This window comes from Equus caballus, chromosome 19 (genome assembly GCF_041296265.1).
Source record: "Equus caballus isolate H_3958 breed thoroughbred chromosome 19, TB-T2T, whole genome shotgun sequence".
Classification (NCBI taxonomy): domain Eukaryota; kingdom Metazoa; phylum Chordata; class Mammalia; order Perissodactyla; family Equidae; genus Equus; species Equus caballus.
Window position 1 is genome coordinate 43,773,784 of NC_091702.1, and position 128,259 is coordinate 43,902,042.

General features: G+C 50.3%; 4 protein-coding genes across 7 annotated transcripts; 3 read left to right on the forward strand and 1 right to left on the reverse strand.

Annotated features, from left to right (window-relative positions):
- The first annotated feature begins 29,492 nt into the window (after positions 1-29,492).
- LOC138914996 (serine-rich adhesin for platelets-like) lies at positions 29,493-62,082 on the forward strand. Its single transcript, XM_070242510.1, has 11 exons — positions 29,493-29,683; positions 46,635-53,905; positions 54,370-55,154; positions 55,587-55,791; positions 56,101-56,885; positions 57,318-57,522; positions 57,832-58,616; positions 59,049-59,253; positions 59,563-60,347; positions 60,780-60,984; positions 61,294-62,082. The coding sequence occupies exons 1-11, from the start codon at positions 29,602-29,604 to the stop codon at positions 62,080-62,082; spliced, it is 12,102 nt and encodes a 4,033-aa protein (XP_070098611.1). The 5' UTR covers positions 29,493-29,601.
- A 7,174-nt stretch (positions 62,083-69,256) lies between these two features.
- Positions 69,257-71,167, forward strand: LOC138918943 (uncharacterized; the record flags this gene model as incomplete). The annotated part of the gene is made up of 1 exon (XM_070242511.1): positions 69,257-71,167. A coding segment is annotated over exon 1 (1,911 nt), but the record flags the coding sequence as incomplete, so codon positions are not given.
- A 1-nt stretch (position 71,168) lies between these two features.
- On the forward strand, positions 71,169-103,835 carry MUC4 (mucin-4). Of its 4 annotated transcripts, XM_023623576.2 has the most exons (25): positions 72,900-77,726; positions 78,318-78,468; positions 79,657-79,784; positions 81,106-81,239; positions 82,145-82,309; positions 83,095-83,250; positions 84,379-84,509; positions 86,116-86,204; positions 87,973-88,152; positions 88,336-88,458; positions 89,250-89,369; positions 89,764-89,972; positions 90,735-90,825; positions 91,274-91,441; positions 92,005-92,106; positions 92,512-92,745; positions 93,838-93,975; positions 95,428-95,609; positions 97,120-97,279; positions 98,207-98,386; positions 98,817-98,890; positions 100,056-100,120; positions 100,203-100,426; positions 102,115-102,277; positions 103,241-103,835. In XM_023623576.2, exons 1-25 carry the CDS (start codon positions 72,965-72,967, stop codon positions 103,434-103,436), a joined length of 8,325 nt encoding a protein of 2,774 aa, XP_023479344.2. In that variant the 5' UTR covers positions 72,900-72,964; the 3' UTR covers positions 103,437-103,835. The 4 variants fall into 4 exon arrangements, with proteins under 4 accessions (XP_023479343.2, XP_023479344.2, XP_070099671.1 ...); XM_023623575.2 differs by lacking the exon at positions 79,657-79,784 and having other exon boundaries at positions 71,169-74,195; positions 78,318-78,446; XM_070243570.1 differs by lacking the exon at positions 79,657-79,784 and having other exon boundaries at positions 72,900-76,976; positions 78,318-78,446.
- An 8,600-nt stretch (positions 103,836-112,435) lies between these two features.
- On the reverse strand, positions 112,436-121,603 carry MUC20 (mucin 20, cell surface associated). The gene is made up of 4 exons (XM_001499753.6): positions 121,385-121,603; positions 116,851-118,191; positions 114,357-114,448; positions 112,436-112,786 (listed from the first exon to the last, which is right to left on the reverse strand). The coding sequence occupies exons 1-4, from the start codon at positions 121,482-121,484 to the stop codon at positions 112,718-112,720; spliced, it is 1,602 nt and encodes a 533-aa protein (XP_001499803.3). The 5' UTR covers positions 121,485-121,603; the 3' UTR covers positions 112,436-112,717.
- Between the last annotated feature and the right edge of the window lie 6,656 nt (positions 121,604-128,259).

Sequence of the window (128,259 nt, forward strand, 5' to 3'; positions counted from 1 at the left end):
CCCAGGAACCCCCTGGCGTGACGACCACTGAAAACACTCCCAGCATTCCCAAATTGTCCCCTAGAGGTCACTACTGTCCTCCATGAGAACCATTGGTCCCATAGAGAACACTCTGTGCTGGAACTTTACGTGTTATTCATCTAATCCTCCCAAAAAGCTTGGGAGGAAAGCATTATTATTCCCTCTCTCTAGCTAAGAAAATCACGTTCAGAGAAGTTAAGTAGTTTGTCCAGGTTCATACAGCTAGTAATTAGGGGGGTGAGCAAGATTTGAACCCAAGTCTACCTGTCACCAAGATCATGTTTCCCTCTGTGGATTGTTTTGGAGGTGTTTGTAGTTTATTAAGAGTTGCTTGGTCACTAGGCGTGACCAGGTTTGTTTATAGCAGAAAAGAATAAACACTTAGGGTCCACCCTTTGTGTGGACATAGTGCAACTGTAGGAACTGGAGGCTGAGAGCAGCTGGGCTTCCCTGGGGAACCTCCACCTTAACTTCCCTGTGCCCTCAGGGCCTGGGTGGGCAGATAGAACTGTGGACCCAGGCCCCCTTCCTTAGGTGGCACCTCAAGTGGCTGTCTGTGCCCACACACCACAACAGATCCCGGAGAAACCAGCAGGCCCAGATCTGGGAGGCGCCCCTGAGAGTGTCTCAAAGGCATGGAGGTGGGGACAGAGACAGGAGTCCCTTCTCCTCGAGTGAGCTCTCCCTGGATGGCCTGGTGGAGGAGAAGGGCTGAGGGGCTCTCTTTGTGCATACGCCCCCTGCTGGTAGAATCCCACTCAACTCCTTCAGTGAGTTGGGTTTGGCTGGGGCTGAGGGTGTGTGGAGAAGAAATGCACAGAACACTTGTGTTCGTCCAGATCCTCCAAGAAGCAGTCACCAAGGGTTGGGATCAAATGGGATTTTGTTTGCGGAAGTGAGAGTGTGAGAGAAAATCAGGAGGAAGCCGGAGACACTGGGAGAGTCTTCAGCCCACTGTGCAAGTCTGAACCTGAGTGAAGGAGAGAGGGAGGGAAGGTTGAATGAGACATCCTAGACCACTGGGTAGTCTATGGAATGTTCGACAAAGTCATCGGGGAGTCCTGGAGCTGAGGCTCTCAGGAACAAGTTAATATCCCTGCCACAGCTGGTCATTGTCCGGGAGCTGGGGGCGCTGGGGAATTTCTGCTCCGACCCCAATGACCCCCCTCCACACACACACAGATGGACACGTCCTTTGGGTTTTGTAGGCCTTTCCATCAACCCAGGGTCTTGGCTCTATCAGATTTTCCTCCTCCTGGAGTTGGCGAGGTGACTTCAGAAGCTATATAGGAGCGGGAGAGGATGAAGGAAAATGGCCCTGCACGTCTAGCCTCACAGAAGCACATCCACAAGATCAGCAAACCTTTCCTTTGCCACCATTGGCAGCCTCATAACTTTGGTGCACTACTATGCTAAGAGCATCTCTATTTTTTTGCCCCTCCGTTTTCCTAAAGAACCCCTCCCAGGAAGAGTGTGGGGTGGGGTGAACACGGGGTCTGTCCCATTGTTCCTGGATTAGTGGGAGAAACATCTGGGAAGGTTGGGTTGAAGTCAACCCCCGAGCAGGGCAAGGTGCTGTGCAGAATTATTCAGCGGGAATGGGGTGCCCACAGAGGAGGGCTGTGTGAAGTTTAATGTGGTGCTGGGTGCAGGGTGAACCAGAGTTGGGGCATCTGGGAGGGTGATTAGTGGGGAGGCTCCTGCATGACCCCAAGGAGCAGGTCTGAGGGCCTAGACCACAGTGCTGAGCCAGAAGCGTGTTGGTTTGTGACAGACGTGAGGGGAGGGAAGAGTCAGTGCAGGACTGGATACCCCGGGGCAGCCAGTGCTTCTCTCTTCCGGGTGTGTGGGCAGATCAGGTAAGTCACTGCTGGAACCCCACACCCGGTACCAGCCGCAACTAGACCCACCGCGGTCTGTGCTTTCCTTTCTCTCCAGGTCAGGCTTGGCCATGGTGGTTCCAGAGCAGCCCAGAGGCTGTGAGACCCGAGCCGTGTCCTTGCTCTACAGGTCAGACTTCCTCCTTGTCCTCCTGGTGACCCCATCATCTCTGCCATCCTGTGCTCCCTGAGCTGAGTGACTAATGCACAGAAACCTCCCCAAGAAGAGCAGAGACCAGGCTGAACTCTGAAATGGAAACCAAGCCCAAAGGGGTGTGGTTGGCAACCTAGGCATTGCCCTCAGGTGCCAAGAGAGAGATCTGAGTCCCTGGGAGAGAAAGGAAGGGGGCCAAGGGTGAGAAGAGGGGCAGGAGGAGGGAGTGGGCGAGGAGGGATGGGGAGAGATTTCCTGAGAGACTGGGAGCTCCATGAGGGCAAGAATCATGTCCCCAGGGCTTAGCAAGCAACTGGCGCATAATAAGTGCTCAATGAATGTTTGTTGATTGACTGATATATTGATTTGGAACAAATTCTCCTAGAGGGGCTGCACAAAGGATGGTGAAAATGGGGGTGGGATGAGAGGAGCTAGCTTGCTTCTTAGGAAAGACACGGCCTCTGGGCAAAAATGGCAGGAGTCTTTATAGAATGGCGGTCCTTTTGAGAAGTCTAAGCAGGGCCCTGGGAGGGAGCTAGAGTGTGAACTTCAGGGCGGAGCCTCCCACCGATCCTGAGGCCCACGGTCAGTCACCAGAGTCCCATAGGGCATTCCAGGGGGAAAGATGACTGAGGCCATTGAGGATGCTTCTCCAGGGTGTGCTGTGTAGTCGTTTCTGGCTGTGTGCTTCCTGTTCACATACTCTTCAAGGGGACAGCCTTGCACCGCTCCAGTATGGCAGCCACTAGACACATGCGGCTCTTGAACACTTGAAATATGGCTAGACCAAATTGAGATGGACGGTAAGTATAAAGTACACCTCAAAGACACAATATCTCAAAGACTTAGTATGAGAAACAATATTAAATATCTCATTAATAATTTTTCATAGTGATATGTTAAAACGATACTATTTGGGGTATATTGAGTTAAATAAACTATTCTGTTAAAATTAATTCCACCTGTTTCTTTTTGCTTTTAATGTGGCTATTGAAAAATTTAAAATTGCACGTGCAGCTTGCATTATATTTCTAGTGGACAGCATCGCCCTGCACGCTATTCTACATGTTGCTTTTTTTCCCATAATGTTTTGTGGAAATTCTTCTAAATCAATACGTATGGAGCTCACATTCTTTTCAATGGCCGCATGGGACACAGTCGTGTAAAGATGCTATCATGAGGTTTCAACATGGTGAGTTTGTAGTCATTACGAACCTAGTTTCCATCCCACATTTAAAGGCACAAAGGGAGTTCCAAGTGGGACCTTGTAGGTTGCAGGTAGTGGGAGGACGTAGGGTCCGGTGCATGGACCAGTGAGCCAGAGAGACCCAGACGCGCTCCAGGGGATGCGTTCCATGCTGAAGGAAAGAACCAAGACCAGGTGGTGGGGAAAGCCCTTAGCTGGGAGGGGAAGAAAGAGAAAGAGCAAACAGGAAACAAGTAAACAAAGGAGCAGTCAGAGTGTAAGAGAAGAACCAGGAGGGCCCAGGCACTCAGAGGTCAGAGAGGGAGAAGAATTTCTTAAAGGAGGAGGAAGTCAAAGCTAGGTCAGCATCGCAGTGATGTGGGGCTTCACTTCTGCAAAGTGGCTTCAGATTTGTGACTTTCAAAAAATCGCTATGTGATTTTTAAAAAATAAAAGCTATTTTCACGTTAAACATATATACATTGTGTATTATCTAGTTATAGAGTCCCTCCTGCGTGCCAGGCCCCGATCTGAGGTTGGGGCTCAGAGTGAAATAAGAAAAGCTCTCAAGGAGCTTATAGTTTAGTGTGGGGAGATAGACAATAAGCAAGCGAACAGGTTGATAAGACTTCAGGTAGCTGTAAGTGCTAAAAATGAAATGTGGTAGAGCACTGGGGTGGGTGGTGGCATGGCATCCTCAAGGAAGGACTCTCTGTGGAGGTGACTGTGACATTTAAGTGGAGATTTGAACAAGGAGAAGGGGTCAGGCACATGACCACCAGAGAAAGAGGTGAACATGAGTGCAGCTCAGGGTCTAGCTGCCGTGGGGAGGCCTGGGTGGGGTCCAGTCTGGAGGGTGGGCAAGAGATCAAGAGGAACTGCAGAGAGAACTCGGCCACTGAGCTGAGTGCAGATCAACGAGCTCCTATTGGTCAGGAGGACAGCCTGGTTGGTTCAGGACACGGGGACAGCCTGGCTGCTTCAGGACAGAATGTTCAGGGGACAGAGTGTGGGATGCAAGATGAGGCTGAGAGCCGAGTAGGGTGCATGTCCTGGGGGGATTTATAAGCTCTGATGAGAAATTTGGACTTCATCCTGTGAGCAGCGGGCAGGCATTGAAGGGTTTTAAGCAGGATAGAGACATGATCAGCTCTGAAAATAAGGACAGTCACTCCCACCGCAGTATTGAGAATGGATGGAAGGCTTGAGGCTGGGGGACAGTTTAGAGGCTTGGGGTGAGAGAAGAGGGTGTCCTGAACTGGGATAGGGCCCATGATGATAGAGGATAGGGGAAGGGATGGGAAGGAGAGATTTAGAGGAGGATAGAATCGACAAGACTTCTATCTTGTCTAAGTGGATTTTGAGGGTGAAAGAGAAGAAGATTAAGGAAGACATCCCAATTTATTGTTTGGAGCACTGGATGAAGGGTGCTACTCAGTACATACAGAAGATAGATGCAAGATCAAGTTCGGGGTAATAAACTGTGGTATATCCATACAATGGAGTGTTATGTGGCCATAAAAAGGACTGAAGTACTCAGACATGCTATAACATGGATGAGCCTTGAAAATTTATGGTAAGTGGAAGGAGGCAGATACAAAAGACTGTATGTGGCCTGGTTCTGTTTATACGAAATGTCCAGAATAGTCAAATCCATAGAGACAGAAAGTAGATTCATGTTGTTAGGAGCGATGGAGAGAGAGGAATGGGGAGTATCTGCTTAATGGACATGGTGTTGGTTTTTGAAGTGATGAAAATGTTCTAGAATTAGTGGTGATGGTCACACAACATCGTAAATATACTAAAAAACACTGAATTGAACACTTTATTTATTTATTTTTGAGGAAGATTAGCCCTGAGCTAACATCTGCTGCCAATCCTCCTCTTTTTGCTGAAGAAGACTGGCCCTGAGCTAACATCCATGCCTATCTTCCTCTACTTTATATGTGGGACGCCTACCACAGCATGGCGTGCCAAGCAATGCCATGTCCGCACCCGGGATCCGAACCGGCGAGCCCTGGGCTGCCGAAGTGGAATTTGTGCACTTAACCGCTGTGCCACCAGGCTGGCCCCCATGAATTGTACACTTTAAAATGGTTAAAATGATGAATTTTATCTCAATAAAAAATTAATTTTTAAAAAAAGCAGTTTTGGGGTCCAATGAGTTTGTTTGGGAGACGTGAATTTGGAGTGTCTGCGAGACATCCAAGCGCAATTTCCCAGCAGGTAGTTGTTGTGACAGTTGACTCAGGAAAGAGGTTTCAGATGAAGCTATCAACACACGGAACCACAGAGACACCACTTCAGCCTCAAGTGGTCCTTCTCCCCCTGGTCCACTCCTCTCCAGGAGCTCCTGCTGCTGCATTCGGTCTGTACCCACAGAGATAAAGGTCAGGCTACCCTTCCGGTTAATTATTAGCCGCCTTTGCAATATGCAGATTTTTGTATTTTCATATGAGGAGTGAGGTCAACTTAGTGTACACACAGTATAACAAAAAGAGCTACCAAGGCAGACCCAGCCCTCCAAGACTTATATTTTCTGTTACAGAGCCCAGCCCGGATCAATTCTATGGCAAGACAGAATCTGGCTTTTCCCATTGTCAGTGCTCAGTTACTCAGTGGTTGGTTTCTCTGGGGTCAAATTAAACCCAAAGTCCATCAGAATGTCTTCCCACATTCATTGTAATCACCAAGAGTGTTTTATTTTGGTGAAGAAGATTGGCACTGAGCTAACATCTGTGCCCATGTTCCTCTATTTTGTATGTGGGACACCACCACAGCATGGCTTGATGAGCGATGTGTAGCTCTGTGCCCAGGATCAAAACCTGTGAACCCCGGGCTGCTGAAGCGGAGCACACGAACTTAACCACTATGCCACCGGGCTGGCCCCACAAGAGTATTTTTATTTTGACGTCTTTGGTGCTTGTGACTGAGCCTCTGTTCTACATTTCATATCTCCACTTCTAATTCTCTCCCCTCACCAAATAGAGCAAAAGTTTTACAGTCATTCAATTACCACGCATTTGAAAGTGCAATAAATGAAAATATTTGATCTTTTCATGTGACTCTTCATCTTTTTTTGGTTGAGTGGGTAAAAATCCTGCCGCTCATTTCTTCTCCTGAGGCTTACATTTTTATTGTTTTGAAAGAGTTTTCTCCTGTTTTCTCTGTAGAACGTATCAGGTTATATATGTGTTGACAATACTCTGCTAGGCTGTGAACTTCTTGAGGGACAGTGTCCCTTTGTGTCCTAGATCCTAGACACCCAGTAAAGGCCTAGCATCAGGTAGGCTACCCATGTGGGGCTATGGAATCACCCAAAAATTCGATGGGGTTTACCTAACGCCTGGTTTCCTTCCTCCTTCTTCCTTCAACTTCCTGAGTCCATATAAAGACTTTGTAACGATGGCTTGCCCCCTTTTGTTTTCCTCCATAATCTTGCCCAACGGGCTCCTAAAGCATCTCATAGTGGTTATTCAGAGCTCAAAATGAGAGATACCCTCTTAATACTTGAATAGGGAATAATCAAGCAACAGACGTGGAAACCAGATAGATCTGGCTTCAAATTCGCACTCTGCCCTTGTGGCAGTGGAGTGACCTTGGGCAGATTATTTAGCTCACTGCTTCTTAAATTATCTGTGGTGAAGAATTCGGTTTTTAAAAAATTTTTATTTCATCCTAAATCGAGATTTTTTACAAAATCTAATACAATCCTTTCCATAAAAGACAAAATTATAGTGATGGTAAAAACATCAGTGGTGGCTAAGGGGAAGGAGGAGAGAGAGAGTTGAAGAGGTGAAGAACAGGGGTTTTTAGGTCCATGAAACTATTCCGTACGATCCTGTAATGGTGGATGCAGGACACTATGCATGTGTCAGAACCCATAGAACTTTGCAGCAATAGAGTGAGCCTGACTGTTTGCAAATGAAAAAAGAATCATTTAGGAGGCCAGGAATCCCAGGGTAGAATGCAGAATGTAGCTAAGCAATCTAACTCATCGCAAATGCATGCAACAGTCTCACTAACGGGGCTGGGGAAAATGGTGCTGACATCAGTAACTTTGCGAGTGAGTGGAGCATAGAAGACTAAAGGCAAAAGAAACTGTACATAAAGCTGCTTCTCGTGGGGGTGCAGGCTAACAATTCTGATAACACCACATGTATACTGGAGTTGACAATTAAGCAAATGGTGATGGTGGCCACCACATATGTACCTCTCTGTTTGAGTGGGAGGTTACAGGTAAGCAAGAGGAAGCGGCTAATACACCCTTGGAGCCATCTATTGCCCTCTCTTCCACCTACTCTCAAGGTTGATTTCGTTGTTGGTTGTCCTCTGGGCACTCAGAGAGAGTCAACAGGACTTTTTTACGGGCACCTCCCCAATGTTTGGTCCCTCCCAGCGAGAGACTCCTGAGTGCCATCACCTGCCTTCGCCATTCCCCGGCCATCTTTGACGTCTGCTCCTCTTCTCTTGCTTGGTGGCCGCCTGGTCCTGCATGCATCTTTAGGCTGGTGGCTCACACCGATCTTACGCTGCTGGCACCACAGATCGTTGGCCTCACCACCCCCCATCATTTCCCATCATTTGCAGCCTGCCTTGACCTACCTCAAACTAACTTCTCAGCCTGTTCTGGATCTTTCTAGCTTCTGCCCTTGGGTCTTGATTTCCTGCCCACCTCAACGTGCCCCTCAGACCTCACTCTTGGCTCTACTTCTCTGGCTGTGAGCATCTGCATCACACTCTCCTCCCGGCTGTGCTATGATCAGCAGCACTGTCCAGCCTGGCCTGAGGACACGACATGCCTCTAGATCCTGACAGGTGTTTGTCCCTGGTGAGGGGATTTGCAGACTGTCGTTCACCTCTTCCCCTTCAAGCCCTGGTTGAAGATGCTGCTATCCTCCTCGCACATGGCCTCCACTAAAACGTTTCAGTTTCTTGTCTAGTCTTGATGGAGAAAATTATGTCTTGTCCAGTCAGAAGAGGTTTTGATCTAAATCTGCCTTAACGATTCTTGTACCACCCTCCTAATCATATTCTGTGGCTTTGTTCAGTTCAACAACGATCAAGTCACTGATCTCTTCCAGGAACTGCGCCAGATGCTGGGGATGCAAAGGTGACCGAGACGGTCGGTCCCGCGCTAGAGATGTCACAGGCTGATTGGGAAGACAGAACTGGCTGTTTCTCCACCTCAGTGGACATCTCTCTGACAGGTGTCTCATCTCATTACCGAAATACACAACAAAAGCCCTGCAAACACTTTGCAATGTCAGCCTCTAATATATTTCCTCCCTTAAAGATATATATTAACCCTCCTTATGGGATTTTGCTTCATATGCCGTTGGAGGCCACTGTCAAAGGTTTGGCCAGGCTGCCCTTAAGTCTTTAAAAGCTCAGCTGAGAGGTTAGCAAATGGCAGAGGACTTCCCTCCTCGAGAGAGTTTGATCACATCCCTCATTTTTTAGGGCTGCTCAGTAACGTGGGCAAAGGCAAAATTTGTCACAGCTGGCTAGGGAAGGAAAGACAATTTTTGTCCTAGTTACACGTGCCAAAAAGAACAAAACAAAACTGCCCTCCACTGTGCACAGCTATGCTAACCCCTCTGACTGGCGAGGCTCCTGGGCACACCACCCCACCTGCTGCCTGCACAGGCCTGGATGGCTGCAGCACGGGGCTGCCCTCTGCATGGAGCTTCTCCCTCCAGTGTTCGATCCAGTGGCTCCCATCTTTCCCAGGATCATGGCCACTTCCACTTCAACGCCTTGGTTTTTTGCCTATGTTTCCCGTTAGCTATTTTTTCTGTGGAAAGAAATAAAAATGTTCTTTTTTAGTTTATTTCATCTGTTTTTTTCCTTAAGAACTTCTTTCAAAATCTTTTTTTTTTTTTTCTGCAGGTCCCACAAAATTTTACATTTTGAAGGAGAAGACAAAGAGAAATAACAAATTATGGGGAAAATATTTGCAACTAATCTGTCTAAGTGTTCTTATCGATAGTAAATAAAAACACTCACATAAATTGATAAGAAAAATACTAAGGACTTGAATAGACAATTCACTAAGAGAACATATATATGTATATATATACGGCATATGTGTAGAAGAAAAAAACAGTTGTTCAATTCTCAGAAGTGGTAAAAAATGTAAATTAAAATAATGGTATGATTTTAAAACTGTTAAACCATAAAAATAATTTTTCGAATACTCCCCGGTCCTTGGAAAGAGTTGGTGAAAGTGGCACTTGGTGCCGGTTCATTTTGTGAGTCAACTTGGTTGGGCCACAGTGCCCAGATATTTGGTCAAACGTTTTTTCTGGATGCTTTTATGAGAGTGTTCTTGGACAAGACTTGCATTTAAATCTGCGGACCTTGAGTAAGGGAGCTTGCTCTCGTCCATCAGTGGAAGGACTGAATAGAACAAAGGCTGCTCTCCTGAGCAAGAGGGACTCTTCCGGCGCGGCCGCCGTTCACCTGCAGCACGGGCTGTTGCCCGCAGGTTGCCTTTGGACTTGAACTGCAACTCTTTCCTGAGTCTCCAGCCGGCTGGCCTCCCTCCACAGTCGTGTGCACCACTTTCTTAAAAGAAATCTCTTGGGGCCGGCCCAGTAGCGCAGCGGTTAAGTTCGCACATTCCGCTTCTCAGAGGCCTGGGGTTCGCCAGTTCGGCTCCCGGGTGTGGACATGGCACCGCTTGGCATGCCATGCTGTGGTAGGCGTCCCACATATAAAGTGGAGGAAGATGGGCATGCATGTTAGCTCAGGGCCAGGCTTCCTCAGCAAAAAGAGGAGGATTGGCAGTACTGGCAGTAGTTAGCTAGGGCTAATCATCCTCAAAAAAAAAAAAAAAGGAAATTTCTTCATATATATATGTATATATATATATATGAATCCTATTGGTTCTGTTTCTCTGGAGAACCCTGACTAATACAACCATTGTCATACATTTCTAGGTACAACACTTTTGAAAAGTCATTTAGCCATACATTAACAGCCAATAAAGGATTTATGCACTTTGCCTCAGTAATACCACCTCTGGAAATCTGTCCTAAGAAACTGATAAGTAGAAGGAAAAGCTATTGGGATATTTACCAGAGCACTCTTTATCATAACTTAACAAGCAAACCAACCAAAAGCAAACAAAAAAAATCTGAATATTCAATAATAGAGGAACAGTAAATTATGGCATAACTACTTGATGAAACTCTTCCATTAAGATTGTAAAGACGTAGTAACATCAAAGATGTTTAATAAATTAAACTAAAAAACTGAATATAAAATTATATCTACAGTGTGCCTCCAGTCATGTTAAAATATATATGTAGATGAGAAAGTTAGGAGCAAAAATTATTAGGGTTATCTGTGGAGAAAATGGGATATATGTGACTTTTCCACCCTCTAACGTCAGGCATTCTATAACACTTGCATATTGCATTTATTTCAAAAAAAAAAAAAAGGAGGGGGGCCGGCCCAGTGGTGTAGTGGTTAAGTTCGCACATTCTGCTTCTGTGGCCTGGGGTTCGTGGGTTTGGATCCTAGCCAGGACCAGCACTGTTCCTCAGGCCATGCCGTGGTGGTGTCCCACAAAGTAGAGGAAGACTGGCACAGGTGTTAGCTCAGCGACAATCTTCCTCAAGCAAAAAGAGGAAGATTGGCAACCGGTGTTAGCTCAGAGCTACTCTTCCTCACCAAAAAAAAAAAGAAGAAGAATAAAGGAAGGAATGGAGGTGGGGGGAGAGGGAAGAGATGAGAGAACACCTCCCAGCTGCAGGTATTTGGGGCACTGTTTTATCGGGGAGCACAGTTGTGCCTGCTCCCCTCTGCTCTAGCCCTGAAATCCTGCCTTCAGTGTATAGGCTCTGGACCCCAACTCCCTCCAGGAAGGAGATGAGCAGGCACCAGCTCCCAGAGGGGAGGGAAGAGCTGTGGTCTGGCCCTCCCGCATCAGCCGCCTTTCCTTCCACACCAGGTTCCTCCTGCCCCTACTCCAGGTCCTCCCTCTGAGGATTTGATTGATTAGCCAGTCTCTCTCCCTGTTCCTCTCTCAATGGGAATCCAACAAGGCAGGAAACCAGGGTTAGGCCCAGAAACTTGCCTAGGACTTTAGCCAACCAACTGACAACTAGTGATTAATTTGCCCAGAGCTGGTCTGGGGCCACCTGGAGGCCCAGCTCTCTCCCCCTCAGTGTCGGGGAGAAAGGAGACTCTCAGATGTTGCACAGGCCTCTCCTTCTTCCAGAAAGCCCTCTCCTTTCTTTGCAGGGCTAATTTCTAGTTGTTGCCAGATAAAATACAGGACACGCAGTTAAATTTGAATCTCACATAAACAAGTAATCTGTAGTAAAGTATGTCCCAAATATTGTATGGGATGTATTAAAAAATTATCCATGGTTTATGTGAAATTCAAATTTAACTAAACAATGGCCAGCCCCATGGCCTAGTGGTTAAGTTCGGTGCGCTCTGCTTTGGCAGCCCCAGTTCACAGGTTTGGATCCCAGGTATGGACCTATACCACTTGTCAGCCATGCTGTGGCAGTGACCCACATACAAAATAGAGGAAGATTGGCATAGATGTTAGCTCATGGCTACTCTTCCTCAAGCAAAAGAAAAAAGAAAAAAAAAAGAGGAAACATTCTATATTTTGATTTGTTAAATCTGGCTTCCTCTCCTTTTCCAAGGCTTCTCATTGCCCCTCCCTCCAAGATCCCCCTGACACTTCCGATCCTGCTCACTGTATAAGTCAGAGCAATTCTGGGCTCAGACCTCATCCCCAGACTCAGCCCAGGTCCACATCTGCATTTCTAAATCCCTCAAGGACATCTGCCCCTTTATTAGCTCAGTACACCCACAATTGGTGGTTTTTTTCTTGAGTTCCTTCAACCTGTTCTTCCAAACAGCCCTTTCTTCCTCTGTTGCTGATATAGAAGTCATACTAAACACACAAAGGCTTCCCAAGCTGACCTCAGGGTGTAGAAGACCAGTCAGTGCTTAGAGAATGCAACTAACACAAAGAAAGAAAGAATTTGCCAGCATAGGCTGGTCAACAAGGAAAACAAGAGAGGGGGCTCGAGAGGCTGAACCGGGCAGGGCGGCCTGATGGGGGAGGCCCTGGGTAGAGGAACACGGCTCTCCACTTCCCAGAAGCCATCCCTGGCTGTAGCCCAGCGCTAGCCATCCCATAGTATTATGGAGTACAGGGGAAAATGGTTTTGTGGTCAAATATATTAGGAAAATTTCTTGCCAAACTTCATTTCAGAGCCTTGAGTAGGCCAAAACATATTGTGAATTTCCAGGAGGAGGTCAAGTATGCAGCTGTCTCCAAACTTAATTGGCTTTAAGAGTCCTTTATTTTGAAAGCTGCTCTTGCAAGAGTGTTCTGCTCTGTGAAATGTGGCCTCTTTCTTCCCTCTCCTCTACTTCTGGCTCTAGGCTCACCAAGCTGCCTAAATGGAGTCTTCAGTTACCCAGACACCCTGTCGTCAGACACAAAGGGACAGCCCCCACTGAAGACGAATAGGCCAGAACAGGGCAGAGTAAACCAATAGGCATCAAGCATTCGGCCACTTTGGGAATTCTGTCTTACATTTTCAGGTAACAAACTGGCATTCTGGTTTATGCATCAGTTGTCCTCCTGTGGGTTCGGTTAGCAGGAATCATTTCTCCAAAGGCTGGGCCACTGGGCTGAGAGGATGGGCCCAGCCAGAGTGACCAGTAGGCTCCTTGTTACCTCCCACGGGGCACCTCCCAACTCTAGAATTGTGGGCTTTAGGAAACATGGATCTTTCATAAGTGTTACATTTGCTGAGGGCGAAAGGGGTTGTCATGGGTCAGCCATCTTAGCAATGGGCAAAAGACCAGCTATGGCCTGAGGTACATGAAGGAGGAGAGAAGTGAGAAAAGGGGCAGAAAACCAAAGAGGAGGAGAGATGGGCCAGAGCAGCTTCAAGCTGAACCCAGGAGAACCAGCCAGGAGGAGACGCTTGTCCCAGCCCAGGAGGGCCAAGAGGTGGTGGGGGTCTGCACAACCATCGTGGAGTCCCACAGGGTTCGACAGAACACGGGGGCAATCCCTGGGGGAGACACCTGCTCTGAGCTCTCACACCTGCGGAGAAGGGACCGGCGGATGGTGAGGGCCTGGCTGCGTCTTGGGTGGTGGCAAGAAGCCCTAGGGACTGGGAACTCAAAGCCTCCCATGCCCCATCTTCCTGTTGGACGTCCCTTCCGTGAGCCTCTGCTCTGGTCCTGCTCCTCTGACCCATCCTGGTTGTGAGAGGAGAGAGAGCTCCTTGTGGGCCTGTAGAAACCGGTGAGAACCCCTCTCGAGAGGATCCGCCCAACCTGCCTCTGCTAGGATACCACGGCAGCCGATTCTGTGTCCTCTGCCTGGCCCAGGGTCCTGAGCTCACAGCCACCTCCTCTCTGCCCAGTAGACAAGAGCGAGGGCAGTCCTGTGACACGCCCCCACCCCCTGCACCCTGTTCCCCACCCAGTTCTCATAGCAGCTCAGATTGAAACTGAATTCGAAACATTCCTTTACTTCCTTGTTCCTCTTGGCACCTGGGTCACTGTCGTCCCAACTCAAAATGCCAGCTGTGCCAGCACCCTCCAGAATCAGGGACGCACCCAGGCGGACTCAGAGTCTGACAGCATCAGAGCTGGAAGGGACTGTAGAAACTGACTAGTCCAACCTCATTTCACAGATGAGGAAACCGAGGCATAGAATGGGGAATAGACGCCTGAGGTCACAGAGCAGTGAGCCGGCCCAGGTTTGGGATCTCCATGACCTCCCTGAACCAAAGCAGCGCCCACACAGAGAGCCCCTGTGAGCAAAAGCCGGGGGTCATTTAGTCCAGCCTCCTGCCTCCAAGGGGCTGATGATAACAGGGGTCGCTGCTATCCCATAACCTCTGGTACAGGCAAGGAACACACTGGCTGCCCATTGACAAGTCCAGTCCTGCTCCCTCCCTGGGTCCTAGTGCTACATGTTTCTTCTCACTGACCATCATGCAAATGGCTCCACCTGGTTGAGCCTCAGTATATCCATCGCAGAAAGGGCAGAGTGATCCAGTAGACCCTTCTTCCTCACAGTGGTATTGTAAATGCAAACCAAGATTCAGATGCAAAACCACTTGGAGCAGGAGCGTGTGAGGGCCCTGCGAGGTCCTGGAGGACCTGCGTCTGGGACATCTGGCTCTGCTTAGGCCAGCGGCTCTGTGGCGGCCTTGCCCCACCCACCTCTGCGCCTGACACTGTTCCCTTGTCTGGAGGGTCCTTCCTCTGGCCTTTGGTGCACCCATCTGACACCACCTTCCTTTTAGGAAGAGACAGTGTCCCTCTGGTTTGGGAATCAGACAATACTGGGTTCAAATCTGCGCCAGCCAGCCTGCTGTGTGGGCTTGGCCTCAACAGCTTCCCCTCCTCTTAGAAAAAGCCCCAGATCCTCCAAATGGCTGATAAGACCTACCTCTGTATTTCTCGAAGAGTCCTCCTCTGGCTGCCTGCCTCAGCATCGCTTGGGGAAATAGGTAAAAGTGCAGGACCTCTGTCTGAGGCTTGGTGGAGGGTGGGCTCTGGAGCCAGCATTGAAATCAGCTCCCCCAGGAGATTCTTATGCCAATAGAGTTTGAAAACCCAAAGGATCTGACTCCTACCCAGCTCTCTAGCCTCATTTCACTAATTCCTGCCCCTCAGCCTCAATCCCTCTGGCCTTGTTTCAGACCCTTGATCAGGCAAAGTTTCTACACCTCAGGGCCTTAGCACATGCCATTCCTCTGCTCACAGCTGTCTTGCCCCACCTCTGCCTGGCTACCTCCTGCTTCCCCTTTAGCCCCAGCTTAGGTATCCTTCTGCCTGTCCTCCATCCCACCAAAGTAAATGCTACTGCTATATGTCCGTAGGACAATCTCGACTTTCCCTTCATAGCACTTATCACAATTACAAGTATTTGCTTGACTTTCTGTTGAATATCTGCTTCTGGACCAGACTGCTGAGGGCAGAGACTGGCAGTCTTGCTCTCCACTGCCTTTATCTCTGCTTCTAGCCACATATCTAGGACAGATAGGAACTCAATAGACATTATTTGTACAAAAAACTAACCTCTGTGTTTAATTTTCTGATCTGTAAAGCAGGACAACAACACCCACTTCAAAAAGTTCCAATGATTACCGATAATCCTTCAAAATGCCAAACACAGCAAGTGCCCAATAAACGGTAGCTTAAAAAAAAAAATGACAGCCAAATGAGATAAGCAGCACAAAAGAACTGGCATAGAGCTTTACAGTTAGTGGCAAGTACATTCTCCTGGGTGGATGGTTCGGTTTCATTCTCCTACCTGTGCATGAGGTGGCACAGCTTGCAGGTCCTTAGCAGCCTCCGGCAGCTCCGGGTGGGGGTGGGTGAAGGGCAGAGGTCTCTGTGGCCTCAGGCTGCCTGCTGGAGGGAAATGCCTGGTCCGGGAGCTGGCCGAGGCCCAGAGCTGCTGGAGGGCAGATGGCAGACAATGCCCATGCAGGGCACGGAAGCTGGCTTCTCTCTGCCCAGGCAGAAAGGACAATGGCAGGCTGAGGACCCTGGATGCATGTGAGTCCAGCAGGCTCTCAGCCAGCCCTTGTGGGCAACGCTCATGACAAAGATGACCAGTGTCAACTCATCCTACCCCACTAGACCAGGGACTGCCCATGGCAGGCGGCTGGGTTTTTCTTATTCTCTGGGTATCTCCCCTGCACCCAGCACAGAGCTGGCACACAGTGGGTGCTCACTTACTGATCATTAAATGAATCTATGGGTTAATTAATGAGCCAAATGGCCAGACATGGTGGCCTCAGTCCTATTGGAGAGGGGTGTGTGTGCGTCATAGTTTAATGGGCTAGGGGGCTGGGGAGAGGATGAGGCAGGCCTGGACTCAGGCGTGACATGGTGGCCGCTTTCCAATGTCTAGTGATGCCTGGGCAGGTGGGAACTGGGGGTGACCCGGCATGATGAGAAGCCAGAGCTTGTTAAACGAAAGAAAAACTAACAGTTCGTACTGTCAAAACTCAGCAGAAACGTAGCGAGTTCCCCGTTGCTAGAAGGGCTCAGCCAGGGTTGGGCAGCACTTGCTGGGGCTACTGTGGGGTAGGATGTCTCAAACTTTCTTGTGTTCAAACTACAACCCACATAAAAATACGGTTCGCGTTGCAGTCTTCTACTCATGTCACATACAATGTTTTAAGTGCTGGTGCTGACCCGCTTCCCTGGCGTGAGGCCCCACGGCTGGTGCTGAGCACGAGCCTGCGGAAGGCACTGCACTGCCTGGCCCCAAGGTCCTGTCGGGGCTGGGATTCTGTGGCTGCCTTTCAAGGAATTCAAACTCCTGTTAATACTCACCTGAGAAAAACTCATTTAGGAAGGTAAACCTTCATTTAAAAAACTTACAACACATTTACTCTGTTATTATAAAAATAATACTTATCGTTGAAGACACCAACAAACAAAAAGAAGAGTCATCCACCCCTCAGAGAATACCAGTGTTAACATGTGGGTGTATTTCATTCCAGGCTTTTTTTTTTTCATTGTATACAGCTCTTTTAAAGATTTTGGGTTCACAAGGCGTAAACTATTTTGCAAACATTTTACTTCACAATGTTTTATAAACTTTTCTCTGCTGTCTATTCTTCCAAAGATCATTGTTAATGAATGCGTTACACTCCATTGCGCTAAGAACGTAAGCAAATCCCAGTGCTTACTCGCCCTGCAGTCTCTGGGTTTTGCTGTGTACACGTGTCTCTGTCTACTTGGTCTGTGACTTCCTTTGGATAAATTCCTAGAAGTGACTTTTGGAGAGTAGAAGTAAAATCTTAAGACTTCCACTATGTGTTAACAAATTGCTCTCCAGAAATGTACCAATTTGTAATCTCAAGAGCAATTACGAATGTCCATTTCTCCATATGCTCATCAATCCTGGGTATTGCTATTTATTCCAGTTCTTTATGAATGTGATTTTTTAAAAAAATCTCATTTTAAAGATTTTTTTTTCCTTTTTCTCCCCAAAGCCCCCGGTACATAGTTGTGTATTTTTAGTTGTGGCACGTGGGATGCTGCCTCAGCATGGCCTGATGAGCAGTGCCATGGCCGGGCCCAGGATCCGAACCAGCGAAACCCTGGGCAGCCGAAGTGGAGCACGTGAACTTAACCACTCGGCCATGGTGCCGGCCCCCTGATATATCATTTTGATTTGCATTTCTTTAAACACTAGTGGGACTGAAAATTTCTTCCGTGTATTTCTTTGTTTATTCGTGTCCTTTGCTCCTATTTTTATTTTGTATTATTATTATTACTTTGTAATAATAATATATTATTATGTAATATTTAATATATAAATAATGAATATATAAATAACATAAATATAATACATAAGTATATAATATTTATATATTCAGGATATCATATCTTTCAAATACATTGCAAATGTTTTTCTTGAGTTATTTAAAACTGCCTTTGAAGTTAACTTATGCTTTTTGTTTTACATACAGGGTCAACCTCTTTTAAAATATTGCCAAATGGGGGCCGGACATGGCCAAGTGGTTAAGTTTGTGCGCTCCACTTCAGTAGCCCAGGGTTTTGCCAGTTCAGATCCTGGGCGCGGACATGGCACCGCTCATCAAGCCATGGTGAGGCGGCATCCCACATGCCACAACCAGAAGGAATCAGAACTAAAAATATACAACTATGTACTGGGGGACTTTGGGGAGAAAAAAGAAAAATAAAATCTTTAAAAATATATATACATATATTGCCAAATGCATTCAAAAACCAAACATGATAATGTTTGGATTTTGCATGTTATTCTTTCCTCCCTCCAAAAAATGCACACTCCAGAAGCAGATAATCCAGAGTTTCTTATGGTTTGTGAGGCTCATCTCATTTTTCAATCTCATATAAATATATAAAAGTGCCATATTTATAGTAATATTAACGTATTTCTTAACCATTTAATGTGCAAAACTATGTTACTGTTTTTACTAGGTAGATTTTTGATATAGTCAACAAAGTTTTTGAGTATTGTGTCCCTAACCCCGTTTTCCCCACATGCCTTCTGCTTCTTATTGCATGATTTTACATAGCACGGTAATTTTTAGGAATGCATGTGTAGTGTTATAGCCAGGACCAACTACATAATTTGTGGGGCCCAATGCAAAATGAAAACATGGGGATCCTTGTTAAAAAATTAAGAATTTCAAGATGGTAACAGCAGAGCATTTAACCAAGCTTGGTGCCCTCCTTGGCGTGAGGCCCTGTGTGGCTGTATAGGTCACGGACCCGTGAAGCCAGCTCTGGTGACAGTGGAATTGATTCTACCAGCATGTGGTAAATATTCACCAATGTTAGTCACTACTATTGTGGTTTCTTTAATGTTTTAGCTATTTTCATCCTGAAAATCAGCAATTCTCTAAAGACCTAGTCTTTCACTCACCCATCCATTTGACAAACACTTATTGAGAACCTATTAGGGGTCGGGCACTGTGCTGGGCGTGAAGACCTAGGTGAAGGGACTTTATGGCACTTGAACAAGTCACCCCAGTAAACCTGAGCGGGGGGAAGAGCCAGCAACGCATACCAGTTGGACCTGCGTTTCCCTGGGTCATGAGTGTTGGGAGACGATTCTCCGCCGGTCTCTCACCTTTCTGCAAGTCTCAGAAGCAGAGGCCCTGACAGCCCTTTGTTCTAGACTAGCTTTTCAAGGATGAACACAGTGAACAGCCTTGGGAGACAGAGATAGTGTCTCCCTGTAGGGCAGAGGGCAGATTTGTTTGCTGTCCAATATAATAAAGATAAGGTTTACCTCTGGGGAAAGGTTGGGCAGGTTTGCTTGAAGCCCCTTAGAAAGATTGGGGTTTCCTAAGGTCAGGTTCCTCAGCTGTGATGCAAACCCACCATGTCACGGAATCCACTTGGGCCTGCCTCTGTGTTGCTCCTGTGGGACTTAGGGGGCAAGGGAAGCCAATGTGAACACCAAGTTCATGCTACATGCTGTGCCTGGAGTAATAAAGTCCTTTGTCTCTGACCCAGGAGTCTCATTTCTTCCGCCAGCATCCATGAAACTGTGGCAGGAGGGCCTTCTCAGTTCTTGACATCAGGTGGATCTATCTTTTCAGCTCAGTGAATGGACTGTGAAGTGATGGTGCTCAGGGCAGTCCAAGAGGGAGCCGGAGGAGAGACAAGGCTGGGGCACTGGGCACCTGGGGGTCTGTCTCAGGAAATACCTGAGCAGGAGGGCAGGTAAGGAAGCTAAAGTTCGCCTAGGGGATAGAAAAAGACCTGATGAATGAGTTTTAGTCAAACCCTGAGGCACTGTGAAGACCAGCCAGGGAGAGCGGGAAACAGAAGAGTAACCCAGGGAGAAGGAAGCCGGGGCAGGAATCCTTCGGGGCAGCATGAGGGCTGGCCTCCTCCCCAGCTGTAGGCCTTCTAAGGGCCTGGGCAGAGCTTCCTGAGGAGGGTGGGAGGTAGCTGTAAAGCCAGAAAGGAAGGGCTTGAAGTCTCCAAGAATCTTTGGGCACCAGAAGGAAGCAGGAAGTCTCCAGCCAAGGTTGTTCATGCAGAAAGCCCGTTCTCCCCAAGGTAATGACTTTCACATTCTGGTCCCACCCATCTTCTCTCTCTCACTCCCCTCCATGAACTCAGAGTCCTCCACCCCAGGTAGAAAATAGAGACACTCACCCCTAGGAAACCCCTAAACACAAGCACCCTCTGCACAAAGCACCCACCTCCCAGCCCAGCAGATGAGAGATGTTGCTTCTTACAAGGGATGCTCTGTCGGCCCCTCAGGCTCTTCTCTGCAATGTTCCTCCTTTCTGAGGTTCCCCCACCCCAGGCAGGCACTTTCTGGATTCCAACCAAGTACCCAAAGGACTTTACTCACATTTGAGGGAATTTGGGTTCATCAGCCACTAGTAATTCTCACATTTCTCATGGTGGCATGCAGGTTGGCAGCATTAAACTACTCACACCCTGCGGAGGGGGCTCTGGTTTCACCTCCTTGTTGTTCTGGTTAACACTCCCTCCACCCCCAGGCCTGGGCTGCATCCACAGGGACTGGAAAACGACTGTCATCCTGTGTCCCAGACTCTGCACACAGAGGCTCTTTCCAGTGGTCCAGGTCTGGCCTGGATGCCTGACTGCAACCTGTCAATCTGCTCGGCATCCCCTCCTGACATCCCCATCTTCTCCTTGCCTCCCTCACCCTCTGTATGCATCTGATGAAAGGCCAGACTTTAGGTCCTGAGAAGGGTACAAAAAGTCATTGTTTCTTTAAAATGCATTGGTCACTTATACAGAAGCACGGTCACCGATATGGATAAAAACACAAGTGAATTTTAATTTTGCCTCTCTTTCCTGCCGAGGGCTGGTGGGGAAAAGAAGGAGAAGCTCTAACCCAAGAACAAGAGTTTGGGTGTTGTGTTCTTAATTCTTCAGGCAAAGTACAGGGGTCTTTACTGTGATGGCATGGGGTGGGGGTGGGGTAGGTCTTTCCTCAGGCTGAGTCCTCTGAAAGCCAGGTCCTTGCCTGCCTCTTGGCAGAGGAACAAACTAACCAATGAGGCAGGTGGCCTCATTGTCTCAGGGTGACCGGGGGTTCGGGGTCAACTGCCCAGACGTGTCAAAGGGGATCAGACACTCAGGGGCTCCCCAGGCAATAACAGTCATGAAAGCTTTTAAAGCATTTTTAAAAAGCCAATCTCACACTTAAATTAGGCTAATAGAATAACCATATATAACATATGCTATTATATCACATATCACAATGAAGTAATTATTGTACAATATATATTCACTATTATGATAAGAGATTAGAGCCTACGCCTAAACTTCGACTAGAGTCGGTTGTGTCCACAGCCCGCAAGCTTTCCCTCCTCTGTGAGACAGTCTAGTGTCAGAATAAGAAATCCCTCAAATCAAAAATATCCTTCCAGGACCCACCTCGCCCTTGTCCTTGCATATTATGCTTTTTAGTTGGTTGATTCAACACTATCGCTTCTGATTCTCAAAACCTCCTTCTCTCAGACAGGCCCCTCTCTCCCAGCGTCTAAACCATAGTCCTTGAAGCACTTACCGACTTGCACAATCATTGCATAAAATGAGCTTCTCAGCATATGATTAACACCAACTCACCTGGTCCAGCCAAGCTGACCATCTCCCAGTTTACCAGGACCCTGGTCGGGGCAGGAGCCTCCTGAGCGCTATAGCTGGGTCTGTCCCCCACCCCTGGCTCCCTATTCACTCAGCAAGAATCATACTGTAACCCCCTCGCTTCCACGAGCTGGTCCCTCCACCCAGAACCCCAGACTCTCGCTCTGAACAACTTTTTGTCTCCCTTTCCATGTCTGCCTTCCCTGGGTGAGGACACTAACATTTACTGAGAACCTTCTATGTGCTAAGCTAATAGGAATTATTATTGCTATTCCCATTGTGCAGATGGGGAGACGAAGGTTCAGCTGGGCGGTCGCTTGTCCACCTATGGGGACTCCAAAGCCCTGTTCTTTTCCCGGAGCACTCACTCTGCAGCCCCTCTCACACCCTCCTTCCCCTGAAGGAGAACCAGCCAGAGATCCTCCCCCAGGCTCATCTCCTGGACCTGGGGCCACATCCTGGGCAGTTAATTTGCACCTGGAACCTCATGGCTAAAGCAGTCTCTAGACCCTGGAAACTGAACCTTCATTTCAGTGGAAACTTCATCTTGGGGTCACTGCACCCACGTGGGACGCAGGCTTGTTACTTGTAATCCTCTTGCCTCCTCCTCCCACCTGCCTCCCAGCTCTCCAGGGCTCCAGGGAGTGTGGGTGGGAGCGGAGGGCTGCGGGCAGGGAACATTCCAAGGGCACCTGAGGAAGTAATTTTGAGGGGGCAGGGCAAGGCGAGGAGTCACATTTTCCGATAAAGGGAGAGTCTGGGATTGCGTATTGTAGGCAGAAGAGAAACCATCTAGGTCCAGCGCTTCCCCACCTTTTGAGAGCAGGAGTGGTCATCTGGGGGATGGGGGGTTGGCTGACCTGTGGCTGTGGAATGCCCGAAGTCGGGGCGGGGTTAGTTTATTTTTAGGTGTACTGTCCCATCCCTTTCCCCTTGCCCATCCTTACTCTCGTCTCGGGTTCAGCAGGAAATCATGAAGTGCAAGAGCTTCACGCGGCTGCAGCAAGTCCACATTTAAGAGAGCAGGGCTGCAACCATGGGGGGCAGGTGCCATCAGCTCCAGCCGGGCCCTGCTCTCCTCTTGCCACCACTCCAGCCTTCCTTTGGCAGTGGAGGGGCGGTCTCAGGACAGACATAATGGACATAATGAGGCAGGCAGGGCTGGGAGCTCCTGGGTCTGTGGCCTGCCCAGCTTCCTGTAAAGTTTCATCAAGGGATCAGTCTAGTGGTTTCCCTTAATCACCTGGCCTGGCTTGTGACAGTGGTGATGAAGGCAAGTCTTTAGGCATTTCCAGGGCCAGCCCAGGGTGAAGTGGGCTCAGCCTCTGGGCTTCCCTGCAGAGGTCATCATCTATTGTAATGACCCATACACTTACCCTTCCCAGACTTTCTTCAAAGAGTTCCCTCTTTGAGGGGTTGGCTAAGTGTTCCCTCAAAATTCACGTCACCAAGAACCTCAGGATGCCACCTTATGTGGATATAGTCTTTGCAGATGTAATCAGTTAAATTAAACTGAGGTCATACTGGATTAGTGGGCACTACTCCAGTGACTCATGTCCTTAGAAGAAGAGAAAACAGACACAGACACACAGGGAAGAAAATGGTCATGTGATGAAGGAGGCAGAGGTTGGAGTGATGCAGCTGCAAGCCAAAGAAGGCCAAGGATGCCAGCAACCACCAGACGGATTCTTCCCTAGACCCTTTGAGGGGCCATGTTCCTACCAACACCTTGATTTAGGACTTCTGGCCTCCAGAACTGTGAGAAAATAAACTTCTGTTGTTTTTAAGCCACCAAATTTGTGGTACTTTGTTATGGCAGCCCTAGGAAACGAACACAGAAATCCCCTTAGATTGAGCTCAGTGAGCTTCCTCCATGGCCCAACATACACCCAGACCTCAGGGCCACAGACCCAGAGGGCCTGTCATTAAATGCCTCCTCCCATGTCTACATCCGTCTAGATTGTGACCCTGTGAGGGCAGGGCTGTGTCTTGCTCATCTCAGTGCCTGGCACACAGGTTCATGGAGTAACTTGGCTGTTAGAGTGCCAGGCTGACCCTCCTTCTGAGTTCTGACCCTCCACTGTACAGCGGGGCACGGGGCTTGCTGGGACTCCTGGCTCTGCTCCCCTTCTCTCCCTTTGGCCTTCCCTTCCATCTTTGGCTGGTTCCTCTCCCCAGTGAGCAGGGAGAGGGAGAGGAAGCCTCACTCCCCAGCTAGGTTTTGCTGTTACTGCTCCAGGACCATTTCCATTTTCTTCTGCCCTAACCCTCTAAGTGCCCCTCCTCTCCCTTTCTCTTTCAAAATCCTTCTGGATCACTTTCTCTAGAATATTCACCTGGGCTATGTTCAAGGCTCAGATATGCAAATGAGAGGCCTGGCAGTTAGTAATGACTCATGGCTGGGAGCCCACCCAGGAAAGTGTCCTTCAGTGATTCCACCTGTTTCCCAACCCACCTATAGAGTCCTTAACCCACCCATCACTTTTAGCTCATCTGAGTACACGAGTAATTATTCCATGTTAATTTTGCCTCCACCATTACACTGTCAGCGTAAGAGATTTAATGGACCCTAAGTGTCCAAGAATATGCCCCACGTGCTGTAGACTTAGCTAATTCATGTTCATTCACTTCCTGCTGTAGGATAAGGAAGGTCAGAGTGGCCTAGCAAAACATACCAGGCCTGATTCTAGCTTAAGGAAATGAGCCTAAATATACAATGACCTTTAGGCACAAAGAATGTCATCTCTGCCTTACTTGTAATAGAGATGACTATGAATAACCCAAGCGTACAACCTAATTAATTTACAGTGGCAGCCCACTCAATGGGATATTATACACTCCTTAAGAATATGCGAATGAAGTGTTTGTAACAACAGAAGGAAATGTTTAGGTTTAAAGTTCCTTAAGCGGTAGAGCAGGAATCCAAATTTTATCTATAATATGATAGATTAAAACTATGTATATGAGCTACTCATGGGGAAGAGGCTAGAAATCTATCAATGTACTGAGAGGCTTTTCTTGGGTGGTGAAACATTGATGATGTTTTTCTTTTCTCTACTTGTAAGTATTTTCCATTTCTTCTATAAGGAGCATGAATTACTTTCATAACAGGAAAAAAACCACAACTAGTAACCTTTATTTTAAAGGACTATTTTAGGCCTCAGCTGGGCTCTCTGTCAGGAATCTGCGTTGGAGATCTCTTCCTGCTGCCCTGTCCGAGAGGACAGTCTATCACTGTTCGGTGCCCATCGTGACAACATTTACTGGGTGTTGCCTGTGGACAGAGCCTTCGACTGGGGCCAGTGGTTCTGACTGGGGTGCTAGGAGTAGCAAAGACCACTTAACATTAACGTGAGAGGCAGAACGTGCACTGGAGACATGGGGTCAAGGCCAGCATCTGCCACTTACGAACTGCGTGAACTTGGACACTCCCTTCTCTCCAGGCCTGCACCTCTTCCTTGGTAGAATGAGAAGTGTGGACCACATGATGGCCAAGGTCTCTTCCAGTTCTAAAATTACGTTGAGATTTTTTTTCTTTCAGAATTTAAAAAGGGAAGCCTAACTTAAGACACAGACAGCAAATCTAGCATCCTGGTGCTGGGTTTTTGACTTTCACTGTTGCTAACTTCCTGGCCTTGGTATTCTTCTCCTTAAAGTTGAGTGAATGGAAAAACTTAGATTCCTGGACCTTAAGTCAGTACTGCCCCTTCACCCCTGCCTATGCATTCAGGGGGACCCTCCTTCCTGGGGACCCCAAGCCAGGAGGATGTTGCTTGAATAGGCCCCCCTCTGCCTTGGAGGTAAAATGAGAAGGGAAATGAGCTAATTGGTGTGAAAATGCTCGGCAGTTTTAGAGAAAGGGGCTGAGAAACCCAATCCTGGGAGAATGACGGGGGCCTTTGTGTGGCCCAAATGCCAGGGCCCCTGATTTCACCAAAGCCAGCCTGGGAGCCGTCATCACCTTGGCTCCCTCCTCTGCGGTGGCACTGACACCAACACACAACACTCTCCTGTTGAGGGTCCCGTCATGGGCCCCCAGCATCAATTCCGTTGGTCTTTATCTTTTGTAGTGTGAGAATGTTGTGTTTGCAAGCAGGTCACACACTTCTCATGGACAGAGACTGTGCACTGGAGGGTAACAGGCCCCCCAGGCTCACACACCCTCTTGGTGAACGATTGAGTATGGAACTTGGTGTTGTACAGATCTTGGTGCGAACCCCAGCTCAGAGGATCAGTTTCCATGTCTGTGAAATGGTCATCCTCTTTTAAGTGAGCGTCTCAGGTTGGGTCCTTCTGGAAGCAAAAGCTGAGATGGAGTGAAATGAAAAGGTTTACTAGGGAGTAATACCTATGAAAAGAAAAGGGAGGAGGCAGGACTGGGCAGGGGGAGCTGGCAGAGCTGACAAATTCTCAACGTGCCTGTTGGCCCTGCGCCAAGCTCTGGGGACAGACTGCCTGTTAGAAGAATTCCACAGACGGGGGAGGGGGCATAGCCAGGACCTTGCACTGCTGCCTTGCTCAGTCATTGTCCCAACTGTCACCCCGAGATGAGCATGATGTTGGCTTGAAACTGGGGTGCGCCCTGAAGGAGCGAACAGCTGGATACTGTCAACTATTGCTCTCCTTGCAGCTGGACAGCGAATCCTTTCTTAAAGGCATATCTCCGTGTCTGCCTTGGGGAAGTAACATAGTTCAGCCCAGAGTAAGCACTCGATGCATATTAACTCCCTTCTTTTGCTTTGGAACCAGGCAGATCTAGGCTCAGATTCCACATTTGTGACTTACTGGGTGACCTAGGACAAGTGTGATCAGGGCGTTAGTGTTCTCCAGTTTCACTTGATCACCCAACCTGGGCCATGACTCAGTGATGACGAGAGCACATATTTACCTCCCTGAACCTCAGTTTTCTCACATGTGAAATGGGGAGGATGGTATGCACCCCACAGGGTAACGGAGACATGTACCGGGCCCGGCACTCCAGTTGCAAGTCTTTTTATTCAAGACTTAGTAAGTTAGACTTAATACATGCTCGACTTCCTGCCCCATCTCAGTCTGGGTGTCTTAAGTCTGACCAGAAGGAACTTTATTAGCAGCAAGAGAGTCTATTAGGGCACAAATTCTATGGCGGTAAGCAATTTTAGGGGGTCCCCAAAAAACCAGGGCCTCCCACTTTGGTTAGCTTAGAAGAGAAATGTCCTCTTAAGATATTGGCTTCGCTGCTCAGGACCCAAGCTGTGTCTGTTTAAGCCAAGTCTGTGTCTTCCTTCCATGTGTCTTCCTTGCTCCAATTTACTTATACCCCAAGTCAAGACTGAGCTCTCTTGCCCCCCCACCCCATGGAATATCAACTTAAACTTCGTCTCAGATTCCTGCGCCTAGGTGAAACCAGCAGTCTGCGGGCCTAGGAGGTCTCCACCAGACAGAACTCAGAGAATCCACTCCTTTCCTCCCCTGTTACTCACCCCTCTCAATTTCCATCAGATGCCTTGGGAGGGGAGAAGGAAGGACAAGCAGATAAAGAGAGAGACATTTGTCACAGAGACCTAGAAGCATCTCAACTCTGGAAAATGGGCAAGTTGAGAAGGAGCTAGGCTCAAAGGGAAAGGAGAAGGGAACTGGAGGAGGGCAGGAGAAGATGACTTAGATGTGTACATGCTAATATCCTAAAACCCGGCAGGGACTCAGGAAAGACTGGTATGAACATGGGCCTGAAAATTCTTTTCCAGACTCCTCCTTATCTCCTGGCTTCCTTGTTCCTTTCTACCTTCAGGGATGATGTCAGGATGAAATGAGGAGCCAAGAACCTCCACAGGTGTCTTAACATTTATAAGGCACTGTAACATGTATGAGCTCATTTCAGTCTCAAAACCTTCTGGGTAGGTGCTATTTGACAAAGATTCTTTGCTTAGCCAAACTTTAGTCAGGCTTCTAAACCTTCTTCTAGACCCATCTGTGTACTTTCTTGTAAAATCCAGCTTTAGCAAGAATCCTACTAAGTCACTTTGGCAAGAGTGCCCCATCCTCAATATCTGATCACCCTCCATGTCCCAGGTTCTGCATCTGCCAGTAGCCCTGGGTGATGTCTGATCACCCTGGCCTGTCTTCAGCAAAATGTCCTATTAGGTCAGTTGAACCAGAATCCCCCTCACTCCTGATGTTTTCACTTAGTCATTTTCCATCCACTGACCCCCACCCTGCTCCTTACCTATCAATTCCCACTTGCCGGCGCTGTATTCAGAGCTGAGCCTGGTTCTACACCGAGGTCCCTTTCACCCTATTGCAATAGTCCCTAGTAAAATCTGTCTTTACCACTTTAACTACTCTCCAGCTCTGGTTTTTCATTGACATATTATCCCTATTTTATAGAAGAGGAAAACAAGGCTCAAAGAGGTTGTGACTTGCCTTGGGTGGCCGAACTGGGATTCAAGTCCAGGTGTCCAGATAGCCAGTTGGAGTCTTGGCCCCCACAGTAGCCTCTGGAGAATGTTCTGCGCCTCTGGCTTTCCTTGCCCTGGAAGGTGGGAGGTTATCTGTGTGAGCTCAACAAGATGTCGAACTCTTCCTTTGATCTAACCTGGGATGCTTTTTCCTCCTCTATAGATGGGAAACTGTAGTCCAGAGAGTGTCACCAAACAAAACACACACCGAGTTAACAGGGAGAACTCGTGAGCAAGAACTGACACAGACAAGTGATTAAGAAGGCCAAGACAGACCTGGTGGCTATGTGATTTCTCTTCAGTGCTATCTTCCTCCCATCCTGTCCAGCTGCTCTCTGCCTGAATTCCTTCTTACCTTTGTGAGTTTCCTGCTTCCAGGAAATAATGGGATCAACTCACCCATAAAGAGGAGAGGGACAGATGGAGGGACCATGCTACCCCTCTGTAGTATCTGCGTTATACCTGGAAGGTCCAACCATTGGGCTTTGGCTATAATTGGACTTTTTGTTTCAGAAAGCAAGTTTCCAACATGGTGGTGGAGCCTTCATGGTCCTCTGAGATGGCACCACAGTGCCAGCTGTCTATTCCTCTTTGGGCAAGGCTGGCTCTGCCTGGGAATGTGGAAATGCCGATTCCTCCTCCTGGGCTGTGTGGTGTCTGAGAGCCTGAGCTCCCTGCTCTGGGACCAATCACTCCACAGACCCCATACTCAGGGAATCAAGTCTTGAGGAGCCAGAAACAGGGCTTTGTGCTGTGGCAGAGTGTGGAGGAAGATCTCCGTGGTTTTCCTTTGCAGAGCTGCATCAGCCGCATTCTCTCACCCTCAAACTCTGCCGAGCTCACCCTGTCTGTGGTTCCCGTCCCTTCCTGGTCGTGCCTGTGAGTCCCATGAGATCAAACTGGGATGACCGGAGCTCCAAGGTCTCCAGGAGCAGTCCCCACTTCCTCATGGGGTCACAATGACCTTTCCCCAGGTTCGACCCTCAACCTCACTACCCATCCCAGATCCCTCAAGCTACTTTCCCAGGTTGCCTCAGGATATCTGGACCCTGGCTCTGTGCTCCCTCTCCTGGAAAGAAGACATCCACCTTTTGGTGAGGGTCTACCACGGCCTGGCACAGAGCAGATATTCTAAGCCCAGCACTTCTTTCCAAAGGTTGCACACAGGGTATTTGTGATTCCTATCTCTCACCGCATGTCGTTGGCCCCAGTCCCATGTTTCTTAGAGTCTCCTCAAATCTCACTCTCTGTCCTATTCAGACAGTTCCAAACTCACCCCCTCTTGGCCCTTTTCTATCCCATCTCCCCTGCCCTTTCTTCTGAAATGACCCAGCTGCCTCCCACCGCAGCAGTTCAAAGCTCGGCAGGACAAGGGCAGCCCCTGGGGAGAGAGGAGAGGGCCCAGGATCCCAGCAGGAGGGTGGCCCATTCATTTCCAGGGTGCCCTAGTTTCTATCGCCAACCTCCCCATCCCTCCCCCTGCTTGGCTCAGGCTGACTAGCCGCAGAGCAATGGGTGTTTCAGTGTTTTTTTTTCCTGGTGGGGGAAGAGGGTGGAGATTGAGGAAAGAAAAGACGGAGCAATGATGATTGGCACCGGGCCCCGCCCTCTTTTGTCCTCTTCCCCTGGTACTCTGGCCCCTCAGGGAAATGCACCTATTTCAGGCCAGCAGCTGGTGGGGACAGGTTCACCTCTGCTCCTCGCACCACTGCTTCTGTGCTGAAGAGCTTCCCCTGGGGAGCCTGAGGGACTCTTTCTGGAGCCATGAGGGGAGCCCATTGGAGGAGGGTCCCCTGGCTGTTCCTGAGCTGCTTATGTTCCTGCCTCTTTTGGCCAGTGGTCCTGGGTAAGTGACGCACCTGGGGCAGCATTCTGGGAGCCGAGGGTGACTGCTGTCAGGGAGCCCATCAGCGGAGCTGGGGCCTTTGTCGTGGAGAGAGAGATGAAAGGACAGAGATGGGACAAGATGGAAGAGAGAGAGAGGGAGAATGCTACAGAGACAGAGAAAAGAGGAGACAGAGACAGAGAGAAGCAGAGAGATGTCTGGGGGACAAGAGTGGCCTGGTTTTTGGAAACCCATCGGGGGAACCAGGCCTATTTTGTGGAGAGAAAGAGACAGTAGGCAGAACTGTAGAGAGAGTTGAAGAGAGATACTGACACAGGAAAACAGGAAAGCTGGGTGACAGAACTGGAAGAAAAATGTGTATAAAGATGTAGAGTTAGAAGAAAAGACAGGTGAGGAACGGATGAACCAAAGCAAAATAGACACAGAGAAAATCAGAACAAACAGGCAGAACCGAAAGGAAGGAAGCAAGGAAGGAAAGAGGCAGACTGGCTCTGAGAAACAAGGCAAGGACTAGAGAGCAGCTGAGATGCGGGCAGTAGCTTCTTGCCTTGGCTCATTGGCTCAAGCCCTCAGGGCAGGGCTCATAGCCCCGTGTTGGGTGTTGGCCTTGGCTTCCTACACACGCCACCTCCCCTCTCTGTAAGGAGCTGGGGGGTGGGGAAGGAAGCAAGGCCTGTCGGAGAAGTTCCCCCTGCGTCGCCCAGTCCTTTCCCCACCACCTTCCAAGCTGCCCCTCTGGCTCCAGGACCAGGGTTCATTCTGTATTTCTGAATGTCTGAGTCTTCTCAGAGGCTCTGGGGCCCAGGAGAGGGTGAGGGGTCAGGAGCCCAAACCAAGATACAACAATCACAGCTCCTTCCCCTCCTCAACAGGCCTGGGAGGCTTTCACCCAAGGCATCATTTCACGGGGAGAGCGTCGGAAAGAACACACTCTCTTAGGAGAGTGAGAGACACATGCCAGTGAAGTGGAATATTCCGCCCTCCTTGAAAGGTTTAAGGGCTTGGCTAAGGGCAAATAAAATGACCATCGCCTCCCCACCCTCCCAGCACAGCCTCCCCCCACGCCACCCCCCAGCCCCACCCACTCATTACACACTAAGGAAATGGAGGCTGGAAGGAGCCTTCAGAGGCTGCAGCGGCCAGCCACTCAAGGTCTTGTCCTGGGGGTAAAATATAGAGCTGTGGAAGAAGGAGTGTCTCTGGGAGTCATGACCATGGACAATGGGGAGAATGTGGCTTGGATTTAGGGGCCCTGGGGCCTAGTTTTGGTTTTGCGCTAACTGATCTGGTCCCTGTGACCAGGCCCTATTGTATCTCTCTCAAGGCCTTGGTTCCCCTGTGTAAAAAGCTGGGTGGTGAACGGTGTGACCTCTGTTCCCTAAGTTCTTAAGTTTTGATGTTCTGTGATTTAAAGTCAACACGAAAAGTGTTCGGTACCAACTCCGCACTCAGCCCTGCGTTAGGGTCATCAAGCTCAGGAGGAGCCAGGAAATCTGTGGAAAGGAGCCCAAAGGGGCAAGAACTTGGGTGAGAGCAGGCAAGGAAAGCCAAGGGGGTGAGCGATAGGGTATGCGCGAGAGAAGGGGCAGAGGACCATGAAGGTGGAAGGGAGCCCCCAAGATGACCCTGAGGAAGTGCAGGAACATCCTGAAGCTCTGAGTCCTGTGCATTGTTGGGGGATAAAATGGAGCAGGGCTAGGAAAGGAGGTGGGAATGGGATGGGAGGTGGTTTCCCAAGCATCTGATTGAGCTTCATGAGGACTTGGAGGGAAAAGTAGTCTCCACACCTGCCTGGGGGAGCTTCTGGGAAAGTGGAAACTGGTCCATCCTGTTCCCTTGGATCCCTGACGGGGGCTTATGGGTGACCTGCCTATATTTGAATCCAGAGCCTGTTTCCACACTTGCTGCCAGCAGCCTCGTCCAGACCTGGGTCATCCCTGGAGCAGGTGTCAGAGCCTCTGCCCAGGCCAGAGGGAGGAACTCCGGGTTTCCACCTAGGCACTGCAGTGGTAAGGGCTTCCTTAAGGAAAAGCCCTGGCTCTTGAAGGAGAAAGGGAAAAGGAGGATGGACAGGGATGGGCTGGATAGGGAGCCAGTGGAAACTCAGTGGCTACTGGTGGCTCCTGGCAGGAATGACTCACAAGGCAACCCTGATTCCATGCCCTACTGCAACGAAACTGGGTCAAAGTAAGCCTCAGTCTCCAACACTATCAGTGGCCCAGTAACCGAGGGGCTGTCGCCCTGCGCGGCCACTGGGAGTTCACCTGGTAGTAGTGAGTACAGGACAGGAGCGGTCCACAGTCCCAGAGGGCCCCAAAGGGATGGGTCTCCTGCTGTCCCTCTCTCACAGAACCTCCAGTCTGTCTGTCGGTTTGGGAGAGGACTAACCAACTAGCCACAGAGGGCACCAAAACCCTCTGCAGGCCATCAGCTCCCGCCCCCGGCCCAGGAAACCCTCACTGTGCTTGGGGACACCCAAAAGGAGAGAATCCCTGAAGAACAGGTCCTGACAAGAAAATCAATCAAATTTAGGCCAGCGGCTCAACAAAATGTACAGCAAAGAGGAGGAACTTGAGGTCAGAAGGCCCCATGTTCATGTTGCCATTTACCAGCCCAGGAAAGGTGAGACGAGTCCCTTTAGCTGGGTGTCTTCATCGGCAAAATGAGTCAAATGGGAAGTGGCTATTTCCTAGGGTTGTGGTGAGGGTAAAATGAGGTAGTCTCTGGAATAAAGTCGAAGAGTCGTAAAGTTGGTTTGAGAGAGAAATCATTCCATTTCAGAGCTGGGGAGATGGGAAGTGAGGAGGGGGATGGAGCCAGACATGGAGCGGGCACCTCTCTTGGCTCAGAGGCATTTTCATTTATCCAAGGATCCTTGAGTCTCTAAGAAGCCACCTCGTCCTTCCTGTGGGTTTGCAAGGGCCAGCTTGGTTTATTCAGAATGTAGTTTATAAAGCGTGAACAGATCCTAAATGCCAGCTCTGCCATCGGGCAAAGGCCCTGCTCGAGCTGATCCCACCACTTCATGGTTCCTTGCCCAGCAATCTCCTCCCCGCCCCTGGTTTCTGGGCTCGGCTCCGGAGGCAGAGGCTGTCCTGGCGGTATTTGACACGGGAGTGATTTAAGCCTTCATTGCCAGGAGAGGCCAAGAAGCGGCTGGTCTTTTACGTGCTCACGCAAGTGGTTTGCTACCCTGTCTGTTCCCTGGTTTCATGGCACCGTGAGATGCCTCAGATAGGCACATCACACAGCTCACAAAGCCACTTCTCCAAAGGCCAGGACCAAAGAGGTTATAGGCCATCTCTCCTCGCAGTTCCAACGTTTCTCCTCGAGTGTTCATCTTTCCTTCTACTAGGCTGAATTCGTGGCAAGCAGATACTTAGTCCTTACTTCCCAGCAAAGCGTCAAGGAGTTGAGTTGAAGTGAATTCAGTTTGTTGGCACTTCATTGAGGTTTAAACACTCAACGTTTTCCTTGAGACTCTGAAGAGGCCCCAGGATCTGAGTGCCTGTCTGTGTTTGTGCACGAGGCCTCTACAACCGTGGCCATGTTCAGATGGAGCGTTAGGGTTAGGCTTGGGTTGTGGGCAGCTCGGTTCTCCAAGTACGCATTTTTGAGTTCTGCATAGACATCTATCCTCTCTTTAAATACTCCCAAATAAAACTGCAGTTTGAGTTCCAAAAATCCTGCTGACTGGGTTTTGGGGAATTCAGAATAGGAAAGAGTTTAGAGTTATTCATTCACTTGCTAAATTTCTGCTTGTGCCAAGTGCTCTGCACACAAAGATGAATAAGTCATGGTTGCTGCCTCCAAAGCCTGTTTAAGGTCACATAGCCCATAAGAAGGGCAGCTGGGACCAGAAGCCATATCTCCTGATTCCTTGTTCACTAGGTTTGCCTTGCAGCACAAAACTGCTTACAAACAAATCTCTAAACCAACACAGCCCATTGAGGGAGGAAGAGCAGAAGCTGAGATATTCATCCATTCATGCGTTCACTCATTCATTTATACATTTGTTAATTAAACAAGTATTTAAGGAGTGCCTACCTTGTAGCTAACATTGTTCTAGGGCAGCACTGCGTGTACACAGTGAAACTGGAACAGACAGGGCGTAGCCTCCTGGAGCTGGGATCCAGTATCAGAGGGAGAGAAAATAATTACTGCAAAATTCCCAACTACAAATGTGGTGCTATGGTGAGCAAGTATTATGGTGAGAGTAAAATAGGGAGACCTCGTTTAGATTAGTAAGTCCAGAAAGGCCTCTCTGAGGAAGTGCTGTACATTTGAGCTGAGAACTAAACACCAAGTAGTAAGCCAGGTGGGGGGAAGATGTGCAGAGTGAGGAGAGAGCTTGGCCCTTTGGAGGACTTTAAAGAGGTAGGCAGGTGCTAGATCATGCAGGGCCTTGTAAGCTGTGGAATTGATTATGGATTTTAGGGAACTAAAATGGGTAGACAGTGAGGGGTTTTGGTAAAGGAGCGATGTGATCAGATTTGAACTCTGGATATCGTTCTGGATATTGTGGAGGAAGATGGATTGAAAGGGGGCAAGGGTGAAATGAGAGGTCAGTTAGGAGCTGGCTGCAGATGTCCAGGCAGAAGATGCTGTGGCTTGGCCTGGTGGTAGCAGTGGAGGTCTGGGAAGGGAATGGAGCAGCAGGCAGAGGTTCTACCCTGATAAGGACACGGTCACAGGATTGCTGCCTTTACTGGGATCTCAGAACTTTGTAGAGACCAAGATACCAGGCAGCGCAGAGTGCCATTTACTGAGCATAGGTACTGAGCCCTTTACATAGGTTACCCCACTGATGTTACTATTATCTACCATCATCCCGCTTTTATAAATAATGCCTCCAAGACTCAGAGAAGTCAAGTAACTTGCCCAAGTCATACAGCAAATGTTGGTCAGTTTGACTCTAGAATTCACGCTCTTAACCACTCCATGGCTTTGTCAGATTCTGCTGTTTCTTGTCCATGTCAGGCTCAGAAAGGACCTTGCTAGGGGGTGTCAGAAGTGCCATGTCTGTCAGGAATCACAGCTAAAACAACCAAGCAAATACCAAATCACAACAGTTACTCCAGTACCACTTTCCCACTTCATTCTCTTCTTCCACAAGTCAAAGACCAGCTGGCCTGTGATCTGAGGGAACTGGGGTATCGGAAAAGTCACTGGCATCATTACAGCTTTCTCAAGCACTTCTTCCTTTTCCTCCTCCGTAAATGGAGCCATCTCCTTTGAGCTGACCTCAAAAATTCCAGTCAATAACACAGAGGAAAATAATTTAGAATCCACCTTTCACAGTTGGCTCCAAGGCAGGAATCGTCTCTCTCCTTTCCAACTATACCCACTGAAGTCACACCCAGACGCTGCTTAGCCACAGGGCTTTCTTCACCTTGGACATCACCACAGGTCATTTGATACAATTTCTCCCACCGTCTGGTGTGGCAACACCAAGGTTACCCTGGTGATAACCCCAGAAGCTCCAGAACCAAGCCAAGAAACATCAAACTCTAGCTTTGACCATATGCTCACCAGCACAGCACCAACTTTCTTTTTCCCCACACCTTCCTCTTCTCAGAAGTTCAGTTTCCAGCCTCTACCACCTTGGTTTTGGAGCTCGGCTCTCCCTGGCTCCTATCCAAGGCAGGCACACCCTTGAGCCTAGCTTTGCCCCCAGGAGTTTGGCTATCTTCTGCCACAATGGTGGTCCCACCTCCCAGGCTGCAACCATCGTGTTGGCTTCCTCCTGGCCCCGGGACCACCGTGACAGTCATAGGAAAACAGGTGCAACCTCACCCTCTCTCCAACCTCAGCTGAAGGAACCAAAGACCAGGGGATGGGGACACGAGTTCATTTATTCAACAGATGTCTGTGAAGTAATTCCTGTATGCCAGCCACTGTTCCAGGTGCTGGAGATATCATGAGATCAGTTATCCTAAGGGCATTTTGAGTTAGTGTCTTTCCCCATCTTGAATTCTAGGAACAATGGAGGAAAACTACTTGGCCAACACACCACTGGTCAGTTTCTGTTTGCTGACACAACACTGGTCACAGTTTCTGTTTCCTCTAAAATAACAGCAGGAACACAAACCATAGCTACCACCTCTGTTGTCACCTGTCACAGTCCCTACAGCAGTGGCTCCAACAGCCATCACATCCATCATCTCACACCAACCCATTGTCTTTGAGGGACAGCTCTGGGAAATTTTCAGCTCCCAAACCCTGACTACAGAGGAGCAGAAGCCTGAAATCACTCACAGCCCAGGAACCGCTCAGAAATTTCAGTCTTTAGTCACCAAGAATTTCTGAGGGAACAACAGAGTCTTCATCCTCAGTCGTGGAAAGTGCAGACCCAGCTGCACGTGAGCAACGGTTCCCATGACATGCTCCCCCCTCTCTGAGAGGGGCTGAGGCTGCATCCCGAACCCCATTTACCGTGATGAGCATGGGGGCTCTGCTGGTTCTAAGGCTGATACAACTCAAATGGCCTTGGCTCCCTACACAGGGTGGCAAGGCCAGTGTTCTGCCTCCCTGCTCCAACTTATCACACCTTTCAGGGCACCTGCTGCTCATCCATGAGTCAGTTTTCTCTTCAAGGCTATCCTTCCACTTGGGTGCTTTCCTTGGCTCTACACTGACCTAGGCACAGCCTGGCAAAGAGCCCCACCAATCAGGAAGTAACAGCAGAAAAGTGAAACTTTGTGGATGTGGCTCATGGGTTCCTCACCTCCAGTTCCAGGAATAACTCAAGACAAATAGACCAGGCTCTAAGAATAACCCTCTGCCGGCAACGCATGCGTGCACACAAGACACAGGCTTTGTTTTCTCTTCAGGGAGTGACTTTGCCACTCTGTGGGAAGGTTATCTCCCACCAGTCATCACCACTTCTGTCACCACTCCTTTACCTGAGTCAACAACACACCCATCCCCTCCTTATACTTGTGGAGTCACCAGAGGCCCACACAGGAGAAACGTTGCCTGTCAACACCATTAACCTTGCCAACCTGCATCCCTCACTGGACTCGGACAACTGCTGGACATCTCCCACCAGTTGCAGTTCAAGGGAGAAAACTAACTGCCTTGCTGAGAGCTCTCTGACTGCAGTGGTAGAAGAGAAATCTAGAAGGTTCCAGGACTCAGAGTGAGGAATGCCCCACATCAGTGCCAGCTGTGGTGCCCTCACTGTCCCTGGATGCAGATTCTTCCTCTGAGAGAACTTCTTAAAAACTATCCATTTTAGGCAACACCACACACATATTCTGACAGCAGTCATGTCACCCCAAGCAGTCAACAGCCATCACAACTCACTCTGACATCATCACAGAAAAGGAAACACCAGGAAAATTGGCAGAAATAGCCTGGTGTTACATCATTTGCTCCCGAAAATATGGCAGACTTGTCCTCAGGCTCAGACTAGTCTACATGTAGCAGGCCAAGAACTTGGAACAAGTCAGTCACTATTTCTCTATCCTTTACTTCAGCTCTCTTGAAGTCGGGTTAGAAGAGCCCAAACTGTGGCGAGGTCATGCACTTGACAACAGTCGCACAGCGGCGCAGAGCTCACACTCTCCAAGCTTTGACTCTTACCTTTGAGTTCCAGCCCTGTCACTTATGAAGTATGGAAAGTGGGGCAAGTCACTTAGCCTCTCCAAATATCAGCTTTCTCATCTGTGAAAAGGGGGTACTATAAACTAAGAGAAACTGTAAAGCACTATACAGATATGTGGCATCAACATTTTTATAATTTAGAGAGTCAAAACGTGCCTAGTGAGAGAAGTACAAAATAAATCTATTCTCAACCGTATAGGTCAGTTAATCCCAAGTCAATTGACTCAAGAACTCAAAGTGAAGACAATGACTTCCACAGAAACCACCTGTAGTGTAGAAATGCCCTGGTAACGGGCATTCTTCATTACAGAAACCATTCTGCGGTGCAGGCAGGCCCATTGACAGGACTACTGAGCCCTCTCCTTAGCCACAACCAGAGGAACGTCAGCCAGCACCAAATGGCCTCCCTCTGAGGACACATACTTCAGGATTCTGGTTTCCTTTTCTCAGTTGTGAGATGACAGGAAAAATTCCAGTCACCAGTCTTCACGGCTCTAATAAGACAACTAGACCCACGTCCTCAGGATCGAAGCAGCTGCCTTCCGTGCAGACAATACAGGCATTTAAAGTGATCCTTGCTAAGGAGATGATGTGAGAAACTCTCCTTCCTGGTTCCCATAGCTGAAGATCAATCCAGCAGTGGGTGATGGAAGCTAAGAGTCAGGGTGAGGACTAGAGGAATTAGGAGAAGCAGTTAAGAGGCTGCTGCAATAGTTAGAGTAACAGCAAAGTGAACAAGAGACTATGACAGGAGAAATAACTTGGAGGAACGATAGTTGGTGACAAATTGTGATATTGCGGACAAGGAAGAGGAAGGAATCAAAGATGACTCAGGGGTTTCTGGCCTGAATCTCTGGAGGACTGATGTTACAATTAACATAAGGAAGGAAGGCGCTGGCCCTGTGGCCAAGTGGTTAAGTTCATGTGCTCCACTTCAGTGGTCCAGGGTTTTGTTGGTTTGGATCCTGGGTGGGGACATGGCACCGCTCATCAGGACATGCTGAGGCGGCATCCCACATAGCACAGCCAGAAGGACCTACAACTAGAATATACAGCTATGTACTGGGAGGCTCTGGGGAGAAGAAGAAGAAAAAAGAAGATTGGCAATAGATGTTAGCTCAGGTGCCAATCTTTAAAAAAAAAAACACACATAAGGAAGGAAGATAGAAGAAACAGTTCAAGGAGAAGTTTGACTTGGACATGTTGCATTTGACAGGGCAGCCAGGAAATCACTACAAAGATGAGTCTGGAAAATGGGTGCAAAGTCAGGGTAGATTTGTAGCTTTGTAAGCCATGAAAGTAGATGCAATTTGTATAGAGAAAGTATAGAAGGAGCAGGAAAGGGCTGGAGGTGACACCAAGAAGACTGACTTCACCTGGGAGCTGAGAAGAGAAGATAAGCGGGAAAGGGACCAGAAGGAACAGGGAAAGTGTTGGGGGGAGAAGAACCGTTCAGCTTCAAGGAGGGCAACACCATCCAAATATCAAGGGGACACTGGTCATGGGAGAATATTGAGGTAGATGCTCAATAAATATTTGTTGAAGGAATGAATGAATGGATGGTGCCACATTTTATAGAGACTAATAGGGATTGAGAAGAAAATTATTTTTGGTGATTAGGAAGGAGTTTTTTGGTAACTTTTGAGGAAAATGTTTTCAGCAAAGTGATTGAGGTGGAGGGCAGAGGGTAAGGAGTAGATGATAAAGAAGAGGTGTCCAGTGTGGACCCCTCTTTCAGGATGCTCGTGGGTGAAAAAAAGATATAGATAAGGAAGACACAAGATGGATAAAAGAGTTTTCTTTTTGGTCAAGAGAGCCCTAAATGTGATTGTCAGCAGAAGAGAAGCAGCAATGCAGAAAGGGACCCTCAGAGAGAAGTGATGGACTAAGCCATTCGAGGGGGGAAGAGGGGAGCAGACCGGGCACTGATTGTGTGTCTGTGTGTATCTGTGTGTATCTGTCTGTGTGAGTGTGTGCACAGTCTTCCAGTGGAGATTTGGCCTCTTTTCTGGGGTGGGATATTCCTGGTGGAGAGGATTCTGGCACATTGAAGGAGATAATTTAGATGGCTTTGGTTTTTCAGTGAAGTAGAAGATGGAAGGTCATAGATAAAGGAGGGAGAGGAGAGGAGAGGGAGAGAGAGATTAGGAGAGGAGAAACCTATTTTTCCCAAGTTGTCAACTCTTCACAGTCAAATTCTTGGCTCTCTGTTCTGCAAATAAGTTATGTTTTTGGCCAGGGTGAGAATAACAGGCTTTAGGTGTCTAACAATCCAATGGAAACTGAAGAGCCTGACTGTCTGTTCTGGTAAAAGACAGAGTCGTTCATTCCAGCAGAGCTTGAGCAGCAAGAATAAAGCTGGAAATAGTCTTTAGAACAGATCTTGATCAAGACCGCAAATTTCTGTGCCTTACAACTTCAGCAAGGTGGTTTTAGCTTACGAAAAGTTTCAAGAGCAGCCACTATCGTTTTATTTTAAGGGTATTGTTTCTTAAAATGTGGTTTGTAGGGGCCAGCTCCGTGGCCGAGTGGTTAAGTTCACGCGCTCTGCTGCGGCAGTCCAGGGTTCGGATCCTGGGCGTGGACATGGCACTGCTCGTCAGGCCACGTTGAGGCGGCGTCCCACATCCCACAACTAGAGGGACCTGCAACTAAGATATACAACTATGTACCGGGGGGGGGGGGGGGTGGGGTGGGGGGGGGCGGTTTGGGAAATAAAAAAAAAAAAAATGTGGTTCGTAGACCACCTGTATCAGAATCACCCTGGACACATGTTCAAATACAGATTCCTGGGCCCCGCCTCACACACAGGGATGCAGATTCTGGCGGCGAGCCCCAGAATACATTTTCACAATCTCTGCCAGGGATTCGGGTGCACTCTATCTTTTGTGGACCACATTCTTACCAAAAAGAGCTTCTCTATAGCCCTACCGCCTTACCAGGATTTCTTACCTAAGAATAACCTTCTCAAGGTTAGTAGATTGGGTTATCTGCAAACTGTTTTCCTAAATAGTTGAGTAATTCGTTGAAGGAGTCGTTTAAGGTTGTTTAAATTGCAGTGAAAGACAAATGCAATACTGAAGTTTTGCTGTAACTAATGCTAATGTCTGCATCCTAACAACAAGCCCAGCAGTTTCAGAGACTTGCTAAGACTGTGCCTGCCCCCCTACACAGTAAAACCACATCATCGACGTGAAGGCGCTCGCTTGCCTTCCGGTTTATTGGAGCAGGAGACTCTAATCAATTCAGCCCATGACTAGCAAGTTCTTTAAATAAAGACTCAAAAGGAGGACACAGCCCTGTTTGACAAGATTTAAAACTGGTATTACCGAGCGAAGATTTTTTTTCAAAGGGCAAGGATATGGGGAAACAGGTACTTTCTCACATACCGCTAATGGGACTGTAAATGAGCACGACTTTTCTGCGAAGAAATTTGGCAGTGTGTACTAACAACATGGAAATGTTTATAACAGCGTCAACCAGTAATTCCACTCACAGAAATTCATGTTAAGGAAATGAGCTGAAATAATGGAAGCAAAACAAAATATTATACACAAAGTTAGTCATGAAACCTTCCTTTATAGTAGCAACACATTGGAAACAGCCTGTGTCCAACAGAAAGTTATCTATGGGCTATCTCCATAATGGAATATTATTTAATGTATAAAGGTGATGTCCAATGTTCCACAAGGGGCTCACGCACACACACTATCACATACACATACTAGCAGCACATGGAACAAGCATAAAGTAAGGGTTACTAAGGGAGAACTTACGAGCAAAGAAGCAGTAGAGGGCACGTGACCCCGAACTCATTATCTCACAGACAGGCGGGTGTAGCTGGACATACGGGAGGAAGGGCTCCAGGAGGCGCTTAGCTGACCCAGCCCTGAGCCCGCTTTTCCATCCTCCAAAAGGAGGACGAGAAAGAACTACCATCTAAGATATAAAAGATTTGTCTCCCCTCAGGCCATGTTTACAAAGAATAAAAACACAAAGCAATGCTCATGATCGGGTAAAGTTAAAAAAACAGGATGCACTTGTAGTTACTAAGTCAATTTTGTTGATCTTTTCAAAGAACCAACTTCTGATTCCATTGATTTTCTCCATTTGTTTTTCTATTCTCCATTTCATTGATCTTTGCTCTAATCTTTATTTTCTGCCTTCCAGTAGCTTTGGGTTTAGTTTGTTTTTCTTTTCCTGGTTCCTTAAGTTGTAAAATTAGCTTTAGTCCTAATATTCTTTATTTCTGTTATCTTCTTTTCTTCCTTTCTTTTTCTCAATTAACTTTGCCAGGAGTTTGTGTATTTTATCTTCTAAGAACCAACTTTTGGTGTTATTGATTCTATTTTCAATTGTTTCTATATCATTAAGTTCTGTTTTTTCCTTAATTGTATCCTTCATTCAGCTTTCTTTTTCTTTGTTCTTTTTGATTTTTCTATTCCACCTTTTCACTGACAGTTTCACTTTTATGCAGAAGATATTCAATTTACAGTGTCTGATCTAAGACCATATCTCCTTTTCCCATGCAACCCTTAAAATCCAAAACTCTAGATCTCAGAAATCTGCAAATCTCGCGAGAGCACTGACATCCTCTTAGTTTTTAACTCCTTCACTCCTGAGTATTTCCCTTTCTTCTGATCTTGGTTCTGCATGCGCAGAATACATTATCTGGCGTTTGCAGGTTTTGTGGTTAAAGGCTTATCTCTTCTGCTGTATTGCTGGAAATGGAGCTGTACTACTTTTATAAACAAACAAACAAAAATCTTTACTTAAAAAAATTGGACTGTGCTATCATAAAACTTTTGCTGCTGATATTGACGTTAACAGAGGTGTGGCAGGCTCTGAAAAGACATTAATTGCCAAGAATCTATAATAAGTTTAGTAAATTTGTTACGTAAACAGCTTCCATCTGGTGACTCAAAGTCAGATGATAGAGCAATGCTCTTATTTATGTTCTTAGAAAAATGAAATAAGGTTAATAATAATTGCATACTGAATGTCTTCCAATCTAAACCTCATCTGGAGAAAGTCAGTTTTGGAACTTTATTGAGGAGAGGGCAGGCAGAGAATTTGGAGTGTTGTAAACAAATCTACTCATAATTCCGAATAAAAGACGTCTCCCTTCAAAGTTGAGTCATTTGGGGTTAAGTAAGGATCCAGAGCTCTCCTAGCACAGCTCTGCAGCTCAGGCCATGCATTGTCCACACCAGCTTAGAAACGTGTCACCTGTAATTAGTTACCATTAATAAAGTACAAAAGCTGGCAAGTGAGTCACTTCTTTTTCAAGTAAATTAGACCTGATTCATAGTCATTCTCACTAACTTAAAAGTCTAAATTGCTTTCTTAAGAAGAGAATGTGGTGAAATTTTAGTTAACCCCAGGAAATACATTCAAATAAATTCTTCTCTAGGAGTTGGTCCCCGTGAATTTCATCCCTCCAACTAGTGGTGAGCACTAAGGTTAAAAAAAAGTTTGAGGACAGCTAGGGAACTAATGAAAACCCAAAAGAGTAAGTTCCTAAAGAAAACCAAAGACTTGGTTTCTTGGTTTGGAACCCTGGAGGACCCTGAAGATAAAGTTCAGGAGCACGGTACACTCTACTGGCCGACGGAGCCTTTGTCTGTAGCTAGTGTGGGTGCAGTCAAATATTTTAAACAAAACAAGTTGGTAGTTAAATATTCTGCCTGGCAAATAAATTGAGGAAAAAAAAAAGGCATGATCAATTAAATGAACATCATGTTATGAAGTAACTAGAATTAGAGTATATGCACTCACTTAGACCTCCACGAGATTGGGACAAATGTTAACAATGAAAAACCAAAGTAGAAACTTAATTTGCATTTTTAAAAGGTCATAATTCAATTGAAAGAGTTAACACTCCCTGCCATCATGGAGTTTACAACAGTCTGTCTCCTCACCATTCTAATCTAACCTTGCCTTCTTCCTCACAAGGAAGGCAACTGTGACTTCTTATATTCCTGAGATTTTTTTTTTTTAAAGATTTTATTTTTTTCCTTTTTCTCCTCAAAGCCCCCCAGTACATAGTTGTATATTCTTCGTTGTGGGTCCTTCTACTTGTGGCATGTGGGACGCTGCCTCAGCGTGGCTTGACAAGCAGTGCCATGTCCACGTCCAGGATTCGAACCAATGAAACACTGGGATGCCTGCAGCGGAGCCCGAACTTAACCACTCGCCCATGGTTGGCAAAAAAGCTCCTGCCTGAGATTTTTTTTAACAATTGAAGCAGCCCTCATCAGATGCCTCCCTCTGAGGGCTCCTGCACCCCCACCCTTTATTCTTTATAGTAGAATTTTTTTCTTTAAGCTTCCCTCCAGGCATGTCTAAACTTCTGACCTGGAGCACCTTTTATTGACCAGACCTAACCTCAGGGCTCATTCAGCCCCTGTGCTACTTGGCTACCCAGGGATGGGCACCACATTGTGGGACTGAATATTTTCCCTCTATACAGGTATTATTTATTCTCCCGAGTGATGGAATTTGTCTTCATCTCTTTTGTACCTCTCAGGGCTGTCTTTTTTTTTTTTTTTTTTAAGATTTTATTTTTTCCTTTTTCTCCCCAAAGCCCCCCAGTACATAGTTGTATATTCTTCGGTGTGGGTCCTTTTTTAGTTGTAGCATGTGGGACGCTGCCTCAGCGTGGTTTGATGAGCAGTGCCATGTCCGTGCCCAGGATTCGAACCAACGAAACACTGGGCCGCCTGCAGCGGAGCGCACAGACTTAACCACTCGGCCACGGGGCCAGCCCTAGGGCTGTCTTTTTTTTGAGGAAGATTAGCCCTGAGCTAACTGCTGCCAAACCTCTTCTTTTTTTTTTTGCTGAGGAAGACTGGCCCTGAGCTAACATCCATGCCCATCTTCCTCTGCTTTATACGTAGGACGCCTACCACAGCATGGCTTTGGCCAAGCGGTGCCATGTCAGCACCTGGGATCCGAACCGGTGAACCCCTGGCCACGGAGAAGCAGAGTTTGCAAACTTAACTGCTGTGCCACCTGGCGCGCCCCAGGGCTGTCTTAAGGGAAGGAGTATTTAGCAACTTTAGCAAGAAAGACTGGCCACTTCAAATCAAATCAAATCTATTAAAATTTCATTCCTTGAAAAAATATTGATGATGCCTTTTCCGTTTGAAAAGGACATTCACATCATAGGATTAAAAAAAATAATTAGTGCATGTTGTTGACAAATTTACTTTTGAGCCCCTGAATGTGTACGTCAGAACCCTGTACCACCAATCGAAGCACTGTCTTCTAAATATTAATGCTCTGAGTGTTTTGAATTTGGTTAATCGTGAAAAATCTCCTTCTTCTGATTAGGTATTTTGAAACTGACTATTGTCACCTTGGAGAAAAGAGCTCTCTTCAAAGAAGGAGCAGTGTCTTAGCCTTGATGTTCACATTATTTAAGAGAACAACATCTCCTGATAAATGGAAAAGAGTTTTCAATAAAGAACCAAATATTGCAAATTTGTTAAAACTGGGTTCGTTGTTGCATCTCAATAATTGTATGTGAAAAAAATTTAGCGCCACATAAGGATTGAGTCAAAAACATGTTAGCTCTGTGGTTTTTTAAGAAACTTTTTTCTTGGAAGCTAAAGATAGGTTATTTTTTGGTAAAAAATCAGCACAAAGTACCTCATAGAAAATATAAAGAACTAACGTAAAATATAAAATGAAATTAGGTTATCACCGATGAACTTCTCCTACTATGCCTGTCTCTTTATCAAAGGATTGAGACTTTTGTTGAGACCGTCTGGAAAAAGGGTCACAGGATGATTATCATACGCTCTCGGCACTTTTTCCTTCCTGGACCTTTTTCTCTGTTAAAAAAAAAGTGAAAAACTCTATTTTACAACTGTGTTGGCCTCAGGAGTAATGCAATCAAGGCTGGATTCATTATTACATGTTCATTACTATTACATGATTTTTTCTTCTGATAGTAAAAGAAATTAACATGAAAATGGTTTTGAAGATCCCAAAAGTAGCTTGGCCTCCAGGTCCTATGGGCTCTGTACCTCACCTATCTGTGGCCCTGATGGCAATTTGTAAGGTGGCTGGTGCCTTGAGAAGCAGCTTGCTGAGGTTTGTAAAAAGGAGCTTATCCGAGCTCAGTATGCCACATGATGTTGAAAAACAAGCAGAATTCACTCTACTCCCAATTAAAAAGAAAAAGTGACAAAGGAAGGGATGGTTCTGGGTTGTAAGTGGAGGGAACTCCCACAAGGAAGGTCTTTGGGGAAAGTGAAATGAATAAAAATAACTATATATGTGAATATACAGAGGATACCCTCCTCCCCCCAAAAAAGAACCCCATGATATCAAGAGAACAAGGAATCACTTGAAACTTGAGCCCTAATAAATTCTTTTCTATTGTTGGGTGCACTCCCAAATGCTTTATACTGAATAAACAAGGTTGTTAAAGACGGTGCAACTTGCTGACATGTACTGTCAACAATACATGTATTTAGGCGCGTTGAGCATTCAAATACACAAGTTCACAACATTTTCCCTCCCCTTGCTCTAGAAAGAAGGTCCTGATAGGCTGGCAATGTTCTTGGGTTTTTCAGATGGAGTAATAGAGAGAAAGGAGGCAGGAAAAGAAGATCACAAAACATCACTAGGGGTGAAAATAGAAAGATTTTTGGAATGGGATTAGGAGATAAATTGAGAAGAAAAACTGATAGAGATATGGACTGGATTAAGGAGAAGAAAGAGAGGCTAAGATAAACAGAGAAGGCTACTCATCCTCTTTGAAGTGCTTGAGAAAAGTGTGTATAGGACATGCAACAATCTGAAATGTTTTGACTGCATGAACTGTGCGTGTATTTTAATTACAACACTGTTCTGAGAGTGAAGCACGTGGAGCAGGGCTTTTGGGCCGGATGTGGGAAGAGTAGGAAGCATACTTGACTGATGTCCAGGACTAACTTTCCAAAATAATTGGTAATGAGGACAAAATCTTAGCACAAAAAAATACATTGCAGTATTATTTATGACTAGATGCCACTTGTGTTGGTGGAAAATTTAGCCATGATTAAGTAAATAAATCCTGAAAGCCAGTCATTCTGAAGCACTGTGTTTCAGTGGTAAATGTGCAAAATACCAGAGGAGTTAACTCTGCACTGTCACAGAGGTAACTGCTGATGTCTCATGAGTCCTTGCATCTAATACTTAAGAGATTGTCAGCACAGGGAAGACAATTCTTGCTACATTCTCCACAAATAGACATGCAATGACCAGTAGTGTGTTCAAGGAGAAATCCCCTAAGAGTATCAGACAACACCTTGAAAAACATCAGAAATGATGACAGGATTTTCCTCAACAGGCACCGTAACTTCTACTCCAGTCACCACAGCAAGCTCAACGACAACTACACAGAAGACATCTTCCAGAACCTCTCCTCAAGGGACCTCAGGGTCTTCTCCGAACCAACAGACTCAGAGCATGGAGGTCACCACAGAATCTCAAACCAGCGCCATCACAGCAGAGGGCACATCAACTCTCTCTTTGTCCCCAAGCGGACACACTCTCACAGAGGGCGTTTCTCGGGAGACAGCCACCCCTGGGAAGACAAAGACTCCATCACCTTCCACTCTCACGGATGGAAATTCCACACCATCAGAAACTTTGACAGCATCCATCTCAACAAAGCAAACTTCATCTCCTTCCACTGTAAGCAACACACCTCCAATGACATCACAGATGCTCACAACAACAAGTTCTGCAGACACCCCCGCAGGAACCACAGGGGGCCCAACCGTACCTGGAACTGGCAGTTTCACTCCAGGTACCTCTGTAAGCGCAGTGACAACTGGATCAGAAGCACAGTCAGCACTTCTCACTACCAGCACCTTCACTGAGGAAGCATCAGCGGCTTCCCCGAACCACCAGACTCGGAGCGCGCAGACCACAGGAGAATCTCACATCTCCACCACTACAGCAGTGAGCACGTCGACTCCCTCACCCGTTCCAAGCAGACACACTCCTACAGAAGGCCCTTCTCAGGAGACATCCCCTTCCGTGGAACCGAGCACTCCATCCCCTTCCAGCGGCAGCATCACACCTCTGGCAGCATCAGAACTGTCGACAGCGCCAAACTCGACACATGAAACATCATCCCCTTCTGGTGTAAGCAGTGCACCTCCAACGACATCAAAGCTGCTCACATCACCCATTTCAGCAGACACCTCTGTGGGAACCACCGGGGACACACCACTGTCCGGGACTACGCGGTTTACTTCAGACAACACAGCAAGCTCAGTGACAACTGGACCAGAGGCACCATCCACAGCGCCCTCTTCCAGCACCTCCCCTCAGGAAACACCAGTGTCTCCTCAGAATCACCTGACTCAGAGCACGCAGGCCACCAGGGAGTCTCAAACCACCACCATCACAGCAGAGGGCACATCAAGTCTGTCTTCGTCCCCAAACGGACACACTCTCACAGAGGGCGTTTCTCGGGAGACCGCCACCTCTGGGAAGACAAAGACTCCGTCGCCTTCCACTCTCACCGACGGAAATTCCACGCCATCAGAAACTTTGACAGCATCCATCTCAACAAAGCAAACTTCATCTCCTTCCACTGTAAGCAACACACCTCCAATGACACCACAGGTGCTCACGACACCAGGTTTCCCAGGAACCACAGGGGGCCCATCCCTGCCTGGAACTGGCAGTTCCTCTCTAGGCACCACCGCAAGCACAGTGCCAACTGGACCAGAAGCACAGTCAGCACTTCCCACTTCCAGCACCTTCTCTCAGGAAGCCTCAGCGTCTTCTCAGAACCACCAGACTCGGAGCACGCAGACCACAGGAGAATCTCACACCAGCACCATCACAGCAGTGAGCACAGCAACACCCTCATCCTCCCCAAGGGGACACACTCCTACAGAGGGCGTTTCCCGGGGGACATCCACTGCAGGTGAGTCCAACGCCTCATCCCCTTCTAGTGTCAGCCACACACCGCAGGCAACGTCAGGAACATCGACAGACCCTACCTCCACAGACGCCACTTCACAAAACACACAGCACACAACGCTTCCTGTAGCAACAAGTTCTCCACTCATCTCAGCAGCCTCCGCAAAGACCGGAACAGACAGACAGTCCACAGCGCCCTCTTCCAGCACCTCTCCTCGGGGAACCCCAGGGTCTTCTCCGAACCAACAGACTCAGAGCATGGAGGTCACCACAGAATCTCAAACCAGCGCCATCACAGCAGAGGGCACATCAACTCTCTCTTTGTCCCCAAGCGGACACACTCTCACAGAGGGCGTTTCTCGGGAGACAGCCACCCCTGGGAAGACAAAGACTCCATCACCTTCCACTCTCACGGATGGAAATTCCACACCATCAGAAACTTTGACAGCATCCATCTCAACAAAGCAAACTTCATCTCCTTCCACTGTAAGCAACACACCTCCAATGACATCACAGATGCTCACAACAACAAGTTCTGCAGACACCCCCGCAGGAACCACAGGGGGCCCAACCGTACCTGGAACTGGCAGTTTCACTCCAGGTACCTCTGTAAGCGCAGTGACAACTGGATCAGAAGCACAGTCAGCACTTCTCACTACCAGCACCTTCACTGAGGAAGCATCAGCGGCTTCCCCGAACCACCAGACTCGGAGCGCGCAGACCACAGGAGAATCTCACATCTCCACCACTACAGCAGTGAGCACGTCGACTCCCTCACCCGTTCCAAGCAGACACACTCCTACAGAAGGCCCTTCTCAGGAGACATCCCCTTCCGTGGAACCGAGCACTCCATCCCCTTCCAGCGGCAGCATCACACCTCTGGCAGCATCAGAACTGTCGACAGCGCCAAACTCGACACATGAAACATCATCCCCTTCTGGTGTAAGCAGTGCACCTCCAACGACATCAAAGCTGCTCACATCACCCATTTCAGCAGACACCTCTGTGGGAACCACCGGGGACACACCACTGTCCGGGACTACGCGGTTTACTTCAGACAACACAGCAAGCTCAGTGACAACTGGACCAGAGGCACCATCCACAGCGCCCTCTTCCAGCACCTCCCCTCAGGAAACACCAGTGTCTCCTCAGAATCACCTGACTCAGAGCACGCAGGCCACCAGGGAGTCTCAAACCACCACCATCACAGCAGAGGGCACATCAAGTCTGTCTTCGTCCCCAAACGGACACACTCTCACAGAGGGCGTTTCTCGGGAGACTGCCACCTCTGGGAAGACAAAGACTCCGTCGCCTTCCACTCTCACCGACGGAAATTCCACGCCATCAGAAACTTTGACAGCATCCATCTCAACAAAGCAAACTTCATCTCCTTCCACTGTAAGCAACACACCTCCAATGACACCACAGGTGCTCACGACACCAGGTTTCCCAGGAACCACAGGGGGCCCATCCCTGCCTGGAACTGGCAGTTCCTCTCTAGGCACCACCGCAAGCACAGTGCCAACTGGACCAGAAGCACAGTCAGCACTTCCCACTTCCAGCACCTTCTCTCAGGAAGCCTCAGCGTCTTCTCAGAACCACCAGACTCGGAGCACGCAGACCACAGGAGAATCTCACACCAGCACCATCACAGCAGTGAGCACAGCAACACCCTCATCCTCCCCAAGGGGACACACTCCTACAGAGGGCGTTTCCCGGGGGACATCCACTGCAGGTGAGTCCAACGCCTCATCCCCTTCTAGTGTCAGCCACACACCGCAGGCAACGTCAGGAACATCGACAGACCCTACCTCCACAGACGCCACTTCACAAAACACACAGCACACAACGCTTCCTGTAGCAACAAGTTCTCCACTCATCTCAGCAGCCTCCGCAAAGACCGGAACAGACAGACAGTCCACAGCGCCCTCTTCCAGCACCTCTCCTCGGGGAACCCCAGGGTCTTCTCCGAACCAACAGACTCAGAGCATGGAGGTCACCACAGAATCTCAAACCAGCGCCATCACAGCAGAGGGCACATCAACTCTCTCTTTGTCCCCAAGCGGACACACTCTCACAGAGGGCGTTTCTCGGGAGACAGCCACCCCTGGGAAGACAAAGACTCCATCACCTTCCACTCTCACGGATGGAAATTCCACACCATCAGAAACTTTGACAGCATCCATCTCAACAAAGCAAACTTCATCTCCTTCCACTGTAAGCAACACACCTCCAATGACATCACAGATGCTCACAACAACAAGTTCTGCAGACACCCCCGCAGGAACCACAGGGGGCCCAACCGTACCTGGAACTGGCAGTTTCACTCCAGGTACCTCTGTAAGCGCAGTGACAACTGGATCAGAAGCACAGTCAGCACTTCTCACTACCAGCACCTTCACTGAGGAAGCATCAGCGGCTTCCCCGAACCACCAGACTCGGAGCGCGCAGACCACAGGAGAATCTCACATCTCCACCACTACAGCAGTGAGCACGTCGACTCCCTCACCCGTTCCAAGCAGACACACTCCTACAGAAGGCCCTTCTCAGGAGACATCCCCTTCCGTGGAACCGAGCACTCCATCCCCTTCCAGCGGCAGCATCACACCTCTGGCAGCATCAGAACTGTCGACAGCGCCAAACTCGACACATGAAACATCATCCCCTTCTGGTGTAAGCAGTGCACCTCCAACGACATCAAAGCTGCTCACATCACCCATTTCAGCAGACACCTCTGTGGGAACCACCGGGGACACACCACTGTCCGGGACTACGCGGTTTACTTCAGACAACACAGCAAGCTCAGTGACAACTGGACCAGAGGCACCATCCACAGCGCCCTCTTCCAGCACCTCCCCTCAGGAAACACCAGTGTCTCCTCAGAATCACCTGACTCAGAGCACGCAGGCCACCAGGGAGTCTCAAACCACCACCATCACAGCAGAGGGCACATCAAGTCTGTCTTCGTCCCCAAACGGACACACTCTCACAGAGGGCGTTTCTCGGGAGACCGCCACCTCTGGGAAGACAAAGACTCCGTCGCCTTCCACTCTCACCGACGGAAATTCCACGCCATCAGAAACTTTGACAGCATCCATCTCAACAAAGCAAACTTCATCTCCTTCCACTGTAAGCAACACACCTCCAATGACACCACAGGTGCTCACGACACCAGGTTTCCCAGGAACCACAGGGGGCCCATCCCTGCCTGGAACTGGCAGTTCCTCTCTAGGCACCACCGCAAGCACAGTGCCAACTGGACCAGAAGCACAGTCAGCACTTCCCACTTCCAGCACCTTCTCTCAGGAAGCCTCAGCGTCTTCTCAGAACCACCAGACTCGGAGCACGCAGACCACAGGAGAATCTCACACCAGCACCATCACAGCAGTGAGCACAGCAACACCCTCATCCTCCCCAAGGGGACACACTCCTACAGAGGGCGTTTCCCGGGGGACATCCACTGCAGGTGAGTCCAACGCCTCATCCCCTTCTAGTGTCAGCCACACACCGCAGGCAACGTCAGGAACATCGACAGACCCTACCTCCACAGACGCCACTTCACAAAACACACAGCACACAACGCTTCCTGTAGCAACAAGTTCTCCACTCATCTCAGCAGCCTCCGCAAAGACCGGAACAGACAGACAGTCCACAGCGCCCTCTTCCAGCACCTCTCCTCGGGGAACCCCAGGGTCTTCTCCGAACCAACAGACTCAGAGCATGGAGGTCACCACAGAATCTCAAACCAGCGCCATCACAGCAGAGGGCACATCAACTCTCTCTTTGTCCCCAAGCGGACACACTCTCACAGAGGGCGTTTCTCGGGAGACAGCCACCCCTGGGAAGACAAAGACTCCATCACCTTCCACTCTCACGGATGGAAATTCCACGCCATCAGAAACTTTGACAGCATCCATCTCAACAAAGCAAACTTCATCTCCTTCCACTGTAAGCAACACACCTCCAATGACATCACAGATGCTCACAACAACAAGTTCTGCAGACACCCCCGCAGGAACCACAGGGGGCCCAACCGTACCTGGAACTGGCAGTTTCACTCCAGGTACCTCTGTAAGCGCAGTGACAACTGGATCAGAAGCACAGTCAGCACTTCTCACTACCAGCACCTTCACTGAGGAAGCATCAGCGGCTTCCCCGAACCACCAGACTCGGAGCGCGCAGACCACAGGAGAATCTCACATCTCCACCACTACAGCAGTGAGCACGTCGACTCCCTCACCCGTTCCAAGCAGACACACTCCTACAGAAGGCCCTTCTCAGGAGACATCCCCTTCCGTGGAACCGAGCACTCCATCCCCTTCCAGCGGCAGCATCACACCTCTGGCAGCATCAGAACTGTCGACAGCGCCAAACTCGACACATGAAACATCATCCCCTTCTGGTGTAAGCAGTGCACCTCCAACGACATCAAAGCTGCTCACATCACCCATTTCAGCAGACACCTCTGTGGGAACCACCGGGGACACACCACTGTCCGGGACTACGCGGTTTACTTCAGACAACACAGCAAGCTCAGTGACAACTGGACCAGAGGCACCATCCACAGCGCCCTCTTCCAGCACCTCCCCTCAGGAAACACCAGTGTCTCCTCAGAATCACCTGACTCAGAGCACGCAGGCCACCAGGGAGTCTCAAACCACCACCATCACAGCAGAGGGCACATCAAGTCTGTCTTCGTCCCCAAACGGACACACTCTCACAGAGGGCGTTTCTCGGGAGACCGCCACCTCTGGGAAGACAAAGACTCCGTCGCCTTCCACTCTCACCGACGGAAATTCCACGCCATCAGAAACTTTGACAGCATCCATCTCAACAAAGCAAACTTCATCTCCTTCCACTGTAAGCAACACACCTCCAATGACACCACAGGTGCTCACGACACCAGGTTTCCCAGGAACCACAGGGGGCCCATCCCTGCCTGGAACTGGCAGTTCCTCTCTAGGCACCACCGCAAGCACAGTGCCAACTGGACCAGAAGCACAGTCAGCACTTCCCACTTCCAGCACCTTCTCTCAGGAAGCCTCAGCGTCTTCTCAGAACCACCAGACTCGGAGCACGCAGACCACAGGAGAATCTCACACCAGCACCATCACAGCAGTGAGCACAGCAACACCCTCATCCTCCCCAAGGGGACACACTCCTACAGAGGGCGTTTCCCGGGGGACATCCACTGCAGGTGAGTCCAACGCCTCATCCCCTTCTAGTGTCAGCCACACACCGCAGGCAACGTCAGGAACATCGACAGACCCTACCTCCACAGACGCCACTTCACAAAACACACAGCACACAACGCTTCCTGTAGCAACAAGTTCTCCACTCATCTCAGCAGCCTCCGCAAAGACCGGAACAGACAGACAGTCCACAGCGCCCTCTTCCAGCACCTCTCCTCGGGGAACCCCAGGGTCTTCTCCGAACCAACAGACTCAGAGCATGGAGGTCACCACAGAATCTCAAACCAGCGCCATCACAGCAGAGGGCACATCAACTCTCTCTTTGTCCCCAAGCGGACACACTCTCACAGAGGGCGTTTCTCGGGAGACAGCCACCCCTGGGAAGACAAAGACTCCATCACCTTCCACTCTCACGGATGGAAATTCCACGCCATCAGAAACTTTGACAGCATCCATCTCAACAAAGCAAACTTCATCTCCTTCCACTGTAAGCAACACACCTCCAATGACATCACAGATGCTCACAACAACAAGTTCTGCAGACACCCCCGCAGGAACCACAGGGGGCCCAACCGTACCTGGAACTGGCAGTTTCACTCCAGGTACCTCTGTAAGCGCAGTGACAACTGGATCAGAAGCACAGTCAGCACTTCTCACTACCAGCACCTTCACTGAGGAAGCATCAGCGGCTTCCCCGAACCACCAGACTCGGAGCGCGCAGACCACAGGAGAATCTCACATCTCCACCACTACAGCAGTGAGCACGTCGACTCCCTCACCCGTTCCAAGCAGACACACTCCTACAGAAGGCCCTTCTCAGGAGACATCCCCTTCCGTGGAACCGAGCACTCCATCCCCTTCCAGCGGCAGCATCACACCTCTGGCAGCATCAGAACTGTCGACAGCGCCAAACTCGACACATGAAACATCATCCCCTTCTGGTGTAAGCAGTGCACCTCCAACGACATCAAAGCTGCTCACATCACCCATTTCAGCAGACACCTCTGTGGGAACCACCGGGGACACACCACTGTCCGGGACTACGCGGTTTACTTCAGACAACACAGCAAGCTCAGTGACAACTGGACCAGAGGCACCATCCACAGCGCCCTCTTCCAGCACCTCCCCTCAGGAAACACCAGTGTCTCCTCAGAATCACCTGACTCAGAGCACGCAGGCCACCAGGGAGTCTCAAACCACCACCATCACAGCAGAGGGCACATCAAGTCTGTCTTCGTCCCCAAACGGACACACTCTCACAGAGGGCGTTTCTCGGGAGACCGCCACCTCTGGGAAGACAAAGACTCCGTCGCCTTCCACTCTCACCGACGGAAATTCCACGCCATCAGAAACTTTGACAGCATCCATCTCAACAAAGCAAACTTCATCTCCTTCCACTGTAAGCAACACACCTCCAATGACACCACAGGTGCTCACGACACCAGGTTTCCCAGGAACCACAGGGGGCCCATCCCTGCCTGGAACTGGCAGTTCCTCTCTAGGCACCACCGCAAGCACAGTGCCAACTGGACCAGAAGCACAGTCAGCACTTCCCACTTCCAGCACCTTCTCTCAGGAAGCCTCAGCGTCTTCTCAGAACCACCAGACTCGGAGCACGCAGACCACAGGAGAATCTCACACCAGCACCATCACAGCAGTGAGCACAGCAACACCCTCATCCTCCCCAAGGGGACACACTCCTACAGAGGGCGTTTCCCGGGGGACATCCACTGCAGGTGAGTCCAACGCCTCATCCCCTTCTAGTGTCAGCCACACACCGCAGGCAACGTCAGGAACATCGACAGACCCTACCTCCACAGACGCCACTTCACAAAACACACAGCACACAACGCTTCCTGTAGCAACAAGTTCTCCACTCATCTCAGCAGCCTCCGCAAAGACCGGAACAGACAGACAGTCCACAGCGCCCTCTTCCAGCACCTCTCCTCGGGGAACCCCAGGGTCTTCTCCGAACCAACAGACTCAGAGCATGGAGGTCACCACAGAATCTCAAACCAGCGCCATCACAGCAGAGGGCACATCAACTCTCTCTTTGTCCCCAAGCGGACACACTCTCACAGAGGGCGTTTCTCGGGAGACAGCCACCCCTGGGAAGACAAAGACTCCATCACCTTCCACTCTCACGGATGGAAATTCCACGCCATCAGAAACTTTGACAGCATCCATCTCAACAAAGCAAACTTCATCTCCTTCCACTGTAAGCAACACACCTCCAATGACATCACAGATGCTCACAACAACAAGTTCTGCAGACACCCCCGCAGGAACCACAGGGGGCCCAACCGTACCTGGAACTGGCAGTTTCACTCCAGGTACCTCTGTAAGCGCAGTGACAACTGGATCAGAAGCACAGTCAGCACTTCTCACTACCAGCACCTTCACTGAGGAAGCATCAGCGGCTTCCCCGAACCACCAGACTCGGAGCGCGCAGACCACAGGAGAATCTCACATCTCCACCACTACAGCAGTGAGCACGTCGACTCCCTCACCCGTTCCAAGCAGACACACTCCTACAGAAGGCCCTTCTCAGGAGACATCCCCTTCCGTGGAACCGAGCACTCCATCCCCTTCCAGCGGCAGCATCACACCTCTGGCAGCATCAGAACTGTCGACAGCGCCAAACTCGACACATGAAACATCATCCCCTTCTGGTGTAAGCAGTGCACCTCCAACGACATCAAAGCTGCTCACATCACCCATTTCAGCAGACACCTCTGTGGGAACCACCGGGGACACACCACTGTCCGGGACTACGCGGTTTACTTCAGACAACACAGCAAGCTCAGTGACAACTGGACCAGAGGCACCATCCACAGCGCCCTCTTCCAGCACCTCCCCTCAGGAAACACCAGTGTCTCCTCAGAATCACCTGACTCAGAGCACGCAGGCCACCAGGGAGTCTCAAACCACCACCATCACAGCAGAGGGCACATCAAGTCTGTCTTCGTCCCCAAACGGACACACTCTCACAGAGGGCGTTTCTCGGGAGACCGCCACCTCTGGGAAGACAAAGACTCCGTCGCCTTCCACTCTCACCGACGGAAATTCCACGCCATCAGAAACTTTGACAGCATCCATCTCAACAAAGCAAACTTCATCTCCTTCCACTGTAAGCAACACACCTCCAATGACACCACAGGTGCTCACGACACCAGGTTTCCCAGGAACCACAGGGGGCCCATCCCTGCCTGGAACTGGCAGTTCCTCTCTAGGCACCACCGCAAGCACAGTGCCAACTGGACCAGAAGCACAGTCAGCACTTCCCACTTCCAGCACCTTCTCTCAGGAAGCCTCAGCGTCTTCTCAGAACCACCAGACTCGGAGCACGCAGACCACAGGAGAATCTCACACCAGCACCATCACAGCAGTGAGCACAGCAACACCCTCATCCTCCCCAAGGGGACACACTCCTACAGAGGGCGTTTCCCGGGGGACATCCACTGCAGGTGAGTCCAACGCCTCATCCCCTTCTAGTGTCAGCCACACACCGCAGGCAACGTCAGGAACATCGACAGACCCTACCTCCACAGACGCCACTTCACAAAACACACAGCACACAACGCTTCCTGTAGCAACAAGTTCTCCACTCATCTCAGCAGCCTCCGCAAAGACCGGAACAGACAGACAGTCCACAGCGCCCTCTTCCAGCACCTCTCCTCGGGGAACCCCAGGGTCTTCTCCGAACCAACAGACTCAGAGCATGGAGGTCACCACAGAATCTCAAACCAGCGCCATCACAGCAGAGGGCACATCAACTCTCTCTTTGTCCCCAAGCGGACACACTCTCACAGAGGGCGTTTCTCGGGAGACAGCCACCCCTGGGAAGACAAAGACTCCATCACCTTCCACTCTCACGGATGGAAATTCCACGCCATCAGAAACTTTGACAGCATCCATCTCAACAAAGCAAACTTCATCTCCTTCCACTGTAAGCAACACACCTCCAATGACATCACAGATGCTCACAACAACAAGTTCTGCAGACACCCCCGCAGGAACCACAGGGGGCCCAACCGTACCTGGAACTGGCAGTTTCACTCCAGGTACCTCTGTAAGCGCAGTGACAACTGGATCAGAAGCACAGTCAGCACTTCTCACTACCAGCACCTTCACTGAGGAAGCATCAGCGGCTTCCCCGAACCACCAGACTCGGAGCGCGCAGACCACAGGAGAATCTCACATCTCCACCACTACAGCAGTGAGCACGTCGACTCCCTCACCCGTTCCAAGCAGACACACTCCTACAGAAGGCCCTTCTCAGGAGACATCCCCTTCCGTGGAACCGAGCACTCCATCCCCTTCCAGCGGCAGCATCACACCTCTGGCAGCATCAGAACTGTCGACAGCGCCAAACTCGACACATGAAACATCATCCCCTTCTGGTGTAAGCAGTGCACCTCCAACGACATCAAAGCTGCTCACATCACCCATTTCAGCAGACACCTCTGTGGGAACCACCGGGGACACACCACTGTCCGGGACTACGCGGTTTACTTCAGACAACACAGCAAGCTCAGTGACAACTGGACCAGAGGCACCATCCACAGCGCCCTCTTCCAGCACCTCCCCTCAGGAAACACCAGTGTCTCCTCAGAATCACCTGACTCAGAGCACGCAGGCCACCAGGGAGTCTCAAACCACCACCATCACAGCAGAGGGCACATCAAGTCTGTCTTCGTCCCCAAACGGACACACTCTCACAGAGGGCGTTTCTCGGGAGACCGCCACCTCTGGGAAGACAAAGACTCCGTCGCCTTCCACTCTCACCGACGGAAATTCCACGCCATCAGAAACTTTGACAGCATCCATCTCAACAAAGCAAACTTCATCTCCTTCCACTGTAAGCAACACACCTCCAATGACACCACAGGTGCTCACGACACCAGGTTTCCCAGGAACCACAGGGGGCCCATCCCTGCCTGGAACTGGCAGTTCCTCTCTAGGCACCACCGCAAGCACAGTGCCAACTGGACCAGAAGCACAGTCAGCACTTCCCACTTCCAGCACCTTCTCTCAGGAAGCCTCAGCGTCTTCTCAGAACCACCAGACTCGGAGCACGCAGACCACAGGAGAATCTCACACCAGCACCATCACAGCAGTGAGCACAGCAACACCCTCATCCTCCCCAAGGGGACACACTCCTACAGAGGGCGTTTCCCGGGGGACATCCACTGCAGGTGAGTCCAACGCCTCATCCCCTTCTAGTGTCAGCCACACACCGCAGGCAACGTCAGGAACATCGACAGACCCTACCTCCACAGACGCCACTTCACAAAACACACAGCACACAACGCTTCCTGTAGCAACAAGTTCTCCACTCATCTCAGCAGCCTCCGCAAAGACCGGAACAGACAGACAGTCCACAGCGCCCTCTTCCAGCACCTCTCCTCGGGGAACCCCAGGGTCTTCTCCGAACCAACAGACTCAGAGCATGGAGGTCACCACAGAATCTCAAACCAGCGCCATCACAGCAGAGGGCACATCAACTCTCTCTTTGTCCCCAAGCGGACACACTCTCACAGAGGGCGTTTCTCGGGAGACAGCCACCCCTGGGAAGACAAAGACTCCATCACCTTCCACTCTCACGGATGGAAATTCCACGCCATCAGAAACTTTGACAGCATCCATCTCAACAAAGCAAACTTCATCTCCTTCCACTGTAAGCAACACACCTCCAATGACATCACAGATGCTCACAACAACAAGTTCTGCAGACACCCCCGCAGGAACCACAGGGGGCCCAACCGTACCTGGAACTGGCAGTTTCACTCCAGGTACCTCTGTAAGCGCAGTGACAACTGGATCAGAAGCACAGTCAGCACTTCTCACTACCAGCACCTTCACTGAGGAAGCATCAGCGGCTTCCCCGAACCACCAGACTCGGAGCGCGCAGACCACAGGAGAATCTCACATCTCCACCACTACAGCAGTGAGCACGTCGACTCCCTCACCCGTTCCAAGCAGACACACTCCTACAGAAGGCCCTTCTCAGGAGACATCCCCTTCCGTGGAACCGAGCACTCCATCCCCTTCCAGCGGCAGCATCACACCTCTGGCAGCATCAGAACTGTCGACAGCGCCAAACTCGACACATGAAACATCATCCCCTTCTGGTGTAAGCAGTGCACCTCCAACGACATCAAAGCTGCTCACATCACCCATTTCAGCAGACACCTCTGTGGGAACCACCGGGGACACACCACTGTCCGGGACTACGCGGTTTACTTCAGACAACACAGCAAGCTCAGTGACAACTGGACCAGAGGCACCATCCACAGCGCCCTCTTCCAGCACCTCCCCTCAGGAAACACCAGTGTCTCCTCAGAATCACCTGACTCAGAGCACGCAGGCCACCAGGGAGTCTCAAACCACCACCATCACAGCAGAGGGCACATCAAGTCTGTCTTCGTCCCCAAACGGACACACTCTCACAGAGGGCGTTTCTCGGGAGACCGCCACCTCTGGGAAGACAAAGACTCCGTCGCCTTCCACTCTCACCGACGGAAATTCCACGCCATCAGAAACTTTGACAGCATCCATCTCAACAAAGCAAACTTCATCTCCTTCCACTGTAAGCAACACACCTCCAATGACACCACAGGTGCTCACGACACCAGGTTTCCCAGGAACCACAGGGGGCCCATCCCTGCCTGGAACTGGCAGTTCCTCTCTAGGCACCACCGCAAGCACAGTGCCAACTGGACCAGAAGCACAGTCAGCACTTCCCACTTCCAGCACCTTCTCTCAGGAAGCCTCAGCGTCTTCTCAGAACCACCAGACTCGGAGCACGCAGACCACAGGAGAATCTCACACCAGCACCATCACAGCAGTGAGCACAGCAACACCCTCATCCTCCCCAAGGGGACACACTCCTACAGAGGGCGTTTCCCGGGGGACATCCACTGCAGGTGAGTCCAACGCCTCATCCCCTTCTAGTGTCAGCCACACACCGCAGGCAACGTCAGGAACATCGACAGACCCTACCTCCACAGACGCCACTTCACAAAACACACAGCACACAACGCTTCCTGTAGCAACAAGTTCTCCACTCATCTCAGCAGCCTCCGCAAAGACCGGAACAGACAGACAGTCCACAGCGCCCTCTTCCAGCACCTCTCCTCGGGGAACCCCAGGGTCTTCTCCGAACCAACAGACTCAGAGCATGGAGGTCACCACAGAATCTCAAACCAGCGCCATCACAGCAGAGGGCACATCAACTCTCTCTTTGTCCCCAAGCGGACACACTCTCACAGAGGGCGTTTCTCGGGAGACAGCCACCCCTGGGAAGACAAAGACTCCATCACCTTCCACTCTCACGGATGGAAATTCCACGCCATCAGAAACTTTGACAGCATCCATCTCAACAAAGCAAACTTCATCTCCTTCCACTGTAAGCAACACACCTCCAATGACATCACAGATGCTCACAACAACAAGTTCTGCAGACACCCCCGCAGGAACCACAGGGGGCCCAACCGTACCTGGAACTGGCAGTTTCACTCCAGGTACCTCTGTAAGCGCAGTGACAACTGGATCAGAAGCACAGTCAGCACTTCTCACTACCAGCACCTTCACTGAGGAAGCATCAGCGGCTTCCCCGAACCACCAGACTCGGAGCGCGCAGACCACAGGAGAATCTCACATCTCCACCACTACAGCAGTGAGCACGTCGACTCCCTCACCCGTTCCAAGCAGACACACTCCTACAGAAGGCCCTTCTCAGGAGACATCCCCTTCCGTGGAACCGAGCACTCCATCCCCTTCCAGCGGCAGCATCACACCTCTGGCAGCATCAGAACTGTCGACAGCGCCAAACTCGACACATGAAACATCATCCCCTTCTGGTGTAAGCAGTGCACCTCCAACGACATCAAAGCTGCTCACATCACCCATTTCAGCAGACACCTCTGTGGGAACCACCGGGGACACACCACTGTCCGGGACTACGCGGTTTACTTCAGACAACACAGCAAGCTCAGTGACAACTGGACCAGAGGCACCATCCACAGCGCCCTCTTCCAGCACCTCCCCTCAGGAAACACCAGTGTCTCCTCAGAATCACCTGACTCAGAGCACGCAGGCCACCAGGGAGTCTCAAACCACCACCATCACAGCAGAGGGCACATCAAGTCTGTCTTCGTCCCCAAACGGACACACTCTCACAGAGGGCGTTTCTCGGGAGACCGCCACCTCTGGGAAGACAAAGACTCCGTCGCCTTCCACTCTCACCGACGGAAATTCCACGCCATCAGAAACTTTGACAGCATCCATCTCAACAAAGCAAACTTCATCTCCTTCCACTGTAAGCAACACACCTCCAATGACACCACAGGTGCTCACGACACCAGGTTTCCCAGGAACCACAGGGGGCCCATCCCTGCCTGGAACTGGCAGTTCCTCTCTAGGCACCACCGCAAGCACAGTGCCAACTGGACCAGAAGCACAGTCAGCACTTCCCACTTCCAGCACCTTCTCTCAGGAAGCCTCAGCGTCTTCTCAGAACCACCAGACTCGGAGCACGCAGACCACAGGAGAATCTCACACCAGCACCATCACAGCAGTGAGCACAGCAACACCCTCATCCTCCCCAAGGGGACACACTCCTACAGAGGGCGTTTCCCGGGGGACATCCACTGCAGGTGAGTCCAACGCCTCATCCCCTTCTAGTGTCAGCCACACACCGCAGGCAACGTCAGGAACATCGACAGACCCTACCTCCACAGACGCCACTTCACAAAACACACAGCACACAACGCTTCCTGTAGCAACAAGTTCTCCACTCATCTCAGCAGCCTCCGCAAAGACCGGAACAGACAGACAGTCCACAGCGCCCTCTTCCAGCACCTCTCCTCGGGGAACCCCAGGGTCTTCTCCGAACCAACAGACTCAGAGCATGGAGGTCACCACAGAATCTCAAACCAGCGCCATCACAGCAGAGGGCACATCAACTCTCTCTTTGTCCCCAAGCGGACACACTCTCACAGAGGGCGTTTCTCGGGAGACAGCCACCCCTGGGAAGACAAAGACTCCATCACCTTCCACTCTCACGGATGGAAATTCCACGCCATCAGAAACTTTGACAGCATCCATCTCAACAAAGCAAACTTCATCTCCTTCCACTGTAAGCAACACACCTCCAATGACATCACAGATGCTCACAACAACAAGTTCTGCAGACACCCCCGCAGGAACCACAGGGGGCCCAACCGTACCTGGAACTGGCAGTTTCACTCCAGGTACCTCTGTAAGCGCAGTGACAACTGGATCAGAAGCACAGTCAGCACTTCTCACTACCAGCACCTTCACTGAGGAAGCATCAGCGGCTTCCCCGAACCACCAGACTCGGAGCGCGCAGACCACAGGAGAATCTCACATCTCCACCACTACAGCAGTGAGCACGTCGACTCCCTCACCCGTTCCAAGCAGACACACTCCTACAGAAGGCCCTTCTCAGGAGACATCCCCTTCCGTGGAACCGAGCACTCCATCCCCTTCCAGCGGCAGCATCACACCTCTGGCAGCATCAGAACTGTCGACAGCGCCAAACTCGACACATGAAACATCATCCCCTTCTGGTGTAAGCAGTGCACCTCCAACGACATCAAAGCTGCTCACATCACCCATTTCAGCAGACACCTCTGTGGGAACCACCGGGGACACACCACTGTCCGGGACTACGCGGTTTACTTCAGACAACACAGCAAGCTCAGTGACAACTGGACCAGAGGCACCATCCACAGCGCCCTCTTCCAGCACCTCCCCTCAGGAAACACCAGTGTCTCCTCAGAATCACCTGACTCAGAGCACGCAGGCCACCAGGGAGTCTCAAACCACCACCATCACAGCAGAGGGCACATCAAGTCTGTCTTCGTCCCCAAACGGACACACTCTCACAGAGGGCGTTTCTCGGGAGACCGCCACCTCTGGGAAGACAAAGACTCCGTCGCCTTCCACTCTCACCGACGGAAATTCCACGCCATCAGAAACTTTGACAGCATCCATCTCAACAAAGCAAACTTCATCTCCTTCCACTGTAAGCAACACACCTCCAATGACACCACAGGTGCTCACGACACCAGGTTTCCCAGGAACCACAGGGGGCCCATCCCTGCCTGGAACTGGCAGTTCCTCTCTAGGCACCACCGCAAGCACAGTGCCAACTGGACCAGAAGCACAGTCAGCACTTCCCACTTCCAGCACCTTCTCTCAGGAAGCCTCAGCGTCTTCTCAGAACCACCAGACTCGGAGCACGCAGACCACAGGAGAATCTCACACCAGCACCATCACAGCAGTGAGCACAGCAACACCCTCATCCTCCCCAAGGGGACACACTCCTACAGAGGGCGTTTCCCGGGGGACATCCACTGCAGGTGAGTCCAACGCCTCATCCCCTTCTAGTGTCAGCCACACACCGCAGGCAACGTCAGGAACATCGACAGACCCTACCTCCACAGACGCCACTTCACAAAACACACAGCACACAACGCTTCCTGTAGCAACAAGTTCTCCACTCATCTCAGCAGCCTCCGCAAAGACCGGAACAGACAGACAGTCCACAGCGCCCTCTTCCAGCACCTCTCCTCGGGGAACCCCAGGGTCTTCTCCGAACCAACAGACTCAGAGCATGGAGGTCACCACAGAATCTCAAACCAGCGCCATCACAGCAGAGGGCACATCAACTCTCTCTTTGTCCCCAAGCGGACACACTCTCACAGAGGGCGTTTCTCGGGAGACAGCCACCCCTGGGAAGACAAAGACTCCATCACCTTCCACTCTCACGGATGGAAATTCCACGCCATCAGAAACTTTGACAGCATCCATCTCAACAAAGCAAACTTCATCTCCTTCCACTGTAAGCAACACACCTCCAATGACATCACAGATGCTCACAACAACAAGTTCTGCAGACACCCCCGCAGGAACCACAGGGGGCCCAACCGTACCTGGAACTGGCAGTTTCACTCCAGGTACCTCTGTAAGCGCAGTGACAACTGGATCAGAAGCACAGTCAGCACTTCTCACTACCAGCACCTTCACTGAGGAAGCATCAGCGGCTTCCCCGAACCACCAGACTCGGAGCGCGCAGACCACAGGAGAATCTCACATCTCCACCACTACAGCAGTGAGCACGTCGACTCCCTCACCCGTTCCAAGCAGACACACTCCTACAGAAGGCCCTTCTCAGGAGACATCCCCTTCCGTGGAACCGAGCACTCCATCCCCTTCCAGCGGCAGCATCACACCTCTGGCAGCATCAGAACTGTCGACAGCGCCAAACTCGACACATGAAACATCATCCCCTTCTGGTGTAAGCAGTGCACCTCCAACGACATCAAAGCTGCTCACATCACCCATTTCAGCAGACACCTCTGTGGGAACCACCGGGGACACACCACTGTCCGGGACTACGCGGTTTACTTCAGACAACACAGCAAGCTCAGTGACAACTGGACCAGAGGCACCATCCACAGCGCCCTCTTCCAGCACCTCCCCTCAGGAAACACCAGTGTCTCCTCAGAATCACCTGACTCAGAGCACGCAGGCCACCAGGGAGTCTCAAACCACCACCATCACAGCAGAGGGCACATCAAGTCTGTCTTCGTCCCCAAACGGACACACTCTCACAGAGGGCGTTTCTCGGGAGACCGCCACCTCTGGGAAGACAAAGACTCCGTCGCCTTCCACTCTCACCGACGGAAATTCCACGCCATCAGAAACTTTGACAGCATCCATCTCAACAAAGCAAACTTCATCTCCTTCCACTGTAAGCAACACACCTCCAATGACACCACAGGTGCTCACGACACCAGGTTTCCCAGGAACCACAGGGGGCCCATCCCTGCCTGGAACTGGCAGTTCCTCTCTAGGCACCACCGCAAGCACAGTGCCAACTGGACCAGAAGCACAGTCAGCACTTCCCACTTCCAGCACCTTCTCTCAGGAAGCCTCAGCGTCTTCTCAGAACCACCAGACTCGGAGCACGCAGACCACAGGAGAATCTCACACCAGCACCATCACAGCAGTGAGCACAGCAACACCCTCATCCTCCCCAAGGGGACACACTCCTACAGAGGGCGTTTCCCGGGGGACATCCACTGCAGGTGAGTCCAACGCCTCATCCCCTTCTAGTGTCAGCCACACACCGCAGGCAACGTCAGGAACATCGACAGACCCTACCTCCACAGACGCCACTTCACAAAACACACAGCACACAACGCTTCCTGTAGCAACAAGTTCTCCACTCATCTCAGCAGCCTCCGCAAAGACCGGAACAGACAGACAGTCCACAGCGCCCTCTTCCAGCACCTCTCCTCGGGGAACCCCAGGGTCTTCTCCGAACCAACAGACTCAGAGCATGGAGGTCACCACAGAATCTCAAACCAGCGCCATCACAGCAGAGGGCACATCAACTCTCTCTTTGTCCCCAAGCGGACACACTCTCACAGAGGGCGTTTCTCGGGAGACAGCCACCCCTGGGAAGACAAAGACTCCATCACCTTCCACTCTCACGGATGGAAATTCCACGCCATCAGAAACTTTGACAGCATCCATCTCAACAAAGCAAACTTCATCTCCTTCCACTGTAAGCAACACACCTCCAATGACATCACAGATGCTCACAACAACAAGTTCTGCAGACACCCCCGCAGGAACCACAGGGGGCCCAACCGTACCTGGAACTGGCAGTTTCACTCCAGGTACCTCTGTAAGCGCAGTGACAACTGGATCAGAAGCACAGTCAGCACTTCTCACTACCAGCACCTTCACTGAGGAAGCATCAGCGGCTTCCCCGAACCACCAGACTCGGAGCGCGCAGACCACAGGAGAATCTCACATCTCCACCACTACAGCAGTGAGCACGTCGACTCCCTCACCCGTTCCAAGCAGACACACTCCTACAGAAGGCCCTTCTCAGGAGACATCCCCTTCCGTGGAACCGAGCACTCCATCCCCTTCCAGCGGCAGCATCACACCTCTGGCAGCATCAGAACTGTCGACAGCGCCAAACTCGACACATGAAACATCATCCCCTTCTGGTGTAAGCAGTGCACCTCCAACGACATCAAAGCTGCTCACATCACCCATTTCAGCAGACACCTCTGTGGGAACCACCGGGGACACACCACTGTCCGGGACTACGCGGTTTACTTCAGACAACACAGCAAGCTCAGTGACAACTGGACCAGAGGCACCATCCACAGCGCCCTCTTCCAGCACCTCCCCTCAGGAAACACCAGTGTCTCCTCAGAATCACCTGACTCAGAGCACGCAGGCCACCAGGGAGTCTCAAACCACCACCATCACAGCAGAGGGCACATCAAGTCTGTCTTCGTCCCCAAACGGACACACTCTCACAGAGGGCGTTTCTCGGGAGACCGCCACCTCTGGGAAGACAAAGACTCCGTCGCCTTCCACTCTCACCGACGGAAATTCCACGCCATCAGAAACTTTGACAGCATCCATCTCAACAAAGCAAACTTCATCTCCTTCCACTGTAAGCAACACACCTCCAATGACACCACAGGTGCTCACGACACCAGGTTTCCCAGGAACCACAGGGGGCCCATCCCTGCCTGGAACTGGCAGTTCCTCTCTAGGCACCACCGCAAGCACAGTGCCAACTGGACCAGAAGCACAGTCAGCACTTCCCACTTCCAGCACCTTCTCTCAGGAAGCCTCAGCGTCTTCTCAGAACCACCAGACTCGGAGCACGCAGACCACAGGAGAATCTCACACCAGCACCATCACAGCAGTGAGCACAGCAACACCCTCATCCTCCCCAAGGGGACACACTCCTACAGAGGGCGTTTCCCGGGGGACATCCACTGCAGGTGAGTCCAACGCCTCATCCCCTTCTAGTGTCAGCCACACACCGCAGGCAACGTCAGGAACATCGACAGACCCTACCTCCACAGACGCCACTTCACAAAACACACAGCACACAACGCTTCCTGTAGCAACAAGTTCTCCACTCATCTCAGCAGCCTCCGCAAAGACCGGAACAGACAGACAGTCCACAGCGCCCTCTTCCAGCACCTCTCCTCGGGGAACCCCAGGGTCTTCTCCGAACCAACAGACTCAGAGCATGGAGGTCACCACAGAATCTCAAACCAGCGCCATCACAGCAGAGGGCACATCAACTCTCTCTTTGTCCCCAAGCGGACACACTCTCACAGAGGGCGTTTCTCGGGAGACAGCCACCCCTGGGAAGACAAAGACTCCATCACCTTCCACTCTCACGGATGGAAATTCCACGCCATCAGAAACTTTGACAGCATCCATCTCAACAAAGCAAACTTCATCTCCTTCCACTGTAAGCAACACACCTCCAATGACATCACAGATGCTCACAACAACAAGTTCTGCAGACACCCCCGCAGGAACCACAGGGGGCCCAACCGTACCTGGAACTGGCAGTTTCACTCCAGGTACCTCTGTAAGCGCAGTGACAACTGGATCAGAAGCACAGTCAGCACTTCTCACTACCAGCACCTTCACTGAGGAAGCATCAGCGGCTTCCCCGAACCACCAGACTCGGAGCGCGCAGACCACAGGAGAATCTCACATCTCCACCACTACAGCAGTGAGCACGTCGACTCCCTCACCCGTTCCAAGCAGACACACTCCTACAGAAGGCCCTTCTCAGGAGACATCCCCTTCCGTGGAACCGAGCACTCCATCCCCTTCCAGCGGCAGCATCACACCTCTGGCAGCATCAGAACTGTCGACAGCGCCAAACTCGACACATGAAACATCATCCCCTTCTGGTGTAAGCAGTGCACCTCCAACGACATCAAAGCTGCTCACATCACCCATTTCAGCAGACACCTCTGTGGGAACCACCGGGGACACACCACTGTCCGGGACTACGCGGTTTACTTCAGACAACACAGCAAGCTCAGTGACAACTGGACCAGAGGCACCATCCACAGCGCCCTCTTCCAGCACCTCCCCTCAGGAAACACCAGTGTCTCCTCAGAATCACCTGACTCAGAGCACGCAGGCCACCAGGGAGTCTCAAACCACCACCATCACAGCAGAGGGCACATCAAGTCTGTCTTCGTCCCCAAACGGACACACTCTCACAGAGGGCGTTTCTCGGGAGACCGCCACCTCTGGGAAGACAAAGACTCCGTCGCCTTCCACTCTCACCGACGGAAATTCCACGCCATCAGAAACTTTGACAGCATCCATCTCAACAAAGCAAACTTCATCTCCTTCCACTGTAAGCAACACACCTCCAATGACACCACAGGTGCTCACGACACCAGGTTTCCCAGGAACCACAGGGGGCCCATCCCTGCCTGGAACTGGCAGTTCCTCTCTAGGCACCACCGCAAGCACAGTGCCAACTGGACCAGAAGCACAGTCAGCACTTCCCACTTCCAGCACCTTCTCTCAGGAAGCCTCAGCGTCTTCTCAGAACCACCAGACTCGGAGCACGCAGACCACAGGAGAATCTCACACCAGCACCATCACAGCAGTGAGCACAGCAACACCCTCATCCTCCCCAAGGGGACACACTCCTACAGAGGGCGTTTCCCGGGGGACATCCACTGCAGGTGAGTCCAACGCCTCATCCCCTTCTAGTGTCAGCCACACACCGCAGGCAACGTCAGGAACATCGACAGACCCTACCTCCACAGACGCCACTTCACAAAACACACAGCACACAACGCTTCCTGTAGCAACAAGTTCTCCACTCATCTCAGCAGCCTCCGCAAAGACCGGAACAGACAGACAGTCCACAGCGCCCTCTTCCAGCACCTCTCCTCGGGGAACCCCAGGGTCTTCTCCGAACCAACAGACTCAGAGCATGGAGGTCACCACAGAATCTCAAACCAGCGCCATCACAGCAGAGGGCACATCAACTCTCTCTTTGTCCCCAAGCGGACACACTCTCACAGAGGGCGTTTCTCGGGAGACAGCCACCCCTGGGAAGACAAAGACTCCATCACCTTCCACTCTCACGGATGGAAATTCCACGCCATCAGAAACTTTGACAGCATCCATCTCAACAAAGCAAACTTCATCTCCTTCCACTGTAAGCAACACACCTCCAATGACATCACAGATGCTCACAACAACAAGTTCTGCAGACACCCCCGCAGGAACCACAGGGGGCCCAACCGTACCTGGAACTGGCAGTTTCACTCCAGGTACCTCTGTAAGCGCAGTGACAACTGGATCAGAAGCACAGTCAGCACTTCTCACTACCAGCACCTTCACTGAGGAAGCATCAGCGGCTTCCCCGAACCACCAGACTCGGAGCGCGCAGACCACAGGAGAATCTCACATCTCCACCACTACAGCAGTGAGCACGTCGACTCCCTCACCCGTTCCAAGCAGACACACTCCTACAGAAGGCCCTTCTCAGGAGACATCCCCTTCCGTGGAACCGAGCACTCCATCCCCTTCCAGCGGCAGCATCACACCTCTGGCAGCATCAGAACTGTCGACAGCGCCAAACTCGACACATGAAACATCATCCCCTTCTGGTGTAAGCAGTGCACCTCCAACGACATCAAAGCTGCTCACATCACCCATTTCAGCAGACACCTCTGTGGGAACCACCGGGGACACACCACTGTCCGGGACTACGCGGTTTACTTCAGACAACACAGCAAGCTCAGTGACAACTGGACCAGAGGCACCATCCACAGCGCCCTCTTCCAGCACCTCCCCTCAGGAAACACCAGTGTCTCCTCAGAATCACCTGACTCAGAGCACGCAGGCCACCAGGGAGTCTCAAACCACCACCATCACAGCAGAGGGCACATCAAGTCTGTCTTCGTCCCCAAACGGACACACTCTCACAGAGGGCGTTTCTCGGGAGACCGCCACCTCTGGGAAGACAAAGACTCCGTCGCCTTCCACTCTCACCGACGGAAATTCCACGCCATCAGAAACTTTGACAGCATCCATCTCAACAAAGCAAACTTCATCTCCTTCCACTGTAAGCAACACACCTCCAATGACACCACAGGTGCTCACGACACCAGGTTTCCCAGGAACCACAGGGGGCCCATCCCTGCCTGGAACTGGCAGTTCCTCTCTAGGCACCACCGCAAGCACAGTGCCAACTGGACCAGAAGCACAGTCAGCACTTCCCACTTCCAGCACCTTCTCTCAGGAAGCCTCAGCGTCTTCTCAGAACCACCAGACTCGGAGCACGCAGACCACAGGAGAATCTCACACCAGCACCATCACAGCAGTGAGCACAGCAACACCCTCATCCTCCCCAAGGGGACACACTCCTACAGAGGGCGTTTCCCGGGGGACATCCACTGCAGGTGAGTCCAACGCCTCATCCCCTTCTAGTGTCAGCCACACACCGCAGGCAACGTCAGGAACATCGACAGACCCTACCTCCACAGACGCCACTTCACAAAACACACAGCACACAACGCTTCCTGTAGCAACAAGTTCTCCACTCATCTCAGCAGCCTCCGCAAAGACCGGAACAGACAGACAGTCCACAGCGCCCTCTTCCAGCACCTCTCCTCGGGGAACCCCAGGGTCTTCTCCGAACCAACAGACTCAGAGCATGGAGGTCACCACAGAATCTCAAACCAGCGCCATCACAGCAGAGGGCACATCAACTCTCTCTTTGTCCCCAAGCGGACACACTCTCACAGAGGGCGTTTCTCGGGAGACAGCCACCCCTGGGAAGACAAAGACTCCATCACCTTCCACTCTCACGGATGGAAATTCCACGCCATCAGAAACTTTGACAGCATCCATCTCAACAAAGCAAACTTCATCTCCTTCCACTGTAAGCAACACACCTCCAATGACATCACAGATGCTCACAACAACAAGTTCTGCAGACACCCCCGCAGGAACCACAGGGGGCCCAACCGTACCTGGAACTGGCAGTTTCACTCCAGGTACCTCTGTAAGCGCAGTGACAACTGGATCAGAAGCACAGTCAGCACTTCTCACTACCAGCACCTTCACTGAGGAAGCATCAGCGGCTTCCCCGAACCACCAGACTCGGAGCGCGCAGACCACAGGAGAATCTCACATCTCCACCACTACAGCAGTGAGCACGTCGACTCCCTCACCCGTTCCAAGCAGACACACTCCTACAGAAGGCCCTTCTCAGGAGACATCCCCTTCCGTGGAACCGAGCACTCCATCCCCTTCCAGCGGCAGCATCACACCTCTGGCAGCATCAGAACTGTCGACAGCGCCAAACTCGACACATGAAACATCATCCCCTTCTGGTGTAAGCAGTGCACCTCCAACGACATCAAAGCTGCTCACATCACCCATTTCAGCAGACACCTCTGTGGGAACCACCGGGGACACACCACTGTCCGGGACTACGCGGTTTACTTCAGACAACACAGCAAGCTCAGTGACAACTGGACCAGAGGCACCATCCACAGCGCCCTCTTCCAGCACCTCCCCTCAGGAAACACCAGTGTCTCCTCAGAATCACCTGACTCAGAGCACGCAGGCCACCAGGGAGTCTCAAACCACCACCATCACAGCAGAGGGCACATCAAGTCTGTCTTCGTCCCCAAACGGACACACTCTCACAGAGGGCGTTTCTCGGGAGACCGCCACCTCTGGGAAGACAAAGACTCCGTCGCCTTCCACTCTCACCGACGGAAATTCCACGCCATCAGAAACTTTGACAGCATCCATCTCAACAAAGCAAACTTCATCTCCTTCCACTGTAAGCAACACACCTCCAATGACACCACAGGTGCTCACGACACCAGGTTTCCCAGGAACCACAGGGGGCCCATCCCTGCCTGGAACTGGCAGTTCCTCTCTAGGCACCACCGCAAGCACAGTGCCAACTGGACCAGAAGCACAGTCAGCACTTCCCACTTCCAGCACCTTCTCTCAGGAAGCCTCAGCGTCTTCTCAGAACCACCAGACTCGGAGCACGCAGACCACAGGAGAATCTCACACCAGCACCATCACAGCAGTGAGCACAGCAACACCCTCATCCTCCCCAAGGGGACACACTCCTACAGAGGGCGTTTCCCGGGGGACATCCACTGCAGGTGAGTCCAACGCCTCATCCCCTTCTAGTGTCAGCCACACACCGCAGGCAACGTCAGGAACATCGACAGACCCTACCTCCACAGACGCCACTTCACAAAACACACAGCACACAACGCTTCCTGTAGCAACAAGTTCTCCACTCATCTCAGCAGCCTCCGCAAAGACCGGAACAGACAGACAGTCCACAGCGCCCTCTTCCAGCACCTCTCCTCGGGGAACCCCAGGGTCTTCTCCGAACCAACAGACTCAGAGCATGGAGGTCACCACAGAATCTCAAACCAGCGCCATCACAGCAGAGGGCACATCAACTCTCTCTTTGTCCCCAAGCGGACACACTCTCACAGAGGGCGTTTCTCGGGAGACAGCCACCCCTGGGAAGACAAAGACTCCATCACCTTCCACTCTCACGGATGGAAATTCCACGCCATCAGAAACTTTGACAGCATCCATCTCAACAAAGCAAACTTCATCTCCTTCCACTGTAAGCAACACACCTCCAATGACATCACAGATGCTCACAACAACAAGTTCTGCAGACACCCCCGCAGGAACCACAGGGGGCCCAACCGTACCTGGAACTGGCAGTTTCACTCCAGGTACCTCTGTAAGCGCAGTGACAACTGGATCAGAAGCACAGTCAGCACTTCTCACTACCAGCACCTTCACTGAGGAAGCATCAGCGGCTTCCCCGAACCACCAGACTCGGAGCGCGCAGACCACAGGAGAATCTCACATCTCCACCACTACAGCAGTGAGCACGTCGACTCCCTCACCCGTTCCAAGCAGACACACTCCTACAGAAGGCCCTTCTCAGGAGACATCCCCTTCCGTGGAACCGAGCACTCCATCCCCTTCCAGCGGCAGCATCACACCTCTGGCAGCATCAGAACTGTCGACAGCGCCAAACTCGACACATGAAACATCATCCCCTTCTGGTGTAAGCAGTGCACCTCCAACGACATCAAAGCTGCTCACATCACCCATTTCAGCAGACACCTCTGTGGGAACCACCGGGGACACACCACTGTCCGGGACTACGCGGTTTACTTCAGACAACACAGCAAGCTCAGTGACAACTGGACCAGAGGCACCATCCACAGCGCCCTCTTCCAGCACCTCCCCTCAGGAAACACCAGTGTCTCCTCAGAATCACCTGACTCAGAGCACGCAGGCCACCAGGGAGTCTCAAACCACCACCATCACAGCAGAGGGCACATCAAGTCTGTCTTCGTCCCCAAACGGACACACTCTCACAGAGGGCGTTTCTCGGGAGACCGCCACCTCTGGGAAGACAAAGACTCCGTCGCCTTCCACTCTCACCGACGGAAATTCCACGCCATCAGAAACTTTGACAGCATCCATCTCAACAAAGCAAACTTCATCTCCTTCCACTGTAAGCAACACACCTCCAATGACACCACAGGTGCTCACGACACCAGGTTTCCCAGGAACCACAGGGGGCCCATCCCTGCCTGGAACTGGCAGTTCCTCTCTAGGCACCACCGCAAGCACAGTGCCAACTGGACCAGAAGCACAGTCAGCACTTCCCACTTCCAGCACCTTCTCTCAGGAAGCCTCAGCGTCTTCTCAGAACCACCAGACTCGGAGCACGCAGACCACAGGAGAATCTCACACCAGCACCATCACAGCAGTGAGCACAGCAACACCCTCATCCTCCCCAAGGGGACACACTCCTACAGAGGGCGTTTCCCGGGGGACATCCACTGCAGGTGAGTCCAACGCCTCATCCCCTTCTAGTGTCAGCCACACACCGCAGGCAACGTCAGGAACATCGACAGACCCTACCTCCACAGACGCCACTTCACAAAACACACAGCACACAACGCTTCCTGTAGCAACAAGTTCTCCACTCATCTCAGCAGCCTCCGCAAAGACCGGAACAGACAGACAGTCCACAGCGCCCTCTTCCAGCACCTCTCCTTGGGGAACCCCAGGGTCTTCTCCGAACCAACAGACTCAGAGCCCACAGACCACAGGAGAATCTCACACCTCCACCATCGCAGCAGTGAGCACGTCGACTCCCTCACCCTCTCCAAGCAGACACAGTCCTACAGAAGGCCCTTCTCAGGAGACGTCCCCTTCCGGGGAAACAAGCACTCCATTCCCTTCCAGTGGCGGCAGCACACCTCTGGCCACATCAGAACTGTCGACAGTACCAACCTCGACAGATGAAACATCATCCCCTTCTGGTGTAAGCAGTGCATCTCCAATGACATCAAAGTTGCTCACACCACCCATTTCAGCAGACACCTCTGTGGGAACCACCGGGGACACACCACTGTCCGGGACTACGAGGTTTACTTCATACAACATAGCAAGCTCAGTGACAACTGGCCTAGAGGAATCATCCACAGCACCCTCTTCCAGCACCTCCCCTCAGGAAACACCAACCTCTCACCAGAGTCACCTGACTCAGATCATGCAGGCCACCACAGGATCTCGAACCCGCACCAGCACTGTAGGCAGCAGATCAACTCCCTCATCCTGTCCAAGCAAAGACAGTGCTACAGAGAATGATTCTCAAGAGACATCCAACTCTGGAGAAGCCAATACTCCATCCCCTTCTTGTGTCAGCCACACAATTGCCACACCGTCAGAAATTTTGTTGAAACCAACCACAACAGAGGAAACTTTACCCTCTTCTGGAGTAAGTACCGCACCGCCGATGACATCAATGGTTCTCACAACTCCCATTTCAGCAGACAACCCCGTAGGAACCACAAAAGCTCCACCAGTAACTGTAACTAGAAGTTTTTCTCCGGGCACAGAGTCAAAGACAGCCAGTCTAGAGGCACAATCAACACTATCCTATTCTAGCACCTTGACTCAGAAAACATCAGCGTCTTCTCAGAAACACCAGACTCAGAGCATGCAGACCACCACAGAATCTGAAACCAGCACCATCACAGAAGTGAGCACATCAACTGCCTCATCTTCCCCAAGCAGACACACTCCAACAGAGGGCGATTCTGTGGAGACATCCCCTGTCTTTGAAACTTCATCCACTCGCAGTATCAACATTATATCTCTCACAACATCAGAATTGTTGACCGAACCAACCTCCACAGAGAAAGCTTCATCCCCTTCTAGTGTAAGCAAATCACCTCCCGTGACATCAAGGGCACTCACAACACCCATTTCAGGTGACACCACTGTAGGAACCACAAGGGACATACAACTAACTGCAACTCGAGGTTTCACTCCAGGCACCGCCACTGACTCAAGGACAACTGGACTAGAGTCACAATCAACAGTAACCTCTTCCAGCACCTTTACTCAGGAAACATCAGCATCTGCTCAGAAACACCAGACTCAGAGCATACAGACCACCAGAGAATCAGAATCCAGCAGAATCACACTAGCAACCATATCAACTCTTTCAACCTCGCCAAGTGGATTTACTCCCTCAGGGAGAATTTCTCAGGAGACATCCCCTTCCAGTGTCAGCCACACACCTCTGACAACATCCCAAATGTTGACCTCAGCAACCTCAGCAGACACCACTCTAGGAAGCATAGGGGAGCCATCACTGTCTGTAACTGGAAGTTTTTCTCCATTCACTTCTAAATTTTCTACAACATTAGGATCAGAAATACAGTCAGCACCACTCTCTACCAGTTCTTCAATTCCAAAAACATCTACAGTTTTCCACACCTACCAGAGTGAAGGCACAGAGACCCTGGAATGGCCTCATGCCAGTAGCTCAATCTCTGCAGATGTTTCTTATCAGACAATCACTCCAGGTAAAGCAGCAACATTTGCTTCTTTGTCCTCTAGTGATAGCCACACAACTCGGTCACAAAAAAGACCATCATCAGCACCAACCATAGATACCAGTGTGCTGGTCACAGAAAGCACATCTACTTCTGCAGCTAGTACTATTTCTTGGGTTACCTCTAAGGTCTCAACAACAGGTAAAGAGGGAGAGCCATCCACACACCCCTATCAGAGCACATCTCCTCAGGAAACAACAGTGGTTGTTTCCCATACTCAGTGGACACAAGACACAGGGACCACTGGTGAAACTCATGTCAGTACCACAAGCTCCAATGTGACCCAAACCATCAATACAGTCACATCCGCATCTCCTTCATCCATGCTAAGCGGACACACTTCTCAACTAACCATAACAGCAAGCCCAACAAGGCGGTCAACACCACTCTCTATTAGCACCTCTCCTCGAGAATCTTCAGCTGTTTCCCAGATAGATCACACCCAAGGCAGGCAGACCACACAAGAAGCCCAAACCATGAGTTTAGTCTCCTCCATCACTGACATCATCAAGACAACAACATCTGCAACTTCTTCATTCAAACCAAGTGGACACTCGCCCTCAGAAAGTATTCCTCAGGATACATCCACCACAGGTGAAGTGACAGTCTTCACCCAGGCGCCCTCCAGGGACAGCAGCACAACTCAGGCCACTACCACTACCACAGAACTGTGGACAGTGCCATCCAGACCCGACACCACCCTGGAAACCTCAGGAGGTACATCATTTTCCATAACAAGTGTCATTCCTCAGGCCACCTCTGTAGTCTCAACATCAAGAGGTCCCAGAGGACAATCAATATCCCCTGCTACCAGCTCTTCACCTGACACCACATCAGCCATTTTCCAAACCCACCAGACTCAAGCCACAGCAACCACCGGAGAATCACACACTATCACACCAGCCTCCTTGGTGATGGACACCACCTTGGTAGCAGATACCACCTTGGTGGGCACGGCTATAGCTTCTTCCACAGCAAATAGCCAAACCACTCCAGAAAGTGCTTCACCAGAAATGTCCACCTCCGATAAGATCAAGAGTTTCTCACCAACTCCCTCCAGGGAAAGCCAAACGACTCAGTCAACAATAGAATTGTTTTCGATTTCAACCAGTCATGACACTACTCTAAGAACCATGGGAATGGTGTCTGCTATAACCCCCAGCATCACCACTTCAATCATCATCTCTGAGGTCCCAACAACAGGGAGACCAACAGGACAGTCAACTCCAACTTCTCCCAGCACCTCTCCTCAGGAAACGTCAGTCATTTCCCAGATGGCTCAGACTCAAAATACAAGAACCCCCAGAGGATCTGGTTCAGTCTCCCCCGTGACTGACACCTTCTCAGCAGTCACATCTCTACCTCTTTCATCCACACCAAATGTGCACACATCTCCACAAACCATGGCCCACACTCTGTCTCCTTCAGACACCAGCACAACATTTATCTCAAACCCAGTCAGTGACAGTCACAGGACCCAAACAGCAATGCCAATCTTGTCATCGGGGACAACTAAAGGGCCAAGTACAGTCAGTTCTACCACCCTAAGTGATGTAGCCTCTCATTCTCCTTCCACCATTTTGTCCACAAGTGGAGGAGTCCTGACAACAACCTCAAGCTCAGTCATCCACGAAAATATAACTGCAGCGGTCACTCCCCCTGTAGGTTTTGAAAGTGACTCATTGACAAACACCACGCAAGTCCCAAATTCCTCAGCGGGCAAGTTAGGCACACCCACCCCTGAGCATCCTACAACTGTTCAAACAGTAACCTCTGCTACCAACTCTGCTACAAGGCCAGCATACATAAGTTCTACGAGTAATCACAGGAGTGTAAGATCCACACCGACTTTATCATTTCCACCTACAACCTCCCCTCTGATCATGACCACTCCTGATACTTCCTCAACATCTAAGTATCCTAAGAGTCCATTGCCTGCTCTACGGCCATCCACAGACTATGCTTCCTCTGACTCTCCTTCCTCTGGTAATGTGAGCACAGCTCAGACCATATCGACTTTCTATACTTCAGCCAATAATTCTTCATTCTCTCAATCAGCCCCTGGCCCTGCAGTCACCCGGAGCTCCACCACCCTATCCACAGGTCATTTCACTCCTCTGTCTGTTGCCAGCACTTTCTCACCATCCACATCATCCTCGAGCTCCACTGTGAAGACTGGGACGTCAGGTAGGTGGGGACTCCAGCTTCAGTCTGTTACAGTGGCCCCATAGGCTCAATCCAGCCTGGAAGAGTGCTTGAGCAAAGACAGTGTGAGTTAGCAATACCACGCTAGGGTTGAGGTCAGGTCCCCGAGAGGACGGAGCGGAGGTTTACCAGCCCCTCTGCCCCAGCAGACAACCACTTATCTGCAGGGATTGGTTTGGGTGTGACCAGCAGACAGACAAGAGGGTTTCTAGCTATCTCTTTCAGCCCCTAAAGTCTGTGACTCTCTGACTCTGCTGCTCTCTGACTGTAAGGCCCACTGCCGTCTTCTCTTCCTGCATGCCCAGGAGCAATCACAACTGATGAGGGGTGGTGAGCCGAGGAGTAGAAAGAAAGATTTCTTAGACTCTTAAGATCTGGCAGTAGTGCTCTTTTATTTAGAGAATAGAATAGCATGGGGACAGGACCCATGGGCAGGCAGAGCCGCTGCTGCTGTCCCCGCTGGCATGGGGACAGGACCCATGGGCAGTCAGAGTTTCTGCTGCTGCCGGCATGGGGACAGGACCCATGGGCAGTCAGGCTGCTGCGTGGGGACAGGGCCCACGAGCCGCCAGAGATGCTGCTGGCATAGGGAGCTGCTGCCACCCGCTGCTGGCATGGGGACAGGACCCATGGGCAAGCAGAGCTGCTGCCAGCATGTTGCTGCTGCCGCTTCTGCTGCAAAGTTGGGTGGAGAGTAAGGCTAAATTTAAGGCATTGGTATGTGAGTTATCTCTTTACAAGACAAAGGAAAGAATATGTAAAAAAGTTAAAATGGTATCAGTGTTGGCGGTCCCACAACTTTTAGATAAGAATCAAACCGGATTGAGTAAATGGCAGAAGTCACCGCTTGAATATTATCCTCAGCTAAAGGCAAAGGAGGATTTGGGGGGGGTGGGGGTGGTCAGTTACATGAGGTTGCCAGACAGTAACCAACTTAAGTTCTTGCCTCTGGCATTAAGAGTTTCTAGAGATAAGGCCATCCCCCTTCTTCCTGGCACAGAGAGGGAGGCAACTTCACAGATAGAGGTTTTCCTTAGAAATGCAAATCTTTCCCAACAAAGGGACAAGCAAATTCCACTCCTTGGAGCCTGCTTCTCATCTGTAGTTTTAAAAGTAACCAGCCTAAAAATCTTCATCATAAACCGTTTTAAAATTAAGCAGCCTAAAAATCCTCATCAACAACCTCACTGAGGACAGACAGCAAGAGAAGCACAGTAACGTTGCTACCCTCAACGACCTCCAAGACCCTCACAACCTCCACGCCCAGCACCTCCACAGGCACCTCAACTGCTGCCCCAGTCTCTCTCAAGACAGAGAAAGGCAAGAGATGCCATAGAGCTGGGGCCTCTCCACCCTGGGATGGAGAGGCTTGAGCTAGATGTGGAGCTTATAGCTGTGGCAGCCGGGTTGGATCTAGCAATGAGGGCTCTTGTGGGTAGTCGGGGGAACCAGTTCTGTGCATGTCTCCACTGCCCCATCTGGGCCTTGGGAAGTCCAGCTGCTCCCATATCCCCTTTATAGGGGTGATGTAACTGAATGCTGTCTCAGCCTCCTTGCTCACAGACTCTGGTCAGAAGGGCCTTACAGGGGACAATGAGACAGCATCTGAGTTGGGTGATGAGGGCTGGCTTTGTGCATGGCACTGGGCTAGGAGCTAAAGATAGAGAAATGATCAAGGTACTATTCAGCAAGAGACAAATCTGCTGCCTCAGTAGATACAATTAGATGAATAAGCCCAGGGTATTAGGCGCACACAATGGAAGGCCCCTGGGGGATGTGGGAGTGGGTTCAAAGTGAAGAGGAGGCTTCCTGGAAAGGAGCTGGGGGAGGGGAAGCAAGCAGGCAGGTGGGCCTGAACAGCTGGAATAAAGGCACGGGCGTGAAAAGTAGTCCCAGGGATGTATGGAGAGGAGATCCCCAGAGCATTCGGGGTTGCTGGAAGTAAGGTGAAGAGTGTTGAGGAGTGAGGCTGTTGTCACATGAGGGAATCCCGTAGATAGTGGGAACCACGGCTGGATTTGCATTTACGAATGGTTCTATAGTGGCTGGTGCGGAGTGGGGGTTTGCAGGAGGCCAGGAAGGCAGTGTAGAGACTGCTGTGGTATTCCAAGTCAGAGCAGGTGAGGGCTGCCGGTATGGAAAGGAGGAGGGCCATTTGAGAAATGTTTAGGACAAGGTTTCTCAAAAAAGCCCAAGAACCTCTAGGGGATCCTAGGAAAAATTCTAGGGCATCTTCAAGTTTATCTAGAGAAACAATGTCTTAGAAAACAAGTCTCGTTCTATGAGATGGTCTTTCAATTACTCCTTGTCACTGCATTGGAGGAGTTTTTTTAACCCTTGACAGAGTTGCGACTACTCCAACAGATGCAGAATGATTTGTTGGTATTCTGACAGCAGGACCTGTTTTTCTCCAAAGTGAGGAAGGATGAGAGTCCCAGGTTAAGGGCTAAAATGAGGAAATGGTTAAATTCAAGTAGAGACGGGAGAGAGAGGAGTCCTTGATGGCTCCCTGTTGGGGAGCTGTGGACAGATGGACATGGTGGGTGGGGGGAGCAGCTTGGGAGGCTCTCTGGGGATCCCCATGAGCCCTAATGAACTCAGGGCTCCCGAGAACTTCCTGCTCTTCTTTGTACCGGCCCAGGTGTTCCCCTCTTCCCCTATGGGTCAACAGTTGGAGACCAGCAATTCGTTAGGTGGACTTTGGACTTCACCTCGCCGCTCTTCAAGCCCCAGATTGGCTTCCCTCTCGGCTCCTCTCTTCACGATTTACTCTATGTGAGTCCCTGGCTGCAGCCTAAAGGGCAGAACCCGTGACCTGTGTTCCCAGGGCCCCGCTTCTCTCTCTAGGGCTCAGAGATGGCCTTGTGACCATGACCATGACTGACTGGGAGGAAGGGAGAATGGAAACAACACCTGTTAGGCACCAGTGTGTCCCTGCCACTGGCTCAGTTTGCATTCACAGCCTTTAATATTGGGGTGCCAGCTGAGGAAGACAGGGAGCTAGGCAAGACCCCCCCACCTCCCCCTACTCACATGGACAAAAGAGTCTTTACCTTAGTAAAGAGGTCCTGGGGCCCAGGAAACTCTCCACTGTTTTCATGGGGTGTTTTTATGAGGAAGAAGCTCTACTTGGGAAATGTGACCATTTGACGCCCTTGACATTGTCTGTAATTATTTCCTGGTTGCCTGGTCCAAGTAGCCCACGTCTCCTGGAGGGGAGGGAACGGCAGTCATGGCCTCTGTGGCTCTCAGTGAGAGGTGCTGAGTCAGGACACTATGAGAGCACAACACGGCGATGGGGTGAGGGTATCAAGCCTTTTAGCCCCGTCTGATGGGGCACACAACATGCTTCAGGATGGGGCTGAGGGGATTTACCCAAATGTGTCTGCTCTGTGACGGGCTGGTCTATAGACAGGATCTGCCACTGAAGCAAGAGAAAACCTACCACCTGAGGAAGGATTTAGGAGGTAAGGAATGTCTGAGGGTAAAGAGTATTTGTGTGAGAACTATGTAAAGGTGGCTCTCCCAGCAGGCAGGGAGAGATGAGATGATCTTCCAGAGAGAGTCGACATTTCTACAGTTCTACTTAGTGAGGCCCTCAGGCGTCACGCTTCTGAGGAGCTGGCCCAAGGCTGGGACGTTCCCTCCCTGATGCTCACCGGAGGAACCTTTGTGTTCAGTTCACAGATAATGGCCAGATCATTTTCCCGGAGTCAGAGTACAAGACTTTCTCCTATCCCAACCCTCCTCTTGGAGGCTTCACAGGCCAGGACCCTGTGGCCCTGGTGGCTCCATTCTGGGACGATGCTGATTTCTCCAGCCGCGGGGGATCCATATTTTACCAGGTGAGCCTTTCAAAGCCTGGCATTCAGGATCCCCCAGCAGCCAGCAAGGAGAGACAGAAGGCTGTGTGGAGGGCAGTGCAAGTGTTACTGCTGTCAGAGCCCGGGCTCACTGTGGGCAGGAACTGATGCTTAAATATGAGCGCAGGGAGGAAGCAGGCTATTAGAGGAATAGGACTATTACACAGACTCAGGAATACGCCAACACAACCACGAGAAGACAGGGATTAGGGTTGGCAATCAAGCATTTGATTTTAGAATAAGCTTGTAGGGGGTCTATCCTAACAAGCCTGAGTCAAGCAAGCCTCCTACGTGTGTTCCTGCACTGGGTTAATGATTCCAATCAGTGGGACTTTGTAATGAAAGCTACTGCAGGCAAATGCGGATTGTGCCCCTGCCATGGGCAAGGCACTGCAGAGGGTTCAAAGATGGAGAAAATGTGCCTGTCCTCAAGGAGCTTCCAGTCCGACACGGGGAGATACAAATGGGCACAGGGTGTTATGCAGTCCAAGCCGTCTCTTGTGCTAAGAGATGCATGAGTCCAACTGCAGAAGATTCTGTTTTCTAGGCCTCAACCCTCCCCTCCACACATCCCAGGCTTCCCTGCAGCCCGAATGTGAATTGGTAAGGTCAGAGGAGCTAACTGTGGAAATGCGGGCTGGGAGAAAGAAGGATGGGAGACACGAGTGAGACTAAAGTGAGCAGGAGCACTGTGCAGAAAGGGGGGTCCCTCACAAGTGTTGAGCTGGGACTCCCATTTCCTCGTCCTTATCTGCCTTCTTTCCTAGGAATATGAGACGCTCTATGGTGAATACCATTCGCTAGTCCAGCAGGTGGAGTCTTGGATCCAAAAGTTCATAAACACCTGGGACTACAAAGCCAGGTGGACCCTAAAGGTCACATGGGTCAGTGCCCACGCCTATCCCGCCCAGAGGAGCTTTGGGGTGAGTGGACCAACAGACAACTGTCTGTGAACCATCTGGAAGTCAGACATTCTAGAATCCTAGGCCGGGGCCACTCTGCTAAACTCTCTGACTTAAGGAAAGATTGCTGACGATAGCCACCCCCATCTCCACCCCACTTTCCTCCCCAACTCCCACTCCCCTAACCCCTAACTCCCAACCTTTTCCCCACCCTCCCACTCCCAACCCCCGACCTTGTTTGCTGAGCACTCACCACACACCAGGCCTGCCTCAGCCCTTTACGTACATGACCTCACAGCAGTCCAGAGCACTGGGTATAAGGAGAGTAAAACATAGGAAACGGAAATTTATAAGTCAAAAATGGCTGGCTATTAGCAGCTTTATATGGCTCAACTTGATATTGCTAACCACATTTAGAGGTGGGGAAGACGGTGGTTAGAGAAGTTAAACAACTTGCTGGAGGTCACCCAGCTAGCAAATGACAAAGCCATTCCAAACTCTGGTTCCTAACTGCAGTGCCATCCGATGGAAATGGGCACGCCACCATTCTCCTCAGTCTTCCCTCTGGGGATTCACAGAGGGCGTCTCTTACAATCACAGAGTTCCTCCTTGTGTCTGGTCTGAAGTCATTCTTTTATTCATTTGTTCAACAAGTTCACTGATTACCTACTTTGTACGAGCACAGTGCTTGGCGTCTGCCTTCAGAGAACCTCCAGTCTCACCGGCTGTGGTCCTCGCACTATTCAGGCTGAGGGGACATGGGGACAATGGCCTTAAATATCCCTGAGGAAGCTCGGTAGGCCTCTCCCAGCTCTCTGGCATCTTGGCTAATCTCTCAGGTTCCTGTAGCTTTCTCACACAAACCCTCTTCTAACTGGATTCTAACCCAGAGTCCTTTATCGCCCCTCCCTGGAAAGAAGGCACAAAGAAGGCAAACCCACCATGGTAGGTGCATTGACACCCAGGCCGAAAGCTGCCCTACGTGATCCCAAACTTGCCAGCAGTTTAAGGCCACGCCTTTGCTCTGGGTAGGCCAGGAAAGGCAATGTGTGCGTCGGGGCGGGGGTGTGGGATGGGTGGTGGGACATCAGGGAGGAGACCCCAGATCTCTCACAGGCATCCTTGTGTTTGTCTCCAAACAACCCCTAGACCAACACCTACCAGGCCATCCTTTCCACGGATGGGAGCCGGTCCTACGCCCTGTTTCTCTATCAAAGCGGTGGTATGCAGTGGGATGTGACCCAGCGCCCGAGCAACTCGGTCCTCATGGGCTTCTCCAGGTAGGACAGGGAGGGCCTGTCAACCCGGAGCAGATAATAGGAAACGGGGCAGAGCAGGGGTTTTGTTCCGCACACACTCCCATCTTCCAGGGCGAGGCATGAATGCTCCCTGCTGGTACGTCTACCTCACACTGACTCCAGTTCCCACTTCTCTCTGTTTCAGATGAAAAGATCTCTACTCACCTTGCCTTCTCTTCTCTATCTCAGTCCTCGTGCTTTGTAATAATTCCCAGAGCTTTGACTTCTCTGATTTCCACAAACGTGGGCTGACCTCTTGACTTCTCAAATATTGTAATAAGAGCAGCCAACATTTATTACACTAAGTACGCAATACGCATTATTTCATTTGATTATCACCGCAATCCCACGAAGGAGATTCTATTTATTACCCATTCTACAGATAAGGAAACTGAGGTACAATAGGTCAGTGATTGCCCAAAGTCACAGGGCTGGGAAGTGGCAAAGCAGGAATTTGAACCCAGATGTATGAGGCTGAAATCTGCCTTCCCGACTTTTGATGGGCTGGGAATTAACCCCTCACTCGGGGGCAGCAATGGCTTGTGTGGGGTCAGTGGCAAAGACGGAGAGTGGAGGGACGGGGACGTGGATGGGGCCGTGGGTTCCTGGTGTGGAGATGACTCAGTCTCTGACACAGCAGTTCTTGGCCACGGTATTTCCAGTTGCTGGTGTGTGCAATCGGTTGTGAAGGTCACATGCAATTTGTTACCGGTAACTCTTAGAGCGCTCAGGATTGCCCCTATAATTATGTCGCTTTCACTTGCTTTTTGATGTGCTGCTCAAGAGAAAGGACTGGAATTATCCAACTAGCTAGGAATTTCACACCACACCATGCTGAGTGTGCCCACAGAAGGTGTCCCGCCTGTGTGCGTCATCTCTCCTGTGTCAGAGAGGAGAATAGATCAGGAGTCACTGCTCTGAGGCATTTCCTCCTTCCTGGAGCAGCACTTTGAACCCCACGGCGAAGTGGGGGAGCACGCATCGCATGCGGCCCTCATTCAGTTCTGAGGGATTTACAAACATTACTGCATTTAATCCTCGCAAAATCTCGAAGTAGATGCCCCCTTAATCCCTCTTACACAGATGTGAAAGCTAAGAATCAGAGACGTTAAGTGACCTGCCCATGGTCACCCAGCTGCTAGTGCTGGAATCAGGAGTTGAATCCATAACTGCCCAGCTCCAGACACCAGCTCCTAACTCTCACAACGAGCAGCCCCCTACGGAACCCTCTCTCTAACCCCTAGCCGAAAGGAAAACGACAGGAAGGAGGCCAGAACTCTGTTGTTTTCACACTCCTGTCTCCTGTCTCATGACCAGTTTCTTGCAGTTATCCATCAGACGTGGAGCAAATTAGAGCCTCTCACCCTTGCCCCATCCATCTCTTCCTCTCTCCTCTTAGTGCTGGGAGCCAGTGATTCTGGTTGACTCACTGAGCAACTGATTGAATAATTGACTGACTGACTGATAACAACTAGGGGGACTGAGTGAGTGAGTGGCTGACTGTCTGGTTGAATGAACGAATAAGTTGCTGACTGAGAGGAAAGACCCTTTTGTGACACAGGCCTATGATTCTTTCCTTTGCCTGCAGTGGAGACGGGCATTACGAAAACAGCCCACTGACGCTCCTGCCAGCATGGGAGAAGTACCGTCCAGACCAGTTCCTGAATTCCAGCTTAGGTAAAAGCACCACCTCATCACACTTGAGCTAGACGCAAGTCCTCTTCTGTCTTCTACTCTGTGTGCCGTGAAAATCCTAGAGGGGCAGCTCCCTAGCATCTCCACCATCCTGAAGGGCGTCCCAGCACAATCTGACCTCCCCTGGGTGTAATTGGGACTTGACACTGACCAGGGAGCTGCTGGTACCTTCTGTGCCCTTGCACAATACAGTCCCAGTTGGAGCTACATCTCCCTGGGATGAGCCAAAGCCAGAAGGTCTCTCAGTGGGGACCCAGAGCCTGGAAGTGAGGCCAGGGGGATGGCGGGAGGTGGGGATATGAATGGGAAGTTAAGGCAATACTCCAAGTGTCCTGTCCCGGAGCTGGAAGGAGAACCCAGACCAGATCCCTTATGGGGAACCTACCAAGAGGAGTTCCAGAGGTCTGACATCCATTCAGTCATCACTTATTGAGCACCTGCTGTGTGCTGGCCACTGTGCAAAGAGCCAGGAATATGAAAAAAAGGGAAAAGACCAACTATGTTTGCTCCCAAAGAGTTCTCGCTCTGGTAAGAAGACCAGTACTTTAGGCCCCATGGGCCTCCTCCATGACTCCATGTACTGTCCTGAGGCCCCAAAGGGGAAGAAATTATAGTTTCCAAAATGTGATAGAACAGAGGACATTTTAGCATTAGAAATCAGCCATGTAAATTGTGAATCATAAATTCAGTTCTATTTGTTCTGTGGCAAGAACTTTTGGTAAACAGAAGCTAAGTCAAATCATGGGTGCCATCTTGTGGAGAGAGCTGCCCTGTCAGATTAGGGCCTTTCTGTCAAAATACATCTGCTTGTGACCTAGGGGACACAATACGACTGTGTGTCACATGCGCGCACATGTTGAACGGGGAGTGTCTGATGTGTTCCCCCTGACACCACGCTATTCTGGAGAATATACACGAACAGATAATCACAAATAATGATTATTCTTGTCAAAACTTTAACATATCCTAGTTATCTTGATAATTTCTTCTTTTGTATAGGAACAGGGTCAAAGTCTAATACACTATGTCCTCCTATATCTTATTGGACTCTGGAGGCCCCCTTCTCACTCATGGCGGCTGGGGTGGGCAGTACATAACTTATGATTAATTAAAGGTCTATTTAAAGTTAAACCCCCCATCAGGGTTTCTTCTCCCTTCCAAGGGTGGCGTCTGGGCACAGAGGAAGCTTCCTCGGCCTCATGGTGTTGGAACAAGCCCCTGCTTCCCATACCACCTTCTCTGTTGCTCCCCAGCTGCCCTCTGAGCATTGGCCTCTGTCCTGGCTGCTTTGGCCACTGACATGTCTGTGCTGGGGGAGAGGGAGGGTCAGGGAGGAAAGACAAGTGTCTGAGAGGGTGGCTGGTGGCTCGCTCACTGAGATATGGGTGCATGAGGAGGAACTGGTTTGGGGGCATTGCAAGGTGTTGGAGCTGAGAGTGACAGATGGTGGGACTGGAGATCAGGGCCAGGGTTTGGCTCTGAGTTGGGTGCAGGTGAGGCCTCCCTGCCTAGCACTCGTCCCAGGATTTCGCCCTAGGATCCAAGCTTTGAGGGCTTTTGGAGGACACATCAAAGGGGCCTTTGGGGAGAAATCACTGCCAATCTGACTGGGTCCCATCTCTGAAACAGCTGTGTCTATGGGGGGAAGTGGCATCCAGAGGGTGCATTTATGAGTTTCAGTTGTCTCTAAAGCTAAAGCAGAGCCTGTGGCCCCAGGCCCTGGGATAACCCCTTTTCCTTTCTTCCCCAGGTGTCAGGGGGCTGCAGGTCTATAGGCTACACAGGGAAGAAAGGCCCAACCCCCGTCTCAGGTGCCTGCAGTGGTTGAAGAGTCAGCCTCAGTGGCCCCACTGGGGCTGGAACCGGCTCTCCTGCCCTTGCTCCTGGTGGCAGGGACTACAGGACTTACGATTCCAGCCCATCAGCATAGGTGACACGTCCTTCCTGTCTCTCGGGGCATCCTCACTGTCCCCCAGAAGCCACCCACCATCCTTCTGGTCGTGCCTGACCTGTCCCTTCCAGGGCACCCTCAGCCCCTCCCCAGAAACGCCCCTACCCCATTCCCACTCCCACCACAGGCATAGTGGCCTGAGCATGTCTGGACTTGTTGCAGGCTGGGGCCTCGGCAGCAGGCAGCTGTGCAGCTTCTCCTCCTGGCGTGGGGGCGTGTGCTGCAGCTATGGGCCCTGGGGAGAGCTTCTTGAAGGCTGGAGAGTGCAGAATCCTTGGCAGTTTGGTATGTGTGTCCATAAAGATCTCAACTCCACCTTCTCTGGAGCTCTCTGCTCTTCCCTGTCAGAGACCAGCCTGGGCTCCACACCAAGCAGTGGAACCCGTAGAATGAAGCCTCTTGTCCCCATTCCCTCCCAGCTCCTTCCCTTCTCTGGCCCTCCATTTCCTGATCTTGTAACATTAGGAAGCTTCTGACATCCCTTCCAGCTCACATCCGAGGGATTTATGATTGAGTGCCTCTTGCCCCATCTCCACTTGGCCCTGAAGCCCCAGCCCAGAATGGCAGCATCCTTCTAGGGAGGCGGAGGGGGCCTAGTCTGACCCTGTCCCTCTGGACCCAGATTACCAGGCTGCCTGGGGAAGACATGGAGTCATCTCCTGCAGAGACCCTCCAAAGGAGCTAGAGAGCACAGAGTTGGGGGGCCGGGACACTGCGGGCCCTCCCCCCTCCTTCCTGTAATCGCAGCAGCCCTCATAGTCCCCAGACCATCAGCCACACCCTCCCACCCCCAGCACTTCGAGAGCAATGGGACTAGCATTCCACCCTTCAAGACAGGAAGTTCCTCAGCCCTGACCATGTGCCCGCCCTGAGGGGTTGGCTGCACATGGCTCCAGCAAGCCTGCCGGGGGACAGTAACTGGTCAATGGCCTGTCATTGAGCAGGGCGGGATCTGAGCTGAGGTGTGCCCGATTCCCAATCCATGCCCTTATCTCCTGTATCACCCTGCCCTACCAAACCTTCCAGCAGGTTCTGCCAGTCCTCCTCTCCCCTCAACACACTGCTCTGCTCCACAGACCAAGAACTGGAGGCACAGAACTGGTGCTGCCGCTGGAACGACAAGCCCTCCTTCTGCATCCTGTACCAGCAGTGGCGGCCCCGCATTGGCTGTGCTGGGTACCGGCCCCTGAGGCCCGGTGAGGCTGCCAGGCCTGCCCTCCGGCAGGATAGAGGCAGAGGATCCAGGGAGGGGCAGCCTCTTGGGGCCTGGACCAGGGCAGCACTAGCCTCCTGGGGCAGGTCTGTGGCCACAAGGGAAGATGGAGACGGGTCCAGTGTATTACAGCCAATGGCAAACAGAAGGGCTTCATACACGGCATCGGGGAAGGAAATGGGGGGTGGGGAGATAATGAGCAGACATGGCTGGGATGGGGGCACAAAAGTATAGAAGAGCTTCTGGGGTGGGTTCTAAACTCCATGAACCCTCCCCAGGCTTCAGTCTACCCAGGCCAATGCCCTGCCTGGGGGCAGTGGGGAACCTCAGACCCTTTGCTGGTCTACTGTGCCAATGTGGCATCTCCTTCTTTCCAGCCTGGATGTTCGGGGACCCCCACATCACCACCTTGGATGGTGCCAATTACACATTCAATGGGCTGGGGGACTTCCTGCTGGTCCGGGCCAAGGACGGAAACTCCTCCTTCCTGCTACAGGGCCGCACGGCTCTGACCGGCTCCGCCCAGGCCTCCAACTTCATCGCCTTTGCCGCTCAATACAACTCCACCAGCCTGGGCCCCATCATGGTGAGCAAGGCAGGGGTGCCAAGACATCCCTGCTCCCCTCACAGGGAGCCTTCAGCTCAGGGACCTTCAGCTGGAAATCCAGGCCCAGGAGGAGGAAGAGAAGGAAGAAGAGAAGAGAGCAGGAAGGAGGGAGGACGCATCCTACCAGTGTAGGGGTTCAAGAGTCCTCCCTAGAGACAGCAGGATTGGGGTCTCGGCCCCACTAGCTGTGTGACTAAGAAATGACAACTGCTGGTGCCTCAGTTTTCTTTTTTTATTTGAGGAAGATTAGCCCTGAGCTAACCACTACCAGTCCTCCTCTTTTTGCTGAGGAAGCCTGGCCCTGAGATAACATCCGTGCCCATCTTCCTCCACTTTATATGTGGGACGCCTACCACAGCATGGTGTGCCAAGCGGTGCTGTGACCGCACCTGGGATCCGAACCAGCAAACTGTGGGCCACCGAGAAGCAGAACGTGCAAACTTAACCGCTGCACCACAGGGCCGGCCCCTCAGTTTTCCTGTAGTAAAATGGGGGTAATAATATTGCCTACCTCACAGGGCTGTTGTGAGATTTAAGTGAGATGATCTAAGAAATGTGCCTGGCTCAGAGCCTGGCCCATGCTAAGCACCCCATACACATTCGCTAGCATAGCCTCATCGTACCCTGTCCATCACCTTCAGCTTTGTCCAGGGCTCAGGTTCTAACCTCTCTGCAGCCTCCTTACTCAGCCTCTGGGCCCGCCTGCAGACTGGGCTTAGGCGTCCTCCAATTCCCTTCCAGGTTCAATGGCTCCTTAAGCCCAATGACACAATCCAAGCGCGGCTCAATAACCAGACTGTGACATTTGAGACTAACCGTGAAGACGCAGAAGGTAGGCTGGGGACAGCCATCTGCTGCCCTCTCCTGCTTCCCTGGGTCAGGGTCAGCGGGGTGCCTGCACCTGGGAACAGTGTGTGGGGATGGAGGCAGCACTGGGGCAGAGGGCAGAGGAGAATGGTCGCCACCCCTGCTGTCCCTTCAGCAGCTGTGCCTGAGCATCTCCTTCACCCAGGAGCCGGGCATTAAATTTTCCCTCCTCACTTCCTCCCTTCCTCCAGGGCTGTGACAGCCTCTCTGTGGCAGCCCCTGTCCTCTGTCCCTGGGTAGAAGGTGGTGATGTGGGCCTTGAGGGGGTCCTGTGGGTTTGGTTTTGAGCTTCTGGAGAAAGACATCCCAGAGCTGCTCTTAAAGTCCTCTTTGCATCTTGAACCTTCACGACTGCCAAGTCTTGGGCCTGCAGGGTTCCTGGATTCTTCCTCATCTGTCTCCCAACTCTCTAGGCCAGGAGACATTCAACACCACCGGAGTCGTAATGACCCGCAATGGCTCGCTGGTGTCAGCCAGCTTCGATGGGACAGTGACCATCTCAGTGATCGCTCTCTCCAACATCCTCCACGCCTCCTGCAGCCTCCCAGAGGAGTATCAAAACCGCACAGAGGGCCTCCTGGGTAAGAAGCAGGCTGGGCGCCGCCTCTGAGGCTGAGGCAGCAGCAGGAGCTTGGACCCCGAGTCCGCAGGCAAATCCTTCTCCCACTGGCCTGTGACATCCCAGGCTGTGCCCTCTCAGCCTCCTTGGAGCAGAGCCCTGTGGGCACAGAGTGGCAGGGAAGGGCCCCTTCAGCTACCTTTAAGGCTCACTTCCTGTCCTCCCCAAGCTAGATTCCAGGGCAGCCAAGGGGCCAAGAAAGAGGGGCTCTGGGGAGGGTGGGGCCAGCAGCTGCCCTTCTCCTGCCTCCAGCCTCACACCTCCCATCCCTCCCTTCCTCCCCCACATTCCCTCCCTTCTTCCTCTATTTCTTCCTTCATTTTCTCCTCTTGGCTCCCTGAAACAGAGGGCGGGCTATGAAGCTATGGTCCTCTTCCTTCCTCTTGGAGGACTGAACTGAGAACAGATGCAACTGGAAGAGGCTTTCCAGGTCCCCTCACATCTTGAGTGTGACCCACTGGATGCTCCCCAGGGAAGGGGAGAGCCACAGTTGCAGGGTGGCCGACCTCCTACTCTGTCCCTCAGGGGTCTGGAACAACAATCCAGATGACGACTTCAGGATGCCCAATGGCTCTACCATTTCCCGAAGCAGCTCTGAAGAGATGTTTTTTCACTATGGAATGACCTGTGAGTCTGGGCCTCAGAGTCCTCGGGGCAGACGGAGCAGGGCCAGGATGAAGAAAGCCGGGAGCATTGTCTCCCTCAGGCCTGTGGGAACCAGGCCTCCGTCCTTTGTGAGGGAGGGGTGGAAAGGCCAGGAGGAGATGCTGAGGATTCTGGTACCACCCCAGATTTGTCCCCTCCATCCCCATCCCACCTGCGTCTCTATCTAGAAGAGAGGATGAGGGAAGTGGGTGGCCCTCACATACTAAAGCAGGGATTTCCAAACCAGAAGCAGGAAGCCCCTCTCTCCCTCCATGTCCCCCTCCACCACCCCAAGCCATATAAAGTGAGGGTAAGGGGTGGGCACAGCAGAAATAGAGCTGGAGTCCCACCCCTGGGACCACCACCACGGCGCCTCATGTGTTACAGGGAGAATCAACGAAACAAGCCTCCTCGGCAAGAGAGACGACCAGCTGCCTTCCAACTTCACTCCTGTCTTTTTTTCCGAACTGTTGAGAAACAACTCCTCGAGTGAAAATTTGGCCTCCGAGTGTAACGGAAATCAGCAATGCATCTACGACACCCTGGCCACAGGAAGCAGAAGCACCGGACTGCACACTAGCATGCTCTTTAGACAATACCAGGAGATGAACGCCACCCTCAGTAAGCGACCCGAGGCCCAGGGAGGGGTTTGCACTTACGAGCCAGATGACCAGCCCTTCTTCCGGGACACTCCTTTCAGCTTCACATTTTTAAATTTAACAGATTCTCTTGCCCTTGTTATTCCTCTGTTCAAACCCTCCCATACTCCCCAGCTCACTGTGTCCTTACAATGACCTTCAAAACTCTGCCCAGTCTGGCCCCACTGCCTCTGGAAACTCTCCTCCTAGCATCCCTGCCTCTTTCCCTCCACTCCAGCCCCACTGGCTCCTTTGTGTTCTTCAGACACGCCAGGCTCACCCCCAACTCTGAGACTCCTCACATGCTGTTCTCTTTGCCTGGAACGCCCTTCCCCCAGACAGCCACAGGCTCACCTCTCACCTTCAAGTCTCTCTTCAAATGTCTCCTTCTCAGCAACGCCTTTCTTGGCTAGCCTGTCTAAAATTTCATTCACCCACACTTCCTATTCACCTTCCCTGCTTTATTTTTTCTCCTTAGCATTTATAACTACCTAACATATTTTCTAATTTTCCTAAGTATCTTTTTTATGGTTTGTTCATTGCTGCGTCCTCACTACCTAGCACAGTACCAGCCACATGGTAGGTGCTCAATAAATGTGTTAAGTAACTGAGTGAATGAACAAACAATAAATTGGAAATAGCCGGGCTCCGAAAAACAGAGAGCAGTGAAAGGTTTTACTCCCTGTTTCCTGACAAATGCAGTGGCCGTCTAGATATTACCCTCATGGTTTCAGCCGTCTTCCAAAGGTAAAACTCTGGGATGATCTGAACAACTCTGTTCTATGATTCACTTCGTACCATGCCCAGCATAGCACTCTGATCAGGCAAGAACTTGAAGTGAATCCTGTTTGGGGAGAAGATAAAGAGAGAACAAAGATTTGGCCAGGTGGACAGGACAATTCACCCCAGTCTGCGGAGGGCCAAGAGCAGGCACACAGAATAACCCCTGCCTCCAGTGGTGGGCCACAGCCTTAGGGATGCCTACACAAGCCAGAGGGCTAGAGAGAGGGAGAGGACGCCCTTAAGGCAACGGAGGGTTCTGCCTCTGACCCCGAATCCCCTCTTTGTGCTTCAGATCAGTATCCACCCTCTATTGAAGGCGATCGCGTGGTGGAAGCCCACATCGGGAAGACCAAGCTGTTTCAGTACACCAGCAGCTCTAAGAATGTCACCTTTATTCTCAGAGACAACAACACTGACTGCAAGCTCTTTGGTGAGAATGCTTGGCTGGGGGAGTGGGAGAGAAGGCCAGAGTCAAGCTTTGGGTAATTTTGGATTATTATACCCTGTGTAACTTCATGTCACTTTACCCCTGGAATAACCAGGACCAGCATTTCTTAGGAATGATCCTCATAATTCAAATAGGTGTCCCCAGTGAATAGCAGTGATGGGCTTCTGGCAATGTGGCCAGCTAGCTAGACTGACTCCGGGCACGTACAATTGATTCAAAGATCACTTCATCTCAATCTAATAATATGCAGCCATCTTTAATCATCTTTATGCAATCACCAAATTATTAGAATAAAGTATAACAATGAATAAATACTAATTTAAAACATTTCATATCTAATAAAAGAAGGATATAATGTGAAACAAGATTTAAAGAAATACAAATACCTTCGACTGGTGCATTTCTCACTATTTGTATGTTTGCCAACCACGTTTACCTAACTTTGTCGCTCCTTGTCTGCTTTTCTGTGCTGGGACCAAGCAAAGCTTCATCTCTCCCTCCCAGTCAAGGCGTGGAGCACCCCCAGGCCTGTAACCACAATCTGGGTCAAAGAGTCAAAGCCTACAGTTGCAGCTTGACTTCTGTTGCCTGCGCTAATTATACTGGTGTCTGTTTGTTCTTAACCCAAAGCCCTTAGGGACCTTATTCTGAGCTGTGAGCACCTCTGTACCTCATTTTCTTTCTCTGCACAAGAAGGGATGGCTTTGTCTATACCCTTTTGCTCCACATGGCTGCCTCCTAGGTGCTGGACCACGGCATCAGGAGATTTTTTCCACCACTAGTCTCCTCTCTTGAAGAGTGGTGGCCTGGAACTTCCTCTTGTCTGTTCCCTACTGTCAGCTCCTCTCAACCTGCTGTTTTAAGGAGACTTTCTTATTTTCTTGAAAAATGTAAGACAAGTTTGATCAGAAGAGTCCTTATTGCTATGTAGCAGTGTTTCACTATAGTCTGGTTTCTGAAGGGGTGGCTGGTCAAAGGTCAGGGAAGTGAGACGGGTGGGTGAGAAATCAGGGCAAGAGATGGGGCTGCTGTGAAGATGAAGCCAGTTTGGCCTGCAGTGTAGCCTGGGGAGGTGTTGGGAGGATCCTGGCCTTTATCCTCCATCCCTCCTGGATGTCCCATCCCAGTGCAGGCCCAGGGAGGGTTGCCCTTTGGGGTCTCTTCAGGGTGCAGCTGCCTTCCCCTCTGTGGAGTTCCACCCTACAATCAGTTTGTTGGGCTGGTGCTACCTCCAGCTTGGAGCGTGACCAGGATCACCCCAGGAAACCAGCCTTGCTCTAGGAAATGCCTGATGAGATGTAAGAGATGGTCTGAGAGGGGTGGTGGAAGTCCAGCATCAGCACTCAGGGTATTAGATGCCAGATGCCAGGACATGTCAGACAGCAGAGCAGACGAGGCTTCCAGCTCTCAATGACCTCATTTTCCCCGGGACAGAGAATGGGACATTGCTATGGACACCAACGAAGGTGGAACCATTCACTCTGGAGATTCTAGCCAGAAATGTCAAGGACAACTTGTCATCTGTACTCCAGCCAAAGACAGTGGTCTGTGCCTGCAAGGCAGAGAGCCAGTGTTTATACAACCAGACCAGCAGGGTGGGCAATTCCTCCTTGGAGGTGAGTGTTGGGCAGAGGGTGGGAGGGAAGTTTCTGTGTTGGGGGGAAAAGGAAGTGGGAATTGAAGGGATGTCTTAATTCAGCCCCTCTGTGGTGATGTGTGTGTTGGGTGGTGAGTGAGAAGAGCAGATACCAATCTCAAGCCACAAACTTACCTGTATAAGAAACAGAACTTTCTTTACTGCTTATAGCTCAATTGAATTTTTATCTCCCAGCTCTCATTCTGGCAGCCTAGCAGGACACTTCCACCTCAGCCTTTCTTAGAGTTTCCCAGTGGTTCCCAGCTCCACAGTCCTGGAACAGGCATTGAGATGCAGGGTAGGAAGGTGTCTGTGTGGTCCCTGGGCTGAGTCCACGCAGATCACAAGATCCATGCTCCCTGCTCTTCAGGGAGGTGCTCTGCGGCGTCTGTGCCTTGCTCAGACAGAGGAAACCTTTTGTAAGGTGGTTTAAAGTCCCTTCTGCCTAGAAGCACCTCACAGCCATTTCTCTCTGGGGTCTCGTCATCACGGTGTTGGGAAAAGAGGTGCAGGTCTCCTCTCATCTTGGCACCCCAAACCCCTTTGTTTTCTCTTTCCCTCCAACTAAAAGAAGCATCTCTTTTCAGTTTGAAGAAAATCCTTCTCCCTTCAAGTTTCTAGCCAAGATACTTGGCCTAAGTCCATGAATCTTGGCCCATCTGTTTTTTTAATTCTAATTTTTTTATATAAGGGGAGCTAGAAAGGAAAGGTTTGGCTGGCAATGCCCCACCACCCCCTTACCCCTTATACACACTCACCCGTCTCCTGAGGCCTGAGCAGAGATTCCTACTTGAAAGGGGTAGAGGTAGGGGAGCCCAGGGGGAAAAGGAAAAAAATGCAGAGTGGGAAAAACAGAGATTAAAATCCATATGTTATTGTAGATATCCTAAAACAGGTGGTCTCGGAAGTAGGATGGTTGGCGGGTTCCATTGTAGGGAGATTTCCAGAGTCATCGCAGTAGGGGAGCCCGAAAGGAGAAACCAGGGAGCTCCGGGGGCTTCCTGGAACCGTGAGCTCCCCTGTTGTTGTTCTGGTTCCTGCGTGTTCTCGGTGTGCTGAGTGAGGCTCCGTCCTCTTGGTTCGAGAGTCGGCAAGAAAATGTACAGCAGATGATGGCAGCTTATACAGGATCCAGTTTTCAAGGGAGAGTAGAATATTTGCTTATATAGCCCCCGTCCTACTCTAGAAAGGATTTCAGACAAGGAGATATGGTGTGAGAAGGAACAGGCTGAGATCCCGGGGCAGGGGCCAGGAACGGGGTCAGGGGAAGAGTGGCCAAGGGAGGCCGAGTGGGCTGGAGGGCGGTATGCCTTCAGGTGGGGTCGTGCAGGCCCAGGGCCTGGTCAAGAAGGTGCTCAGTAGATGCTGGCAGAATTTAGACAGGACTCAGGGTCCGTGGGTTCTCAGACCAGAGGGGTCAATACACAAACCCCCAGAAGCCCTTAATGGTTCAGCATCCTGGCTGCCCAGTGATCAGCAACCCATTCCAGGTGGCTGGCTGCAAGTGTGACAAGAACACCTTTGGCCCCTACTGCAATCTCTCCACGGACCTCTGTGAGGAGGCATGCTTCCCGAATGTGACATGCGTTCGTGGGAAGGGCTGTGAGGCCTGCCCCCCACACCTGACTGGGGATGGGCGTCACTGTGCAGGTGAGCCAGAACAGGGCCCCGGCAGGAGGAGGTTCTGGGGTCAGGTGACATTTCAAGGGCCTATGGCAGCCAAGGGCAAACCATTTCTCCCTTTTCCAGCAAGGCTTTAGGATGCTCAGTATAGGAGGGTATGGTAAGGCGTGAGGAGGCAGGAGAAGACCTCGTACAGGCAGGCGGGGGAGGCCAGGGCAGAGCAGCCCTGAGGCACTGATGGGGAAAATCCAGGTTAAAAGGCTGCAGACGGCCTGGAGAAGGGTGGAGACTTCCAGCAACAGCCAGGGGACCAGAGGCAAGCCGGGGCCCTCAGGCTCCTCTTTGGAGGTCTTTGGAGATGCAAGGCCCAGGGTCTCTGCATCTCCCTGGGCAGGCATTTGGAGGGGCGGTCGTGGGCATCCGGTGGCAGAGGTCCACAGTTTCCCTTTGAGTCCTCCTCCCACCACTCTGTTCCTCAACCTCTGAGCCACTGGAGTCATGATGAGCAAGATCACAGCAAGGCCTCCACCAAGCCCCCTAAAGCACCCGAGTGAAATGTAGAGACCACTGTGTCTTCTGAGCAGAGGCCAGAGCGCTAGAACCACAGCTTTATCCAGGCAGGAAAGGGGATGGAAGTGGAGAAAGCAGGCTGGCGTGCCCTTCTCCCGCCAGCCTGCTGGGTCCTTTCCTGATGCGGAGGGTCTGATAAACACTCCATTCCCTCAGCAGAAGTGGGAGAATACCTACCCAGCAGAGGAAGAGGGTTGCCCAGCAGAGAAATGCTCCGCAAAGGGAGAAGGATAGTTTGGGGTTCAGAGTGGCCCAGAGCAGAATGTAGATTGAGTGGGTTTGGGGGGAAAGAAACCAAGCCTGTCCTAGGAGCAGCTTTCCATGGGCTGGGGGCTCCCGGTGCTACCCAGCATGGTGTTGCTGACCTCTCTGCTCCCTCTGCAGCTCTAGAGACCCCTCTGCTCTGTCAGAACAAGTCCTGCCCTGTGAATTACTGCCACAACCACGGTCACTGCTACATCTCCCAGACCGAGGGCTGCCAGCCCACCTGCACCTGCCCCCCAGCCTTCACCGACTCCCGCTGCTTCCTGGCCGGCAACAGTTTCACTCCAACCATCAGTCTAGGTAGCCCCAGATGCCCCCGCCATCCCTACTTCCACACGCCTCTTGCCTTGGGGGGAGATGAGGGAGCCTGGGGACCAGGGCTGAGTTCCTCAAACCCACAGGACAGAACTCCAATTTCTCTCGGTGGTGGTAAGTTATAGGCTGTGGGAGCTACTGGGGGGCAGCAGTCCCAGCATGAACCCCAGGCCCGAGGGGTCTGCTGAGCACAGACTGCAGACGACCTCACAGCTCAGAGAGCTGAGAGTCGGGGAAGCCGTGACCATAGTTGAACAAGCACTAGGTGAGAGTCAGCAGACTCGGCCACTTCTCTTGATGCCTCTGGTGACCTATCACTGTAGAATGTGGTGGTCTCCCCAACTGGCCCAATGGCCTTTTTGGGTAAGTCTGGGTAAAGCATGAGGTGCTATGAATCTGCTTCTCCCATCTCCAGAGCTTCCATTGAGAATCATCCAGATGTCGCTCAGTGAAGAAGAAAATGCCTCTGCGGCAGAGGTCAACGCCTCGGTCAGTGCTGCAGGCCCGCTCAGTGGGGACGCGGGTCTTGGGAGGTTCCGGGCAGGGCCTTAGCCATCGCTTGTGCATTCTGCATCTCATCATCCATCTTGACTCAATTGCCAGCAAAGGCTGGAGCCCTCTGGGGTGCGAGGTGGGGGTTGGGGGTCAAAAAGGTAGAAAGCCCCAGGACAGGGACCTCTGAGGGGACTGGAATGACCAACTCGCAATGAGCAGAGTCTAGGGTGACCGCCTCACCCAGCCTCTCCTTCTGAGCATCCCTCGAGACCTTCACTTGGGTATATTACATGGAAGAGACACGAGAAGGAATTTCACCTCCAGGAAGCCTTCCCTGACTTCCCAGAGGCAACTGGTGCTTCCTCTTCCTGTCTCCCATGCCCCTGTCCATTCCCCAGTCACAGGCAAAGTAGCACAGAAGTTGAGTTATCCAGACTGTAGAATCCTACATACCTGGGTTCGAATCCTGGCTCCACCACTCACCAGAGCAGGTGCAATAATTAGACAAATTATTTGATGTTTCATCTGTAAAAACCGAAAGAATAATAGTACATGTGACAGTGGGTTGTGTCAAAGTTTAAATGATAATGTATGTAAAGTACTCAGCATGGTGTCTGAAACACAATAAGTGTTCAAAAATTATAATAATAATAATTCCTACTACTACTCCTCCTACTACAGCCCTCCACACTGCGTGGTAAAATCTGTTGACATTTGTCTACTGCCCCAGACTACGGGTCTTGGAATATGGGCTATTCCTAAGTCACCTTGACATGCCCAGCACCCGAACACCCCCTAGGTTTGGTTAAAGATAGTTGATGTTCAATAGACCTTTGGGGAGAGAAGGAGTGGGCGAAGCAGGGATCAGAGGCAAGGTAGGGGGCGTTCACTTCAGATCCTCCCTTCATAGTAAGAGCAGGGGGGATGGTATGTAAAGTCCTTCACTCACCCACAAACTTTATTAAGCAGGGACCCACGCCACTCACTGGGCAAGGCTGGGGTGTGGGGATGCAGAAATGGGTGAGATGTTCTGGGGTCCTGGGGCTCACGTTCAACGGAGGAAACATACAGGGATGAATAAATGCATTAAAGTGGCAGGGGTCTCCCTCATGGACTGGGCCTCACCCCTACCGCCCCCAACCCCCCTCCTCTGCCCTAGGTGGCCTACAGACTGGGAAACCTGGAAGTACGGGCCTTTTTCAGGAACAGCCAAGTGGAACGCATGTAAGTGGGACTGTCCCCACCTGGTCCCTGGGTCCTCCCCCTCCCCCTCTACTTAGCCTCTCACTGTGTCCCTCCCACACAGCAATCCCATCACAGGAAGCACCCTTCAACACTGGAAGGTCACCTCGACATTCCGGTACCGCCCTCGGGGTCCCGTCATTGACTTCTTGAATAACCGGCTGGTGGATGCAATAGTGGAGGCCTTCCTCCAGGCCCCGAACAGGAGGTGGAAGAGAAGCGAGGGGCCCAGGAACAACGTGGTCTTCCAGCCCCTCTCCAGGGAAGATGTGCGCAGTGTGATGGCTCGTGAGTCACTATATTGGGGACAGTCCAGCATAGCTGAGGGGAGGAGGTAAAGGGAGGGAGCCTGTCACAGATTTTCAGCCCACACAAACCCCTGGTGGAAAAGTATTCTATGGAGGGCCACAGACAAGCAAGAAACAAGTTAATTTAGCTTTATGTGTAATTTTTGAGAGAAATTATGAACAGTTTACCCACCAGCTTTCTAGATCCAAGCGCAGGAACACAAAATACTGCTTGAGAAATGCCCGCATGTACAGTCTCACAGAGTAGTTAGTTACTCCAGCTGCCACCTGCCTGCCCATCACTGCTGATGGTTTTCTTTCTTTTAATAAAATTGTTAATGATTTTGTTAAAAACACCATTGCACTTCATAAACGTAAACAAGGACATCCCTTTTGCTTTTGTCCTCCGGCTGGGGGATATTAAGTTGAAGACTGGAGACCTGAGCCAGGGGCAGAGGTATTCCCTCCTTGAAAGGGTGTGACCCTGTCCAAAATCCATTCCCAATCCAGGCCTCAACACCCGCATCCAGAAAATGGGATGAGATTTCTGACGTCCCTGTCAGCTCTGACAGCCCCTGATTATCCCAGAACGGACGAGACAGGTTGGCAAGCTTGCCAGAGAAGGAAAGGAACAGTTTACCCTGTTTGGGTAGTGAGACAGAGAACATGCCAAACCCAACAGAAGCTGCTATGTGGCTTGGGTGTGGGATCAAGCAAGAGCTTCTTCTAGCACGCAGGCTAAGCCGCCGGCCTCCGGGGGCAGCAGTGTGAGATCCTCTGAAGTGCTCTGTGTGTGTGGTCGCCGGGAGGGCTGGGTATAAGGCAACAACAACCCCATAACTGTCTCTGCCTTTTCTTAAAGAAAACAAACCAAAAACCCCCACAATTTTTATTATACAAGTACAATATGTTATTGTAGAAACTTTAGGAAACACAAATTAACAAAAAGAAGAGAAAAAGATCACCTGTAGTACCAGTCCCCAGAGACGAATCCATTTTGCACATATCATTCTGAATTTTCTTTTATGCACAGGAACCTTCCCACATATCAATATTCTTTTATAATAAAGGGATCAAATCGTACCTAATGTTTCATAACCTCCTCATTACTTAAACGACTGTGAGCATATTACTTTGCATATTGTGTACAGAGTCCCATTGGATGTATTATTTTATGTTTTAATACAGTGTGTTAGGACGTAGTTTAAACAGCGTTATGCGCACCGTGATCCTGTGTCAGGTGGTTACTGTGTCAGGCACTGGACTGACTGCTCTGCATATACAATCTCATTTAAACCTCACAGCACAGCAGCTGCTATTATTGTTTCCTTTTAAAGATAAGGAAACTGAGGCTGAAAGAGTTAAGAAATTTCCCCCAAATCACACAACTCGCTGGTAGTAGAGTCAACTCAAGTCTGGCTGACTTCAAAGCATGTGCTCTTAACCCAAGCATTTCCACACCGTGGAGCTTGCTGGTTGCACAATATTCCTTAGCTAACAAATCCTCTCCTGTTAAACGTTGTTGCTATTATAAACCATGCTGCTCTGGACATCCGTGAGCAAATGTATTTGTGGGCTTTTCCAATCATTTCTCAGGCTAAATGGGTGACAATGCAATTCTTGGTTGAAGAGGCATAGATTTGGTGTTAATCGACTGCTTTCCGTGTTCATGTGTGTCCTCCCTGACAGTGAACGTGAGCACGCTGGAGACTTACTTCAAATGCGATGGCTACGAGGGCTACCGCCTGGTCTACAGCCCCCATAGCGGCGTCACCTGCGTGTCCCCGTGCAGTCAGGGCTACTGTGAGCACGGAGGTCAATGCCAGCACCTGCCCCAAGGGCCTAGCTGCAAGTGAGTGGGGCAGGAGGTGGAGGGCAGTGCTGGGGAATCCAAGCTGGGCAAAGATACTGCGAGGGTCCAGAAATGCCGTGAGACCTCTCAGTGTCTGAAAATCAGGATCCATCTCTCTGTAAGTGAGAGAACAGGGATCAGAGAAAAAGGGACAATGGAAAAGATGTGTGAGTGCCCACTCTGTGTGGAGAAGAAGGATGCTATGTTACTTCTGAAACTCAAACTAGCTACTCGGTAAGTATTATCACCTCTTTAAAGACGAGGAAAGTGCAGCTCAGAGATGATAATGAACCCAAGGTACCCAGTAACTGAAGTGGAAGGATATAGGTTCCTAAGCCAAACTCTTCCACCTCATTTTGCTTCTTGGGTAGGCACCCTGCTGTCTCCTTGTGCAAAAAGAAGGCGTTGTCTTGTGTCTGGGCCCGGCCCCGCCCCTCCTTAAGAGGACCAGTCAGGGGAGGCCCTTTGAGATTGGCGCGGCAGGTCTCCTCGGTCCATCAAGTCTGAGGGCTCCCGTGATGGGGCCCACTAGGTCTGCAGGCCCGCTAAGGAGGACAAGGGCAGCGCCACCCGGGCCCTCTCGTCATGTCACGGCCCTCCGTCTACCTTCGACCCCACAAGTTCCAGATCTACCCAACCCTTTCCTCTCCCGGGTCCAAGGACTGCAGACGGAGCCGAGGGCCGGGGCAGCTCTCGGGGGCGGGGCTGGGTTTATGACTGCGCATGCTCCCTGAGGCCAGCCCCGCCCCCTCCCGCAGTCCTCAGGGGTCCGAGCCGCGTGGGTTCCCCGCCGCGCCTGCCTCCGAGCCCGGGAGCCCCGGTTCTGCCCCGCCCCGGGCCAGACTCCGCCGCTTTCCCCGGAGGCGAGAGTGCAACACCGCCTCTGGCCCGGCGGAGAGGAGGGGTGGGGAGGCTGGGCGCCCGCCTCTCTGGTGCTGACCGCGTCCCTCCCTCTGTCCCCAGGTGTGTGTCCTTCTCCATCTACACGTCGTGGGGCGAGCGCTGTGAGCACCTGAGCATGAAACTCGGCGCCTTCTTCGGGATCCTCTTTGGGGCCCTGGGCGCCCTCTTGCTGCTGGGGGTCGTGACATTTGTGGTCCTTCGCTTCTGGGGCTGCTCCAAGGCCCAGTACTCCTACCCCCTGGACTCAGAAAGCTGAGGCCTCGCCCCAAAGGGGCAGCTGTGGCCTAGATACCTCAGGACCCACCCCAGCCTCACCCGCACACTTCTAGGCGCCCTTGCTTTGGGAAGGCTGGAAAGAGGAAGGTGACTGAAGGCGATTCAGGATTCTTCAAAGAGAATGAATAATGGGAATGAATAATAATAAAGGCAGAACCACTCCTGGTCAGTAGACACAGAGGCGGACAGAAAGAGGCCATGAAGACCCACTACGTAAATGAATGGATTTTCACACACACATACCCACGAGGACGCCGACTTACACACACACGCACATGCCATAGTTAATAATGGGGTGATGGCTCTAAGTTAAAAACCAAAATGCATTTGCACTCAAAACTCTTTAGTTTACTTCTAATTAAAGTCTACTTAAATAAAAGCCTCCAGACATCTTGTGTTTCCAAAGCCCTGGGTTCCATTCGTGATTTTCCTCTGGTGGCTGAAGGGTTAGGCCCAGGGTGTAGAAGAACAGAGGTGGGTGGGACCCAGTCCTGCTTCGGCCCTCAGTTACTGCACATTGGGAAGTTCAGTTGCTCCATCCCAGTCTTAGATCCTTGCTTCAGCCTCCAAAGCACTTTCTTCCCCTCCTCCCAACACAAGCCAAAGCTGTGCCCTCTGAGGAGGACGGTAGACAGGCTCCCATATGGAGTATCCTCAACTCTCTCCCAGGACCTGTCCCTGCCTTGCTCTGTCCATCAGTTTCAGGAGCATAAATACACAGTGCCTTTTCCTGTTTGGTTCCTGTCCCCGCTGCCTGTGTTCCCTGGAGGAGGGGTTAAGCCATTTGAGCTCCCTTTCCAGGAACCAACTCGAGAAGCATGGGACCCACCCCATCCTTAGACCTGGGGTACCCAAGCCCTGATACACTTTTTGTGACCTTTCATGGGTCCCAGGTGGAGTCTTCTGAGCTTTTCCCCGGACAGTTCCTCAGTCCCACTCTGTGTGCTTGTTCCCAGCAACCTGATCAGTTTCCACGTGGTCCTTCTCTCTTAGCAGGCAGACCTTTACACGTATCTGGTGCAACAACTCCAACAACAACTGGTCCACAGCTCCTGTGGTCTAGAGCACCTCAATTCTAACTCTATGCAGAAACTGGGGACCTGCCTCTTGGTCCTAAATCCCAAGTCCATGAAGAGAGAATCTGACTGGTCCAGCTTATGTCAATTGTCTATCCCTGGTCCAATCAAGTGTGGCCATAGGGTAGGAAAGGAGGTCACATCATACAAACCTGGTGCCCAGGCTCACTCTTGTAAGTGAACAAGTGGTGTTGGAGAAAGTTCCCAGAGAAACATGATCTTTGATCTGAGCAGAGACTCTGAACTGTATGCTTTACATAGAGAATGACTTCTAACAGATGAATCCCCTCTCATATGTACAAGGCTATAGCTTTATGTCAAGTGCCCCAAAGTGTAACCAAGTTTCTCCATATAAAACCACATTCATTTTATCCCAGCATTCATTTATCAATAATTAAGTGCATAGCCCAAATTGGTTAACTGGTTAATTCTAGCAAACATTTCAGGAAGAAATTCTACCAATTCTCTATAATATCTTTCAGAAGATTGAAGCAGAGGAAATACTTCCCAGCTCATTCTATGAGGCCAGCATTACCCTAATACCAAAACCAGAAAAAGACATCACAAGAAAACAAAACTATATGCCAATATCTCTCATGAACATAGATGCAAAAATCCTCAAAAAAATTTACCAAATCAAATCCAACAATGAATAAAAAGAACCACAATCAAATGGTATTTATCCTAGGTATGCAAAGCTGGTTCCATATTCAAAAATGAATTAAGGTAATATATGACATGAGCAGATTAAAGAAGAAAAATCTCATGATCATATCAATAGATGCAGAAAAAGCATTTGACAAAATCAAACACCCATTTATAATCAAAACTCTCAGCAAACTAGGAAGAGAGGGGAACTTCCACAGCTTGATAAAAAAAAAAAAAACTACAAAAAAACCTATAGCAGGGCTGGCCCTATGGCCCAGTGGTTAAAGTTTGGCATGCTCCACTTTGGTGGCCCAGTGTCAGTTCCTGGGCACAGACCTACGCAGCTCATCCACAGCCATGCTGTGGAAGTGACCCACATACAAAATAGAGGAAGATTGGCATAGATGTTAGCTCAGGGACAATCTTCCTCCAGCAAAAACAAGTGGAAGATTGGCGATGGATGTTAACACAGGATAAATCTTCCTCAGCAAGACAAAACAAAACAACAACAACAACAAAAACCTATGGCAGCATCAAACTTAATGGTGAGAAATTCAAAGCTTTCCAGCTAAGATCAGGAACAAGGCAAGGATGTCCCCTTTCACCACTGCTTTTCAACATTGTACTGGAAATCCTAACTAATTCAATAAGACAAAAAAAGGAAATTAAGGGTATACAGATTGGGAAGGAAAAAATAAAACTGTCGTTGTTCACAGATGACATGATCATCTATGTCGGAAATCCAAAAGAATTTTTTAAAAAGCTCCTGGGACTAATAAGCGATTATAGCAAGGTTGTAGGATGCAAGGTTAATGTACAAAAATCAATTGCTTTCTTATATACCAGGAATGAGCAAATGAAATTTGAAATTAAAAACACGTTACCATTTACATTAGCAACTCCCAGAATTAAATACTTAGGTATAAATCTAACAAAATATGTACAAGATCTATCTAAGGAAAACTACAACAAATCTCTGATGAACGATAGCAAAGAATTAAATAAATGGAGAGATATTCCATGTTCATGGATAGAAAGACAATATTGTCAAGATGTTAGTTCTTCCCAACTTGATCTATAGATTCAATGCAATCCCCATTAAAATCCTAGCAAGACTTTTTGTAGATATTGACAGACTGATTCTAAAGTTTATATGGGGAGGAGAAAGACCCAGAATAGCCAACTCAGTTTGAAGAAGAACAAAGTTGGAGGACTTGTGCTACCCAACTTCAAGAGTTATTTTTAAGTAAGTACTTTATAAACTACAGTAATCAAGACAGTGTGGTGTTGACAAAAGAATAGACCAAGTAGATCAGTGGAACAGAATACAGAGACCAGAAATAGACCCTCATAAATATAGTCAATTAATCTTTGACAAACAAGCAAAGGTACCACAATGAAGCAAAGGTTGCCTTTTCAACGAAGGGTACTAGAACAGCTGAACATCCACATGCAAGAAAATGAGTCTAGGGGCTGGCTCAGTGGCGTAGTGGTTAAGTTCACATTCTCCACTTCAGCAGCCTGGGGTTCACAGGTTCAGATCCCGGGTGCAGACCTACACATCACTCATCAAGCCATGGCGCATCCCACATACCAAATGGGAGAATACTGGCACAGATGTTAGTTCAGGGTCAATCTTCACACACAAAAAAGAAAAATAGAATCTAGACCCAGACCTCCTTACACTTTTCACAAAAATTAACTAAAAATGGATCATAGACCTAAATGTCCAACGCAAAACCATAAAACTCCTAGAAGATAACATAGGAGAAAACCTAGATGACTCTGGCTGTGGCAATGACTTTTCAGATACAACACCACAAGCATGATCCATGAAGAATTGATAAGCTGGAATTCATTAAAATTAAAAACTCTTGCTCTGTGACAGACAGCGTGAAAAGAATGAGAAGACAAGCCACAGACTGGGAGAAAATATTTGCAGAAGACACACCTGATAGAGGGCTGTTATTCAAAATATAGAAAGGACTCTTAAAACTCAATAATAAGAAAATGAACAAGCTGATTAAAAAATAAGCAAAAGTGGAGGGCCGGCCCCGTGGCTGAGTGGTTAAGTTCCCGTGCTCTGCTTTGGTGGCCCAGGGTTTTGCCAGTTCAAATCCTGGGCACGGACATGGCACCGCTCATCACACCATGCTGAGGCAGCACCCCACATGCGACAACTAGAAGGACCCACAACTAAAAATACACAACTACGTACTGGTGGGCTTTGGGGAGAAAAAGAAAAAAGAAAATCTTAAAAAAAAAAAATAAGCAAAAGTGGCTGGCCTCATGGCTTAGTGGTTAAGTTTGTGTGCTCCACTTCAGCAGCCCGGGGTTCACGGGTTCAGATCCTGGGCATGGATCTACACACTGCTCAACAAGCCGTGCTATGGCAGCATCCCACATACAAAACAGAGGAAGATTGGCACAGATGTTAGCTCAGCAACAATCTTCCTTAAGCAAAAAGAGGAAGATTGGCAACAGATGTTAGCTCAGGATCAATCTTCCTCACCAAAAAAGAAAGAAACAAAAAAGCACAAAAGACCTGAACATAGACCTCACCAAGTAAGATATATAGACGGTAAGTAAGCATATGAAAAGGTGTTCAACGTCATATGTCATTAGGGAATTGCAAACTAAAACAACAAAGAAATACCTCTACACACCTAGTAGAATGGCCAAAATCCAGAGCACTGACAGTACCAAAGGCTGGTGAGGATGTGGAGCAGCAAGAACTCTCATTCATCGCTGCTGGGAATGAGAAATGGTACAGCACTTTGGAAGACATTTTGGCAGTTTCTTACAAAATTAAACATACTCTTAACATATGATCCAGCAATTGTACTTTTTGGTATTTACCCAAAGGGGTAGAAAACACGTCCACACAGAAACCTGCACATGTATGTTTATAGTAGCTTTATTCATAATTTCCAAAACTTGGAAGTAAACAAGATGTCTTTCAGTAGATGAGCAGATAAATAAACTATGGTACATCCAGAGATGTATTGCTCAGTACTAAAAAGCTACGAGCTATCAAGCCATGAAAAGACACAAAGGAAACTTAAATGCATATTATTACGTGAAAGAAGCCAATCTGAAAAGGCTACGTATCTTATGATTCCAAGTATGACATAATGGAAAAAACAAAATTATGGAAACAGTAAAAAGATCAGTAGTTGCCAGGGATTAGAGGGGAGGGAAGGGGGAATAGAAAGAGCACAGAGCATTTTTAGGGCAGTGAAAATACCCTATAGGGTACTACAATAGTGGATGCATATTATTATACATTTGTCAAAACCCATAGAACGTCCACCACCAAGAGTGAACCCTAATGTGAACTCCGGACTTCGGTGATAATGTCGTGTCAACGTAGGCTCCTCATTTTTGACAAATGCTCTTTGGTGGGGGATGTTAATAGTGGGGGAGGTTTTAAGTCTGTGTGAGGGAGGGGATATGGAAACTCTGTACTTTTGGTTCAATTTTGCTGTGAACGTAAAACTACTAAAAAAATAACATTTGTTAATTTTAAAAAGAATAAAAATTAAGTAAAAAGAATTAAGCACTGTTGATCTCAAACAAATAAACAGCCAGTTATTTTACCAGCAGAATGGGTTTATTCAGGAACACCAAACCATTACAATTCAGGACATATGGTCTATGGTGAATCACAGGCGAGTCCAGAGAAAGAAAGGAGAGAAAGGTTCTTTTATATAGCTGGGAGGGGCTGTTGTAAAGGAAGTCTGTTGGAGGAGACTGGGGAAAGTGTGGTGGCTTTTCATTGGCTGAGTTACGGAAGTCTCTCATTGGCTGAGCTGTCACTGGGTGAGGAGGAATTCCTTCCTTCCTTCTGCTGGGGTGTAAGTAGTATCACTTCCTGTGGGAGGTGCGAGGTACCTCTCTTCTTGTTGGGTTCTACAGTGTGTGTTGAGTGTCAAGTGCATGAGAGTTCTCTCTTCTGGCCCCTTGACTCCATTTTATTTATTTATTTATTTTCATTTGTTTCTTTTTTAATAATAGTAATCAGCATTGTATGTCCTTGTATGTATGTAATTAAGATTAAATTATCTACTTTTCTAGGTATCACCGATTTGAATAAGGGCAAAGCAAGAAAAGAAAAACTATTTGAGAATTTGATTTATATAACAGTGGTGTTATAGTCATTTATGCAAACTGCTCTCCATTCATGCTTAATTATAGTGCAGCTTAATAATAATTATATCATTAAATTTTAACTTCATTTGACTTCAACAGTGAATGTTATTTTCCTAACTTTCAGAGCCCGGTGCCCATATTTCACGGTCATCTGCTCATGTGGCCATCCTCTTGATCATTCAGCAAACATTTGAGTGCCCTTCATGTGTAGGGCTGTGCTAGGTTCTATGGCAACAGAGGTGAATACTGCATGGTGCTTGTTCTAAAGCACATATGACTTAACAAACTTGTAAATAAATAAATCATGATAGAGCATGTTAAGTGATATAACAGAAACATAAAGAGACTAAGAAACTAGCTCCTCTTTAGGGAATTTGAGGAAAACCACCATGAGGAGGTGCTAAATGAAGTAGGCTTTTAAGCATGAATAGGAGTTTTCCAGACAAAGGGACCAGAAGGAGGGAGAACATTCCAGGGCTGGGAATTGTGATGTGCAAACACTCTGGATCAAAGCAAGTGTGACTGGGAAGTAGTGAGAAGTTCCCTGTGGAAGGAACATACGACACAGGAAATGGGGCCATAGGACACAGAGCTGATAAAATTGGCCAAGGCCGTATCACAAAGACCCTCATTCACAAAGCTGGAGGTTTCATCCTGTAGGTAGGCACAGGACCAGCTGTGATTTTGGAGAGGAAAGCTCTGGAGACAGCGTGAAGAGTAGTTTGGAGAAAGAAAAGAAAAGAAGGTTCCATCTTAGGAAAATAAAAGAGAACAGAATAATATTTCACGAACTTCTTTCCATGTTAATAAATATACTTCCCAACGACGCTTCTAAAGATTGTATAAAATAGCATTATTATTAACCAAATGGCTCCCTTAGGCTATCTTTTTTGTGTTTTGTTTTGTCTTTTTCTTTTACTGGTTATTATAAACAGTTCTGTAAGGAACATATTTATTTGTTGATCTTTGCACAGATTCTTGATTATTTCCTTAAGATAAACTCTTAGGAATGAAATTGCTGGCTTAAAGGAATGCACATGTTTAAGGCTTTAGATAAATAATCAGATTGTCCTCCAGAAGGTTGTACCAATTTCATTCACACTAGCAGTGTTTGAGTGCTTTTCCCCACACCCACAGCAATATAGATATTATAATTTTTATAAATCTTTACCTATTGACACACTATAGGCGATACCACATTGTACCGTTTTTTGCTAGTGAAGTCAACATTTCTTTTTTGTGGAAAAGAGGCATTTATATTCCTTCTTTTGTAAATCATCTGTTCTTGCCATTTGTTCCCTTTTCTACTGGTATTTTTGCCCTTTTCTTTCTTTGTATGTTGAGGACATTCTGGTTTGCAGTATATGGTGTAAATAAGTTCTTTCAGGTTATTTCTGTACCTGTCTAACCTCCCCTACTAACTGTAATCCCCTTGAGAAGAGACATCTTTGAGTCCCCCACGGCACACCGCATAGCTTCTCTTCCATTGTAGGCGCTCAACAAACATGCTGGGATGAAGGTTTGAACTGTTTTTGCCCAACCTACTTGAGGGAACTCATTCTGCCCTACTCTGCAAGAGGAAGGGGGCCATTCTCCCCTCCTTCAGAGCAATATCCATCTTGTCTTGTTATTTCCTTCCTTCATTTAACCAGTATTTACTGAGCACCTTATATGTGCGAGGCACTGTCCCAGACGCTAGGGAGACTGCAGTGAGCAAACTCATGCTAGTTGAGGGAGACAGATAATAAACAAGACAAATGCAAAAAATATGTGTTCCGTTAGGCTGTGATCAGTGTTATGAAGAAAGTCAAAGCAGAGGAGGTGGTCAGGTAGACCCCCTGAGAAGGTGAAGGATGTGGAGTTAGCCAAGTGGCTACCTGGAGGAGAAGCATTCTAAACTGAGCAACGCATGCAGAGGTCCCGAGGCGGGAGCATGCATCCAAGGAATGGCAAGGAAGTCAGCGTGGCTGGAGGGCAGGGAGCAAGTTCAAGAGGCTGGTGGAGGGCTGCCGATCGTGTACAGCTTTGCAGGCCGTTGTAGGAACTTTGCTTTTTCTCTGAATGAAAGGGGAGAGTTTGGAGCAAAGGAGTGGCATGGTCTGTGTGACCCTATAAAAAGACAGCTCTGGCTGATGTGCTGGGACTAGACTAGGGCTGGAGGGCAAAGTTAGAAACAGGGAGACTGTTAGGAGGATATTAGTACTCCAGGTGAGAGACGATGGCAGCCTGGACCAGGTGAGAGCAGCGGAGATGGTGAGGATGGGTCGGATTCTGGGCATATTTTGACTACAGTAGAGCCGACAGAGTTTCCTGATGAACTGGATGTAAAATGTAAAAGAAACAGAGAAACAGAGAGGGTTCCCAGGATTTTGGCTTGAGCAACTGAAGGATGCAACTGGCATTAACTGAGATGAGGAAGATGCAGGCAGAGCAGGTTTAGGGGAAAAGATTAGAGCTTTGATTTTGGAAATGTTGAATATGGGGTATCTCTTAGACCAAGTGGAGAGGTTGAATATATACATTAACAATGGCTGTATTTCAGAGGTGGGATATTAGAAATTTTTTTTCTTTCTCTTCCCCTCCTCTTCCTATTTCTTTTTTTTTTTCTTGGTCCTTTTGAATTTTTCAGAATTTTAAAATCTCGGGCAAGTTTTACTTTTACAATAGAAAAAAATATGCCACTTTTAATTTAAAAAAAATAATAACATGAGTTTGAGCTACGGGGGAGGAATAATTGAGTATTACAGACCTTCTTTTAAATCTGCTTGCATCCAGAATTTGAAACGCAAGTCAACTCAGCAAACATTCTCTGTGATCTTACTACAGGCCAGGCACCCTCCTGCATTCAAGGGACACCGAGATACAAATAGGGTCCCTGATCTGAAGGAGCTCACAGTTCAGCAGCCTCCAGGCCAGCCTCAGTCAGCGCTGTCATCAAGGTGCAAACCAAGAGCCAGGGAGCACGAAGGAGGGAGGTAGCAGTGAGGATGCACAAAATCCTTGTGTCATAAAATGTCAAGAAATGTACAGGTGAAATAGATAACCTCCAGGCCACACTGAATGTGATTTTAACGTCGGATGGAAGCATGCAGCAAGTGACAGGTAGGTGATCAGGTCACTCTTTACTTAAACACAACACGTGTGCTGTGGGAAGTCCAAGGACACCTCTGGAACTGGGAAGGCCCCCTCCCCACCCACATGCACTCAGGCCTATGTGAGCCAGGGTCCGGCTGCCAGGTCTGGGGTAAGAGCTTAGGTCAGTTGACCTCTGTGGGAACCTTCCAGGTGCATCTCGGCACAGTAACGTGGCTCCAGCCTGCGGTGGGGCCTAGGCCCTAGGTCCCCCCTTTGGCACGTGGGCACGCCTGGCTGCAGCTGGTCTTCTTCAGCCCCTCCTGATGCGCAGCAGGGAGACTTGGCTGCGTGGCATGTGGATGTGCAGTTCATGGAGGAGCTGGAGGGCAAAAGGAACAGGTGGTACCTCCAGCGCATCTGGCCCATGAGCTCACCACAGGCCAAGGACAGGAAAGGACCATAGGAGAGAAGGAATGAGGAGGCCAGCAGCACTTCCTGAGCCTCCTGGGGGCTGGGCAAGGCCTGGGTGCTTCATGCACATTATGTCGTAGAATTACCGCACAGTAACCCTATAAAGCAGGTAGTATTAGCCTCACTTTATAAGGGAGGAAAGTGCTATGGAGTCACTTACCCAAGGTCATACAGTTAGGAACTGGACTTCACACCCAGATCTATCTGGCTCCAAAGCTTATTGTTTCTCTGACCCCTGAGCCCTACGCCAGTGGCCAGCGCCCAAGAAGAACTGATGCCCGGCACCCACATGGCCTGGTTTCTGCACCTCAGCTCCTGACCCGCTTCTATCTCCCTGGCTTCTTTCTGACCCCTGAAATAGCTTCCAGTTGGGGGGGCTCGGATCTGACACAAGCCTGGCTTCTCTCTTAGGTTAGGATTCACACTTGCTACTTTAGTCATCATGTGCAGTGGGTATTTGTCCTATATTTGGCTGTCCTACTTCAAAACCCCTATGCTGTGTTCAGAGAACTCCTTATTATGGGAGTCCCAGTGGACCCCCCTTCCACTAAGAGAACTTCAAGAGCCCAGATCTTCTGTTTTCTCACCCCTGGCAGCAAGATGTGGGCACAGGAGCTAGGCTGAGCTGACTTATTCTAACCTTCCATTGGTTCACACCATCCCCCAAAGCCCTGATTCCTGAATTTCACCACTGGAAGCTGTGTCCGGTGATCTGGGTTTTAGGAGAATTTTCCCAACCTGTTGTACAAATACATCCCAATTTTGGTCCCCATCTAGAGCGTACACCCATGGGATTTTTCTGCCTAACATCCCTATTTCCTTTGGGGCCTGTCCTTCCCATTCCATGTGGGTCAGGTCAGGCTGTCAGTCATGGGGGCCCCTACAGGCCGGTGAGATCAGTCTTTCCCTAGTTTGATATGCAGATCTTGGGAGAGGGCAGTGCTTTGCGAATCTAGGGTTGTCACAGCCATCTTTCCTTACATATGGAGAGAGACTCTGAAGAACGAAGGGAGTGGAGCTGAGGGAGGGAGAGAAAGAGAAAATCCTGATGATCATGGTTGAGCTGCTGGATCCAGCCACAACTGAAGTTGGAACAGCCACTTCTAGGTTTCTCAGCCAATATCTTGCTTTTTCTGTGTAAGCTACATTGAGTTGATTTCTGCCATTTGCAACCAAAAATCCTGCCTATCTGCCCATTAATATCATTGACCTTCTCCCAGGGACCAGAAGGCCTGAACTTCCTAGGGCCTGAGGACCTTGGGAATGAGGGGAAGAATTTTTTACAAAGCAGAGAAGGCAAATTCAGAACTCAGGAAACGTCAGGCGGGGCTCCTTAGATTTAGCTCCTAACACCCAGAGAGAAACTAGACCCCGCCCAAGCGCAGCAGCTGCTCCTCTTCTTCCTGCAGATCTTCCCTGGGGTCTCCAGGAACCTCTCACTCTCCTCCACTCCCCTGGCCCAGGAAGCGCCCACTCACCTGCTGCATCAGCCTCTCTGCCACTCTGGGCTCAGTGAGGTCTTCCGGGGAGGCCACGCTTAGCCGCAGGAGGAGGAAGCCTCCATCCCCACCTGCAAGTTAAGAACAGTAGGAAGATGAAAATATGGGTAAGTCAGTTCAGGAAGCAAGACGTGACTCTGCTACCCAGCCCCCAGCCCCCCTCTGTATATACGTGCTCGCTCTCATGTGTAAACGTGTCTGTGTTCATGTGGGATCTCACACTTACTGCAAAGAGAAGGAGGATTCGCTGGATTCCCTCTCCAATAATCGGGCCCAGTGTAGTGTCTTCCCAACAAGAGTGAGGGAAATGATGGTTAAAGGCTCCATTCACATTCAGAGAAGCCAAAAGTCTAGTGTGAGGAAGGAGAAATGAAAGTGGATCTAGAACGTTCTCAAGGCCTGGAGGTCCTGGATAGGGCTGTTGGGAAAGGGCCCAGCTGGGGAGAATGATGGAGAGAGGCTGGCTTTCTGAGGGATGCCCTCAGCCAATTCTTCCAGTTCTAAGTTGGAAGCCATCCTGACTTAGCAGCTCTGTAGGCGAGTTCTCCGTTTTGTTGAGCTCTAATTGGCCTGCCTTTACCTGCCACCTTGGAGTCATTTCTTCCTATTAGAACATCAGTAGAATTGATCCAGAAAATAACACACATGTGAAAAATGTACTATTTATGCAACACTGTTTGTCATAACAAAATACTGAAAACAACCTAAATGTCCATCCATAGAGGGCTGGTTAAATTAATTAAGGTAGGAGCCGGCCTGGTGGCACAGCGGTTAAGTGCGCAGGTTCTGCTTCAGCGACCTGGGGTTCACCAGTTCAGATCCCGGGTGTGGGCATGGACCACTTGGCACGCCATGCTGTGGCAGGCATCCCACATATAAAGTAGAGGAAGATGGGCACGGATATTAGCTCAGGGCCAGTCTTCCTCAGCAAAAAGAGGAGGATTGGCAGCAGATGTTAGCTCAGGGCTAATCTTCCTCAAATAAAAAAATTAATTAAGGTAAAACAAAATGGAATACTGAGCAGCCATAAAAAAGAGTGGCTTCATCTCAGAGATCTGTGTTTATCGTATGCTCCACCTGTGTAAAAAGGAGGAAAGACATCTATCTATACCTATATCTACCATCCTCCTTTTTATGCTTCCAAATGCACATTTCACGTCCAGAAGACGATTCACAAGAAAGTGATACCATCGGTTATGTGCGTGAGGAAACTGGGTAGTTGGGGGACCGCAGTGGGAGGAAGGCCTTGTATGGGGTACCCTTTTTACCTATTGAATTTTAAATCATGTCAGTGTATCACCTAATCAACAAATAATAAAGAAAAGCATTTTAAAATAAAAATATATTAATAATTGAACTTTTAAAAATAAAAGCACAATAGGAGACTATAAGTTTTGGAATCAGACCTTCATTTGGGATCCCACAGCAGTCTTTTACCATCTTTAAATCTGCTTCCTCAGCTGTCAGATGGGTGATAACAGCCACCTCATAAGGTGGTTTGGAAGATTTAATCAGAGGAGATATCACATGCTAGATTCATAGGACACTGCCTGGCATCAGAGAGAACATTCAGCTGGTGCCAGTGCTTCCTGGTTGTGAAATATTTTTATATCCCCTCTGCCTGGAATACAAAAGATACTCGGTAAGGTGGTAGTGATTAATATTTTTATTTCACTTCCCCAGAAAGGCAGGGCAAACTGCGGCTATGGCAGGGATGAGGTACAAGGACAGAGCGATGGAAGCGGGGACGGAGGTTACAGGCTGACCAGGAGCTGGGCTGACCAAGCAGCCTCTGACAGGGGACTTCTTCCCCGAGAACCATCTGTTGTCTCAGAGACGCAGCTTTAAAGTCCCAAACCTTCGCCCAGGTTGCTTATTTATTTTCAGTCACCCTCTATGGCACCAAACCCAGCAAGGACATCCAGTGAGCCGCCCTTTCATGGGGTCCTAGCTGCTCAGAAGGCAGCAACTTGGGCCAGACGCCCACATGGTGCCCCTCTGTGTGGCTCTGGCTGAAACAGAGGCTTCCAGAGCACGAGGGCTGTGTCTTTTAAACAAAACTAGGGGCCTTGCCTGGTGCACAGTAGTTACTCAACAGTTAACTTCATAGAAGGGCAGAGCTGGGAGGGACCTCATTACTGTCCACTGCACCCCCTCCAGCTACTGGTGGAGAAACTGAGGCCCAGAGAGGGAAAGGGACCTGTCCTAGGTCACTCAGGTTGTTGCGGGCAGAGCCAAGATCTCAAACTATTTCTCCAAACTTGCAGCCCCACACTCTCTCCATACACCACCCTCACTCTGCTTGTTACTCGTTTTGGGAAGAACCACTAGAAGATCATGAAGAGGCGACATCAGAGACAGGGCTCAGAATAGTCACCCAGACCCTTCTTTCCTTTCTGCTCCTTAAGCATGTTGACATCTTGGAGACTCCAAACCCCAAACCCCAAAGATCACACATGGGGGAGCCACTTACTTGCAGGAACTTCTGTGGTCCCCCTTGTCTGAGCAGTAGTGGGCACGGCTTTTGGGGGCTGCCCTCTGGTTGTGCTGGCTGTCTTCAAGGTCTTCGCTGAGGCTGTGGTCTTGGCTAAGGTGGTGTTTTCTTCTTGGCTGCTGTCGGCTGTAGTCGGATGGACAGAAGGAAGAGGCCTCGTGCAGTCGGGGATGGGCCCGTTGGTCCTGCTGTCTGTGGTGGAAGTCTCTGAGCGGGTGGAGCTCTTGATGGTAATTCCTTCGGAGAGGCTGTAGACCGTAGCAAGGGAAGTCCCTTTGCCCACTGTTGACCCAGCCTCTGTGGAGACTGTAAATGCTCCTGGGACCTCAGTGTGGCTTGTCGTCTCAGCAGAGAGGGCTGAGACTTCTTCCACAGGGTTCACGCTGACAGTCGCCCAAGTTCCACTAGGGGTGGTGGCCTCAGCTGCTGTTGTTTCTCTTTCTGTGGTGCTAGTAGCAGGGAGTGGGGTCTCAACTGTGGTGTCATGTGTGGCCGATTCTGCGGTGCTGGCGGTAGACGAGGCCTCCGCCGAGGTCGTGGTCTCGGTGAGGTGTGATTTCGCTTCAGTGGGGTTGGGCAAAGCTGACACCTCGGGAGTGGACAGGGCCTTTCCTCCTGCGGGGCTGTAAGCTGTGTCTGAGGTCTTAGGGATGCTGGCAGTTGTTTCCGTTTCCATAACGCTGCCATTGGTAACCTCAATGTCAGAGATGGTGGAGGCAACCAAGGCTTTCGCCGGAGCAGTGACATGAGGTGCCAGGACTTGTGAGGTGGTGATGGCTGGAACTGAGCTGTCAGAGGAGGTGCTGCTCTCCAACGTAAGGGCCTTGGCTTCTGTGAGGATCTGAGCCAATGTCAAGGCACTAGTTCTGATCCTCTTTGCCTCTTCAGAGCTGTCATCAGTACAAAGGGTGTCAAAGGCCGCTTCCAAGAGATCACTGCCTGTAACAATCTGCACTGTGGTCATTCCAGTTCTCGTGGGGTTGTCGCTTGTGGCTGTTGTCTCCATAGGAGGGGTCATCACGACCATGAATTTGGAAGGTGTTCTTTTTGTGAGGGCCCTGGTCTCTGCTGCAAGACTAATGGTCCTGGTTTCCGTGGTCTCTGCTTCTGGAATGGTGCTGCCTGGGATTAAGGTACTGTGAGAGGTCTGGGTCCTCAGGGTTTGATGACTTTCCAGAGGGATGTGGCTTGGCACAGAGGTCTCAGCAAGGTCAGTGGTCTGGAAGGCTCCCTCTGAGCTTGTTCTGACTCCTGGAGTCACAGCAGGCACTTCTGTGTGGCTCGTTGTCACCAAAGGGCCTGGTCCACTGGTGCTGGGGCCTGTGTTGGGTAAAACCATCTTTGTGAGCCATGCGTCCCAGTGGACTGACTTCACACAAGCTCTTGTGTTTATGGCCTGGGCACAGCTAGGAGGAGGGTGGGGAGAGGGAGTTGCTTTGACCTATTTTTCATCTATATATACAAGGAAGAAGGAGGCAGTATCGGGAAGTCCTGTGCGGCAGCCACGTAACTGGGACCACGCTGACTGATGTCCTCTGATGGCCCACTTAAGGCAAGCAAGCCCCAGAATCTAGTTGGTTATTGGTCTGAAGCCGTCAAAGGGGATGTGTGGGGCCAGGATCCAGCTTCAAGGGGAAGCAAAGAAGTCAGAAGTCCAAATGAGCCAAGAACTGCAGGGCAGGGACCACGACTCTCAGAACTTTCTGAAAGAATCCTTGTCGCTTTCCCTTGGATACTTTTCTCATCCAGCAAATGTTTCCCCATGGAAGTAAAAAACTTTTCGAATACAAGAAACATCTGTGGTTTTGTGCTCAGAGGCAGCTGAGAGGACTGGCGGAGAAGACCCTCCAGAGGCAGTGTGGGTGGTGGTGGCTCCAGGAGGGAGGGGAGCAGGCGGGGGCCTTGGGGCTCTAGCAAGGGAAAAGGGGCAAGTTTCCCAGCCCCGCCCCAGCCTCTCCTGAACATAGGCCTAAGACGACAGAACTCCTGAACTGTGGAAACGACGTACCAAGCATTTTCCATAGGTAACAGGGAGCCAGGTGAGGCAAAACTTCACTTTTTTTAGAAAGATGCTCCTGGCATTTCTCCATAGGGCAGAGGGTCTCTGTTCACTTGACCGACCCCTGACATTGTGGGAATGGAGGGCCAGCGGGCGCTCACCACCCTGAGGGAGGCTACAATGGGGTCTTTTGTGGGCTGGCAAGGGCGCCTCCCCTGTCTACCAAGGGGGCCAGGCTCTCTCTGTAAGTGGGCCAAGGAGCCTCTTGGGGAGGGTTGCCAGATCTTGCAATAGAAAAAGGATAATTAACAGGATGACCAGTTAATTTTGAATTAAATTTCAGATAAACAAGGAATAACTTTAACAAAAAATAATTTTTTTAGTATGTGTATTTCTCATGTGATATTTGAGACATACTAAAAAAACTTCATTACTTGAAATTTAAATTTAAGTGGATGCCCTGTATTTTATCTAGTAACCCTACTTTTGGAAGGAAAAGGATCAAAATAAAAGCCCCCTTCTCTGGCATTCTGGTGATTCAAAATGGTCTTTACTGAGATCTACTGGCCCAAAAGTACCCAAGGACCCAAAGGAGGGCCAAGACCGTTTGGTCACCTCTATCTAGGGTGTCAGGACGGGGCCCCAGGTCCTCAGCTTGTCTTCCTGTGTCTCCCACTGAAGGATGAAAGAGCACTGGGCCAGGAAGCAAGAGACAGGGTTCCAGCCCCGGGTCTGTTGCCTACGAGCTCTAGAGTCTGATGATTTACTGGTTCACATCCCGACTCTGCCTCCTACCAGCTCAGCCACTCACTGGACCTCTTCCAGCCTCCATTTCCTCCCCTGTGAAAAGGGTCACGATGCCTGCCTTGCCGTGGTGGTGAGGACCAGAGGAGAGGGGAGTGGGAAAGCCCTCATATTCCAAAGCCTGCAAGGGGTTATGAAGCACCCCTCCCTGACCATGTCCTCTCATGGAGTCACTCGAGAGCGACAACCTAATTTTACTATAGTGAGAATTTCAGACTGCACGCACATGCATATTAAGTGGGTCACGGCATTCGCTCACATTTCCTGTCCAGTGCAATCTAACTGCACGCAAATGACGCTTTTACAGGAATATATTTTCTTCTCCCCACTTCAAAGCCCGAGGCATTTCTCTGAGCCTCCTTGGTGCCCACACAGCAGAAGCAGTCTTTCTGCGTCAGCCCACACAGCCTGAGGCCCAAACAGTGGTGCTCTTGGGGTCTGACCACGGACCACCCCTAACACATTTTCTTCTTTTTCTGGGAGCCCCGTGGTGTCATCCTGCTGTGAGAGCCCCTGATGCTTCCCAAACCATAGTCTCTTCATCCCTGGGGCTCTCACAACCCCCACCCAAGTCTCTTACACACCAGGGGGCTTCTCCCACAGAGCAAAGCCTGCCGGGCCCTCACGGCTCCAGAATGTTGCAGCTCTCCTGGCCCATTCCTCACATCAAACAGGTGGAGAAGAAAGCCTGTGCACTTTGGACCTGAGTTTGGGTCCCCTCTCTGCTGCTTGCTCTGCCTCTTCCCAACCATGTGACCCTGGCCAGGCCTCCCGGGTCCAAGGCTGCATTTTCTCATCTGTGAAATGGAGGTAGAGGTTTCCATCTCATAGGGTTGTGAAGATTAAATTAAATTAAACGTAAAATGTGCAGCACAAGCGTGATAGATCGTGAGAACCTGCAGGAGGCGGTGTGGTCCAATGGTTACGGATGCCTGGAATGAAACCCTGGCTCTGCAGACAGGCTACTGAATCCTGGTAAACCTCAGTCTCCTCACGTTTAAGGGAGGATGCGGGAGTGGGGTAAGAATAAGAATCGTATCTCTCTCATAGGGTTATTTTGAGGATTAAAAAGATAGTGCATAAGGGTATATGGGAACTCTACTTTCCACTCAATTTTGCTGTGAACCTAAATGGCTCTAAAAAATAAAGTCGATTTAAAAAAAGATAAGGCATTTGACAAGGTTGGCACAGTTCCTGTTACAGATCAGTGTTAGTTCTCTTCTTCCATGAAAGCACCCCCTCTCTCAGAATCCACCTCCCCAAGCCGTCTGTGATAGTCAGACTTTTCACGCAAAAACTGTTCTTTAAAGGAAATCTGCGCTGGAAAGTAAACTTGGAGGAGTTAGAATCTTGTCAAGCCACATTCTTGGGCTTTAGTCAGATTTATTACCAGCCCACCCCTCCCTCGCCCCCTACCCTCCCCACCCCGCTTACACATACTCCCACAGGCGTAAAGACACACCCACAGCGACCTCACAATGACGTCGCTCATTTGTACAGACCGGACCGCAGTGTCGTTAATTACCTAAGCTGACACACTGCCATTTGCACGCTCTTTATCAGCTATAGTAATATTTCATATATAGCCTTAAGGTTAATTATAATTAACCCAAGAGAGCTACCCTCACCCACAAAGGGCTGCCAGAACAGAAACTCAGCCCCAGAGCCCTATCAGGAGAGAAGCCCACAGGCCCCCTCTCACCTCCATACCTGCAGAGCTCCTGGGGGCCCCGGCCTCCCAGCAGAAGAAGAAAAGGGGCAGCAGCAGGCCCCAGAGAGAGCCCATCCTAGCTGGGGATCCGGCCACCATAGCCCAGCAGAACTGCCCACTGCCTCTCACTGCCACCTTTTCCTGCTTCCTCAACCCCGGGAGGAGGGGCGAGCCACCTGCCTGGTATGACTGGGTAGTTTCCAGGACGCAGCCAGGTGATCACGGAGGCACAGGCTGAGAGAGCTGGCAGGTTTCGAGTCAAGGGCTGTCAGCGAGCTAATCACCCGTCCCCATTGCCCAGTGACCTCCGTGACCTCTCCACTCTGAAGTTTGATTTGAAGATATGGAATCATTTCTACGGTGATGTTCACCTCCCTGGGGCCGCAGCCCGGGAGGCCATGGAAGATGGTGTTTCTCACACATCTCCCCTTCCCCAACCCCATCCCCTTGTGTGGGGGGCTTACGCTTTTAGTTAGATAGACCTGGGTTTCATTCCTAATCCTAGACTTTATTTCTTCTATGATCTAGGGCAAATTAAAGAACTTTCTGAACCTCAACTGTAAAATGGGCATAATCCCTACCTCCCTGGGTTGTTTTGTGGGGATTACATGAGATAGTAAAGCTCTTACACAGTGCCTGATACATGCTCAGTGCTCATCAAAAGCATATACCTTGTAAGTGCTCAGTGAGTGAGAGCCCTGACATCCACCCTGATCCTCAAGCAATAGAGAGAAGGGACGGCCTCCTGAGGTCTGGAGGAGACAGCTCTCCAGTGTGGGGCAGGAGTCTGATCCCTAACATCCCTCCATCTTCACATCCAGTGGTTCTCTCTGCCAGTCAGAGCCAGGACCCTGGCCCTGGCCAGACTGGAGGTGCGGGTTGGGGAAGGCACTGGCTGGGAGAAAGGAAGGAGTAAGAGTGCTGGTCTGAGTCACAGGGCCTGGAAGGGGGAAAGTGTGAGGGTGAAGGCTTAGAGAAGCTTAGGGGATTTGACCACAGGAAGGAGAACCAGGCTGCAGAACGCATTTCCAAATGCCCTAGAGAAGACTCGTACCCCTTCAAGGGGCCAAGGTGAGGAGCTGTTATGGCCACAGCCTAGTGGCCAAACAAGGTACCTGGGGGATTTCAGGGCAAGAGTTTTGTGATGAAATCAGCTCTGGGTAGAGGAAAGCTTGCTGGATCGGCATCAAGAAATCAAAATCTCACAGCTGGAAGGAACTTTAAAGTGGAATCAGAAAGTCTAAGTTCTGTTTCCAGCTCCTTCCTAATGGTGGATCAGGAGCTGTGTGATCTTGGACAAGTTATTTGCCTTCTCTGGGCCTCTGTCAACAAGGGCTCCTTGTTGGTCCTCTTGGCCATGCAGTCTGAAGTTCTGCTTCGGGTGTGAGACACTGTCTTCTGGAACTTCGCCCTGCGTTGGATAAAGACCTCTGCTGCCTGGAAGGAGGAGGGAGCCATTCCAGGGTGTAGGGAGAAGAAGATCCTACGAGAGGCTGAGGGGCAACCATTGGAGACGCAACCCAGCACTTGAGGTTCGGGATCTTGGACCCCAGTTTCAACTACACTATTAATCTGTAGAGTACTCCTGGCAGGCTGAGTCCTTCCACCCTCCATTCAACCTCAGCCGTTGACTTCATAAACGGAGGATGGATTCCCCAAGGTGGGTTTCAGGTGGGGAAAGCAGGCCAGACCACAGCAGTGACCTGGATTCTGTTCAAGCCCTGTCTGGTAGCCTGTGATCTAGCAGGAAGCTTCCCTCTAGAGAAGACGGAGGAGAAATCCAGCAAGAATGCAGCTCCTTTCTGCCACCTCCCTCCCCTCCTGGGCCAGGGCTCTGCCCCACCCGGGCTGGGAGAGAGACTTCCTCATTCCAGCAGCCAGTGGCTTTATCTACAGACTGAGGTATTCCAGGTGCCTTCCACCCCCAGCACGGACTCCCCCCCTCCATTTCCTCTTTCTTTCACCACTTCAGTGATCAACAGCTCAGCTCCAGCCCAGTTGCCTATGATGGGATCTGACCAGGAACCCGCTGGGACAGAAGCCTGGCTGAATACTTCCCTGGGTTTGCTGAATTTTGTCTTGTCCGTCTTCCTCTATATCTTGGGGGACTTTCCAAGCCTGGGCACATGACTGTTAGCCCTGGGGCAGTAATAAATCTTACCCAGAAAGTTCCTGGACCTTTTTTTTTTTTCAAATTATTTATTTATTTTTTATTTATTTATTTATTTTTGGAGGAAGATTAGCCCTGAACTAACATCTGCTCCCAATCCTCCTCTTTTTGCTGAGGAAGACTGGCCCTGAGCTAACATCCATGCCCATCTTCCTCTACTTTATACGTGGGATGCCTGCCACAACATGACTTGCCAAGCAGTGCCGTGTCCGCACCTGGGATCCGAACCGGCAAATCCCTGCCGCTGAAGTGCAACGTGCAAACTTAACTGCTGCGCCACCGGGCCAGCCCTTCCTGGACCTTTTCTTCAGCCAAACTCAGCTCTTACCCTGAATGAGCATAGGCGTATTAATTTAAGAAACATACATGGAGCACCTACTCTATTCTAGACATTGTTCCAGGCATTTGGATACATCACTGAGTAAAACAGATTCTAGCCCTTGTGGAACTAACTTCCTAGTGAAGAGAGAGGGCAAACAATAAGCTTAATAAATAAGTGAATTATACAGGGATGAATACTATGGAAAAAAGAAAAAAAGACAGACAAAAGCAACCTGGAATGTGGGGAGGGCGGGGGAGGTGCAGGTTGCAGCATTAAGTAACATGGCGAGATTTGTGCAATGACTCAAAATTGGTGAGAAAGTGAGCCAAGTGGGTACCTGGGGAAGAGCATTCCGGGTGGTGGGAACCGCTCAAGAAGAATCCAGAGGGCTAAGGCAGGAGCAAGTTCAAGGACCACCAAAGAGCCCTTGCAGCTGGCGCCATGCAAGGAGACAGAGTTGGAGCACAGGGGAGCAGAGTGATGGGGGGTAACAGTTGTTGGGGGGCTGGTACTGAGTGAAGTAGGAGCCACTCCTGGGGATTTTTGAGCAGAGGAGTGACCGGATCTCAGGTAGGTTTTTGAAGCGTCACTCGGGCAGCTGTGTAAGATGGGACCAAAACTGGAGTCAGGAGGCATCTGTCCTAGTCCAGGCGAGAGGTAAGGGTGGCTCTGACCACAGGGGCAGCAGAGGAGGCCGTGGGAGTCGTCAGATTCTGAATATATTTTGAAAGTAGAGCGGACATGATTTCCTGCCGGACTGATGTGGGATGTCAAAGAAAGGGAGAAGTCAAGAATAACTACAAACTTCTCAGCCTGAACAACTGGAAGGACGGAGTTCTCACCAGCGCCATTTGGGTCCGGCTCTCCCATCAGAGTATTTAGAACCCCTCCCCCGACAATGAGACCAGTACATACTGTAAGGATGAATCTGACTCAGGACAGGGTATCGAGTCAAGCCCAGGGCACTGGCCTGCTAAGGGGCTGACAGAAGACTTAACTTGGTTCGGTGTCCTTGACATACAAGGTTAGAGACCTGCTAGAGCTCTGAGCTGTGGCCTAGCTCCGTGGGCCGCAGCAATGGAGTTTGGGGTTTGTTGGCAGGAAAAAGTTTCTCCTCTTTCAACTTGAGTCCAGTCATTGGAGGCCTGCAAATTAACTGAGAAAAGACAGATGAACAGAAGACAAGACAAAGGTTGTTTACAGGTATAGCAGGGAGTTGCTGAGGATGACTAACTCACTGAATAACCAGAGTTGAGACTTATACATCAAACTTAACAAGGGGGTGAGGGGCAGTTTAGGGCTTCCATGGGAAAGTATGGAAGGTTCTATAGGTTCTTTTGGGCAGTCTGTCTCCATGGCAACTGAATTAGCTGGAAAAAATCCCTCAGAGGGGGATTAATGGCAGCTTTATTTTTGGAAGGCTTTGCTTTAGTCAGTTACGGGAAGTTCAGATAATATTTCTTCCCATATTTTCTTTAGCTCAAATGTTTCCACTTTAAAATAATCTTTATACCAACTCTGAGGCTCCGAGTGTGTCTCTAACATGTTCAAAATGTTGAGTGCGTCCAGACTGTGTGGGTGAGACTCTGTGAGGCGGGGTTACCACAGGAGAGGTGATGAGAATCATCGAAGTTTGTGGAGACTTGAGGATGGGCCCCTTCCCACCTAACCCCTGTTTCCTTGGGTTATAGCGTAGGAAACTCCAGGGAATCCCCTCTGTTCATTTACTCATTTGTCTCTCTTATTAGGGTATAACCCACATACAGGAAACTACACTAATCTTAAGTGGAATGCGGGTTGATGATTTTGTACATGTGTGTACGCCTAGGATTATCTGCCACTCAGATCGAGATATAGCACATTTTCAGCATCTCAACAGCCTTCCCTTCCAGTCAATACCTTCCCCCAAACCATCATTCTTACCTCTATCACCACAGATTAGTTCTGCCTTGTTTTGAACTTCATATAAATGGAATCATTGATATATACTCTTTGGTGTGTGGCTTCTTCCTCTTAACATTATGCCTGCAAGACACCCATGTTGTTGTGTGTAACAGTACTTCACTCTTTTTTGTCATTGGGTAGCATTCCATTGTATAAATATACCACAATTTATTATCTATTTTCCTATTGATGGATATTTAGATTGTTTTCAGTTTTTCACTATTCCAATTAAAGCTGCTACGGACGTTCTTGTTTATGTCTTGAGTGGAACTGCTGGGTCATTGGATATACATGGGTTTAGCTTTAGTATACAGCGATCAAACAGTTCTCCAAATTGATTGTGCCAACTCACGCTACTCCACAATATATGAGAGTTCCAGTTGCTCCACATTCTCATCAACACTTGGTATCATCGCTCCTTATAATTTTAGACAACCTTCCGGATGTGCGTTTCTTCTTGTGACTTTAACTTGCATAACAGGGAGCCCTCTGTTTTCCCGGGGCTTCTCCTAGGTGGGATGCTTCTGCCAGGGAAATGCCTTTCAGAGGGATGGTATTTGGAGGAAACAGGGAGGGAAGACAGAGGGCCAGGTAGAAATAAAAATTGTATGCACATGTGCACATACATGTACACTCAACGAGAGAGGAAGCTGTGCCAGTATTGGTGCATCTCAGAAACTGTCTCTTCAGTTTGGATAAATCTAACTATGGGGACATTGGCCAGGATAAGAAGATGATGTAGGAGAGACAGGAGAGGAGATGGAGGTTCTGAGCATTTGGAAGGAGAATGAGCACTGTGTGAAGAAAGGGCAAAGAGCCCCCAAATGAGCATCTTTGGGCTCCCTATGAGGCCCACAGGATGATCCCAACCGGAGAGGCCACATCTCACAGAGTCTCACCTGGGAAATTCTTCCTGGCAAGGAAGGGAGATCCCAGGCTCTGGATGTATGAGGCGAGTTCTCCCAAACAGGGCCTGGGGCTGTCTCTCCCCTAGACTCCTCCGTCCCTGGGCAAAAGGAATCTGAGGCTGGAAGAGCTGAAGGGATAAAGCGTGTGTTCCCGAAAGCCAGCAGGTGGGACACCTTGTGCGCATTTCAAGTCCTCTTGGCCTCACTTCCTACTCCAGCCACTGCTGCTGTGACCGGTTTCCCAGGAGCGACCAGGCAGTGCCTTGCCATGTGCCATTTACCCTCTGCCCCAGGGTTTCCCTGACACCAAGGCTTGGGGTGCTTCCAGGAGCTGCTCAACTCTCACATACTAACAACAAAGAATAGGAGAGTTCGCCCCGTGCAGCAACCCATAAACCACGGGAATGGGAGCCGATGGACGGATGCTTCCTGTTTCATCCCCAGGACAGACGGTTCTCAGACACATTTCGTAAGGCTTCTTAGAAGGTCCCAGAGGATCAAGTAACCAGTCAGCCATAGCAGAGGCCAACTGGACAACGCACCTTTTATTGGTTCTCCCTTCTTCCCTGCTTCATTTCACCTTTCCCTCACCCCTGCTTCTTGGGCTTATGTTCCTAAATACGTTATTCAGGCTCTGCTTTCAGAGAAACTAAGTTAAAACAGATGCATTAGCAATAACTGGGCTCTGTGCAGACAGGGCATCCTTTGCTACAATCATTCACATAGAAACCAGTGTTAGCAAAGGCCTGGAGCTGGGCTGGGATGGGGATAATGGGTCATTCCATTCAGCCGGAACACAGGAGTGGGGAAGGGGACTAGTAGGAGGTAAGGCCAGAAATGTGCCTTGGGGCCGTGTTGTGGAGGACGTTGCGTGCCACACGTGGGAGGTTAGCCTTTATTCTGGAGACAGTGGGAAGCAGTGATGGTTTTGGGTGGGAACTGGCAACATCAGAGCTCTGCTTGAGCAGAGACCAGCTAGGAGGCTGTGACCTAGGACTTGGGCAGGGGGACTGTGAAGACAGGCAAACCATGTTTCAAAGTAGAACTAGGAAGATGTGGCGCCTTGCAGAGGGAGGCCAGAGGCAGAGAGAAGTAAGAGAAGACCCTATAGTCTAGAGCCCAGGAGGCTGGAGGGCAGGGGAGCATTCACCGAACAGGAGGAGGAGCAGGTCTGGGAGGGAAGGTGATGGTCTCGGCAGACCCCAAGGACCCCTAGCATCACCCTCCTAGAGCTGTGAAATCCTTATGTGAGGAGACCCCCGGGAGGCGGGTCCCAGTCCACCAGAGGAAGGTCCCTTGCCTCTCCGTTCACCCTGGAAAGAGAAGGGGGTGGGCCTGAGGCTAGAGGGCTCAGACCAGACTATTTTGGGACTCACAGGCAGTAATCTGGTGCCTGGCAAGGAATGCGGAGGAGAGAGGCACCAATTACACAGCTAGAGGGGTGCTAGGTTCTTACTTTCTTCTTCCAGGAAACGTTTGCTGTATTCACTGTAACCATCACAAACAATGAATACCATGAGGCAAATTTGT

Coding starts and splice junctions, on each gene's coding strand:
- LOC138914996 (XM_070242510.1), top strand. CDS start 29,602: ATGAGGGGAGCCCATTGGAGGAGGGTCCCCTGGCTGTTCCTGAGCTGC. Junction 53,906..54,369: donor AAACTTCATCTCCTTCCACT/GTAAGCAACACA, acceptor TGGTGTAAGCAG/TGCACCTCCAACGACATCAA. Junction 58,617..59,048: donor CCGGGGGACATCCACTGCAG/GTGAGTCCAACG, acceptor CCACGCCATCAG/AAACTTTGACAGCATCCATC.
- MUC4 (XM_023623576.2), top strand. CDS start 72,965: ATGACATCACAGATGCTCACAACAACAAGTTCTGCAGACACCCCCGCA. Junction 89,973..90,734: donor CCAGCCTGGGCCCCATCATG/GTGAGCAAGGCA, acceptor ATTCCCTTCCAG/GTTCAATGGCTCCTTAAGCC. Junction 100,427..102,114: donor TGTGCGCAGTGTGATGGCTC/GTGAGTCACTAT, acceptor CCTCCCTGACAG/TGAACGTGAGCACGCTGGAG.
- MUC20 (XM_001499753.6), bottom strand. CDS start 121,484: ATGGTGGCCGGATCCCCAGCTAGGATGGGCTCTCTCTGGGGCCTGCTG. Junction 118,192..121,384: donor GGCCCCCAGGAGCTCTGCAG/GTATGGAGGTGA, acceptor TACCCAACACAG/GCCCCAGCACCAGTGGACCA. Junction 112,787..114,356: donor CAGAGAGGCTGATGCAGCAG/GTGAGTGGGCGC, acceptor TTTGCCCTCCAG/CTCCTCCATGAACTGCACAT.